We start from the raw sequence: 144,179 nt of genomic DNA on the forward strand, positions 1-144,179 counted from the left end.
TAGCTTCCTCAGTATCACAGTGCAAGCTCCTTCTGTATGTGTTAAGGACATAACTGTTACTATCAGAGGAACTACTATTAAAGAAGCGTTTTTTTCAGCCCACAGACTTAATTCTATAAAAGAAATGGCTCTATAAGTGTCATCATAGGAGCTGGACCTTCACTTTTTTTTTTTAAAGATTGCTATTTGTTGGGTGAGTGTTTTTTACCCCAGATTTCTCTTTTTATGTGACAAGCTGATTCTCATCCCTGCTTTTAGAAGCTGGGAAATAAAAAACATGTAATTTAATTCATGCTACCTTAATTTCACACAGTATTCAGATTAGGTCCTCAGTGCCGATAAGAAAAGCAGTTATGACTTTGCACAAGTTAACAAAGTGACAATTACTAAAAATCTCTTTCAATATTCATAAGAAATTTAATCCTTTTCAGTAATATTTGTTAGCCCCCAAGACTGCTTTTTGGAACCCAAATTCAGCTGAAAAACATGGTTGATCAAATCAAAGGATGTTGTCCGATCAAAGATGACAAGCCACTTTTCAGAGGAAGAATATTTTGATTTCTGTGTCTACTCCAACTTCTGTTCCCAATAAAAAAGTCTGGGCAAAAGTGCTCATAGAACAGTCCTGCTTTCAGTTTCTGTAACTGAAATAAGTCTTTTATTCTGGCAATATATACACTCACTAACATGGATAAATTTAAAGTTAACACAAGTTTTAGTTCAAAATGGCTTGTCCGAAGGTTTTTTTTAAAGATCATCTTGACTTCTTGTATGTGCTAGCAAGCAACAAACAAAAGCAAATGCAATTGACTGAAGACTTCCTTCCTCTCCTCAGAGGAAACTGATGCAAATGCCTGAACTACCATAGGAAATACAAGTGAAATTATTCCGACTGTAATAACCATATTACAGATCCAGAAAACCTTCAGATTGGCTGTTCAGCATGTATTCGATACTTTTGGAACTGTCTGTATACTGTATGAAGAGAACAGAAACAATTACCAAACTGCCAACTCAATCTAAGAATTTCCATGTTTAGTTTGTAAGTTGCCTTCAGTATCTTAAGGTTTATGTGACGCTTGTCACTCTGCTGCCCACTACTGAGTATAATGAAGGCTTAAAATGTCACCCCCATACCAGGATATCTTTTTAAGGAGGACATTCTGTGGTTCCACAAGTAAATTAACATTTCCAGACTTGTCTGCAGTCATCCACTCATGGCAAATGAATAAGTTATGTGACAATAACTGTCATCCAGTGACTAAACATAGTCTTGTGATCTAGCAGAACTAAATATTCTCTCCTGTATGCAGGCACAAAGGGGTTACATGAGCCTGTGGAGCTTGGGTCCAAAAGCTGTGTGCAGTTATGGGTGTGCTGCACCCTGCCTGGGAACCAGCTAGTTTAAAAAAAGGGAAAAAAAGGCAAGCTGTTGACAACCATCTACATTTGTTTCTCCTGGAGGCAGGGTCACATACGCTGCTTAGCAAGGCTCATGTGCTGAGCATACAAAATGATTATTTATTGATCCATTAATTTTTAATGTTTCAGCTAGTAGGAATACTGTTACTTTAACTAGATGGTTGTAGACAATTAGGCTGCTAATGTCACTGGAGAATTGAGGAAAGGCTACCTTTAGGTGAAGAGAAGTGATGATGGTGTTAGATCTCACCTTGATGTAAAATACTTTCATTCTTTATCTCCTTTCTCTTTACCTTCCTTCCCACTCTTGGCATAGTTCTTCCTAGAGCAGGACTCTATCCTTAGTTTTTCCCTTTTTCCAAAGCGATTGCTTGGTTGGATTCCTTGGACAAGTAGTTTATCCACCAAAACACAAACACTCCAAAATCCAGGTTCACCACTGGTGATTTTTCGTGGCTTCAAGAAAGCAGAGTAGTCAGGAGGGCCACAGCAGCTTATTTCCCTGGGGAGATGCTCATTTTGTCCCTGCGAACACCATGGGCAGACCCACAGTGGTGCTCAGGCTGCCTCGCGCTCTTCACTCTCTGCAGAGATGCCTTAGCAGGCTTCTTGGGAGGCCTCTAAATGCTATGGTAGCATAATTAGTAAGTGTTAGAACTATCCTATGTTCACTAATGGCTTATGTACAAGTTAAAGATATATTTAAATCCCTGTGGAATTTAGCCCACTATCATTTGTTTCTCGGGCAGTTTTTTGATCTGACAAAACAGTATTACCAAAGCTTTGTAAAGCTTTGTAAAGACACTAAGACAATGAACCATCTTCGAAGACAGGCGAGCTTTTAAGATACAATTCATAAGGAAAGGTTATTTTTCCTAATGAATTTTCATTACTTATCTGCCAAGATTAGTTAATATTCTAGGTTCCTAATTCAGTATTCAATAGTTTCTGGTCTTAGGCTTTTTCTTCTCTGGTCAATCATCAATATTTCTTTCTAGTAGTTAAAAGATGCTTTACATCCAATAAGGAAGATGGTTGCTCAGCAACTTGGACTCCTGCTGAGCCTTACAATGGTACATGAAGGAAATTTCTTGAAGCTCACATGTGCTAGCTGCAGAAGGGAAAAAGCTCATATTAAAATAGTCCTGTCATGAGCATCTAAAAATAATTTTGACTTCTGAACAAAAGACTTCCCCTTCCCTCCTGCCAGGAGTAAAATCTTAAGCAACTATGTTTTGGGGATGATAGTGAAGGGGACGTGGAAGTGAATAAAACCAGTTCAATCTCAAATTAAACTTCTACCTTTTCTTCCACATGTGGCTATTTCTGGAGTCTGACCTGCTTTCAGAATGTTTCCCCAGTGTCTACCAAGTGAACAGTAATCACAGTAGTCATGAAATAGAAAAGCCAAGGCTTCCATTTTTTGTGTTTGGTTGTGTACTTAGCCCTGATTTTAGTGTCAATGTTAACATCAGAGTATGCTTCCTGCCTCTTCTGAGTCTTGCCAGTTGCGCAGGAGTAGGAAATGATATAACGGTGTTCAGAATTAGGACAGTAGTTCGTGCACCATATTCACCATATTTGCAGTTCCAATTCACTTACTGGCTGATAGGGTACATCTCAAAAAAAACCCTTGAAAGATGTAGTTAACTACAGGTTTCATAACATTATCTTACTGATAACTTTCCAGACAATCTATTGGTCTAAAACTGCTATTTGATCATATAAGATTGTTTTTCTAGTAACACCACTTTCATCAAAGTCCTGACTACATACAGACCAGACATTGGACACTTGCCTATTTTCTGCCAGGTTTCCTGGTAGATTGATGAGGAATCTAACTCACCAGCTTCTTAAGGAGATATACAATAAAATTTTCTTGTTATCTATTTTGCAAATATTTCAGAACATAAATATGACTAATTGTTCTTTGACTCCATTAACAGGAACCACATGACTACTTTTATTAATGTTAAGTCATCTGTGTATTCTTATGTTCAAGGTCCAGAAACCATTATGTCTATCACACAACATTAAAAATCATTTGGACCTCTCTAAATTTTAACTGTTTGCACTGGAATGATTCCTACCGTAAAGCAGTAATAGAAAGAAGTCTACAAATACACTCAATGTCTGTATTAAAAATCAGTTTAGTCAAATAGTCCCCACATTCTGAAACTCCTGGAAAAGTTGAAAATTCTTGTTTCATAACCTGTAATAACTATTCTGAAGTCATCTTGCTGTATTATTCAACATGGACAATTCAAAATGGAATACATTATCAATATGGACAGACACTCATTTTCATTTTCTGTAAATTTGTAGACAAAGCAGTGTCCAAGAGATAGCATCTGAGAGTTCAAACAGTGTGATTGTAGTACTCTTCCTACATTTTTTTTCAATAATCCCTACTGCAACTTCCCTGATGTTTTCAGAATAATAGATTATTCCCTTTTCAACCAAAACAGTTCCCCTTTCAGGAAACTGACAGAAACATTATGAAAAATCTGTGATTTAAGATATAAGTGTTCACAAAGCAAAATATCTTTATCAGCCAATTTGGTTTCTTCAGCTGAAAGATAAGCTAATATGTTATTGGCAGTACATAAATCTCAGTCTTCCAACATGTATCAAGTTAGTTATGGAATCCTGGGAAATAAAAGCACATAATTTATTGTCACATCAAGATGAATTACCTATAGATAACACTGTTATACTTTGCTTCTTCAGAAGCTGCCTTGTCATTTTCAGTATTTGCATATTTCTTTGAAAATAATGCTTTAAAGAAGTTTTGTTTTTAAAGCTGTTCTAAAGTAGTTTCCAATATCTATTTCTTTTGAATGGTGTTTTGTGCTGACAGTTTACAGTGAGCAAATAAACTTCTACATAAATCGCAGTAATATCAGTAGCAATTATTGTAGTCTTCACTCATCTGTGAAAAGTCAGTTCACTCTTTATCTGGAACACATTTAGCTTCCTGTCAAAGGTTGTATTTGAAGTGATTGATGTCATATTCACTGTCCATGTAGAGCTGAACACTACCACCAAAAATACATAAATACTAGTTTTCAACATCAAATTCACTCTCTGCATCTATTGCATTTCAGACCAGATTCCCAGATGCTGTCTTGTAACAATATTTAGTTCATGATAGATACGATATAAAAATCACCAAAAGATACCRGAAGATATTAAATATTGAGAAAGAATAAAGTTCACTGCATATTTCTCAAGTAGACCAAAGATACTTGAGAAGTGTGTTTCAGTGCTGTTTGGATCATGTCTGAAGCAGAATAGTATTATTTGCTTTTAGAGTTTCAACATCCAAGCAAAGTACTAAGGTCAAGTATGCAGCACTTGTGTAGGAACAACCAGGTGGTTTAGGGAAACAAAGCGGTTTGCAGTAACAGCTCAGATTCGCTCACCTGGGCATGTGCCTGGGAGAGCTGACTGAGAGCTGGGGACTGATGGGCTCTTGCTTAATCCTTCCCAGTCCCAGCTTCCTTTGCTCTGTACCGAGAGTCTGCAGTTTTTAAAAACAGTGCTAACACTGCAGATGGTGGGCAACCTCTACCCCAGGTTGCCTGGTTTGTTTTGGTGGAAGAATGGGAAAGGGGAAGATTTAAACATGTTAAATTTCTCCTAAGTCATTCTCCTCTATTCTTATCACATCCTGTCCTAAGCTGATAGTTTTTCTTCCTATTTTTGTCACAAGGGTCGGAGGCTTTCCTTCTACAAGCCTCTCAGCAACACAGGTCGCATCAGGTGTACATTACACTAAGGTCTCTTGGGACTGGAGATCTGCACAGCATATGAACTGCTGAGCCTAGATAAATGCTTCCAGGTAATGTCTCTCCCTGGAAGTTTCCAGGCCATGCCCCCAAAAGCTGGGATTGTTACCATGTCTTGAAGCCTACCCTGTACACTGTATTTCCAGAGTTGTAATAAAACATGCCAGTACCTCTATGGTGCAAGAATTTGCTGTTTATCCAACCATACTGAACTTTCCCAGAAATTTTAATCTTTGTATGTCACTTCCTAACAGAGTTGTAGACCAAAGAACAAAGGTCAATGTGTTTTCAGAGGCTAGTTTCAAGCAAGAAGTCATATCCAGGATTTTTATTTCATATAGGTAAGTCAGTGCAATCTTAAGATAAACAAAATGTTACAAGGTACAGTTAGTGTTTGCGAATTCTATGTCAGGCTGTGATTTATGCAAAAGTTGTGCTGCTCAGCTACATTTTGATGGATTTGTCCTTACCCTCCATTATGGGACAAGTGAATGAAATACAATCCTTTTAAAGAGGTGATCTGTTCAACAAATGGAAGAAGCAGGGAGAAGAAAACTCACTCTTTTTATACACGTTTACTTTCACAAAGTGATTTGAGAAGGCTAGCAGTGCTGCATATGGCTACAACTCAAGAAACCCCTATAGTGGTGGTAGTAGTCTATATACCACCTGATGTCCTGCATAAAGGCCAGGCTGATTTCACAGGCCAGGATACATGCTCCAGAATGGCTCACAGCACATGCAGGAAGGAAACTTTCTATTCCCCCTAGTGGCCCTGATCAAGGCTTGCTGAATGCCCATCTCTTTGCCAGCCTTGCTAGACCTTTCTGGCACGTCTTCCTGGAACGCTGGGTAGTAGCACCTAGTAGTCATTGCAGAGAACTGATTTAGTTCCCTTCTGCTTGATCACACCGGTTGCAGCGCCCTAGAAATTGCTGCTACTCACTGTGACAGTGTGCTGCTACAGCAAAATTTTTCTTTGTCACCCATGTGTGCAACAGTACTTATATGCTATGGTAAGATAGAGCTGGATTTCAGCAACAGCTAGTGTTCACCCTTAAATTTCAGTATAGCTTAGTACTGTCTGCATCACAGCCAGCTCCTGGGAAGGATAACAGCAAGAACTGTGCTAAGGTAAAACAAAACAAAAAAAAAGAGGGGGGCATGTAAGTATCACCATTAGTTTTCCTGAACTGTAGTAAAATGGGGAATTTTTGTATACCTACATTTAAGTATATTGGGTCAAGATACCTTGCAAAAATTCTTTAAGTAGCACAGTAACTAACCGTCGTAACAACTAAGTTTTCAATCTGTATCATTTCTATAAACTCTGGTGTGTGTGTGTGTGTGTATATATATGTATATATATAAAAGTATATCTATATCTCACGTTGCTGATAAATTTGTTTTCCTCTTGGTAAAAGCAAAAGGTGGAAGCAGATCAAAGCACACTACCAACATCAGAAACACTCCTCTGCATCAGTTCTGTAGTATTCTGTCTCTTTCTTATCCTCTCTTGTTTAAAAAGCTTTTTTACAAAGTTATCAAGCATTTTAATAGATTGGAAGTAGCTAAGCAGAGGTTGAAAAGTCACATGCACAAGGTACCACTGTAGATTTTCATTGCCCTACCACTCGGATCAATGCAAAGGCAGTGACCCTGAATTTTGAAAACTTACATCTCTCACTGAATGAAAAAAGATTATATGCATCTTTTGAGATCTGAGAATGCTTGCTTTTCTGTTTGATTTATGAACCTTGTTATTCATAACAGCCACAGATAGGAAAATAGTTTGACTTGTGAAAAGCATTTGTATATTGAATGTTTTCTAATGCTCCATACTTTTGCATAAGGAATGTGACCTCTATATGAAAAGTTTCTCACTTTTTTTTTAAATACAGTCTTTTAACTGGAGTTGTCAATACCACAAACCATTATTTATTTTGGTAGAATGCAAGAACAGCAAAGAAATTACTGAATTTGATGTAGAAGTTTCAGGAAAAAAGGATCCCTATTTGGAAAGGGGACTCGGGTGAAATTACAAGTATCACATTGTTTTCTGTTCTGCCATGTCAGTGCTCTGCCTGCTGACCCAGTTGCAGCTTTCACCTGACATTTGCCAAATGGTTGCTAAGCTTGACAAATATCAGGAAGGCTTCCAATTGGACATCTTCAAAAGATCATTGCTGCTATAAATGATGAAGATACACTTGGGGAACATTCACTCAAAGTGGAAGAAATTTGCTGATCAGAACTTGAAAAATCTTGTGTCAGGGAACTAATATTAAGTTTGTGCTCTGTTTTCTCAGATGAAGAGCCTTGCATTTCATACACTTCAATTAACCCCTAAATTAAGGAATTAGCTGTCTTAACTGTGCTTTTATATATGCAGAAGTCTTACAAATAATTCATGACAATGTAAAAATAGAAAGCTTTCTACATTTACACATCAGAAAGGATTAAGATGGGACTGCTGGCCTAAGGCAGCCCTCTACCTTCGGTTGTGAAAAGCTGTGGTAAATTCCTTCAGCAGGACTGTACTGGCTCTTCAGTCCCCCAAATTTACCTGCAGTAAGGGTTGCAGAAACATAGAGAAGTGGATGTATTTAATAGGAAGCCTTGATTTCTCTCTTTAATGACTTGATCTTTGTGTAATTACAGAAACGCAGAATGAAAGTGGTCCTACCTTGGTAGATGTCCTAAATGTCACAGGATTCTAGATCCTCTTTGCCTAGGTAGAAGTGTGTTTCAAAAAAAAGTTATGTGTTGGTAAATCGAGCAACAAGGTAGCACGCGTAGCACAAACAAGGACATGGGGAAGAAAGTTATGATTTTAGGCAGTATCTATAGCTAGGTACTGTATTTTGCAAGATGGAGAGAGAAAGTCTGAGCTCATGCTAACTTCTAGACTCAACTGAACAGATTTAACTTTAAAACTGCCATACTGATTGCAGTATGGATTTCACAAATATTAGGCAAATTTCTACACACACACCCCATCTTCATTTTATGCTTTTGTTAGAAGTGATACAGAGTGTACTCTAAACACTGTTTTGTGCACAGATCACTCCTTTCATATACTGCAACAGGTGCAATGTTTATATAAATATTATTCTTGTGATTTTTAGCTCAATAAAGGGCAATGAAGAGTGATATCCAATCTCCTGCTGAAAGCATCATAAATTTTTATCTCATACTCTCAATTTTGTGTCCTCATGTCAAAACCTAGGAGAAGATGCAAGGCTTTTCTTACCTTGAAATTGGCACTCCCTAGTCATTTCTCAAAAATGCCATCATTTTGCTTTTCTTCCTGCAGTTTAACCGAAGGTTACCTTCAGATGATAATAGAAATGGCTAAGTGGTCTTTATAAAGTATATAAGAAAAATAGGAAGCATATGGTAAGAGCAGATCTAGATAAGAAACCAATAATAAGTGCCTATAAAGTCATGGGCTGCTCACTTGACCTGCTCTAAAATTATTTACTAACGTTAAAAGATATTTCCACTTTCGTAAAGAGACAGCTCAGGGTAACAAAAATAACTTGCTATTCATAGGAGCACAGTCAGGGAAGTAGCTACTTTTAGTTTACTTATAGAAATCAATGGGGTAGAAACTTTTTGCAAAACAGGCAGGAGTCACAAAATCCCCTAGTATTTTGGATAACCCCGTTAGCTCTGTTTTTCCACATGCCTCCAGTCTTTCTTTAAGGGCAGCTGTAGACTGCCTGTAAAAGATAACTGGTGATTCTTCTTGCTTTCTGCCAGGACCTCTCTCACTGGGAGTATTTTAACAGCAGCCTGAGCTGCCTGGCAGGCAGCCCTATCTCCCCTGCTTTCTGGTCCAACACCAGACCAGGGTTCGTCCCACTCAATAGCAAAACTTAATTCTTTGGCAGTGTCGTGTCTTGAAAATGGTCACATCTCAAGTGCAAAGGATTTTGGATGCCTGAGACTGAATAAAGTTAACTTGCATGTCAGCCTTAACTTAGACATTCAGCATAACATCTGGCTCTGAGATGATATTTAGAATCTGTGTTAGCTGGTGGGGATTGAAACTTTTGGTATCCATTAGGTCTTCTGAGGTTAGTTTTTTGTCTTTAGCATAGTAATAAAGATTTTGCCTTTAAAAAAAGGCTTATCCTAATGCTTCCCCTTTCTGTGTTTGGATAAAATTTCCAACTTTCCAAGCACCAAAAAGGGGAGTTCAAAAAGTTGAATCTGCCCTAATAATTCGAACTAGTGATTGCCTGTGTCCAGCAACCTGTAGGGTAAGCTAGAAGACACTCTGCAATAGATTACTGCAGACTATTCTACCTGTTTAGAAAAGTTATAATACAGTAAGAGGGTGGTGCCCATCCACAGCTAAAAGACTTTATATCCTTTCTCAATCAACAGGGAGATTTCAAAGATCAATGCAGTGAGATTTCAAAATGCCTTTTATAACTTATGATATCTCTTGATTCAGTTGAAAAGACTGCCATTTGTGCAATGTTTATAACAGTACATTTTTTTAAAAGGATTTAGGAAATGGAATGCTAATTTGAAGTCAGCTGATGACTTCAACAAGCTACTATTTTCCATGAAAGAATCCTGAATTAGAAAGGAAATGGACATATTGACCTAGTAGGGTCTCATTTCTGTGTTTCCAAGACAACTGCCGGAAGCTCTTAGTTAACATCTTTGAAAAAATGTTGCTAGACACAAATGCTTCTGTTGTTGCATTCCAGCTATTTTAGTTATGGCAACTGACAAAGCTTGTAACCATACAGTTCATATTTTGACCAGATGACATTTTAGTTCTGGAAAAGATTGCTTGATAACAGGGTTTTTGAGAATGTTCTGAAGTTTTGAAGATTCCTTGTGATTTCTGAACATTCCACAGTGATGATGAGTAATATTTATTGCTTTTTTGAAGCTCATTGTTTTTGATTCAAACAATATTTTGTGATATATTTTCACCAGCCATTACACTTTTAAGGCAATGGGCTTGAAACTGCTTAAAGAACCTTCCCAGGGTGGTATGAACCCTACCTATCAAGAAGACTGAACTACACTGAGGTATTTGTGCATGCAGTATAGTAAACCTTAAGCTAATAGATTCCAGCTCTGTTTTACACAGTAATCTTTCTCTTAATCAGTAAGAGTTGTTTTAGGCATGTGTTATTCAGAACCTAGGAATTTATAAGTCCAAATGTCTTAACGCTGTAGTGATATAAAATGTGGTGTAACATCTTTCCTCTATAAAGAATAAACAATACCCACGTTTTTAAGTACTTGGCTTCCTAATACCCCAAGAGACATTTTCTTCATTGGCACTGACAGTAATTTTCCAGGAACTGTGATAGAATAGGTAAAAATGCACATTTGTCTTTATAGCCTCATCGCTGTAGTTCTAGTAAAGCATCCCCTGATGGCCACTGGTTAATGCTGAGCTATGATACTAGTCTTTTAACCAGATGAAAATTATAATAATGATACTGCTTAGCTCTTGTATGTCACTTCTTCCCCTTTCATCTCTCCCCAGTTACTAATATCCCTGTAGTTTCATTTGGCATGCCTAACAGGCATTTCATTATTTTCTGTTCTCCTGACTCCTATAGACTCTGGCAAAAGCTCTCAGTTGCATTGCATGGATGTAAAAAGAATTGTTGGCAGGCAGGTATCATCAGCAATGAGCTACACTTACAGGCTGAAATTTATACTTATTTATGAGTTGTGCAATGCTTTGAGACCAAAAGGGTATTCTTTTGACCATTCTTACAGCCAAGGAAGAATTCTTATTCTAACTTTTCAGAGTACTTTTCACTGAATTACAGAAAAGTTCTTCCATTAGATAAACTCAAAGTTTCTACAATGAGTCTTTACAGTTCAAGAGATCTGTGCAATAAATAAATGAATAAGCCTTAGGAAAAAAAAAAATGCCTGTTTCTTTTAAGCCTGCTCATTCAATAGCAGGTAGGTAATTCACATCAGAGAAAGTCAAAAAATATCCATCAGCCATAGACAACATATGCAAAATCTGAAATACGTAGAGCTTGTATGAAGCAACATAGCATATATTTGTCAAAATCAGTCTGCYAATGATAACCTCGTAACAACTTTGTTAGAAGATTGCTACATTTGCCAACCAACAATCCTGATAAATTAAAGAGTTGTTATAGTTTCAGAAATTCTTTAAGATAAATTCCTTTTAAGAACCACCATACTGATTCAGAGAACATTTCCACTTAATGTAATCTTACAACTTCACTTGCCTACAGCAAATTCTTAGGGAAAAGTAGAGGAATCAGTTAGATCTAAAATAACTTTGGTATACCCTCCTGCTTTCCAACTTCCAGAAACCTTGAGCAAGATGCAGCATCCAGACCACTATGTTTCCCAGGCACGAAGGAGCCCACCCTATGTGAGTGTGCCTGTTCCTTCAGCTGCGTGCATCCGCCAGCTGGGCACAGGAGAGGAGATGGGGACGATGAAGGAAAGGTGAGTGTTGTAAAGGATTGCTTCACAAGGAGACAAAGTTAAATCTGGGAGGAATTACTGGTGAGACACAGGAATGCTTAAAGCTTCATTTATGTGAGAGTTGGGAGCTCCTCAACAATGTCTCATTAGCCTTGAATCTGGAAGGGTATCTCTTTGCTCTTCACCAGCTTGGTTTCACTGCTATTGTGCCTCCTGCCCATGCAGGGTGGGTGGTAGCCAGAGAGGAGGTATCAAAGATCTCTTAATCAAGGGTTGTGCTTCCATAAACACGCACACAGCAGGATTTCGTGCTCCCTTCTGCGGTGCAGCCAGCCAGATGGAAGCATGCAGGAAGGGTGCCGCATGAAGCAAAATCCCAAAGGAATGGGACACTGGTGCTAGTTAATGACAAACTCTTCACATTACGTTTTATCATCAAATCCTGATCCATTACTTGTCAATTTTTAGGGCTGTGGCATATTGTGAGGCAGTCTTGTTTTCAGCCCCATAAACCTTTAAAAATCTGTGTCTTTCCACAGTCACATGTAAGTCCAGTCAGTGAATAATAGCACTGTTGTATCTGAGTCAACTAATCTATTTCTTGTGGCTTAGCAAGGATATCAGACATTCCCAGCGTCTAACACAAGGCAGCACCTTTTCAGTATGAGAAAACATGGTGCTAAAATTTCATGTGCTTATTTCAGCTCAGGCTGAAGTGTTGTTGTTTTAAGACCAGTCATATATTTGCAGTTCACCTCACTCTTGTGCTCTCCTGTTCTCCTCTTCATCCTAGTTACTGCTTTTATAACCTATGTTGCTGTTTTCCCTAAAACTCAAAAGGCACCCAACAAAACACTGTTGTCAGTACATCTATGAGGTGTCTCTGATGACGACTAGGCTTTTTTATTTTTTTAGATATTTGTATACCCTGGAGTAATCCTGAAACATGAAATAATAGTGAACATTTACGTGCAAAATCCCCATGTCTTTATTATAGGCTCATGGCAGTAACAGACAAAATATATGCATAGCTCATCCATTGTCTCTGCGACAGATTTAGATCTGTTTTATGAGAATTTCGGGTTTCCCATCATAGTTTGCTCATGTATTCCCAGCAGTCACAGAAGTGGTGCCCACAGTTTCAGCAGCATCCAGAGCCCCTCCTGGCTCTGTGCCTGACCATGCTGCTCTTGTGCAAGAAAAAAAACGTGGTGCTTATTTTCCCCCCTCCTCCACTGTGCTATCTGGAGATAACATCTAATGCTCTGATATCTACTACACGCTCACAAATGAGAATCGCTGCCACATGTCCTTCTCTACCTGAATTCCTGCTCTGAGCACAAGGTGCCTGTGCTGGGAGGAGGCTGGGGAAGGCTCCCCACTCGCCTGCGGCTGGAGCTGGCTGCTGCCACTGACAGGCACTGGGGCAGTGGGACCTGTGCCTGGGCCAGGCACTGGGACCTGCCTSAAGTTTCTGTCAGGCACCAACCTACTGTCAGGCGCCCACTTGTGCTGTGTTTTTCTTATTATTTACGCCACAACCACCTTTGGTGTCATCCTAGTCCTCCTAGCTGCGTTCTTACAAGCATGGAGGTTCACTGCCCTCCAGAGTTTATAAATTAGGGCTGCTGATACATTTATCCTTAACTAAGGGAAACTATTTTTTGCCTTTTTTTACTTCACCTGCTGCTGCTGCACTCACTTTTGCAGCTTTTTCCTGAAACCTTTCCAGCTCATCAATATCTTTCTTCTGATGTTGTGCTCAGGACTCAGCATGATTCTTCAAGTTTAGTGGGGTTAGATTAATGACTGACACAGACCCCTCCTGTTTTATTATCTGGAATTCTGACAGAAGCACCTCAGAAAAACATTTGCAACTACCTTTTGTAGCAGCCATAGTATTCTGCAAACTCAGGTCGTCTTTGGTGCTCTCCCTCAGGTTTAGGTCTTTTTCTTCACTTCTCATTAACATATTTCTTTTCTTTCTATACATGTAGATGAAATCTAAATAGAACTCCTCTTTTCTCCTGGGATTTGACTTTAAAAGTTTCTAATTTTTATAACTACATTGGCCTACTTCCTTTCCATGTAGTAACATTATTTTCTGATGGTGTGTCAGTCTCTCTTAGATTTTTTGTGCATTTTCTGTCTTTTCATTACTCCTTGCATTGCTCCCAATACTATCATTTACATTTTTAATTAATTAGTTTTTATTTTATATCTTAATTTAGATCAACTGTTACAAAATCATTACATTTGAGAATTAACATTAAATTGTTGAATGGAAACATCTGTGAAGAATATAAAGCTCATATAAATTATCTCCTCACTTGTCTTAATGTATTCAAAGGGGGAAAGCTGAGGAAGGAGTTCTCAAAACAAGGAATTCTAAGAACGCAATTACACTCCACTTTAAAAGTATTAGCTCTGGATCCGTTCTTAAAATCCTTAGGATCAGTGCGGAAAAATTCCAAAAGATTAAAGGGTAGAATTATCAGTCTATTCCTCTGCTCTAATAGCCACTAATGAGCTGTATTCTGGGGTAATAACAACTCTTATCCTAAATCCATGGCAAAAATGGAAATGAATCATCCAGAAGGTGAGCAGATGGAGGGGGACTGAGATTCAGAGAAAGAGACTTTTTTCCCTGGGAACATCATTGGTCCATATAAGTACTGGCAAAAGGAAATAAGGACGGGAGTAAAATGAGAATGGCAGAGACTCATATTTATTTATTGTTTCCCCATGGCTCAAAAGGACACTCACAGATTGGGAACTGATGCTGCGATGGAGACAAATAGACAATGCTATGAAGCTATAATTTTTCTCTAACTCAGCACCCAATGTGACAAAAGTTTTGCAGGACAAAAATGAATCTATGCTGAAGTGAGCACACTGTGAATAAATATAAGTCACTGAAAGCTTTTGTAAGTGTTGACACCTTTCTTTTAATTGAAAAATAGCAGGTAGACCCAGTTACCCCAGCAGAATTTTCCATGCCTTAAATCTATCCTTAGAGATGGAAGAAGAGGAAAAGTTAAAACATAACATTTAGTCTTGCCTGTGTGGGAAAATTTTTTCAATATACATTATGATATGACTTTATATCAATAATTAACACAGGAAAACAATGTGGCTTGTGGCTTTACCTGTCATATTGTGTTTTGGCATACCCTATGTCATTTTAAGAGGAGTTTTAGTATGTGCAGCTGTGCAGCTTGGCTCCAGTGGTAAGTATGCTAGTATAACTGACAAACTCTCTCCTGCAGGCAAAACCCGGGATTTCCTAGACTAGTTGCATGGGGAATAGCTATGGCTTCAGGACCATACTGACATAGTCACTCCAACAAATCTTGCCTAAACAGCATTTTAAACTATCTGCTGGAACATGTCAAATTATCACTTGAAGGCCACATTGTGATTATTCCAATCAAACCAAAATAATTAAGTGAACAGCACTGGTGTGATGCCCTTCCAATTTTGCAGTTGTACCCTTCTTGGGGGCATCAAGAGACCTGCGTCTGCATGGATGAGCAGGGACATTCTGCCTAAGAAAGTGATATCTGGATATTTACAAGTCCCCATGAATCAAGAAGAGAAAAAAATAATCGCTCAATTTTTGTCTATCAAATAAATGCCTCTGTATAGATTTGTTATATATCCTTCAGCTTATCCAGGCTTTCCAGTGTATTATACATATTTTGCTAGACCAGCCACCTCTCTACTGCTTTTAGCAGTTCACCATAAATAAAATGTCAATCGTCACTGTTAATGTTCCTGTATTTTTTCTTCCCTGCGAGCAAGTCATTACAGTATGTCTGATTATTAGGAACAAGGAACAAACATTTCCCCTCTGTGAAGTACAGGAAACAATGTTTGGAGAACAATCAAGCCAATTCTCTGTGGAAAAAAAAATGTAGCAACAGGGGAGAGGCTTGACCTTTTTCCAATTAAAAAAAATTTTTTTTTCCTCTAAAGAAAAGGAAAAACTTGCACACATATTCATCCAGTCTGACCTCTTTTCTAGAGATGTATTTAATTCTAAAATATTTTACATCAACGAAAGGTAATCAAAACACTAGGAGTTTTGGACTAAGTATTTTGCTGTCATCTTGTGAAATTCTTGTTTCCATTTGCCTGCCATTGTAAATTAAGTTTTCAACCAATCACGAAAAATGCAGGAGCTGCTAAGAGAGGCTATTCCCCAACGCTGCACACCCATGAACAGCCAGGGCCACCTGCTCACAGCTGCAGCTCACATGGGGAGTCAGCCTGGGAAACAGCATCAGCAAAGGCACAGCGACTGCTCTGACCACAGCCCAGCTGCAGCCTTGTAAACATCAGCATTTCTCTTCTCTGGTTCACGTTTTTCATTTTGTTCTGTATTTTTCCAGTATGCATTAAATACCAGAAAAAAATGAGGAGAGAAAAACATACTTAGTGAAGCATGGGTATAAGTACTGCTGCTGCTGCTCTGACACAATTTGAAATTTGTATGTAAGCTTCCTGTCACCTGTCTCTTGCTTTCACCTTTGGTACTCCTGATTTTTGTTGTATCACATAATTCTTTTTCTTGGATTAATAACTAATTCTTCAGTGCAGGCCAGTATGTCATTTTTTTGCCCAAGCAGCTAAGCAGTCACAATATGGTTCCCAATTTGGCCCAAAGGGAGGAAGTAATTGATGCCAGTTTTTAACTGATGAACAATACTTCCCTGTGTGTCAGCTCAGACATGTGGTTTGTGCATCTGGGAGATAAACACAAGGTTTAAATGTTCCCACTCACACTCCACACAGGAGAAATTTGATGGAAATTTTTCTCCTCTCTGGGCTGTGTAACAGCTGCACTGATTGCCTCAAAACTGCCATTAAGATCAGTGCGTCAGCTCTCCCTCTCTGGCCCCAAAGCAAGTGCCATGAGAACACTGACATCTCAGAACATCACATTTCAGAAGAAAATAGAAGTTCATCAGTGAAACACAACAACAATGTTGCCAGAGCTAATAATTTTAGTATTAGTTTTGCTATTTTTTGTGTATTTCCCAACTCGTTGACCAACAACAGAGTCCTAGGGAAGGGAAACATCTTTAATTTTTGCTTTCTGTTTTTAAAGCATATTTCTAGATCTTTTTGCTAAGAAAAAAAAGGCTTGAAAGCTTGAAATAAACAGTTGGGGCACCAAAAACAGATGGCCAAGGGAAAGAATTTCATGTTTATTCGTTGTATTTTTGGATTCATCATTTTTCAGCTGAACTCATGATTTCCTTGGACAAAGTCATGATTTTTAGGTGCCTGAGTCCAGCACTACTGAAACAGCAAATGCTAGTTGCAACCCCTCTGCACACTTGGATGTGACACATTTCCATGACTGAGTTCCCACACTCTCTGCTTCCTTGACAGGAACAGCATCCACTCTGACCTTACCACATCCAAAACCACTAAGAAAGGGCAGCAAGAATGATTAAAAGAGTAGAAACACTTTATCTAAGGGGAGAAAGGCATGTTGCAAAGGCAAATATAATGAGCAGTGCACATCAGGCACAAATCCCTACTTAGAACACATAGAAGACTGAGCAAACAATTTTCTTTAAAAGATTGCACATTTAAAAATTGCATTGAACTGATAAGCCGTGAAACTCATTGTCATTAGATGCTACAGAGCTTAAAACAAATCAAGAAAAAGATTAGCCACGTATGGCTGAATTTGAGCACTGACATGCACAAGGACACTAAGAAGCTGGGTAGCATTTGAGCTGCTCGGAATTTTATCCTGTTCATACATGAGGGTCAGACCAGCATCCGCCATATGTAAAAATTACAGCTTTTCCCACAGAAAATAATGCTCCACTAGTGCTTGCCAAGGCACTCTGCAACCATCTGACATCAAGCTGAGAGCTCGTTGATTAGCGTGTGTAGAATAAACTTTCTGGCACATTTTTTTAAAATTACTTGCTGCATTATAGCTGCGTTTCAGATTTTACTCCCTCTAGAAGCAGATAATCTGACAAATGCCTTCACTAAGTAGTATGTTTACTGAATTTCATGATGTATTATAAAGATATTATTCAAAGGAATGTTCTCAATGGTTCATTCAACTCTGGTCAAGACTCTGCCATTACGGGCTGTTGTTGACTGAATTTGCAAATCCTCCTACACATGCAACAAAATACCAAGGCATCACAAGAACAAGTTAACTTTATAAATCTTGTCACGTTTTCCCTTTGCTTGAAACAATGCTGCTATTGTCTTATTTGCACATTCTTCTTGGGATATAATGATGTTTAGTCCTGATATATTGCTGTGCTACCACACAGATCTTAACATTTGCAGTTTGTCTGCAAAATTATAATATATACAGCAATTAAGCTTACAAGTTACTTCTCAAAACGTTTTATGTCTCAGAAATCTGGAGTCTGGGAGGCTAATWTAAAAAACTCAAGGGCCAAATTCTGTCAATAGTTGTCTCACCTTAAATCCAGAGCAAAATACTGAGAACCACATCTTACAGATTTAGCTATGCCTTTATCATGAACTTTGAGAACATTCTAGCAAACTATAATTAGTATTCATTAATAATTAAAATTGCTTAATTTCTGTTTTCACATTCGCCCCAGGTTTTAATGCATATTATAGAATGGACTCCATTCACCTAGTGGGTATTTTCTGTTTTAACTTATTGCATTTGTCCAGTGTGAGTTAAAAAAACAAAGCACAAATTGGCAGCTATACTCTCCTTCATAATTGTGTGGTCATACTGAAGAAATTACCAAAAAAGTTAACTTTCCTTTCCACTGGCACTGGAGAAGCATTTCTAAGTTAACTTTACAGCAAAAATAGCATGCTCCTTCTATTTTATACTGTGCAGATTTACCCACTGGATACTGAATCCACTAATCAAACCGTTTTTTACTGCACCTCGTTAATTCAGTACATCCTGCTAAGTGTCAAATATATTTTACCTTTTTGTACAGTACAAAATTAGGGCTATTTATTGACCTGTATAACAGGCAACACCTCAGTGAAAACAATAGCAAAAAATGCTAGTGACATAAAKGACATAAATGCTGTCACCATTTCTCAACCAGCAGTGGAGCCTGGCACCATGGGCCGGTCGGAGTCGTTGATTTTGGCACCGTGCAACGTGATGGAACATGTCATAGAAATGTGCCATAAAAGGACTTGAAAGGGGAGACAATGTTTGTATTTGCTGTGTTAGGGAACTGAAGGCTAGCAGTAAGATCCAAAAAGAAAGCTGCTCTGGTCATAATTTTTGCCAGCAGTATTTTGAATGGCTGCATACAGGGCAGGACTGCAAGTAGCAAGCACCCACCAGAGAAAAGAGTGCTCCAGGAGTCAAGACGTGATGTGAGACCCTGCACAAAACCACTAGTTGTGGGTGGGGGAGACAAGGCTGCGTCCTAAAGATGCTGCATAGAACAGCAAAATTAACTCGGAGAGCGAAGTTGCAGGCCTGAGTGACAAACAGGCTATTGATGTTGTCCACAGTGGCAGAGGAGCTGTCTGGGAGGATTTGAGGAAAAAGATAAAAATCTCCATTGAACTTCAGCTGCTGGCAAGAAATCCATGAGATGGTATGAGATAGAAGCCAGTCAAAACAAACTGGAGGCTTGGTGTTTCAAGCCAGTTGTTTAAAAATTGCAGACAAAGAGGAACTGTTTGACACAATGGTGAACTTTCAGATTCTTTTGTATAGTTTGTCTTGAATTTTTCCCAGAAAGACACTATCTTGGTGTGAAAAGTGGCATGCAAAACTGAAAAAGTTTTACATTTATATATTTTTGAAGAACATAGAAGAGAAAGAAATTCATACATATTTGGTGTAAACTTCTAATGCAGGATAACCTGTCTCTATTAGGAGTTATATTATGCAGATATTATGGTTGCCCTTAATCTGCTATTGGAGTCCAGTGGCTATAAAACCATTTTTCTTCAGACATCAAGTGCATCTAAACTGTTATGTTCATTACTATTTACTCACTGTTGTAACTGAAGATCCTTCCATAGCAACAGCATATCTTCACCTTAGAAGCCTTTTGATTACAGCTGTTTCCAGTATTTTTCTGGCTGTACCTGGCTTTGATCTGAGTCCCACAGCCCAGACTTCCAGTGCAGGGGCATGGGAGGAAAAGCATTTTATATAGAACATCTGGAGAGGAAAAGGAGATTGAGACAGTAGGGCTCAAACAAAAGGCTAGAAGAGAAAATGCCTCTCCTAAATTCTTTCGTCTTGCACCTCCAAGCCCATAGGGAACCATGACCCCCAAACACTAGCCTTACCCCGCAGCACGCACCTTTGAGCCTCCCCTCTGCTCCCCTGCAACAACCCCCAACATCCCTCTGTTTCACTGCCATCACCCAGCAGAAACTCACAGATTTCCATGCTCTCTAAACAATCCCCCACTGGAGAAAATTTGATCTGGCCTGAGCTGTGTTGTATATATGCTGTGCCTGACCTTGAACCGTCTTGTGACTACAGGGACTTGTCTGGGGTCTGTGGACCAAACCTGGTTTCCCTGAACCTGCTCTGTTGACCTGGCTAGGGAGTAGGGGGGGCTGCACCCTTGTCCCTGGGGCCACCCTCAGCTGCTGCCCTCAGTTCCCAGCTTGACTTCCCTTGCGGAGCAGTGAGCTCCTGCTGCTCCCTGACAAACGACCAGGGACAGTCAAATCTTCCAGCCTTCCTTGTCATCGGTTTTCTCATTCTTAGCAAAACTATTCTTTCGCCATGGCTGGTATTGAGAACCTGCCYTTCAAAGCTACAAATTCAGCTGAGTTGCGCTGAGATACTCTTAATCTTGCCCTTTGTTTWATCTTTTCTGCATGGTTCCATTTTTGAGCTAACTCTATAATAAGTAACCCAGCCTAAGTAAACACAATCCCATACATCATCCTCATCCTGAAAAAGACAATTATTTTTCCTGACAAACTCCTGTGTGGCTGGATGGTTACAGAGATAGCTTGAACATCCATCTGTATGAAGCTTTTGTCTATGGCATTGTTTGCCACATAATAGAGTACTCACTGTCCTGCTATGTCTCCTTTATTTACATGAAATTGTTGAGCAAAATTACAAAGTCTTGCATTCAATGTCTCCTCTGCTTTCCAGAAGAGCAAGAGACTTAGGAGAAACTTTACTGATCAGTTCTGCCAAAGTGAGTGAAAGTTTTCAAGGAGATGCTTTATGGGATTCATTTTCCATTTGCTGACTTGACTCACCATGCTCCATTAAGACAGTCTTGTGTACTAAGCACGCCTCAGAAATGGAAAATTGTGTCTTATGGTAATTTCGACAAAAAGAAAGATTCATTCCTATAGGATATGTGCTGGCACAGCTCCAAGCAGCTGGGCTTGCACAAAGCAGCCTTTTTTTCTGTAATAGATTCTAGTGAAGTTTTGTCCCTGTCCACAAAAAATTGCCTCTGTTGTCCTGAAAATAAAAGTTCATCAGTTGAGTTTTCCCTGACCTGGTCTGGAGGAAACACAAAGAAGTTCATTTTTTTAAAGTAATCTAATTAATTTAAGTTCTCAAATTTCATCAGAAAAAGTTTTTTGACAAGTATTTGGGAAAGCAAAAGAAGCCAATATGCCTCAAATTTGCTCTGTTACTTTACCATTCATTGTTTAGCTATCATCCATCCTGATTCCTTGGGAGTATTCTGGAAGCTTTGTATTTGCAGCAATTGCAGAATAGTACTTAAAACAGACACAAGATTTCCTAATATTGTCCAGTTTCATGTAGGAGATCTTCTAAAAGGAACAATTCACATAGTTTTCTGCGGTGCACGGCTAGGTTCGCAGTATCATCACATTGCTTTTGTGAATGGTAGAATGCTAGGCTGCCCTGTGCCCTAAACAGAGATGTTCATTCTGTATTAGGAATTCATTTTACACCAATGTTTATCTTTAAAAACAATCCCCCTATGATAAATAGTCAAAAGACATTAAGGATTTATTTAATTTTCAGTTAATGCTTTTGTCCTGTTTTTTGTTTTCACTGAGGCCAACTTGAAAGTGCTTATAAAGCTAGCCTGGGAAGCTCAAACAGCAATTTCTGTGGGCTGAAATACAGCAAAAACAAAAACAAAAAACAAAAAAAGCAAACCAATGCTGTTTAGTATAGTTATCTATCTGACCTTTTCAAAATCTTTTTCAAGCCTATCTTCAAAGTATCGCTTTAATTTGGATTTTACCTCTATCTCTTGAGCAGTTGATTTTGAAGTATGTCTATCAAATGTTTCATTTCTAAGGGCATCACTAATTCTATCCTCAAAATTATACGTATTTTAAACCTCCATCAGCTGTCTCTGTATTTGCTGAAAACATGATCAAATCAGGATTAAGGATTAAGGAGAAGTGGCTAAAGAAACAATTAATCACAGTGCAGAACGAAGTCTACACATCTGATGTATGGCTCCCTTTATCATACTAAGTGTCTTGATTTTTGAGCAAAGCAATTTACAGAAAGAGGTGATAGCCTTTACGAAATGACTTGACACACTTGGAAAAAATATACAAATTTTCAGGCACAGAGCTCTAATTGTAACTACACTGGTCCTCTATTACAATTTTTAGTGTAGTTATTCTTATCACAGATCAGTACAGCAGGCAAGAGTCACCATTTTACCAGTTATGAATCAAAGGATATAGAATATTCAGTAAAGATATTGCTGTCCAAATGATATTCATGGAAATTAGACAGCTAACTACACATACAAATCTGTGCCTTGGCTATTTGCATATAGACATGCAGGGCATCTGAAGGGGAAGAGAGACCTGAGCACTTGTATATGAGCTGAACATCCTTCCCCACAATCTCACAATACAATCAGGCATTTCTGCCAAGATTTTGTGTGAACATGCATTTTTTTTTTTTTTTAACTACTGGTATCCCACTTTGCAGCAGAAAGAAAATGCAGTGAAACGATAACTGAGTAAAAGCTGGAGCTGGGACTCAGAAAAACTCTACGTGTAAACTAAATCCTAATTTGAGTGTTCCCAAGTTTGGGAAAGTTTGAAGCTAGGGACTGTTTCCAAAATTCAGATAAATAGTCTGGTTAAGGGTGATTTTTGGAGTGCTCTGTTTTTTCAGTCCACTGAATTTCATAGATGTTCTTTTATGTAGTAAAATGTTTTGGATGTGTGAGAAATTTCATGCATTTGAAGCTCTGAACTACAGCAAAGCCTCAGGAAACAGGCTGATTTAAAAGGGGATACTTTTGTGTAGCTGTAGAGAAATCATCCAACGGACAAAATATGCACAACTCTGATCCTGGGCCTAAACACTGGTGCTGCTAACTCTTGAAATATGCTTTTGTCTCCCGTCAGAGCTACAATGAAAAAATCACTACAAGAAAGCAGCTGCCCAGAGATATGGCAGAGGAAACCCATAAAAAGTAGGAGATGAAAGGGAAATTTATGTTGACAAGAGCCAATGGAAGTACACAGGGCTTCATTTACAACATTTCTGGTCCTTTTGGGGCTTTGATTTGCAGTCCAACCCCCTGCCCCAGGCAATGAGCTGGCAAGTGTCACCAGGTCCAGAATTTGGCTCAGAATTGCAATGGCCTAATTAAAGATTAATGTTCTTTGCTGAAAATTAGTAACTGCTTCACATCTCAGAGAATGAATTGAAACCCTCTCATTTTTTACAAATAAATTAAAGCTGTCTAATTGGATTGCAGCTTCAGGAATTGCAGATATTTGTCTGCACATCCTTTGATGGTTGTTTTAAAGCTGATTTGACGCCTATTGTTATTAACTGGCCTGTTGTCATCACCCAGTTCATAGGCTTTCAAAGCTGTTATCAGGTCCTAACTGAACTCAGCTGTCATTCATGGTTCAACACAAAATTTCAGGAAATACTTCGCAACTGTAACATTAGGCTTGTGCAAAATTTTCTAATTAGAGTTTAAAAAAAAAAAACACCCTCACAATGTTAGAAGTAAAAGGGAATCCAGCAGTTTCAGTATGTCATACTTCTGCTAAAATAAACCTAAAATGGTGAGGTTACTAATACACATTTTAAGGASACAACCTTTTGATTAGGTTGTTTTCTAACTCAGGTTATTTGATGTGACATCTAAGACTACATTTTCAATAAAACAGGAATCAAGCAGACTATATGGAATGAGCCCAGAAAATGGTTTTAGGAGAAGACAGCATGAGGGTCAGTGCTTACTTCTGCCCTTTGCTACAGTTTTTCCTTTATTGTTCCAGGCAGAACCAACTCACATGTTATGATTAAAAGAAGTTCTGCTCTCAAGATTCACTGTGATGCTCACATACACATTGTCTGTGTCAATTTTATAACAAACAGGAAGATGCTACCTTTCAAATCCATTTTGGCTGCTATGCGTGAAAAAAGTTAAATGTGAAAAGTTGCTCAACAACTATGTTGTGACCAAACTGAGCTGCAAAGAACTGAACTGCCTCCCAGCATCATTTCTAGATCTGTTTCATTCATTCATATTTATTATAATTATGTCTAGATTTGGTTTGCTGCATTATTTTGAACTTTTTTTTATTTTCTGCTTTTTTGCTTTGCATTTTTTGCTTTTCTGTTTTTTGCTTTGATTGCCTACTTGGAACAAATATTTTACTAATTCTAATTTAGCTGAGTAACAGTGTGTGTATAGAACAGTATGATATTATATTAGTTTGTTTGGGAATTAATAGGTATCTAACTGTGACAGCTTGGAAATCAGAGATCTAATATACCATGCTGGGAAGCATAGATTATCCTGGCTCTCAGGTAAGCATGTGTCATCATTATTACATGCCTGAGGACACAGCTATCATATGTACTGGAAATGTTGCCATTAGATTTCCAGAGAGGATTCTACCAGATTTTAGATGAGGAATAGATAATAAATTTTTAGATAAAATGGCAACATCCAAACAATTCAGACATCTTGTTTTACCTAGAAATATAATATTCTGAGCTGAAATGATTTTAGGATCATGCTTTTCTGACATAAATATTCTGCTACACTTCATCCATATTTCTTTGCACCTCAAATCTGCAGCATTTTGTAACATGCAGCATGTACAGTTTAGCAACATTTTGAACTAATTATGAAACCGGAAAGACTAGAGAGCTTTTCTTAGACAAAAAGTCATGTTATTACATATTTGCGTTAATTCAGAGGTGAATCATTTGCCAGAAAGAACTAATGTTCTTTCTCATGAACTATATTAGCAATTTCTAATCCACTGCACCTTTCTACACAGGATGTTGTGAAACAGTTTGAATGAGAAACAACTCTGAATTGTATTTGTAGAATGTGTAGAACAACTCTTGGATTGCTTATTAAATAAAAAATATTATTAATGTAACATGAACCACTGGCAGAAAACTTCATGTGTGAGTAAGAGTATAATGTGTTCATATATTTGTGCTCTTGCGAGACCCTCAAAGAGCAGTCACAGGATGTCTCTGAGGGTTAGATTTTGTATCTGGAATTAACAGAAAGATGTGTCACACCACATCCAGTATAGCAATTCACTGCTATCTGCTGTGCTTCTTAAAAGCTATTACTTATTTTAGCAAGTGTAGAATGTATTCTGGGATCATTAAACATGCTAAAAAGCCTTATGCTAAAGTTACTGTAAAGAATTCACTATTAAAAGAACACCAGAATAAATGAGAATTAGAGCCCTACTAGGAACACATACAGAACTAGGGTGGAGGAGTCAAAGTTTCCATTTTTAGTGAAATCATGCCCAGGGGTGTACTATTTATACATTGTTAGTATTTAGCAAGGAGCTGGGTAAGCCAAGAGAGAACCTCGGCACAGCCTCACATTACCTAATCTTCCATTAGCTGTCTTCTTTCCAAATTATATTGCTAGCCTCTTCTTCCCCCATGATTCATGCTGTGAAAGATGTGCCACAACATATAGCACACTAACTGGGCAATCTCCTAACTTAGCCAGAAGGAAACGCTGAAAGCTAGATCTCTACATGCAGGCTGGAGGAAATCACGTGTTTCCATTGGGAATTTCCAGCCGTGAACCTAGCCAAATTGGTCTTTTCACAAAGAATCCTAATGGTTAGAGCACACCCTTTGGTTGAAAAGGACCTGAACTCAGTTAAAATAACCCTCCTCAGCTAAATAGTATTTGAACCTAGGTCTCCCACATCTCGAAGGGAAGAGGCCATTACGGTTGTGGGTGCTTACCTTTTGGAAATGGTATTTCTGAATTACTTCTGTTGACACTATTCCACCTGGAACTCAGAAAATTAATATTCACTGGAAAACTTTGTAGATCAAAGCAGATCACTGAAATGTGGAAGAATGAAGTTCTGGTTCATCGTCCCTAAGAAAAACACATACTCAGTTCCACTGGATTTTAACCACAACTGAATATGTAGACCTAAAATTAGGTTTACAGCAATTTCACTTGAGTTTTTTCTCCACTGGAAAATTTCAAAGTAGCATAATATATGCTTCATTTTGGTCCAGAATGTTTGATGGATCTTGGTGATATCTCCATACCAACAGAGCAATGGGAAACAAAGCTTGGGAATACAATACTTAAAGGCAAAATTTTTCCTGGAGGTTCAGATCTGTGCCTCGTAGAGTACAACCTTTGTTCCTATTAATGCCAATAGGGATTTTGTTATTGACTTGATATATATGCAAAAATGGGACAAAATGTAGCAGGATGGACCATAAACTGTGCTGCAACATAATGATGTTGTGGCTCCAGGACTTGCCAAACATAATTCCATTGCAAGGCTATTGGAGTGACCCCCAGGGATGGAACGTAGGGGAGAGGAGATTAGGACTAGTTATGTGAGAAAGTGTGGCCTCCCTGTATCTGAGTCCCCTAGCAAAAGTCATCCAAAGTGCAGGACTTTTCCAGGTTTTTGTCACCATACATTGGCAGGGAGGGTGGTAGGTTATAATAACATTTTTTTAAAGGAAATTCTCTTGGTTTTCTCAAAAATTCATCCAGTCCTTCTAAAAAGAATAGCCACAATGTTGAGCTCCACAAGTTGTATTTGCAAAACTGAATGAATATCAGATCACACTTTCAGATCTACACTGAAGAAGTGTGCTTTTCTCTGAGGATTTGCAGTCCCTACTCACAAGGATGGTTTACATAGATTTAGGCAGGACTTCTCCCCCTCAGAAGGGGAAAAAATGATTCATTTTTCTTTGTTAATTACACTATTAACTCTACTAAAAATCAGGGAAAGTGAATAGGCTGAAAATTTGACCCCAAAATATAAGCGGGAGGCAGGGTGCCAAGAAGTATTGAAACAGATATAAGTTTTGTTTTCTTAGCAGGAAAGGCAGCAATTGTGAAAGCTCAAGGATATCTCCACTGGGTGGTAAAGCTGACAGCAGAAAACCAAAGAAATCTTAGCACTAAGACAACAGTGTAACAAAAAATATGCGTCAGCTCTCCATGGCCATGCAGATTATCACTCAGATAAGACTGTGATAGAGGTTAAGAATTCTTTCCCAGTATGGTGTTTATACTGCTTAAGCTTTAATCTGTTGTTCTTTGCCTTTTGAATCTTTTGCTTCAGAACACAAACACTAACAAGTTGACAAAAGCTGTATTTGCACATTATAGCTACTTGCAAACTAGCATTTCAAGTTCAAGTTTAGACATATGAGCACACAAAGCAAAATGAAGTGGAAAGCTGTGATTTTAATGGGGATTTAATCTCCTTTGTTCCTTGACCTTTTGTGGCTCTCAGAATACATCAACACTTCTGTCACATGAATTGCCTTATTGGTTTAGTTAATGCTGATACAGCCAAGTAAGCATTCAAGAGCAACTAGAAGTTTAAATTTCGGTGATATTTTGCACTATTTCTAGCAGCAAGTGCTACCCAATGGGGTCTAAATCCTGTGAATCAGCTGAGATCCCAAGCACAGTGACTCCAGCCTGCAGCTGGACAGAAACAGCCTCATACCCCAATTACAAAGCGAATGCTCAAACAGTGCACTGAGTCTGTGGGAACCTCCAACTCTGCTATGCATCTTCTCTGAGGAGGGCTAGGCCAGAAAAAGGCAGAGCAGTGCTTGAGCAGAACTACGACATCTCATAATATACCTTTTCAAGTCTGATTATTAAGGAAATAACACACTGCACTTTCAGTGTACATAATAGTCAGTTTTGTTTCCCTTTCTATGAATCACTACAAAAGGAATCTAACAGAAGGAAGAAGCTCACTGAAGCTCTCCATAAAGGCAATCAGTCAAGATCAAGCCAGCAATAATTTGTGGATTAGCTATGTGATAACAAGTTCTCTCAGACTAGAGTCTTCAACAAAACCAAGCTTCCAGTTGCAAGCTATGAGAACTGCTCTGTGATTTCTCATCACAGTCCATCTCCCACATGTTCCCTCCTCTCAAAAATTCAGCTGTGACTTAATGGTAAATTCTAAATAAATTAGGGGATTATCTTCATTTATTTGTGTATCCAAGCTGCAATCGCAATTATGGATAGTAGGCTATAACAAGAATATCATATAGAAGAAAAAGATCTGTCAGGAAAAGATTTTACATTCAGACTTAGAAAGATCATTGGCATCAATGCTTCACATCCTTTGAGATCACAAAGAGAAAAACCACAAATGGGTATTTATCAGCTTTATCAGTAAAGAAGGGCTTTCGGCTTGTATGAATCAGGAGCAAAATAAAAGCTGCAGGTGTAATGTTGGGGCTTTTCACACAAGTGGCTCAATTCCAGAGGGCAGAAAGGTTAAGCCTGTGGAAAGGTTAAACCTAAACCTCAATTACGTAGAAAGAATCAGCAAGATTAAGGAGTATCTTGGGTATAAAAAGTTAGAGAAATAACATGAGTTATAGGCCAGTGACAGCTGAGATGGCAGAATTGTCCATGGGATCAAGAAGAGAGGTAGCAGAAGGAGTGAATGGGAGTACTGGGARGGTTCTGTTGCAGCCAGGTGGGCTTGAGCATCCTAGCTGAGACAAAATGCCTCAGATGTGCTTTCCTCCCACGGTGAAATTTTTAAAGCTCGATCTTGTCATATTTGAAAGGAGAAATCCTTTTGTCTTCCTTCAGCATGATGCTTTTATAAGGCAACTCTAGCTTATGTTTGGATATCACCAGTTCCCCATATTTACTGCAACTGTGCCACAGCTTCCTTGAGAATACACTTCAGTCAGTTCTCATTTTAATTTTTGACTATGATGTATTTATTTTTCAGAAGACCTGAGGCAGGAAAAAAATAGGATACCAGAAAATACCCTGTCTTAAGTATGTCATGTATATACATATATCTGGAAATTAAGACATATGATCTGCTGTTGTTTTAGAATTCCCAAACCAGAGCAGCTTTCTCGGCTTTTACCATCTGTCAGACATAGTTCTCACACTTCATAAGGCTGACTTTCACACTGGTGCTATTTTCTTTAACAGTTAATAAATTCCATCCAAATCTCAAAGTGTTTCACATAGCTAGCTGAAGAATACCTCTGATAAAGCGTGCTTGTGTTGCTTAACAGACCTCCGAGGAATGCCATGCCAGCTTTTCCAGGGAAGGAAGTACAGATAATGTTCGTTAACTGTGAATGCTGAAATCATACAATTAAATAAGAAGTGAATATACTGCAAAAGGTTAAAAAGGAAGTAACTGCTGGAATTGAACTAATATTTTCAGAGAAAGTCAGCCACCTATTTCAAGATCTGGTTTGGTTAAATAATGGCATTGGTATGCCTAGTACCAAATATAGATAAAACAGCACATTGCATTGGGGGAAAAACGTTTCTACATTTTTTTTGTGCATTTTATCTCTTCCAGAAGAATAAAATTAATGGAATTGCTTTTGGAAAATCATGATTAGGCTTGCTGAACTGTGTACATGACATGTTAGAAGGTTGCCATCTGTTTTCTTTCAAGTTAGAGTGAAGTCAAAGCAGACTCACAACACCCAAGCATCTCTGTCCTCGGGAATAAGGATAATTTCTCATATTCTATAAATATGGAAAAGGCCAGAACCTGTGCTATATCACAGGCAGCTCTTCCTCTTATTCGTCACTCTCTTAAGATCTCCTTTTGACCTTAGAATTCAGTTGTACAACCTCTGAGACTCAGGATTAATTTAACTGAACTAATCTCTGTTTTACCTGGAAATGGGATAATTCAGCAGAAGTGTAATGAATTTACAGAAATGTGTTTGGGAGGATTTGGCCTGAAGTTTGCAGAAATGTGCAAAAATAAATAATATTTTTATAAACAAATCAAATTACTTTGTGTGGGAAAGAGAGCATGCTTAAAGATATTTTAACATCTTTGTGTTTCCTGTTAGTCTCTTTTGGATCATAAAAAGATGTAAACTTCAAAGACCAAAAATTCTTGAGCTCCTTTAACTCTGTGTGTCTCTGTTCCATGTAGATTTCAGTGCCCTTCTCCTATTCCTGTTCTTGCTTATTGTCTATTGCCAGTTTACCAGTCATTTACTAATAATCCTATTCTGGCATCATAAATGGACATGGCCTTTTCTGCTCACTGTTTTTGTCAGGAGACATTCTCAGAATGACTAAAGAAGACAGTAAATCCTAATGCTGCTGAAACTAGAAGCTCCGCTGCTATAGAGAATCCACTTAAAAAGAAAGAGTTACAAGTCTCGTGAGCAAACAGCTAGAAAATGTTTCCACAGGAAGAGCTTCATAATCTGACTTGGATTGTTTCTCTAAAGAAGCAGTTTCAAGGCCATAGTTCTTCTTAAAAAGTTAACCACATATTTTCAATAATATTTCAATAAAATGTATTATCATTTCATTATTGCAAATCAGAGGTCTGAACTGAAAAACCTGATGAAGATAATCATTTTATTTTGTATATGCCTGGACCATATGACCATAGCAGCAGAGATAGTTGTCTAAACAATTCATTACTTGCAATGATGTTTTCAACATTGCTAATAAAAAGACAAACATGATGACTTTTAAAATGCACAAAATCCAAAAGAAAATTGAAATTCAATATCTAATGTAAAAGTCCATAAAAACATCTCAGAGTTAATATCACTGTGTCATCTGGTGGTTTAGCTCAGATTACAAACATATTGTGATTTTTCATTACAATTGTAAGTAGAAGACTTTTTATATCATACAGAAGTGTTAGCAAAAGGAGAGTTAATGCTTTCAGAACAAAAGCTTCAATGCATCCATAATAATTTTTGGTTTAAACTTCAACTTGTGTATATCCAGACTTGGACTTATACTTGCAAATAATACAATTCTACATGTAAAAAGCAAATTATATAAACCACTCATTCTTTTTTAGCCACACTGACTGCTTTATAGAAACAAGCTAAGGTTTATATACATATACATGTATGTTTGCATCGCATACACACAAATGCATGAAAGTATTCCTGGAATTGCTACTGAAAGCTTGTCCCTTAATGTACCCTAAATCTGTATTTGCTATTTTGAAACCATGGAGTTTATCTTTCTTTAATATACTGCATTATAGAATACATATAAAAAAAAGAAGAAAATTGCTCTCACAGTGCTCTGCAAAAATTTTCATGTCCTCAGCTTCTGAAACATTTAAGATTATTAACTTGCTGGCAAGTTCCTGAGGAATTTTAAGGCATCTCTGCCTGCACTACTTATATTAAGCTCAGTCTTCCAATGTTATGAAATCAGCAACCCCTCTTGACTTTCTTAGTAATTCCATTTTATGTGGTTCTGGCTTTTAGGCAGATTCAAGAATGACATAATCTTCTTTTCCCACCCACAGATTTTGGACTGTTGCCCTTGGTTACACCCTTCCGAGTAATGTGCAACATGAATCTTTGTCTGATCCCGTATGCCCCTAAATGGAAGGCAGCCCAGCACAGAYGACTAAAACACGGTTTCTTGGCTGTCTGTCGATCCCCACCATAGGTAGGGTAAGGCTTCTTTGTTTTTTTCCTATCAGTTAGTATTACTTAGGCTTCAGTGCAGGAATGTCAGTCCAATGTCATGCTCTTTTAAAAGGAAATGGGCTGATTTCTTTATAAATTTTAGTCCTTTTGCTGAGGGGAGAACAGATATCTTCTTGAACATAGTAGCAGCTAATAAACAAGCTATGCAAAGTGCTTCTTTTGTACTTTTTACTGAAACATTTATACAAATGCACTTAAAAAGTACAGAATTTTGTCACTCTTCATTTTTGCAAAAAAAAAAAAAAACTTTACTATTATGTATTCATAAGCACTGTAGCAGTCATACTTTCTATTATTAACAATGCTGGATTCAAGTACCAAGCTATACAACAACAGGATAAACATTGAGGAAAAAGGGCACTTTCCAGAGTTGGTCACCAATGTTACAGAACTAGAAGTAATTTACAATCCAGTCCCACTGCCCAATCTCATGCAACGTCTCCTAACTTCCTGAAGACAATGGGAGTGCTTGCAGGAGTAAGAAATATGGCATTTGAATGCAGCATAGTGGGTAAGGCCTCTAGCTATGCATATTGTAATGCTAAGGCACCATCAGAAGATGAGAGCAGGATGCAGTGCTCTCTCACCTGTACGCCTCTGCCACTAAAAATGTCTACCAAAACCCACCATTAATTTCTTAAGGAAATTCATTTGCATGAYTCCTCTCCAGAATATCCACTCTTTACACTTAGCTTTTTCATGCTTGGTCATATTCTAAAACACTGTACCATTATCATAGTTACCTGGACCTCCTAAACTCTGGATTACTGGGAAACAATGCTCCTGTCGAGCTTCAGGGATGTGAGAGAAACTCGTCCTTACTATGTGGCGATTACATTGTGGCTTTAAGGACTGGCACTGAAACTTCCAGCCAAATAATAAAGCATGTATCATGCTCAAGGAAGCACTAGTCCATGTCCAGAAGAAATGGAGAAGAATGCATCAAGTTATCACCACAGAAATGGATGACTCAACCTGTAAGGAAAAATATCTTGGTTTCTAATTTCTTCTCTTCTTGGGCAATGGGTCAAGTCTGATAATAACTGGGCAATATGAGAGGATGACTGGACACCAGGATGTGAGGTCTAGAGACAGAAGAGGAGAAGCTAGAAGACAGAGTTCTCATAAGACTTTTTTCATGATCAGGTAGACTGTTGTAGCTTCACTTGGCCCTCTTCTGGCTAAAATCAGGGCAGCTGAGAATCATGCCTTTATCTCACTCCTAGCAGCACGTGATAATCCAGCCAAACAGGTATCTATCAGGAAGAAAACTGAGATAGGCTAGAAAATGGGAGAAATTGATCATAACAGTCACCAAAGAGCAGAATTTATGTTAAATATAGCAGGAAATTCTTATGTGAAATGGATCCAGAGGATTACTTCTTTTGCTAGGTTCTGGTCCCAATGCAAACTACAGTACTATTTTTGTTTCCATGGTACAAATTACCTGGATAATAGTTTACAACATTTTAAAAAAGGGATAATATCTAAATCCTATAAAATTTTACTTCAGTCTTTTCAAAAAGTCCACAGCATTCTAAAACATCTTCTCAAGGCAATAGTTAAGTTCTAGGAAGTTTTTAAAAAGACAATGAATCTGGCCTTTAATGACAGAGTAAAATAAAAGATTATTTAGACAGGAAAGCTCTTGAAATTTTATTAAGTATTCTTAACTCTCCATATTATGATATCTATTGCTTCTAATAATGCAATTATTGTTAATAGCTGTTCATATACTAAGAATGAGAATCTGTTTTATCTGCAACGGAATTGTAGTTATTTAAGACATTAAATTCACCCACCCACATTAACACACACACAAAACATTCTAGTTTCTCATAATGACAAGCAATCCTGTTACACAAGTACTTCCAAAAATATTTTTAAATGTTATACATCATATATTTTGTTACTATACATAAAGACAGGAGTAGCTATGAAAGTATATAACTTTTGCCATTATCTGAAAAATTTACAGATAATAAGAGTGTTTTTAAACAGACAGGTAGAAGGTATATGTTATGATAGACTGTATCAGTTGGTACTATATTTCTGGAACAGCCATGAGACATAGGAACACCCTAAGTTACACTGTCTCAGATCAAGGCTGGGAATCCAAAGTGCTTATCCAAGGTTTTCTAACAACCTTATCTATGGGAATAGTTGGGGCCAGTCATCAGCTAGAATCATCACACAGTGGTCAATCTTAATGGAAAAGCAGAGTCTAAATTGCTGGCTAGAGCTTAGCAAACAGCACAAACAACATTTTCTGTTCTAATTTTTATGACACATCCCTATTAGGTCTGCTTTTTGATAATGTTCTAGAAAATGATTGTCAACAATGTTGCAAAACCAAAATATGTGTTCACTTAGCAGCATATTCACACAAAGCTAAAGCTGAATTCCTACACAAAGCTGGTTGTACTAAAGGATGATTCTGTGAGTAACACCCAGTTAATCAATAGACGGAAAATACCAGATGATCCATCGACTCATCAAAACAACTTGTACTTAAAATAGTACATCATAACAATGACTCATGATCAACTGCAGACTATACGGGACAGGTAGAAACTGTATTGGTCAAATGAATTATTTGTTACAGCGCATTCTCCTCACTCTGTTTCTAACTTTCCCTCATGTTCAATGGAAACATATCTGCTTTTAAAACAGCTAAATTTAGGGCTCAGGTTTCAAAAGTTCCAAATGAAATAAAATAAAATAAGCTTTAGGAAATATTGGCATTTTAGTGTTCTTAATTAAAAAGGCAAATTCCTACATTAGGTATGTTTAAGCAGGTGGATGAAATGGCAATTTTCATCTATGTGTTAAGTGCTGACAAATCTCTGTTCCCATTTAAATTTGCAATAGAAGTTTTACTGACTTGAATGAGCGAAGTTAGACTAATCCAGACTAATGTACTGAGAATTCTGCTGCTAATTCTGGAACAGTTTAACAGGAGGAGTCTTCATTGTGCATACATATTACTGCATTATTTATTATACTGTTTGGTTATTTTTCATTTCATTTCACTGGTGACATAGAACTGAGTTCACTGTGTTGAGCTGCAGCTGATATTTAAATGCTGATGCTTTTAAACTGTGTAAGTTTTCTTATTTAAAAATAAGCTTGCTGGTTTGGAAAAATAAAAATTAAATAAGCCTGTGAAGAAAATCAATTTTACTGTCAGTTTTTGCCTCATGTAATTTTTTTTAAAGACTATCTTTCAGTTAAAAACAAGAGTGTTTCATTCATTCATGGGTAATACTTTGGCTCCATGTGCGTTTATATAAGTAAGAAGAATTTTAGACCTCCTTTCTATTACATCAATAAGCTTTTCAATTCCTTTCCTGCCTCCTTGGCTCTCCCAGTATACTTTGTCAAGGAACAAAGACTGAAGCAACTTCTCACGTAAATGCTGGCTCCTCAGCACTGAAACTGCAGATTCAGGGAATCTGGAAAAGCACAAAGAAATTCATCAGTTTTGTCATCACTCTGAACTGCAATATTTATGTTGTGGTCTAGCAATCAATTCCATGAATATAAATGGTGACTCAGCAAAGGAAGTCGATGCAGGCCTGACTATATGCAGGCTAACTGTCTCTTTTACATCAGTGAGATTAATCATACATTTTTAGACACATCCTCGAGATGTATTTCACAAAATGGGGCTTTGGCTGGTGATATTTATTCCAATAACTTAATGTCCCATTCTGTTAGTTTATAGTTTGGTAACTTATGACAGTGCAAAGTGCTTACAGAAGAGCTTTCCACACTAACAAGTTTACATTTGTGGAGTTCAGTCTTTTCTGTGTTAGATCAGTCACACCTTTATAGGCGCGTAGGGCACATATCGGTTCTGCAATGCCCCTGGCAACTTGTGGATGCTGCCAGTAACATGTTAAAAGTGTGCTTAGAGTAAAAGTAGTTAAGCTTTACTAACTAACTAAACCTCCCCACAAAAAATGGTAGAAGAAACCTGGAGCTAATGCAACACTGACAATATAATAATACCTTTTAAGCAGCTTAGGGAGAAGGACAGACAACTTCTTCCCCTTCTGCTCCTAGAAACCAGGCACCCTCTGTGAACAGTGCTTTATTCCTTCTAAATGTTAAGGAGAGATTTTGCTTCTAACTGAAAAACTGAGAAAAATTTATCAGTCTTTTCACAAAGTTCATAGCTTAAAACTTACTCATTGATTCCTTGTAATATTTTGAAGTCTAGATTGTCCTCGCTTCTATCAAAGAAACCCTTATTGTCTATAAAAGCCAAGTGCCTTTGGTCATGCCTTCTCTGAACTATGTGCGTCAGCTCAACAGCATCTTGATCACTACATTTCAGCTTCAGTCCTTGCTCCATGCAGAAATCTTCCTTGAGAGGTCTGAATCCACAGCAATTTCTGTCTAGTCGATTATAGATCTGTAATCAAGTACAGCAGAATGCCAAATTAAAACAATATCAAAGCATTTGGGGCAAATTGTCACTAAAGGCATCTCTAACTAGCACAGCTGACAGGAAAACAAGCTCAGAACAATTAAAATTAAGTCAGCAGTGAAATGGAGATAAAGACATGGTCCCCATACTTCATGTACCATTAGAAGCAATTTCCCAGACTGTGTATTGTATCTGTTTTATAGCCATGACTGGACTAACAAGGTGGTAGATACAGTTCAAGGTTTTCCAAAAGGCTGTAGCTTTTATACATTCTCTCTGCTGTAGTACAATAGAAATAGCACAGCCCAACGCACATGAAGGATCTCCATTTTGTGGACTCTATTAGACTAAAAGTACACAAAAGGAAATAATTGAAAAGATTAGTAAGGGACACAGTAAAGCACCAGAAGCTACAAAATGCAAGAATGGAGCCTGCATTTATAACCTCAAAGAAGTCTCCCTGAGTTGCCTTGGGGTATATACTTTATTATATACTTTATATAGTCTAGACATCTATTGTTTCCCATGTGAACCCTTGCTTACTCATGGCACAGTACTCAGGAAGGAATGTATCTGATCTAACTTTAGTAGCGTAAATGTTAAGCATCTCTTCCGACCTAGTCATTTATGTTCTATTCATCAACAATGGCAAGAAATAGGAACTTCTGGAGCAAAGGACACTATTTTAGGATAATTGTCTAAAATGGGAAGGATAAATCACTCTTTGAAGGTGCCCTCTATTGACTAGTTGAGAGTAGATGCCTGAGAAGGTCAGGGCCCTGAGGGCACCAATGGGCTTTAATGGCCCTGAACAGCCTCACCTGGTCCCCCGCCCACACACCCTCTGCCCATGGGCCCAGAGCACCATTTAAGCTTGGGCCTGGCCCCTTGGGACTGGTCCCTCAGCCCTGCCCTGAGTTATGTTGGAGGTGTACTTGCTCCTTGTCTTGTCACTTGTTGATCCTGAATTGCTGTTTGGGTTTCTTGGCTTGACCTTGGGCCTGACCTGTTAATTGGTCCTTGTCTTATGCTCCCTGGACCACTGGTGGGACCCATTGCTGTCACCACCCTGCTCTGCTTGCCCAGCTCAAGTGCTGGGGCACTGTGCTCAGCCAGTGTGGGCACCCTCAGCTCCCGGCTTGCCTCCCCTTTGGGAGCAGCCCTGTTCTTGCTGCTTCCTGGCAGATGTTTACAGAGGTAAGGTGGATCTAAAACTTAATGAGTAGCTAATCAGTGGCTTTTTTTTTTTAATCCTTCTTGTTCACTGTATATAGCTAACTCTTCAAACTGCTGTGAGTATGAAGAGAGTATGAAGATAGTTCACATAGATAGAAAGCCTCCTAAAATTATAGTTTTATTTCTGTGACACCAGTGAAATGAGGTGTTATGACCATTCTCCTGATATAGACCTAGGTGCATGTTAGTGCATGTCACTTTCTTCATCAAGTGAAAGGCCTAAAGTTTGATTTTTCTCAAGTGTGCAGTACTGTGGCCACTGGTCTTGGTGGCAGAGTATGTTTACAACTGTGAAAAATTTGAGAAAAGGAATAGACTTTCTTCTTTCTTTCTTTTTAGGGCAGTATTCAGCATCTTCAGGTACAAGATTCTCCATTATTTGCAGTGTTCTRTTTCACTGAAATTCTCATTTAACTCGCTTCAAATTTTGCCAGAAAAATGAAGCAGAGGCCCTCCAAATAGGGTCCTTCAACATATAGTCCTAACCCTTCCTAACCACACTTCACTACACGCACTAAGTAGATGAGATCATGTTCTTAAAGATAGCATCTTTATAATATCTTGCATCATTACAACATTCATTCCAGCCTGTCCTAATATTTAATCCTTATGTTGCAACCTTAATAGTTTAACATTGATTTTTATGTCATATATTTATGTACATAAGAGGTTCAAAACTAAAGAAGCCATTTTACTTATGCTCTTATTTTACCTGAGTTCTTGTACATGGAAGGTGAAGGTCAAATGTAAGCATTTTCCAGCCTACTCCTATGTTTGAGCATTTGAAATTAGAAATTAGGCACATCCATTAATGGCACCTGGTCTATTCTTTTGACAAGAGCATGTTTAACAGAATATTTTTTACCATTACTCTGTATTTCCAAATGATTCATGAAGCACAGATTTTCTCAGAAGAATAATGTGGCATGCTTTACCAGATTACGCTTTACACTGTAAAGATATTTGTCTTGATATTCAGCCCAATTTTTTCTTTGATCAGTGTCAGACTTAATATCACTGACGTCCTCTTTAATCAACTYGAACATTTCCTCTGCTGCCTTGGTGTTTATACTCCTCCGAAAATTTAAGCCAGTTACTGTATCTCTGCAACACAGTCACTGGTTAGGTATATTACACATATATTTATTTTAATCTCGCCTCCTGAATCAGTTCTTACAACTTTCAGTTACTGTTCTCTAAATTCACTGTAGTTTATCTGCATCATTCATTCTGTACATTTGAGATCAAATCAGAGAAGAAAATCACCCCCCCATAGAAATGTATTCCTGTGTGTGGCTTTTAGTATCACTTTGCAAACAGTAATTTTCTTCTGATTCACTCCGGGAAGATTCCACAAGGGCTGTCCCTATTTTACTGATATATGCAGATTCTGAACAGGATACTGTAATTAAGTAAGGAGCTCCTGGAGCAATCTCTTAATTAAAGCTACTTTGATTTTTATGTACATAAATGTATTCACACAAACACACACATATAAACAAGGAGATGTGAGTAGGTTTCAGCCTTTTCCAATCTAGAGGTATACAGATCAATTTGGCAATAACTATGGATAGGAAGACCTCTCTGATTAAAGCCACATAACCCTTTCCCCTGAAATAATCAAAATGCTAGATTTTCATTGAAAGCCAACTGCCTGGTGGTGTGATAACAAGTCAAACATTTGTATCCAAGAGCAGTATTTGCAAGACGTCTAGTGAGTTACTAATTAACCAAAGCTTCTTAATGAATTGATACATAAAAGTATTAGAACACTGATTTTATTAGTGTTATACACTAAAGCTTTGGCATTTTTAACTCTGAAACCCTTCTTAGCATTTTTGATTGTTATTGTTTTCATGTTCTGCTGATAAACTCAACAGTAAAGTCTGAGGGCATCCAGATAAATTCTTAATCTTGGAGAAATCTCAGACCCACTTTCATCCCCACTTGCTCACTTTTTGGTACCTGTTCTTGCCTGGTTGGCAATTGGAGGTGTAAAACACTCTGGATGATACCAGATATTCTTAGAGTAATTTATTTCTTTTTTTATTTCATGCATAGTCCAATCTTGTTATTTTATAATTGATCTCTCCTTCTGGCTAATAGGAGTTCTATTATGATGTTTAAAACTTCTCATAGAGACCTTAAAACTAGAAACCAGCACACAGCTCATGAAATTTTTTAAGCTATTAAACAAGAAAATGATGGCATGAAAATAGGTTTAAAATCTATGACACATTCTCTACTGTTCCTATGGGGCATTACTATGTTTAGCATCAGTATAACCCACATATGACTTTATACCAGATTCCAAAAGTTACTTACTCATAGTGAGACTAAAGATGGAGTCATTAAACAAGTGACAATTTATTTTTAGACTAGAATTTCATGCTCTCTATATAACAAGTCTGCAAAAATATAACTCCAAAAAATGGAAACATCCATCCATTCATTCTATAAGAGAATTGAGGAGGGCAGCAGGCTATGCATAAACAAAGTTGTGATTTTCCTATTTCAAGAAACGTAACTCTATTAAATTGAATTATATGAATGAATATGAATATATGAATTGAATTATATGATCAAATACAGTGCATATAAAGGCTCACTGTAGTTTTAAATACAAACAGTACTACATAAAGCAGTAAGTGCTGCAGGAGGCTCAGTCACCCAGAGCTGTTTGGCAGGCAGGGATGAACTGAAGTAATGCGATATCTCAAAGGCATAACATCAACATCCAGTCAGGTGGTCCAGTTCTTTCCTTATTAATACAGGGAGTGTGTTAAAACCCTTTACAACTGTGGTCACATACCACTGGACAAACCCCTAGTCTGGTGTTAACTGGAGAGCTAAAGATTATGCCCAGTATCTAACTGATGAAGAGCAGCCACGTTATTCATCAATTACTGCTTTGCTCTTTCCTCATATTAAATCAAATTTTTAAGTCACTTGCTAAGTTTTTAAATAGAAGAAAAATTAACCAGTATAACTGTTCTCTTGTTCCACGTTTCAGTTGACCAAAACCGAGTGTCTGAACCCTTTCTCACTCAAGAAATTACACTGGGGATAGAGGTGGGGARGCATGAAAAAACAATGATTTATAGTTACAAATGTAGTTGAGGACTAAGTTCTATGAGAAGAACAACRTGTCCACCTCAAAGGTGCAGTAAACGGAGAACTTGAGACAAAAGTCTTTGCTTTGTCTTTTAGAAAATGAGACTTTCAAGCTCCTGACCTTTTTTCCTAATTATAAGTTGAGGTTTTGATTTTAAGTTCTTTAACATTAAGAAACCACCAGAAACAAGCTCAAACTGGGTAAATACATGTTTTCCCCAATTAAAAAAAAATAATAAAGAAATAAACTAAAGTAACTTTTCTAAAAGTCCCATTTGTGCTCAAAATGACTCTTTCAAGGGAGATATTTGCATCCAGTGAATACTTTACCTGCAGAAGAAAATCGAAGAGTGCCATCTTGGACCACTCATGATGATGGATTTCAGTACAGCCCCATTCACCCTTGGGTGTTTTACCATTCTGCCAGCATTTCTGCTTCAATAGTTGCTGATATCTCCCCCATGTTAATCTCACTGAAGAATGGGTAATGTTATCTGTTGGACTCAGTGTGGAATCCCAGAGAATAACAGGACAGGCCTGACTGTCTGAGAAAAGGAAAAATAGAATCATTACTATGTTGGAATAATGTCAGACTTGATCATTCTTTATACATCAATAATTAAAGCATTTTACAGATGTGGCAGAAAAAATGCCAAGGCCTAATAATTTGACATCCTTTGGTTAATGTGGTCTTATTTCACATCTAAAACCAGCCACCACAGGAATGGAAAAAAACAGACATTATGAATGTTTTCAGTGTACAGAATGCTTTCTCTGTTTGAAACAAGATGAATGTATAAAAATCATATACTACACCAAGCTATTAAAAATTCTGTACATATATTAAGAGCCTACAATGCCACTGTGAATCAATGCAGTAATATTCCTTTGATTCCTGTGAACTGATGATGATTTATGAGAGCTGAAAACTTGGCTCAAAGCTCTTCCTCTGTGTGGCAAAGAGACTACAAATCCTATACTCAAAGTGGATTTATTTTGTCATCTTTGGTATTTTAGGCCTCTAATGTATGATTTCACAGATCTGAAGTGATATATGAGAATGCTGGAGAGTGAGCTTAGCATGAATAAACACCTAGACAAGTATTTTTATATTACCCAGCTATAACACACATGATATGTTTTATATAGCAGATGTTTTGGCCTAATTCTTTAAGTTTGTATAAATAATATTCTGCTCTAACCTGCAATCATTAAGCACCTTAGTTTTGCTGAATTCAAGTATTTGGGGTCTGGAGTTTTTTAATAGGAAGAAACCTCTGCAAAGAATTTAAAATAAGCTTTACCTATATAAGAACTAATAAATATATCTCACTCAATATCAAGTAACAGGCATTATGTATCTACTTGGGGAAGCGGAACTATCCTTTTAATTGCTAATGCAATGCCTCTATTGCTGCCTTAGTAACCAGGACTGACTGTTGCTTATATCCACTTTAAAACAAAGTAATTCTCTCTATTTTTAAGAGTGCAGATGGAGGCCAAAAAAAGATGCGTTGGTATACAGAGGAGGAAATATATATTGGGAAAGCTACTTGCTAAATAGCAGGTGTTGGAACACGTGCAAAGTTTTAGAATTTATTTACATTCATCTTGATCAATGAACAGGTGAGGTGGCAAGACTGAGCCGTATCCAGCAGGTCACACTACTGTGCAATTCATTGCATGGTTACATGCAGCCCAAACTGTCCTGTTATATCTTCCATATGCACACTGAACCAGAGAAGCATCTGAAAAAAAATCTTTCAGAACCTCACGTGAAGGCAATGAGCAAAACAGTGCCTTCTTTTCCAGGGGCAGTTCAGAGAAGAGCATGTTTTTTTAAAAAAAAAAAAAGATTGGTGACCAACAGCAAGGCAAGTAAGTAAAAGTTGCAAAAAAAAAAAAAAGGCAACTTGTTCAAAGGATGTTGACTGATCTAAAGCAAAGATAAGAAGTGATCTTTGCTCATAATTAGCAATGAATTACATATAAAGATTGATCTTGTCTCTGATGACAGAGCCTGATGGACCTCACACACAATCAAGCAGAAACATGATCAGCTTCATTAGGCAAAGCAGAAGAAAACAATCTCCTCTTCAAAACTGGACAGTAAATCTCTCTGTCGTGGCATACACATACAAGGTAGTCTTTCTCAAACCAATCCGGCATGTAGTTCCACCAGCTCTTTAACTCTCCTCCTTGTTGTCTGATGTTTCCTTAGCAACCTAGAAAATAGCTTTCTCAGCAATCTCTCTCATGATCATCAGTACTACCTTTATCAGCATCTTGCATCACCCTTTTTCCTCTGCTGAAAAATGCTGAGCATCTCTCAAATCAAGCTTATTTACTGAGGTAGCTGAATACAGATTTAGGAATTTGATCTGGGAAATCCTGGCCCTCTCCCCATCTCTCTCACTCTGGGATCTCTCCCTCTGGCTCCATCACTGACACTGTTGACTTTGGCAAAGTCAGTTTAGCTACTGGCTAAGCTTCTTTTCCAAGCTGCTTGGAGAAAGTCTATATAAACATCAGAAAATTTCACCAAAAAAAAGGACATTTTTCTTCAGAACCCAAACTGGTCTATTATTTTTATATCCCTGATAACACCTTACACAAGTATCCTTGAACTTTTCCACAAACCAAATACATCAACAGTCTTCTAAAAAACCAACATCTTTTGCCTACCCAAAAGAGACATGATAAACAATAGCAACATAAATACTTGAAAAATATGAACAATATCTTGCCAGTTTCCATTAAGATAAAAAAAAATTCTTAAAAGACCAAGGCTAAATACAGGAAATGTTTGTGATTCAGAGGAAATGGAAGCAAAAAAGATGAGCCAAAATAAAACCTTTCGACTTCGTAATATAAACCGAATTACAGGAATATGGAACAGCAGCTTCAGTAAAAAGCAGTAACTCAAACTGCTGACACTCACAGGAAAAACATGAAGATGCTGAATAAAAACAGATAAGGGGTTTGATTAAAGGCTGTGTGAATTAGCTTTACCCCACTGAAATTCTTCTGATTCAAACCTCCTGAGGACAGAGCTGAAGTTAACCGGGCAATGAAAAGTACAGCGTAGCTGTGAATCAGTTGGTACAGCAGAGATCGAGGAGGTTCAGCACCTTTGAGAGTAAGTCCAGTGTGTTCTGGTGGGCCTCTTTCCTAATCAGTCTTATACAGTAGCACAAAGGTTTAGTGCTTTTCTGTTGCTGCAGCTGGATTGCTGCTCTAGGCTACCCAAGGATGCCACTGCCCTCTGGTAGTGCAGTACCCAAAGACTGAAATAACTTCTCGGAAACCCACCATAAGAAAAGGAAATGTTAAGAGGTACCTAGTGAATCTTGCCCAATGCTGGTTAACTTGATTTTTTTGCTTTTCATCTGCCATTTAGATACATATACCTAGTTAGGTACTGAAAGACAGATTTGTAAAATTGCACGGAAAAGATTTTCAAAACTGGTATTGTAACCATCTTCCTGGTAATTCATCTGGATTTTTAAGCATCAAAATACTTCTAAAAATGTTAGGCCCATTAGGAGCCACTGACTCAGGGTATTCTAAATTGAGTAAACTTAACACAGGCACAATGTCATGTTGCTGAGGCTAGAGTGCCCGAGGTACTCGCACTGCTACATTCACAGTTAGTTAACGTATCACTACATAGCTTCTTCCACAGAGGCATCTAAGACATCCATATTCCACTGTGGATGGGTTGTATGTTTCTTAACATTTACAAGAGCATCTATGTAGTTACTCTTGCATATCTAAAGCATTTTCTCTAACTTTCTCCCAAGAAAAATATTCTCAAATATGCCCAAAAGACCCTCAATAAGAAGAGCAAATCTTTCAAATGATACTTAGAGCTCTATCTCAAACTCGTCTCTCGCTGTAGTACAGTACAGTTTACCACTGCCACATTTGAAAGAAATACATATATATTTTTTTTTGCCCATGGGTAGTGGGCAATTGGTTTTAGGGGATAATTTAGTGTGGAAGGATGAGAGGGACTAACATAAAGAGCTTAGAGGAAGGAGAATTATACATAATAAAACACGGTTTGAATTTGAGAGCTTGTTTTAGGTCAAGTTTTGAGAGAGAAAACATGGAAGAGAAACAGAAGGTTCAGCAAAGATAAGCCATTTGTTTTTTTTTCTTGCCTCTGTACCTTATTTGAAACTATTCTCTCCTGCATGCATGTGGATGTCCAAATTGAGGAATGTGTGAAATGTGCACCAGTTGCGCTCTAGACTATGGGCTGCCTTATTGTCTGTACATGGAGTTCTTTACTCAGGGGAAAAAAAATATTGGGGATATTTTTGGTACCTCTCTGAAGGGTACAACATTATGGGCATAAGTTGTTTCAGGTCAATAAACAGAACCTGAACAAATCAATTGAAGCATTTTGGAACAATCTGGGGTAAAGGCAGTGTTAGTTTTCCTTATTCTTTGCCCTGATATTAATAACTCATAACATCTTTGCCTGCTTTTGCAGAACTTTTGATGGGGTGGTAAGGCCAGGCTGAGAGTGCAGACTGTAACAGAGAAAATCCATGGTCCCATTTATCATTATATAGAGGCCAGTAAAGCAAAACGACAAGTATGATCAATAGAGCCATCTATCACACCTGTGCCTTTCATATATTTGCACAAAACTAACCATGAAAGGTGTTACTCAAAGGAATAGCTTCTTGCACATTTTAAAATAAAAGCTGTTCTAAGCAAACAGCAGTTTCAATCTTCAGCCAAAAAAGCCCCACTGAACTGAGTACACCTGTGCTTATTCCTCTCAGCGCAGGATCAACCATATTTAGTCAAATTCACCATACCAGAGAACTCTGGGTGCTGGGCAGCATGTGGGTAACTCAGTCCCTAAGCAAGAGGTGTAATTCAGCAGTAGGTTTGTGCTGAGCTATGAAGCTTGGCCGTGGCGCTAGGATCCGAAGAGCCGGAGTCCCTCCCTCCTGCTGCCAGATGCAAAGCCAGGGAGCACCCGCTGCAGCTCATCTTGCTTCAGCGGTGGCTCAGGCCCTAACATTGACATCATCCTGCTCTGAAAATGCTCATGCTGATTTAGAAACAACCTGTGCAGTCATTTTACTTAGCTTCTGTGCAAATTCATTACGGTCAGACTGTGATTTCAAGCTGTGACCCCAAGCACAGTCACTTAAGCAAGTCTCTTCTGTTTCTTAGGTTTGGATGATTAAGTAATGATTCTCAGTCCTTTGGTATTAATGTGACTGTCCCAAAACTGGGACACACAAAAGTCGTCTACCACTTTTTCCATAATAGATGACAGTTTTATGATAACTTCTTGTTGCTTTACAGGCCAAGCCTTATTTGTTCTTAGCTGTTATGGGGCTCACAAAATTCCTCACACTTTGTATTTAGCATTGCTAATAATTAATATCTGCTTGCATATGCCCAGAATCATAATTTCTTAGTTTGTAACATGGAATTCTAAAGGGCTTCACCCATCTGTATTCCTCAGGCTTTTCACATGTGGCCAATCAGTCATAAAAATACGAGTGAAAGAGTTATCATACCAGATTTTTCCATCCATGTAAGGTAGATAAGTCATAAAAAAAAAATATCAGTTAACACTGCAAAGGGTTTACAATTAACTAGGGAAGGCCAGTAGACAGAAGAGTTGCATGCAGTATTATGCCAGACTTTTTAAAAAGTCAGTGGGGGAATTGTGGGAATAAAGGAAGCCAAATCTGTATGGGGATTTACTAAGTGCTTATTTGAAAGTGCTTTTGACAAAATGAATGACAGTTTTGAGAAGCCCATTTTTTAAAATTTTAATGCTACATCAAACATGTCTCATTATATCACATCACAACTGAGGCAAGCCAAAGGGATGTGTCATGGAGAGAGATATGTCAGCCCAGAAATTGTGTACATACACATGCACAGTCTCTAATCCTGCATTGCTTTCTTTCCCTATGAATAATCATGATTCACACGAGCAGCCCTGTAAAAACATTTGGAGTGCCCATCTAAACTTGAATGCATGTTATAGAAATGAACTTGTTAACTGTTCATATTGGTTTTAAGGACTTTTTTTGTTCATTTTCACAAAGATGTTTTCTATTAAAAAATATATAGTTAATTTATGCTGAATAAAAGTATGCAAATGTTAATGAGCTCAACTAGATAGTAGGCATCTGAGCTTCAGCATGTTTCCAGTCTAAAGGAATGGAGAGAGACAAGGTACAGTAACTGTTCCAAATCCTCTCTTCACCCTTTAGCTGGAAAAAATGAAACGGGACCGAAATAATGTTATTTCTCTTCTCATCACCTAGCAACACTCTTCTTGCTATAGGAACATAACCAGTTACGAGGAAAAGAGAATTAAAGAGAGCAGAATGACTCTCCCTCTGTCCCAGACAGCTCCAAATATGTTGAAGGGTGAAAGACGTTAAGCAACCCAATGCACAATTAGCCTAATAGAAATTTTCAGGGGGCTTGCAGTCTGTCATCTGTACAGCCACGCTGTGCACAATTCCTCTAATTGAACTACCTTAATTCCTTATGACAGCTCTATAGCAATATATCTTGTTCCCCAAAATAAACTGTGCATAATGTATCTTCTATGCTCTGCAAGTATTAATAATATTCAAAAGCCACCAAACTGTTATTCCTAGAGATTCATTCACATTGCTGTACAGGCTGCCAAAGGGAAGGTTTACAAAGCAGGAACAAATCAGAGGTCACTAGGTCCTCTTCCGGCTATCAGATTTTAGAAAGTCATTCTTGCTTTACTCTTTCTTTGAAGAAATACAGACTAATATTGAAAATATTTTGTAAAAGCTAATTTCAGCAGCAAGAAATGAACAGCAAAAACAAATAGCTACCCACTTTAGCAATGATTTGTTAAAATACAACGTAGCCCTTTTGGATTGTGATTTGTGAGGTATAAAAATAGCAGTTAGGCTGAAGACATATTTAACAACATAGCAATGTTAGAAGTAGGCTTACTTCTATCTCACATTGCTTGTCTGGAATCTATCTTTAATTTCAGTTTAGGACAAAAAAAATCAAGCTTTTAATTGAAATCTGTTTACATCAGTCACGCTACAAGCATATTCCAATGTCTATTGTGTATATTTCTTTGTCTACATAATATACATGTGTAGATATGTGTAATGAGCCTCAAAATGTCAAGCAGGATGCACTGAGATATAATAAATTTTTTGAATTATCAGGGGGGAAGGATGAACTTTTTTTATGTTTCAGTTCCTGGAGGCATTAGTATCATCAGAGTTGCATCAACCTAATTCAGGAACTCCCCCTACCTCTCAGAGTAGGTTCTCTGACTAAATACAAAACTTCTTTCCTACCATGTATTTGAGAGAGATGAATTCTTGTGCTCACTTTCAATAATATTTTGTTAAAGTGACATTTGAGAAAGAAGAAAACATAACAAAAATATTCAGAAATACCTATCAAATCACATCAAATATTCTTCTGGCTTTTTTTTTCACCAGTTTCCCTTTAGTCAGTACGTACAATATGGTGTTACTACAAATGACCCCCTTCTTTTCTCATTCCAGTCTTTTGTAGAGGGTAAATTGTTACTGCTCTCAGCAATTCAGTTATTCTGACGGGTATAAACTTCAGGGTATTGCATCTCTTTGGACCGGAAAATACCACTGCAGAAGTTATGTACGTACAGATATCAGCTTTATTCCCTTGTAACAGTAGGATTAGTTCTCAGCCTAGCAGGAGTGTTAATGTAGGAAGGGGAGGGAAACCTCAGCACCCCATCTGGAAGCTGAAAATCATAGGAATGCATTACCTGGGAAGAACTCCGATTTCCTGCTTACAGAAGGTAAGCTCCTGTTTAGCCCCAAGATCCTATCCAAATGAAAGGCAAACACCTCACTCATGTCAAGGGGTCTTTTGATGATGCCACAGCACCCGTGATTACAAGCAGTTCCTGGGGTGTGGGAACCCCTTGCAAATACTACCAGGACTTCGTTATGAGAAGGTACTTCTTGGATACTCTCTATCGGAGCATCTGCCAGCATATGCATGCTTAGGATGTCGTCTTTGCTCAGCCAAGAGGGAGAGCTCTTGCTGTAAATCCTGATGTTACTTTCCTGAGCCTGGGGCTGTGCCTTTATACCTCCAGAAATCCCCCCAGGTCTCCAGTGACCCCTCCCCCTGATTGCCATTTCTTTATCCCTGTGTTCATCCAGTTGGTGCCGCCTTGTCTCTGGAGCTATTGCTGCTCCCGCTGTGCCCGCAGCACGCATGGCCCTTCCCGGCTGTTGGCCAAAGGCCTCTTCCTGGCCGGTGAAAGTAGCTTTTGGAAAGTGCTGCCCATAGGACAAAGGGATGGCATGTTTCTTCCTGCGCTTTGGCTTCACGGTGCCTCTGATATTGGCAGGCTTGCTGCGCTTGGACCGCAGGGTGATATAAACTACATTGGGTGGCACTGAGGTCCCATTGCGACCCAGCTGGGGTTCCTGGAAATTGGGTGGTGATAGGGTGCCATCCAGCGGGATGCCCAGAAAAGGAGTTTGGGCTGCATCTTGGAGACTTCTGGAACTGGTCTTTGAGTGTCCTCCTTTGTGCTGGGGTAAAACATGACCCACTTGACTGACGAGGAAGCCCAGGTAGATCACACAAGCTGTGCCCACTAGCAGATTCCTCCTTGTCCTTGGGCGCCTGCAAGTCCAGAGCCTCAGCACTCGTGGTGGGCACAGGGGGCAAATTAACCAGTTTTTGGTTTTCCCTGGCTGATCAAAGAAGGTCATTTCTCTAGCGAATCCACATGATGAAAACAGCATAAAGTCTTCAGTACATTCCAGCCAGGATGATGATGCATGATTTCCCTTCCCCGATTTCTACTTCACCTTTTCCAAATAGCTTCCAGCAAGGGTGATGGACAGAGGCTACTGATATGACCGGGAATGTGTTTAGTACTAAGGGTGCTGACACTCCATCTCAACAAGCTGTTAAATTCTTATCAGCCGCCACAGGGGAAGTGATTGGCTTCAGAGAATGAATGGAGGCAATTACGTAAGCAAAGTTTACTGACTTGTGGTCTAAAATAGCTGAAGTTCTCCTTTGAAACTGCTAAAAAGAAAAGAATTAGTAGGAACATTTCATTATTCACGTAAGTAATACAGCATCTGTGAATCTAATATCTACGAGACACAGAGAAGTTCTAGATGAGACAGCCAGTATGCATCTAGAAACGTGCTAGTATACATCTTTCACTTTCTAATTACAGTATTAATTAAATGCCAACATCATGAAATATAGGCTTAACTGGCAATCTGAGTTGTATTCCAACATTAGAAGAAAAGCTTGTCAAACTCAGATCATCATTATCTTTTTCTTATGAGACAAAGTCCTCACTAAACCTCATGTTATATGTTAATGATGTAAATTATACAATATTAACTAACCAGTAACTATAGCAGTTTAATATGCACATATTCACAAACTGAAAAATATATTAGCAGTGCCAAATTTCCCTGGTTTAATATGAATACAATTCATACACTTCATAAGCCCAAATTAAAGATGAAAGATGGTTAATCTTTACAGACTTGTGAAGCCATAAAATAGGATCTGGCTAGAGTTTTTCAAAAAAAATGAGTGGCTTATACATCCTCTCAAAGAAACAAAGCTAGAGTAAGTACACTTTGTATACTTATTATAAGAAAAAAAAAATCTCTTACCTATTCAGCTTGACTCATCCTTTGTTCTGGTAAATTCCTTAGGTTAATACAAATAACTTAGCTGACGTTCTCCAAGTATTCTAGCACATACTTCATTTTTAAGTATGGTCTACATTTCAGGTATTTCATTGCAAGTTAAACACTGGTAGGAAGCTAATTGTACTGAGAGGTTGTTTGCATATGAACTGCTATAAACTTACATGAACCTCACGTTATAAAAAAAAGAAACTTCTATTTTAAATTCTGTAATGAAAAGTCCTGTGAAGTATGTGCCTTCTAAAAGTGCATTCCATCCATTTCCAACTCCTGAGGGCCCTCTAGTGCACTGCATGCAAAAGTACTGAAGAAATTCCCACTTTCTACAGTTAAAAAAAAAAAAAGGCCCTTGGAATTTTATAGCATTTGAGAATCATATGTTCTTGTGTCAAAAACGAAAAAGAGATAGTGGCTTTTAAAATCTCATATAAAATACACTATTAAGCAGCTACAGAGTGTGCTTTCTATTTGTGCTTTCCAAAACGAGACATAGTGTTGTCACTATACAGACGGAAAACTTGAGGCAGGGAGAAGTTAAGGGCTTGCACAGGATTAAACAGTGAGACAATGGCAAAGCTATGACTTCTGAGTCCTCGCCTCGTCTAAATATGAAATAATAAAATGTATATGTTTGCTGTAATTCAAGCTAATAGAGAAATTCCCATTTCCATAATTAATACCAAGGGAAATATGTCCCTAATGAACTAGTTTATGTTTCAGATGCATCTAATTTGAGTTTATAAAACTTCATTTGGGTGGATTTTTTTTTCATTGGCCATCACTTTTCTTCACTCTTTGTCTAAAATGTGTACTGTGGAGTTAAGAATTCCTCATACCTGCCCACCACCATGAAAAGAGCCTTCATATTACCTGCTTTTTCCAAAGCTGATTTCTCAGGGAAAAGGGGATTGTAAGAAATCTCCCTGGCCACTAAAGCTCTTTCTCTCTTTTCTAGTTCAAATTTGACTGAAGCGATGTTTCCCAAACAAGAAAGATTAATTCAAACAAACTCTAAATTGAAGTGTATCAATAATATCAGCACGTATGTGGCTGCTGTTGCTTAACAAACCCCTGTTACACTGTTTTGCACTTTAAAGGAGTTGCCAGAGATGCACATTATTAGATCAGCTTAGACTCTTGGGGCTCCCTCTAAAAGAAGAGCAGTCATTAGTGAGGGGCACCAGCTTTCCGGCCCATTTGATCACCAGAGCACTATAAATGGCTCATGGCGAGAACTGTCTCCTATATTCCAACTGGTAACAGCACAGGCTGCAAAATATCAGCAAAGTTATATGGCTAAAACCAGAGAAAATAAGGGTAATTAGGTACTGCAACCTGACAGTAGAATTTCATGCATATTTACATATAAGCATGCAGAAAATACTTGAAATGCCTAAGATATGCTCATACCTTTAAGGTTAAATAATGCAAAGTAGATAGATCTTTCCGTTATACCTTCTGGATTCTGTGTTGACTTACAGTGACTTTGACAGAAAATAATTCAGCAAGAAGCTTTTACTCCACTGTATTTCTTTCAAATGTCTTAGAATTATTTCTAATTTTTTACCTTCTATTGCTATTGGCACTGAGTCACTTGGGTTAGATAAATTATTACACTGTTTTACAATGTGCAGTTCTTCCATGTAGACAATACCATTACCCAACCATTACAATCAAGCAGTGCTGAAACCCAGCCAATTTAAGCTACTAACAGTTTATTTTGCTATAACATTTCTAAATTTTGTAACCTATACAATCTTGCTACTATAACTCTTTAAGAGATTATTTGGAGGGGAGTATAAAAGGGTGTAGAGTAATGTTTTTCACTCCTGATTTTCTTCCCTAGAAATTTAAATATGTGGTCCCACTGATGCACAGTGTTGATTGCTGAGTTTTCTTGAGGTTTTTAAAATGTGACTATAGCAATAATATTTCCTTTATTTTTCATGTTCATAACAGATAACTCATTCTTTAAATGTTGTACTGCTAAAGTGTTTGGAATGGAAAGTGGATGGAATTCAACAAAATAGGAATATCCTGTATATGTAATATCCTGTTAATTTAAGAGATATTTGCCTCTAACTTTCATATCTGGATCTTTAAAAGATAACATATCAAGACACATTCCCTTTTTCAGCTCTTGTGGTGTACAACTCCACTAACCTTCTAGATTTCACAGAATAATCAAGGGTGGAATGGCTATGGATTTGTTTGAAAAACAGACATTTCTTTGTGTTTCAGAGGACACAAAGAAAATGTTTGTTGTTCAGGTTGGCAGTATTCTTTCTTCTAAATCATTACTAACCCAAAGCTTTAATGGAGCACTAAAGGGCATTGCTGAGCTGAAAGGATACCTTCTCTGTGGTCATAAAAAATTTCAGAGCAATTTTTTGAAAGAATAGACTGAACAATGCCGCTTGTCTGACCAAATTCCAGCCTAGGTTATTGTACTTTGCCTACCTATATTTAGCCTGTAATGTCTGTATTTATTTTTTGCTCTAAACTATTTTTGTGATATTGCTGTCTGCATCCATTAGAGTCAACTTCTTCTCATGTCACTTCTTTATATACCCATATTCCATGGTCAGTGTTATCCCCTTCTAAGTTTAGGGGCACAAGAATATCAAAACTAATATGGGAGAATAGCAATGGAGGGAAGAGAGGAATTTAAGAAGTATTTTCTAGTCCTTTTCATTCCTGGATTCTTGGGCATAGCTTTGAAAATGTAAATGAATAGTCAAATTACACATTTGCAATTATTTTCTTCTGCTTTTTTTTTTTTTTAAAAAAACTTCTTAAATTCTGGCCAACTTATGGGCAGCATGAGCAGCATGAGCAGTATCCCTGAGCAGCATCCTGCAGCAGGTGAGTGCACTCAGCCAATGACCAAGAACCACAAGCTCCTGCTTTCTGACTCATGTGCTGGCAACTGAAAACAGCACCATCCAGTCACTTAAACTCTCTGCTCCAGTTTCAAATCTCTGAAACTGGAAGGACAGTAGTAAACCATTTTTTGGAAATAATGAAGATTCACTAATACACCAGCAGGTTCTTAAAACCTCCTGTTCATGTGGTTTACACATAAATCATCCTCCCATATGCAATTTCTTATAGCCTTTTATCTTCTTCATCTGTTTTCATCCTTTTTAATCCTACCAATGCAGCCTCTTCCTTCTCATCTGAATTATTTTTCATGCTCCTTTCCTACAACATCTGTCCTAGGTATTCCTCTTCCTTCTTTAATATAGATTAAGTACAGACTTTTGAGGTAATGAATACTGTATCTGAAGAACTAAAGATAAATGCAAAGTACAGAGGAAACCATTCGTAACAACACAGCAATACAATATTATTATTAATACAATGAGCTACCTAGCAGCCAGTATGTTTCCCTCCACAATGCCAGAACGTATGACAATTTTTAAAAGTAACAGTTCTGTATTTTAAAGCAATATAGCTTTTATTTCTCCATCTTAATCTTACTTCTTGCTCCACTCAGTCATATCAGTTTTAAGAGATATGGGATTTTAAAATGATCACTTTTTAAATCTTCCAGTATGTCCCAGTTTGTTTTTTTCCATTATAGTCATTACTGCAGAAGGTGCTCTGATTTGGCAAAGAACAAAATATTCTCTGTGCTGGTTTGTAGAGAATTTTGCAACAAAAGACGATCTTTACGTGTACAATATTGTTAGGTTCATAGAAGGCTCCAAAATCTGAAGCATGAATGTTGTCATTTTCCATGTTAGTAAATATCAAGGACTTCCTTTCCCATACACGTTTCACCTCCAGCAGTCTAGGATTTCAAGGAAGCCAAACAGCACAGATCAATGATTTAGAATCTCTCCATATTTGACGTGTTTCATTTGCACTGTCAGTACTGTTTCAGGTTCAGTGTTGATGAGGGAAACAACACAGCAAAACTTGCATGGTTTGAAAAAGCAACAGGGAGGAATAGATGCATATCAGTCCAAACAGGATGGAGAACTGATTACCGATAACTCCTTTGAGATCTATTCTTCCAAATGAAACCAGAGACAAGATTTTTGGTCACAACACATTGTTCAATATCAAGAGTATTCTGAGGTCAAAACTCAAAACACCTCTTTCTCCCTGGACATTTGAAGGAATGTCATTTCATGCTAGCTTCATTACTGTGTGTACACTTGTTTTCTACATGCAGGTAGTTCAGTATGAGAGATGAACATTTTGTATTAAATATTCTTAATAAAATAATGTAACATGTAGACTCATACTGCCCTTAGAAAAAAAAGCATTTCTTTTTCTCCAAGCTGCATTTGAGATTATAGTATGGGATGTTGTTCCTCTTGGATGCACTACAGCTAAACTGTTTCCATAGAGACATTCTGCAGTTCATCTCTCTAAATGTGACATGTACAGACATTTATGTTAAAATGATTGATGTATGATACAGTCTTAGCTTTACAGAGTATATGGGCCTGAGGAATTACTCCCAAGAAAAGCTGTATATCATTATTACAGATAATGCAGATTTGATTTTCAAAATACAAAGCATTACTTTTGAAGATTTGTGCTGTGTTTTCAAGGAGATGGATTGAGCTGCCCTCTGGAAAGTATACTCCAAAAGGATAGAGAGAAATGTTTGCTTCATGACTAAACATGCTGACTAATGGTCTATGCTTTAATTGGTCTGGGTCAAATCCTTACAGGGAAATCTGCAAAAATCTCTTCTTGACGTTCTGCAAAAGATTTTATCACTTGGTTTTAGTACTTGTATGTTATGGGGGCTTCCCAGACTAACTTCTGTACTTTGAAAAATCTGCTCTGTGGTGGCTGCCCAACCTGGTTGCCCTAATTTAGCAGGGAGCCAGCCACCAATATTTTCCATGCCTTCCTGCTTATAACACGAGCAGTAGCCACTGCCTTCTCTCCAGACAGCAAGTTTCTAAATGTCACTGCCTTCCTACGCGCTGGCAACGCTCAGCACGCTCTTTCAGCCCTCTTTGCCTTGTAGGGACTACATCACCACCCGAGAAGTTCTTGAGCTGCTCGGGAGGCCTCAGACCAGGCTGACGAAATTCGCTGCTTTTGCTTGTCATCTCAGTCTGCCTTCCAACGAGGGAGGAGTGCATTTGGTCCTGGGCACTGCCACTGGGACACCTGAAATCAGGGCGCCTTTCTGCCACATGTCATATTAGGACAGCAACGCTGGCCTCACTCCAGGCATTATGAAAATAAAAACTCCTGAGGCCCCAGTTACCGCAGCCGTCAGCACAGCAGAAAAATCCACCAGGAAGCTTACACTACCATCTTCCCAGCTGCGCAGAAATAGTCCGCTAAATATGACTTGAAGTGGTGTGCTGAATTAGGAAAAAATACAGTACTGAGTTCAGTACGAAGTGCCTAAAATAGGGTATTCGGCCTGCACACCCACAGGGGCCAAGGATGCAGTGGGAAACCTCACTTCTGCCTCCTGACCTTGAAGTGACCACGTTTGCAAGCTTAATATCCCCACACAACGTCGGTCTGTGAAATACGCAGGTGAATCTTCACTAAAACGTAGGATAAAACCAAAAGGCTCATCAGATCCCGTTTAAGTCGGGGGGGAGGGGGGGAAAGGGTTTCACGTCGTGAGCGCCTATTTCGACATATTTCACGACCGCCAGCGGGCAGGTTTGGCCCCGGCGGCGGCCTCCCGCCACCGCCATGACGGCTCCGCGCCCGCAGCCCCGGCGCCGGCGCCGCCATTACGGGGCGGCCGCCGTGGCGGCGATGCGCCCTGGCAGTAATGGCGGCGGGGTGGGGGCTGGGGGAGGCGCAGCGCCGCGACAGTAATGGCGGCGGGGGAGCACGGCGCGCACCGCGGGGGTGGAGGTGGGCCGCGGAGCCAGCCCGTGCGGGAAGCCGGAGCGGCGGGGACGGGCTTGTGAGTAGCTAGGGCGGTAGAGCCAGCAGGGACTTGCACGGGGGTGTGCAGGCAGCAGCGCCGTAGCGAGGGCAGAGCACGCAGCGAGAGGGAGATCAGGGCTGAGCTGGCTCACACAGAGCCTGCGGTAGCGCTTCTGTAAGGAAAAAGCGGCCGTCGTTCTGCGTGCAAGGATATTTGCCGCCTTAAATCAGTGTTTCGGGGTGGGAGGTCGCTGTTGCGAGGCCCCTCATAACCTGGCTGGTGCTTCTGGCCGACGAGGGGCGAAGGGGGCCACGTTAAAAGCCCCTTTTGTTCCCTCTGATCCTAGGAATTGCCAGACTGGCGGGGCGGGGCGGGAGAGCGCCGAAACTGCCCCCCTCCGCTGCAGAGGTTACCTAGCGAACCAGTCAGGGAGATTTTTAGCTGAAGAGCGAATTTCCGAGCTTCTCCTCAAGGTGTTGTCGAGTTGCCGAGCACTTAAGACGTGAAGTACTGCCTTTCGCGGCCGCGCTGCCGGCCGCCGCAGGCTGGGGTCATGTCCTGCTCTGAGTGCGTTTCTGCTCAAATCGTGGTATAAATTTCGGCTTGGTGTTAAGTAGGAGAAGTAAAATCTGGCTATGTAGTGAGCTCACCTGCTTATTTTTCCTTGCTGTTTGATACAGCGTCCTGAAAATACTGCCTGAAGAATTATCTATCAAAAACATGCATCTTAGTGAAAAGAGGAAGCATTTTTCTAGCAACTGGTGAGGTTTCAGCATCACGTGAGAATATGCCTTCTCAGAAATGACAGGGATCTCCTAAAATAAGCATAAAAATACCTGGCCTTAATTGCAAATAGATTACAGGAGAAACATGCAAATAAGTTGACAATATGGCATGCAGCCTCCAAAAATACCTGCTCAATTAGCATGAGCAGTTTCTTTCAGATCTTGGCAATATTTTGGGTCTGCCTTCAGAGGAAAGCGCTCAAGGATTTCATGCTTGTATGCAAAGAGCACAGCAAGCTGTTGTTGCCGCATTAAGTGAGCATCATAATTTGTCATTCTCTTTACCCAAAGGAATAAAACGGTGGGATATTTCTGAGGAAACCATGAAAATACAGAACACGACCTTCTAATGAGATTAAACAAGTGAAATTAGTAGAATGAAACCAATATATACCAGCATAATTTTATGGTATTTTTTCTGCAACTAAGGAACCCCCTAAGGAGCAGTGCCAATAAAAGCAATGACTCCAGTTGCCTCTACATCCTGACATTTAAGCAAGTTTAGCAAGTGCCTCTGGTTTGGCGCTTAGTAGCTGTGAGCCTGGGGAGGCTCACTTGCTGGCCAGTCAGTCTGGCAATTCCTAGGATCAGAGGGAACAAAAGGGGCTTTTAACGAGCCCTCAGGAGCTCTCAGCAAGACGGAGGCCAGTGCCCAAGTGTGTGCAAAACAAGCGCAGTCAATTCAGTGCCGTGTGCCAGTTCATCATTTGCTCCTGACTTTGGATCATATAATCATAGAATAATTTGGCTTGGAAGGGAGCTGTGGAGGTCATCCAGTCCAACTCCCTGCTCAAAGTAGGGTTGTCGTCAAAATTAGATCAGGTTGCTCAGGGCCTTGTCCAGCTGAGTTTTCTCTTGAAGCATAAAAATGGAGTTGAAAATTCAGCCTGAAATTAAACCAAATTTTGAAGTCCGAGTACCCCAAAGCTTGGAAARATAGAGACTTTTAAACAGTCTGAATAAAGTGTATTCTTTCACAGTTAATTGGAAGTTTTGTTTCCTTTGTGGTTTTGGTGTCATGATTCCAGCTCTCCAGTTGTGCAGCAGTCTTCATTGTGCACAATATAGAAATTTTAAAAGGTAAAAAGCAAGCAGAAAAGTATCTTGTCCTGCAGCACCCAGATTTCCTCTTAGTAGATACAAAAATATTTTTTAAATAATATTTCTCTATGTGCTAACAAAACCAAAAAGGCTGAAAAACTACTTTTACTCTGAAAGGTTCTTAATATTTTAGGCAAACAATGATTTAATTAAAGGCTAAAGAACCGAGTCCTGCATTCACAGATATGCAGTGTAATCAGCTTTACTTCTGTGTCCCTACAGCGTGAAGTTCTTCCTGCGCAAAAGCCAGCTCCTGTGACTTACGTGCCACTAATGGAATTTTATGTATTAACTAAGTGAGTCAACAAGTTTGATGGAGTGAAGATAGCTGATGTAAGCCTTTATCCATCTGAACCCATTCCTGTGGTGTCACAGTGTTTCTCAGTCTGTGAAGTTGGCCTTTGAAGGAATCCCAGCATTATTATTTGCATGGCTTAGTGCCTACAGATACCAGGCAAAACATATTTTACAGATAAGTGTTAAATACAGAGAATACTGCCTGGAGGATCTTATCCTGTAAGTAGACAAGAAAGACAAAGAATACAAGGAGAGGAAGAGAATCAGGCACATTAAATAACTCTCCACTTGTACCTTCATGGTGTTCTTCTAAATGCTACCTGTACTTTTCCTAAGTACTCAAGGAAAGAAATGTCCTAACATCCTTCAAAGAGAAAAAATTACAGAAACTAAACTCAATGGCTATACTGCCTGTGGGGATTGAACTTTTCACCTGGTAATATAAATAATTAATTTCAGCTAACACTAGTGGCACTGCTGAAGGTGTGGGTAAAAGCACCACCTCAGCAGATGCAGTTCTCCGTATCCTACGTAGTCCAGAGAAGGTGAGACTGCAGGGTAAAGTAGAATGAATGGATGCGAGACAACTTAGCTCTTCTTTTTATGCAGAGAGTGTAGTCACAGTACCCCTTACAAGATGTGGCCAGCTATCTCTCATCCTAATTCGGCTTTTTTTTTCCTCCAATATCTAGTCCACTTACAGGAAAATGTCAAACTGCCCTGGGATAACATTGTGGTCAGTATAAACAGCATTACTTCAGCGGTAGAATTGCCTGCATATCCCAATAAATATGCACTGTTATACTTACTGCATAATGCTACCCTTCATTGTTTTTAACGGTGTAAAATTCTCATTTAGTAACAGGAAGCCCCACAATGTAGAATAAACAACTTTTGTAATTTGTTGACGTTTGAAGTTCAATTTCCAAGCAGTTCTCTTACACTTAGTCTTTTTAGTGTGGTGTTAAGATTATGTTTACAATGATTGTGTTCTGATAGAACACAATCAGAGATGCCTTCTCTATCAACCTCATAGTCCATGTCAAAAGCATATACATGATGGTACTTCTATTGATCATAGCCTCCAGATGAATGTCCACTGAAAAACTGGCATTATGGGATGAAAAAAAATCTTCACCTATCTTTTACTTAACTGTAGCTGTGTGGAATGAAGGAAGAAACTTTAGGCAGCTTCTTTTCTTCCCCACAGAAAAAATGAACCTTTATTCATGCTTTATATCAATTAGAGCACCATGTGCTTCCATATTGTTCCTCTGTGGAATCTCTGCACCCGATCCTGACTTCTAGGCAAGGGGGTTGCACATTGCTGCAGCTTCTTCCATCAGTGAAGATTTTACCTAATTGCCTAATCCTTGCTGTTTTACACACCCCAGTGTGGCCTGTTTGGCTTAGGAGTTAGAAATGTTATGATAGGGCATCTCCCTGCAAAGCTCCGGGGCTTCCCATAGGCCTAATACACTGTAATCTTCATAACCTTTGAATGCATCTCTATGTTGCTGCATGTTTTCAAACACACTTTTGTGTGAAGTTGTTTGTGATACACAAAAGAGAATTTATGTCTGTGTGTGTTTCTCAAGTTACACTTTATTCAGGTTTTATGGCAGCTCTTCATGAGATTCTGCAGTATACTTTGCCACTTTTCTCTGCTTTTGAGAGGTAGAAAAGTAGGCTCCATTAAGTTGCATGTTTCCAAACTACATGAGTATTGTTGTGGTCCACATATTTAATTACACTCTCTTATTACAGATTCGGTCAGGACCTACAGTAAAACAACTCCACAAATAAAGGCAGCTTCAGAACAGAAATGAATATCTGGAAAGCTTATAACACCTTTAACAGCAGCAATGGAACAGATCTGACTATTGGCTTTACATCTTCTACAGTAGCTGTCTTTCTATTTGGGACAAACTTCGTGCCTGTTAAGAAATTTGATACTGGTGATGGTAAACAATTTATTTATATTTTTATTTACTTTTTTTTTTTGCTGGTAAAAAGTTTCTATAAGTAGAGTTATAAATATCATCACAGTCTTGATCCATGGAGCATGTTTTAATTTTCTTTACTGTTCGAGTATTAAGCAATAATATATTATTCAGGATGTGGCAAACTGTAAGATATTCTTCTTATATGTTGTTGTGCACTTTAACAGTCATGATGTGCATTTCATAAGCATTTCACAGTGGAAAGTGAAATGTCCTTTCTTATACACTTACAGGGATTCTAAGATATGTACTGACTGTTATTTACACTGTACAGGTTGTTGGACTTTGGAGTATTGCCCTTCAGTTGTGGACATAAGAGAACGTGAAAACTATCAAAAATGGAAGTTTTAATACTTCTATCTATTGGCTCAGTAAGAGAAAACAATCACTTCTATTTCCTACTTAGAATTTTATCACTTTACTGTACTGGGTTTCTGTTGCATTTTCACATTATATGAGACATAATCAGTTACCAGATCCCTGGATGAAAAAATCTTGCATTGTATTATTGTAACAATTACTGCATTACAGGCTGGAAATAACAACACTAACAAGTCTTAGCTCAGCTGGCATAAAGTTAACTGGTCTGCCTACCATTGACTCTTACAGGGTTTGCAAAGGTAGAAGAGATGTGTCCGGAATTTATGTCATCCTGGATTTCCTAGATTTAGTTAGTGGAAAAGCCTGCATGCCATATAGTGCAAATTAAAATAGCAAAGGAATTTTGTCCTGTTCATTAAGCTGTGCTGGCTGCTTCTGGGGTGGGAGAAATTTGCGGTAACTTAATACCCTCTTTATCAGAAACCTGTCAAAATTTGAGAATCAGGGATTGTGTAATGTTGCCCAGCAAAGTGTCTTTTGCAGTGATGTAGAAAAAATGCACAATAAGAAAATGGTTGACTTTTAATATTCCACCCTAAAATATGTCCTTAAATGTRTTGTAACATTGGTTCCCTGAAATTAGCAAAGGAGATGCCCACATTTCAATTTTTTCTGTACTGTTTCTTCTAAAAAGTAAGAGGTTAAGAGGTAAGAGATTCACACATGCAGTATGCTACCAGTTATCTGTTTTTAACCATTGTGCACATTTGATTTTTCTATAGGCATGTTTTTCCAATGGATTATCTGTGCTTCCATATGGATCGTTTCTTTGGTGATCAATCTAATCCAAAACTGCCCCCAGTTTTGGCCTCTGGCTATGGTTGGGGGTTTTGCGTGGGCTACAGGTAAGGAGAAAGAGATTTTACTCCTTGAAACACAAAGTAATCCTAACTCTTCATTAAAAAAACAATGATGAGAGCTTTTCTATATATAAGGTATTCTTCTTAGTTTTTAGTCTCAGCATTAACAGACCTCTACCCTTATAGCAGATATTGTGAATAATGATGTTGCACATGCTGGATGGCCCTAGTTAATGCTTTCAGCTTTTTATAAGTAGCAAATTCACACCAAAAATATCTTTAATAATGGTACTGAAGAAAAGTTCATGTCTAATGTATTTAGTTTCAAAAAGCACGAACTTGTAGTTGCCTAAATCACTTTGCTTTCTGAACAGTCTCAGAATCTATGGAAAAATATGCAAGAACGTATTCTACTTTTTAATAGATTGATCTTAATTTTGTGGGTTTTGTATTTCAGGCAATGTTACAGTTGTCCCCATTGTTAAAACTATTGGCTTAGCTCTTGGTCTTTTGATATGGGCTTCCTTTAATTTGCTAACGGGCTGGGCAAGTTCAAGGTGAGTGCATTTAAGTCTTAACTCATATGTTATTAATGTTGCCATTTCTTCATTAATAACTACAGTGAAAATATTATCACTAAAAAGGAGGATTTATCATACATAAAAGATCTTTTTCCCTCTCAGGAGAAAGTACTCAGGTTAATTATTGTATTCTGTCTTTTTGTGTTTCCTCTTTTTCTCAGTAGGAAAAAAAATGCCCAGTCATGTTCATTAACATAATTTATTGACTAAATATTTTATTTGTTAACATGAAACTAGTACATTGTTTGTGTTTTTTCTTCTACAGTATGAGCTGATAAAATCATTTAAATTAATTTTAATTGCACAGATTCAAAAAAGTTGATTTCAATTAGTTTAAAGATTATTTTTTAAGAAAACCTATCTTTTTGCAAGCCAACTGAAGCACCAATCCAATATTGCAAATCTAGGCCTGAGTAGAATCATTTGTATGAGTAAGGAATTCCTGGACTCGGTTATAATTAAATATTTGTATGTGGTCAGTGCAATTAAGTGAAACTAGTTAAGTATTCCAGGTTTGGTTGGTTTGGAATTGACCCAGAAGAGGTATCAAGACCAATTTTAAATTATATTGGAGCTGGACTTTCATTATTAAGGTAAAAAATTATTATTATAATTCATTTCTATAATGTAAAATATTGTATATGCAATAACTACAGTGACAATTTAACGAGAGGGCAAATGTGTTAAGGTCCATTTTGCAGATTCTTTTACCACATAATTCATGAGTTGTCCATACCTAGCTGGTCAGCATTATATTTCAGAATAGAAGCATACCTGATTTCCAGTACAGTGGTGAAATGGGTATTCATGAACACAGAAATATATTTTTATGGTGGTAGGCATGTTCAAGGGGAAGCAGAGGTACATTTATTTTCTTCTTAGCCAGATATTTCATATGATTCGCTTTACCCAAGGTTTGTGAAAGAGAAAGATTATTCTCAGTAAAACTCTTTAGAAGAATCTTGGGGAGAAAATCTCTGTGAGATTTCTTCTCTCTCTTCAGTCAGTGGTACAAATCCCTCCTCCTACCATAGAAGAGGATATAGAACCCCTTCTTAGATCCTTTAGGATCATAGAAAGCCAGGGACTTTGCATTATCTCTTGTCCTTAATAGCTTCCTGTCCTGTAACTCTTAAGCTATGCCTTCAAGAACTCCCAAGCAGGGATTTTCTCTGTGATCTTCAGGGGGGCCTGTACTCATTTATTATTTGTAGGAGTGCACATTTTGAGCTGAACACTGAGGAAAGAGGGTCTTTGTTATGTAGCAGCAGCATCCATGCTTTCCAGCTGGGTGGCCAGTAAGGTCTTTCTAGGAGCAGATGGATGGGCTCAAAATCCCAGGGACAGTAGGCTTACCATAAGTATGGTAAGCGGTCTATACACATAGTGCCTCTAGAAAAAAGGAGGTGTTAAGAACACTGAGACAATGGAGCCCATTATGAATTTTGCTTCTACTCATCCTCTTTCCTGAGAATCCATAGCTTTTTACCCATTACCATTACATGTAGTTCATGATTTTGTGAGTTACTCACAAAATAGTAGCAATGCTGCTATTCCTGCCTGATGGATTTATTCAGTGCACCACCTGCTTCCTGCCTATTTCTGAGATACCATGGAAGAGCGGTCAACAAGGAAGAAGATCCTGGCCAGGCATACTTTCCTGGCAGGCTGCACAAAACCTGCGTGTGTTGCTCTGTACAGCTCACAGCGTGTATTTCATCTTAGCCTCCTGTGTGGGACCTCTATGCATTTGCCTAGTCCCTCTGGAGGAAGTTGACATCTTTTTATGTCTCTCCCTATTTCTTCAGCAGGAGATGAATCACTCTTGATGGAGACATTCTGTTTACAGCTTTGAGAAGAAATTCCCAATCATTAAAATATTTTGCATTAAAAAAAAAAAAAAAGAACCTGCCAGTTCTGATTACACGTATTTACATGATTTCATCGAACTGGGGATACAAGTAATAACATTCCCCTTCCTTCTCCATTTTATTCACTAAGTGTACTGGAGCACCATTGAGCAGTACCCCTTCTCCTTGCACATATGCGCGAGGCCGTAAGGACAGCATTCCCCCACTTGCATATAACAGAAGGGACAAAGCTAACTTTCTTGCTTAGCACCAATCCAATTCTATATAGGTTTGAAGTTCCATATGGAATTTTTGTGCAAATGTTCCAGTACATATCTGGCCTGGCACAAAAGGGCACTGTTAACTTAAAGCAACTGTTGTTAGCATGTGACTAACTGCACATCATTAAAAAGAGACATTTCAATCTCATTGTATAGAAGAGAGAACTATAAAGTGATACAGAGGCTGATCTAATTACTTACTTTTGAGTAAGTGTTTTTTTAAGATTGTCTAAAGCAGCTGCGTTTTAAAGATATATTGAAGAGACACTGGAGTAATAATGAAAATGAAATAAGTAATATGCCTTCAAATAGCTTTTGTCTCTGGACGCTAAATGTTATGTCCTTATGAGCTGACCTTTGGTGTTTATTGGCATATATTTCTCTTCGCAGTGCTGTCATATTTTTTTTTGTAAAAACTGAAGTGCAGAGTTCTTCAGCTTCATTAGAAAGCACCCCATTACTGAGAGAAAGTGTAAGTACTCTACAATTGTTATTTTACAGCAGTGAAAATATGCATCAGTTTGAAAACAAAAAGAAGCTTAATGTTAACCAGATTTGTTAGGATTTGTGGTAAACTACAAAAAAATACATAAATGCATATGGTTTTTATTTAATTTGTGGATCTTGTCTATCCAGTCAAATGTGAGCAACAAAAAAAGGCTTTGCCCTGTTTTCTTTCTTTATTGTCAGCTTTAAATGGCTTAGAAGTCCTTTTTCATTATGACACAGGTTATATAAAAGACTCATTCTTTTTCTTCACTGTTTTTGGAACTAAAACTGAACTATAAAAGTAAGAGAATGCTTAGCTGAAAGGCAGCAGGGTTTATAACTCTTCTCCACCAGATTTTTTGCCGCCTTACAGAGCCAAGACTGTCAAAGTGCTTGTTATGGTTCTCTGATTCTCAGCATTGGATGTGGCACAGGCTAGAGATCAGGGGCTGGTGCCAGATTGACTATTGCTCCTTTGGGAGTCCAAAGTAGGCAACAAAAACTGGAGAACAGTACACTCCCACTACCATTCCCTATCCCTGCCCTTGCTAATGTAGGTCAGTTACTAAAACTCAATTGCCAAATGAATGCAGGGTCCCTCAGAGTTGTATAGCTGTGCTCAATGCTTGTTAGAGGTTCCAGTTTGCCAGAGCACATCACAAAAGACAAGGATTAGGACCAAGGGATATTCCAACTTCTTTGTGTTGTAGGCAGGGATGTTATGTCCCTATTGCAAATAGTCCTAATATTCTGATGGCAAGTAATGCCACAGGTAACAGCAAAAGGTAAAAACACACCCTAAGTGAAATCTATAGGTTAATCATTCATGAAATTTAAGGAAGGACAAGTTTTGAAATTCAGACCTGTTTGCAGACAAAAAGAAATGTTCATGGATCCTCTATTATGTAGTAAACCCAAAGTCCATAGCCAAACACTGCTAAACTTTAGGCACGAAGATCCTTTTACTACAGTTTGTTTTATTTCCAAACATACTTCTCCTTTCTTTGGTTCAGAGCAGTTCTGTAAATTTATTTTGTTTCTCCTTCCACTTTTAATTTTCCTTTCTTAGTGCAAAACTGTTCAATTGAATACAATGTTTCAGATTTTTTTTTAAAGACTTGAGTAAAAACTTACATTTTTCTGCAGTCTATTAATCTTTCTGAAAATAATTCTGATGACTCATGGGTGAACAGACTGTCTCCAGCAAGAAAGAGAGTTGTGTAAGTCTTTAACAGTTCTTTTATTGGTGCAGGCCAAGTAGCCAAAGAAAGTAATTGTCTACAGAATAAGAGCAGAATTTGTGTCCTGTACTGTACCTACCAAACAGTCATGGACAAATAAATAACAGTTTTTAAAATATTGGTACAGTATGCACGTGTATATGAATAGCTGCTAAACTATTTAGGTAATTCCCACTGTTCAGTATGCTTTATCTTACTGATAAAGTCAGAGTATTAATTACTATTATATAAGAACAATACTTGCAGAGGAAATAGCAATAGTAATTGAGTAATTACAGAGCTGGTTTGTATCACCTGGTTARTTAGCATTCAAACATACAAGGAGCCCAAGTTAATAACACTTCCAGATATGGGTCCCAGATGTGTACAGCTGGAGAAGGTGTGGCAATATGGTAAGGAGACAGCAGAAGTGGTCCAAGGGGGAAGGTGGAAACTCTTGCTGGCAAGGGGCCAGCATGGGGAATAGAGACAGCCAAGACACGATGTTCTGGAGGGGGAGAAGGGGAGCAAGGAGGCAATGATCTTCGAAATGGTTATAAGGAAAATAAAAAAAACTACAACAGTGAAGCTGAGGGTGGGAGGCACTGATCTACAGTATGTAATGATGAGCATTTTAAGTATATTTTCATTGGATTTCTACCAGCTTGGCTTTTAAGTAATCCTAGTTAGTTGTTGTCTCTTGCCACTAACCCAGACTGCAGGCTCTTGGGGCAAGAATTGTCTGTGTTTCTTGGCCAGATAGTTCAGGAAAACTAAGCTACTGTTTTGAACCATTTCTACACTACAAAATAAAAATGTGCTAAAATTATTATTTTTATAGCATTGCTAGCAATTTTCATAAGATTTACAGTCTTAAACTGTAGTACTGCGTTTATGTTAAGTGTATTGTCTATGTCCCTAATTAACACTAGGCTCTTTTATTTGATTTTTTGCCCTTTTTAAAGAGGATGTAGCCTGGCTGTAGTAGCTGGAATACTCTATGGTTCCAGTTTTGTACCTGTACTTTATATCAAGGACCATGGCAGAAGAAATGGAACTATATACACAGGAGCAAGTCAATTTGGTAAATGCTAATAGGTCACTTTTATTTTACTTCATCACTGAATTGTGTCTTTGCTTTCATAAAGGCAGAGTGAAATACTTGATAATCCCAGAAATATATGGTGACAAAGAACTAGTCAATTCTGAACTATGTTATACATTACTGAGTTGCAGTGATGGTAATACTAGCACTCGTTTTCCCAGAGGTGAATTTCACCATTAGAAGAACAGTGGGAAACAGAACAGAAAATACCAAACTTAACTGACAGTATTAAATGCAATGGTAATGCTTTCTGAAACAAAGCTAGCACTCTCAAAATACCAAGTTCAAATGCCTTTAACATGTGATAAACAAGGGCACGAGCTATATCAATGGCCAAATTAGTACACCAATAAAGGAACAGAAGGTGGCTGAACRTAACTGATGAGCAGAAGAGATGTATAACAAGTTGAATAATTAAGACCTTACCATTTTTAAATGGACACCTTTTAACGGGAGCTTGTAAGCTTTAACAGTATGCTTGTAAGCATTGCTATTCTTCAAACGACATTTCTCCAGAAACATTTTCCTTATGGTTTACTGTAAATCAATCTGTTAATAACAACAGCTCCTTAAGAGCAACATAGTGCTGAGACAGAACTGTGTTGCCATAAAAAATATTTATTGTATCATATACAATTTGTCTCTTAAATACAGCAACTTATGTATCTGAAGTTAGACAAAAGAGCCATTGTCATTGCTGTCGCTGCTTTTTCCAGTGAGGATCAACAACTTTAAGGAAATAGAGATCATCTTGCTACATCTACTGCTTTACCATGTTGGAAATATTATATATTTAGCACGTATCAAAATATATTCTGTAAAGGTTTTATTATTGTTAATGTTTATAGTGATCAAAACAATAATAGGTTCTTCAAGATAAAAAAAGACGAAACACTGCCTTTTTGAGTCTGTGTTGTATGTGCAGTTGTCTTACCTTTAAACATGCAGCACAAAGGAAAGAACAGGGCTATGTATGGAATGTAGCTGTAGATAGTCAGGAGGGGATGTAATTGTATAAAACCACTCCTCCTCTCTCCCCCTCCCCCAGTTTTGTAGCCTCAAGTGAGGATTTTGTCAAGTTTTTAAATTAAATTAATATTGCAGCTTGACTAACAGTTCAAAAAATAACAGCTCACAGAAATGCATAAAAGCTTGCGATAAATGCTAGGGTCAATTTGGCAGTCAGTTCRGGTTTAATATCATATGTATGATTGGTCAGATCTATCCACAATCAGACTAGCAGCTCTGTTCCTCACAACCACAATTAAACTTTGAGTTATTAACATTAACACCTTAAGTATTTTTGTCTGCAGGAATACTATCAGTGAAATGAATTTAGTTAATAACAACTGATTCTTTAGTCTAAACACAGTTTTGTAATTTCTGTTTCAGATTTAGATTATGTTTTTGCACACTTCAGTGGAATCTTTCTCACAAGTACCATATACTTTTTGATCTACTGCGCAGTCAGAAAAAATAAACCTGACGTTTATCCCCAAGCCATACTGCCAGGTATGACTATTTGTTAAATTAACAATTAATTTCAATGACTTCTTCTGACTATTTTGCCATGCTTAGTTCAAAATTTGTGTTGGAATTGTGGTTAACCGTGGAAGTCTATTCATATGACTTTGTCTCTTTTGAAAGAGCACTCTTATTCGGGTTAATTAATTAAGGTTAGGAAACAATGATAAATTTTGTTCTAATTTGAAATGTGACAGTGCATACAGTGGATTTTCTGAAACTGACACTTTGCCAGAGTGGGGGACACATTGCCCAGAAAATTTTGAACTTTAATTAATTGGCTTCTTCAATTGGAGTAGCTCATTTTATCCCTTGAGTTTTGATTTAGATTGTCAAAGCCAGCTTGTTAAAGTAGTTAACATACTAAAATATTCAGTTCCTGTATTATGCTGTAAATTTAAGTGTTCCACAAATTGCTGTCTATACCTTCTTGTACATATTTTTGACTGGGATTTATTGTTTTAGGGTTTGTTTCTGGTGTGCTTTGGGCAATAGCCAATTGCTGCTGGTTCATGGCCAATCACTACCTCAGTGCTGTGGTCAGCTTTCCAATAATTACCACAGTAAGTATATAAAAATAAAATCTATCGTTAGAATTAAAGTGAAGACTTTCTTTCGCCATTTGTGGGATGAAGTTGAAATTTTGAGGTGTCTAGAGCTTGCTATTCAATAATATACATTTCCTCTTATTTTGCTTGTCTGTCTTAGCCTTTGTTTTTATAGGAACGTATATGATTGACAAGCACTATTTTGGTCCATGCTAAGCATAAAAACACAGGAGCTGAAAGCGTAGGTCTTTAGGTTAAAATAAAAAGCAAAGCTCTGTAACCAACATTGTAACATTATTAAATAGGCAGTGAACTGAGCTGATTAAAAGAATTGTATACATTCTCTGACCAGCAAGTTAAGTATTTTCATTTCAGCAGATACCTTTTGTTCTACATTTCTCCCTTTGTGATTTTCATCCTTTAGGACTCATTTTGCTTAATTGAGTCAGGTATTTTTCTTATTACAGTTCTTGAACATGTAAAACAGGTTATGTATTACTGAAAATAATGACCTTGTGCAAATGAAGAAAAAATAAATTGGCCAGTTTCCTGATGTTATACCTTTAAAGCACTGTTAGTTTACAGAAGCTGCATAAATTCTGTCACTAGGTAAAAATAAACTTTGCCTTTACTCACTTGCCAATCTACTAGATGGTGCTGCAGCTTTGGATAACTTCTGACAAATGAAAGCTCATAAGTATCAAAAACAAAGTTCTGCTGAACAGCCATATTTTGGCTGCAAACTAATGAAACAACATTAACAGGCATTAAGCTTTGCCTCAAGGTGCAATGAATCAGAGTAAATTCTGCAGTATGCAGTAAAAAAAAAGACTTGGGATCATTCTAATTAGAAATTGAAGGATTAATGGAAAGCAGATTTAGTAACTTTGGTTATTAGTATGCCTATAGGATAAGGATATGAAATCACTAAATGAAAAATTTAAAGACAGTGCTGATGAGAAACTGCCTGTCTGGACCACAGTTTGGGAACTGCTGCTCTACTTCATTCCAGAGAGAATTTCAGACAGCTGTTCATCACTTCCTTTAACAATTTGCTTCATTTTTAAAAGGGAACATAGGTTCTTCTAGCCATATACATGATCTAGAAAGTGAAATAATACCTTAGCTACTATTTAAATAAAGGTTGGCAATTCCGCTAAGAAACAGCAGCCCACAAACACACCTTCAGCACAAGACACTGTTTCCTGCTAGCCTCCATCTGTGTCCCACCAGCTGTATTGAAGATGGAGAGGGGAAGATGACTGTGCAAACACCCAGCAAGTATTTCTGAGAGCTGCTCCAGAGCCATTTTAGTGGGAATCATCAACAGAGCCAGTTTTTGCTTCATATTCAGATAATATTTTCCCATCAGTCACAGAAGTTCAGATCACTGCTTTCACAAGGGAAAAATATTTCCAGGAATGCCTGGAAATTATCACTGTATATCACTGTGTTGCTGCTAGGAAATCTGTAAGACAGCACCACTGATAAATAGTAGTTTTTGTGACCTATCTGGCTGGCTTTGTGTTTTGTTCAGATGCCTGATGTATAGGAAATAGATTTATGTTCCAGTCTTTTGATTTCATGCTGAGTGATAAATGCAAACTTTGTCCAACTAGTTAGTCATGATAATAAAGAAAATGTTAGGCAGAGCCATGGTAGCTGCCAAGAAACCTGAATAGTCTTTTGAAATGTGATAACAGATGAAAGTCTGTAGTTTGGACTAAGATGAGACTTATCGTTTGGAGATTACTAAGAGAATGTATAACAGCCACTRCAGACTCCACAGTCTGTTAGATTTTAGAATTTAGAAAGAAATTGTGCCTTCTCTGAAAAAGTCTTGTACTTCTTTAATCCTCCTGGAAGAATTTATTATTTCTTACTTCATAAAGATTTCAGTGACATTTATACTTTTGCCATGAGCCCTATAATTATACAGGATGGAAAGGTCTAAATTTGCCATCCAGGCAAAATACAACCACTCTGAAAAGCATAATGAGAAGGTGGCACAATTTAAGGAAATGCTGTAACGTACACATGAATCCTTTTTTTAGGGTCCCGGCCTTGTTGCTGCAGTGTGGGGAGTCCTCGTATTTAAAGAAATCAAGGTAATGCACTGATATGTTAATATTCTCTCTCTCTTCTGCTTGTATCTCACTCTAAGAACGTCATGACTTGGTACAGAGCTGATTCTCTGAGATTTCTCCTCATTACAAGTATAGATAGATTATGAAGCTAAAAGACATGTCATGCAATACTAAGTTTTCCAGAAAGATGAAGAATTTTGTTTGATGAAGTTTTACAGGAATGAAGACTTGAATTCCATACCTCTATGTGCAGCAGTGGGAGTAAATGAAGATTGTAGCAGGGTCAAGAGGCAGCATGCCAAGCGTAGCCTGAAATCAGTCTTCATTTGAGCTCATTCTTTCAGTGAGGGTAGGGGAATGAGCAGTTGTTGCCAGAATAACACAGCCCAGTGAAGTACACATTTTGAGTCAAATTCACCAAAGGACCAAAAAGTAAGACAGAGGTTAATTAGCCCTGCTGATTACTGTATAATGTAGAGATTCCTAAACTGATCTACCAGTGATTGTGCAGAACAGGCTAATCTACTCTACTGGGTGTTAATATACATGGTAGAAATTATTTTTCTTGTGGAATTTCAGCATCAAACATTAGGAGTGTAGTCCTCAGTCTCCCTCAGCTTATCCGTCCAGGATTCCTAGACACCTAATGTGCCATTATAGATTATTTTACCTGGTGTTTTTAGTAATGGTGTGAAATGCAAGACATCCCTGGAGCAGGAAGTAGAAGTCGTATCTCTGCCACTGCAGATAAATGTTGCACCACACTAGAAAACCATCATGTTCGTTATCCAGTTCTTTGTGACTCACCAAAACTTTCATCCTTTCCATATGTTTTAGCCTAGTCTTGACATGTTTAGTGTTTAAAAATAGCCTGAAAATAGACTGAAATTCCTTTACAAATACCAAAAGTAAATTAAGTTAATTTTGTGAATATTTTATTTACTACATATATAGCTCCAGGAATTACTCATATTGAACTGTTTTGAGAAACAAATAGAACCACTTCCATTGTATAAAAATAACTTGATATAAAACTTACCATTTCACATAATGGATGTGTAATCATAAAATGTCATCATATAATCATAAGAAATCATAAATCATTATAATCATTAAAAAACATATATAATCATAAAAATGGAACTCTAATTCTGTATTTTACTTCTTTTTGAAGTGGTATCTATTGTAGCAACATGAAATTTTTCTTTTTCTCTCCCTTTGATTATCCAGGGACTGAAAAACTACATGTTACTCACAGTAGCATTTTGCATCATTTTGGCTGGATCACTCTCTACAGCTTTTTCTAAAGTTTGAAAGGATCATCTAGACCAGTAGATGGTGCTACAGTCAAATAAAATCACTGGTAAAGAAGCTTGCATCTTAGGACATTTTGTAGGCTGATTATTTCTGTTTCTGCTCCTGAAGTTGTCCAAAACACAATATTGGTATATTGCAATACATTATAATTTCCCAAATGTATGTTCAGCACTTACCCTAACTTGTTTCAGGCAAGGAGAAAGAAAGCCTTTGCTAAATGTTTCCACTTGGCATGAAAGAAAATCTTGAAATGAATGTTTTTGCATTGCTTGGAACAGTGAGGATATCAAGGGATTATATTAAATAAAGATAAATGATTTTACAGTTACTGATTTTCTGGTGATCAGGTACTAAACTCACTTCATCATAAATTGCAATTCATTGCTATGGTGGCAGATAAAGGGATTTTAATTCTTAGTCTGTAATATTGTAGGTGTTTGCAAGCTTCTTTTTTTCTTATAACATTCTGTCTTACTGATTTTACTATAAAATATATTGTGGAATATTCTTTTTGGAACTGATATGCAAAAAGATGTGAAGCATTTTTTTATTTAGAAGCATTTTTTTTTTAAGTTTTTTTAAAGTTTTTTTTAAAGTTATCAGTTTACATAAAAGCATTATCTTCTAACCATTTCCAATCACACAGAATTTTGAAGGAAATACAGAAAAAAATTGGTGCTATAAAATAAATATCTAATGTTTGCTGATAATCTCTTTTGTTTAGCTGCAAGAACATTATGTAGAAATCATGGCCATGATATGAATAGTTGGGAATTATCTTCTAAAATTTCTGTGCTGTGGAACTTTGCAAATAAACATTGCTTTTCTGTAACTGGTGGTGTTGCAATATAAGCTAAGTATGTGGTTGGATGTTTGTTTCCAAATAATTTCAGGCATGTTTTTCCTTTTCCATATAGTACATTCAAAACTTTAAAATTACATATGGCAATATTTATTACACTGAAACATCATTCTAAAATTACCAAATCATTTAGTCCATTGTTCTACCCAGAGCAGGGTTATCTCTGTCTATATCATTGGTGAACTTATTTCTTTAAAAATGGTCATTAAAAGATGTAGATTTCACAGCCTTTTAGGCACACTAACCAGTTTTTAACTAGCATTCCTGCTTGAAAGTCCGAATGTCCAAAGGAAACTCTCCCCATGAAGCAGTGTATGTCCGCTATTCCATGACCACCATTGACATGGAGAACAGTTTCTTTCTCATTGCAGCTAAYCTTTGTATATGCAAAGCAAGTTGTCTGAACTCCTATTAGCTTTCTCTTCTGTATATTAGACAACCTCCATTCCTGCAGTCTTCTCTTGTTTGTAATGTGCTTGTCATTCTTCTTGCTCTTCCCTGAAGTCTCTCTAATCAGACTAGATCTATCTCAAAAAACTAGACAGCAGTCAGATGACAGTCTTACAAAAACCAAGAAGAGCAACAGGATTTTTTTCTCTCCAGTTTACAAGCTCCATTCATGGTTACACATCATAATATGACACTTTTTGCCACCACAGCTTGATATCGTTAACATGTTCAGACGGCAATCTATAATTTCTGCTTTCTCCCCTCCACCCTTCTTTTTTTACTGTTAGCAGATCTGATCTTAGAAGTGTTACTAGCCAGCTCTTTCCTGTCCCGTATTGTTTATTCCTATCCAAGTGTCAGAAAAAGATGTCCTTTTTAGCAGAGCAAAGCTCTGGGAGGAGAAAAGAACAGGCGAGGGGAGCAGATGAGGGTGTGTAAGGACAATATGAGCTTAAGTGCATCGCATTGCAGAAACAGTATGCTGTCTCCTAATCATCTTCAGCAGCTGGGTAAGCCACAGTACCTGCTGAAGAGTCAGTGGGCATGGGCTGTCATGCGATCACTGGTCAGGCTGCATTAGCTCTGCGTGGTAGTCTGGATCCCCAGCTGTGCAAGGAATGAAAAAGCAGGGTTGCTCAAGCTGAATCACTGTGGGACCTAACTTATCCTTAGTTACAACCAGCTGTGTCCCATCCTACACTGAAGTGAAGGAAGATAGGCCTTGTCTACTTCTGCGCTTCTCGGAAGATCTGTTTTGGTTGATGCTGTGTGTATGCTGAGTGAGTGTGTCTTTGGTCTTTCAGATTTTTAGCCCATATGTTTTACAGGCAGGACAGCTGGCTACTAATGGAAGTGTTAGGACAGATTAGCAAGAAGTAGAAAAATTCATACTGGCACAGCCAGGTTCTGTTTGCCTCATTTCAGACTCTGTTTTGCCTGCTGCTTTTTATTAGTTGTTGTGTTTTAAGATAAATCTGAAATGGACAATGAGATTGAGTCAGCTACATCTATCCTTACAAGAGGACTCTGGCTCTCTCTCATGCTGGTTGTGCAAGAAACAAAGCTGGCTTGTACCTTGGCAGTTGAGATGACTTTAGGTTTTGGTTTCAAACTGTTACTGGATGCTTCAATTTGTTTTACTGAAAATTGAAGTGTTTTCTAATGTCATCTTATGTTTCTGCTATATTTCTTGAGGGATGCTCTCCCAGCGTTTGGGTACTGGATTTTATTACAGGGATCAGCCGAATGTTCTAGGGCAGGACCACCTCTAAATTTCCTGGTTTCTGCACAGACTTAATTGTATTTCTGAAACAAACCAAAAAATCGCACTCCTGACCATAGAAATTGTCAGATATATGTGAGCAGTCTGATGCAATCCTCTGGTCTACATTTACGCAGATTGAAATGGTAAAGCTATAAGAAGTGCAAACTCAATTGCTTATTGTTAAGGCATTAATAAAAATACTTGTTTGTGAAGGCTCAATTATCAAATTTATGAAATGCCTCCTTAGCAGTTATTCTATTGGATTTACCTTGCCAGTAGCAAAAAACGCCTCTTGCAGCTCTTTCCTGTGAAAAATCCTGTGTGGTAGATCATCAGGATTTATGGCTTTATTTATTCCAAAATATTTTCTCATGATGTCCTCTTGGAATATTTTGAATAAATATTCCAAGATACTCATCACTGAGATATTCTTGTTCTTGAAGTTTCAACTTTGCTTTCATATTWAACAGGTCTTTGTTAATCCAACATTTTACAAAGTTCTTTATACAAAACAGTCTGGCAGCAACTGAATTTAGAAAGAGAAAATTCTACAGCTAATATAAATTATCGTGGCTCTGTTTACATCAGGGAAGCTACATGTTTTTATATCAGTAGAAGAACTGGTCCAGAATATTTCTGATGGTTTTTTAAATATTTTGTGTGTATAACTGCAGGAAGAATACCAAAATAGGACCAAGAATGATGTTCCTTGGAGAAAATTACACTTTCAGTTATTTATTTGGGTCTGTTTAAAGAATTTATGAGAGTATTTTTGAACTTAATTTGTGAATTAGTCTCTGAAGATCCTTAGGAACAAACTAAACTTTAAAATTGATGTAGCTTGGGGGGTTTTAAGGCTTATTTATTTTGTGTTGTTGGAAACCATGGAGCTCTGTATCACCTTTTTAGATTTTCTACACCTGTTTATTCCTTTCCTATGTTTATTATCAATTCATTATCCTAGACTCAGTGCCCTATGAATATTAGATCTGCCAGATTTTTTTTTTATTCTTTTTTATTTTTAATAAAAATGTTTGTTATCTGGAAAAATAGTTTAAATACTTTAATTTCTATGTCTTTAAATTGAACCAGTAAAAACTGGTGTTTTATTATGACTATATATCTTCATTTTTGGTATTTATGTAGGAAGCAATACACTAATAATGAAATAAATTACACATAGAAATACATTTATAGAAGTTACATCCAGTGTCCTAGCATTTCTCATGCTGTGAAGCTTCTAAAAACATTTCCGAAGGAACTGGGAGACAAATCTCCCTGTTCCCGTGGATGAGCGGGGGTCTTCACCACACTAGTTAGTGAAATAGGAGAGTTGTGAGGAGTAATGTTTCCATCCTCTTTGGTTTGCTGCAGTGAGGGAATTAACTATGTCCCACTACTCTTAACAGGCAAACCTCAAGGGAAATTGTTTGTTGTTACCATTCAAGAAACAGAGGAAAATTGTGGCACGTAACTGATGAGCCATTTCTCACTTCTGTTATTTGCAGATGGGGAGAGGAGAGACACAGTTGTTCAGCACATGCAGGGTGATAACTGCTTCTGCCTTTACGTCTGGGTTTTGATCCTAGTCAAGGAGAAGCCACAGGATTGCATAAGTCACAGGCTCTTAAGGGATCCAGCTTAGCAGAGTGACTGATCTGCTGCTTAACCTGATAGTGACACTTCATATCAAGCAGATGCCTTGACTCTGCAGTTGATTTTTGTGTACAATTTGAAGGTTGGTATTTGTTGTATAAAACCGTATCATGGTCTGCATCCCTGGAAACACGCTCTGCCCATGAGTTCAGAGGTAACACTCTAGGGGGCTGTTGGCTTACTGTGAGTAGCCCAGATATACTTGCAGGGAGCATGAACCTTATTTCAACTTCTGTTTCATATATTTGTGTCCAGCATTTTTAGTGGAATAATTGAAATTTAGTTCATAAATCCATACAAAAGCTGCTATTTGTAGAAAAGTAAAACTGTATATAATAAAAAATGTATTAATTTGAATATTTTTAGAGGTTGGCAGCATTTCATGTTGTGTGATGTTTGTAATATTACCAGTAAAATACTCTAAAATACTAAATTAAGCACTTAGGACTTGTGGCTTTTGCAGTGTACGTTCTTGGCAACCTTTTTTTCTTGCACTCTTTTTCTGACTTTCTAGACATTCAAGTAAAATTCTTGCCTAATTTTTTTTCTTCTCCACTGATTACACTTATTATAGCTTAGCACCTCATGCATTCTTTTTCTTAACCCAGGGAGCTTCATAATGGTCCGTTGGATGAAGCAGTAGTGAACTTCATAAAAGGGAGGATATGCTGAGCTATGTACATGTATTCATGTACGTACACTCTTGTATTCTCTGTCGTATCACTCAGTGCTATTCTTTAGCATATCATACCCCTTGTATTTTAAATTAGTGTATTTGGCAATTGTTGATTTGTTGATACCCACTGCATCTCCTTCGTTTTAAGGGAATTAGTGTTGCCATCAAGTAGGAGCTGATGAAATTAATAGACTTTTGCCACTGAGTGATGTTTCACTCATGTTTCTCATAATACTGCAGAAACAGGTTGTGTCAATTTAAGATACTGCCACTGTCCAGCAGTTAGCTACAAACAAATGCTCCACAGCAAAATCAGTGGATAGGATTGCAAATTCCTTGTGTACTTATGGGCCAAAAAACAGCTATGATAACTTACTTTGCTGTGGAAAAGCCATTTGAGGAAATTCTGGAAACAGTGAATGGCGTCTCAGTTTAGCACATTAAGAAGGCTATGTCCTTGCCCCTTTGGGTAAAGGGACCATCTGTATCTGATGTGGCAGAGCTGCTGTTACCTAAAACTTGTTTGTTTTTCTTTTTCTTCTCCTTTGGTGAGAAGATTTCGCTTTGATTTTTTTACTCAAAACTAAATACTTTGCAAACCTGTGTAAATTTCCGAAGTCCTGCTAGGCTTGCAATTTTATTTGCTATTTGTCCTGTTCAGCCTAGTTTCCTTGCCTTTTTATATAACATCTTGAGTTTATTAGAAATCCAAAATCTTGGTTGCTTAAAATGCAGTTTTACATAAGATTTGTTTTTTTATCAGCTATAGATTAAATATTGTGCATTAAATATCATCTGCTGCTCAGACTTTGTGTTCATTGTTGGTACTGTTTGAGTAAGTGATATGTAAAGTTTGATGGTCTATTTTAGTTTTAAGACTTCACAAAACGTCAGTGTTGCAGTTGGAGCTGAAAATGCAGTAAAATTTCAGTTCCCTGGGCCTCCATGAGAAATGCCATAACAGGATTTGGAGACCTCTTATGCCTCTTTAGTGAGGGAGAACCTGGCTGGAGTCCAGCAAATGGGTTTCTGTGTAGCTAGAGTGCATGAAAATAAAGACCTGCTACACCATGAAATAGCTTCTAAAAGCTTAAAGGAAGAAAACATTTCAGCATAAGTATTCCCCTCTGTATTGTGTTCTTTTCTTGTAAGTTTGTATCAGTTGCCAGAAGCATTGGCTCTAAGATTACTGAGAACTTGCTGATGGAAAATTATTCAAAATATCAAACTGCAAAGCACTACAGAAGAACCTTACAGATCCAAGTAACTGAGTTGTATGTATCTGCAGAATGCCATGACGCTAACTGTGTAAATATCACAGCATGTGTTTGTATATAGACATATAAGCAACACTCTGAAATAGAGACTACTAATCAAGAAAGATCTGGGAGTCATTGCAAGTAGTCTGAAAATATCAACTCAGTGATTAGCAGCAGTTGAAAAAATGTTAGGGTCTTAGAAATTATTAGACAGTAAATGGAGACAAGGTCAGTGTAAAATGTCAGTTACTGATCTCAGAATACATATATAATGGAATTTTTAAAAGACCTAAAGAAACAAATAAGAAATTATTCTGTACAAGGGAAGATTAAGTAGAACAGGACTCCTCAGCCTGAACAGAAAATTAAGGAGGGTGATATGTAGCATGTGAATAAAGAATGATTAGTCACTAGGTTTTATAATGCAAGAAGAGTTGAATACACAACAAAGTTATCAGACATAGAATTTAAAAGACAAAAGGAAGTGATTTTTCAAATAAAGCATAATTTACATTTTGAAACTTATTCTGAGAAGTTGTTTAGGTCAGTATTATAAATAGGTTCCAAAACAATGAAAGATAAGGCCATACAGAAAACTCAGAAACAGCTTCTGATTTAAAATAGTAGAGGTCTAAAAAAGTATAGTTTGCTCCACAAATATCTCTTTCTGCAGTCTGATTAGTCTAAGGTGTATGGGATGTAGCAAGTAGCTAGACTGTTCCTTTTGAGGTCTTTCATCCAAATATGGTCCTTCATTTTGCTGAGGTTGTCTCAGGTTCCATATTAGAATTAATATTTCAAACAGGTGTGTACATTTCAAACAGTGCAGTGCATATTAAAAAATATATTATTTATTTAGATAGCATCTGATGTGGCTTCTCTCCTACTTCTTACAGAACAACAGTGACATCTCACGTGGTGATTCCATGGTGTGCTCTTAGTACAGGTGGAGAGCACTTTTGATTAAGGGTAGTTGCTTTTTGCTGAAGCTTCTTTCCAAATTCATGATCATGGTCTAAGTTTGTGTTAACTCCTGATGGCAAGCACAAGGAAGASCATTAGTCAAAGTACAAACCTCAGGAGGGCAATAAAACAGAAAACACTAAAAAGAGATTTTTGAAAAAGCACAAGGATCAAGCTAGGAGAAATAATATGAGAGAGGTATAAGCAGGTCATTTATGTAGGACTTCCAGTAGAAGGACAGTGAACTTCTAATTAAGGTATGGAGGACAGGCAGGAATTCAAGAAGTATGGATGACAAATCAAACCAAGGTGATAGTATTTTAGGTGCATTGGAATGAGAAAACTAAAAAGCAATAAAGTTAGAGTAATGGTTTATGATTACCTGAGTTGAGGGGAGTTTCAGCAAATTAGTCTGAATCTACCATATGATAACTGATTAGGCTTCTAATTTAGGGACTGTCATCTTTCAGTATACCTGGACTGAGACGAACTCAGTCAGAATCTGTCTCTTCTAGCCTTATGCAGTGAAATACGGTACACTGAAACAAGCTGAATCTTTGATCACTTATGCTCTCTGAGAACACTGCCATTATTTCCGCACACCATTGCAGTATGTCATCAGCATAATTTATTTTCCTATTCACTCGAATAATTCCATTATTTCTTCTTGTGTCTGTATTCAGAAACAGGACTCAACACAAATTTCCATTGCATATTAGAGACTTCCTTTAGAAATATATAGGTACTAAGGCTGGCAAATAATGTCTGAACCTACCGGAGGAAGGRGACAGCAAAAAAGCAGAATAGTGTTTTAGTCCTTCTCTTAAGAATACTTGAATATGAGTATCGGAAGCAGATTTAATTTGTTTATAAAAAATATTCTCCTATGTAACTAAAAATAATAATTCATAGTAGTTTTTCTATCAGTTTCAAAATGTGATTAAATGCTCTGCTCAATGTGCCAGGGAAAAAATCTTTCAATTTCAAAATGTAAATATATTTCTTAACAAAGACTGTTCATTAAACTGGTGCACATAGTATCAATTTATTCATAAGGCAGTGTCTCATGTAGTTCCTGTAATGTTATCAGAAAAAGTGTTTATTGGGGAGAAAAAATTCTACTGCTGATGCTATGATCCAGACTGCTACCTTTTCTAAAATATGCATAGCCATGCCCATTTGCTAGCCTGCCATATATTTTAATTCAGGATCTGTGTCGTCTATATGGATTATGCACTTCTGTATTCTCCTGAAGCTGTGTTTGGCAGATTTTTAAATATACACGGACAAGTCTGGGACCATAGTCAGTTCTTAGAAACAGCAAGTATGTGTCTATATACCACATTGATGCCAATATGAGGGGATTGTATTGTTCTCCGGAATCTTGTCTTTCATTCTAAAGTCAGATTTAAAAGCATGTCCTTCAGCTGGAGAAGTTTCACAAGAGGAACCCTTATTTGTATGAGCTGTGTGACAGGCACACCAGTGGAAGAAACTGCAGCCTTCTAACAGTGTGCCCACAGAGACATTAATAACAGAGTCTGAGATAACTACAGTCTTGACAGGAGACTCAGATGCACAAAGTAGATATGCCTAACCAATTCCTGCATGGTGAACTGGAGTGTAGGGAGAGTAAAAATAATTGCCTAAGAAAGCACCGTGAGGGTGCTCTGAAACTTAACTGATTTGAAGCAAGAGCTAGATAATTTTAAATAGAAACATTGTGCTTTGAACAGAGGAAGACAAAATATCTCTTTCATTAGCAGGGCAGCTCATATATGGGTAGGTGCTGTTCTTATTCTGCCTGAACAGCTGTCTGTAGGCCTGGGGGGTGCAGGACAGAAGGGGTGGGTAATTTGTCTATTCCTGTAACCATACCCTCCTCACTTCTGTGGCAAAGTGCTACTGTTGTAATGAAAATCTGAACAACTCATAGGTCACTGTTTCTGAGATGAATCTTGAAGAGATATCTTTATCATTTTAGTTTAATCTGATACCTGCTCCCATATTTTCCTCTTAAACATGGATGAGGGGGCAAAATGATTATGTGACAATATGACCATCAGGGTTTTAACCAACGTACAGGAAAACCTGTAGCACTCAATGCAGGATTTACTAAGGTGGAAGTTCTAGCTTAAAAAAAACCTCACATTGTCATTTAATCAGGCTTAGAGAGGAATAAAAGCTACTGAATATACTGGTATATGTGTGTATATATACCCATAACATACACTTGTAGAAGCTTCTTAATGTTATCTCAATACTCTTTATGATACCTCTGTTGCTTGCAGCATTCTCTAACCTCTTGCATGCTCTGCTGTGCTAATCTTGCTGCTCTCTTCTCATCCCGCTTACCTTCAAAACAGTTCTGCAGTAGGGATCTTAAGCAAAGACAAGACATTCCTCAGGCTATCAGGAGAAAAGCGACCTCTTCCCCTTACCACGAGAGCTTGCCTTTCTATGCTTTAGTCAGGTAAAATCTCAGTGAAATTGGGTTAAGAAATAAGAAATTATTAGTAGCTCTGGTATATTAACAAATAAAACAGAGCTTAAACTCTGTTTTAGTAGCTAGAGTTATTCAGCAATTGCTTAAAATAATCTGATCACAGCCTAAATATGTATGTCTTATAGTCACAGGCCTTGTTTTCAGAATTAAGCAGCTTCACAGATTTCAGTGTCTGTTATGTTAAGGTATTAGTAAGAAATCTGACTCCAGTAGAAGGACAGGACAGTCGGTTAAAGCTGCGTTTTAAAGAGCTGCTAGTGGTACAGTTTACAGTTAGGATTGTTTCTCAGTTAGACTTTTATCCCCCCTTCCTTTTTTTTTTTACACTTGTGCTTTATGCAAGAGGGAGTGAAGGTGATTTCTGCTGCAGTGCTTATCCTGTATTTTAATTTAAAGATTTTTCTGTCAATTGCAAATAGTGAAGATTCAGAGAATTCATCTCATTCTTAACCTCACATTTTAAACTGTGCTGAGTCTCAATATACGTGATCCAAAATAAAAACATGCATTTTTCTATATTGTTAGGACAATTATGTTCAGCAATAGTAAAACTGAGAGCAGATACAGGCATTGAAACTGGATAGCTTATCAGAAAAGTTTACTTGGAAAATTACAGACCTGTGAATAGTGAAAGCAAATGATAGAACAATGAGTCTGTTCATGTAAAACTTGACAAGATCTTCATTAGCCTCAGTGTTGTAATTCTGTGGCAGTTTCTAAAGATCAGTTTATTTAAACTACAAAATCGAGAATCAGTGTTCATAGGAGATGCCTGATCAGACTTTCTAATACAGTGTAGTTTTACTGTTTTACTGCTTAATATGACACGTGTCTAAAACTGGAACGAACTGAAATAATGAAAAACTTTCAAGAGCCTCATAATATCTATCATCTTCTGCATCACATTATCACACTGAAGGGGAAAAATTATTCTGGCTTTGCTATTAAGGTAGAAGAACAACCTCCTTTGCTCTAACCCTGCAGTATTGGTAACGGGAGAAGTTCAGTCAAAATATATGTAGAAATATGTTTTAAAATATTCCAGCAGGAGTAGTAATGTTTAATCTAAAAGACTATCTTCTCTTTGGCAAGTGACCAAGAGCAAGTCAAACAAATAGAGAAAGGAGTGTTGCTCACAGATAGTTTTGCTTATCAGTTAGAGAGTGATTCGAAGCATCACCGTCTTGGAGTGGCTTTGCAACATTTGCAAAATATTAGGAAAGAAAAAAATGCAATGAAGCTTCAGTTTGAACACAGTTATAAATGTTTTTTGCAAGAGATATTTAGGGTAGTCATTGTGCTGGAGCGTATGGACAAATAGCAAGGCTTCCCTGTAGGAAATCAAGCTGGAGGTGCTACAAGTCAGCTGCTGAACGTAATTCCCAGCCAATAAAGGATCCAGCCCTTGCGAAGGAGGGCTAGGACAAAGGCAATAGAGGAAGACTCTTCTGGTAAAAGCAGAATTTGTGGGAGTGTGAATTATAGTTCCGCATCCTTCCAGATTAGATGAAGTGGGAAGGCTGGCTAAATCACTCCTTCCTAACCCAGTGAAGGATTAAGGGTTTCTTTTGTCTTTTAGTTTGGCTTCCCTGCATCTTTTGTTTACTTACCTACAATGAACGTAGTTTAGTGTTGAGGCAGTTATATGCATATAAAATTATGACTTCTGTATTTGCTGAAGAAAATAGTGTTTTTTTTAATATTACTAAATTTTTAATAGGTATGTAATTTTCAAAGGCCAAAGGGAGTTAAATTAGTCTTTAGAAAGGCAGTAAAGTTTGATGTCTTAATTCCTAGAGACTCCTTAAAATTATAGCCTAAGTACACAACTCAAAGGCTAGTTTTGATCTAATTCCCATTTGATTTTATGCAAGAACAGAGTTGAGGGATATCACTTTTTGGCCAGGACAATTTCTTCTCACTCTAACTGTGTTTAGATTAATGTCAAAAATATCCTTGTAGAATAGGAGCTTAATTAAGTCTTCTGATGCAAAAGCGTTCAGTTGAAATTAAAATAGAACTATAAGGCAAATTATAAATGGAACATGCAGATCTTGGTTGTCCATTTTAATAATCAAAGTTCTACAAATTGAGATTACTTCTGTATAAACTTCAAGTGCCACAAATAGCACCATATTTAATAATAAAATAACTCATTTATAACTGCTTTCATGTCTTATCAAATATTTGTTGAATGCATCTTAAGCCTTAATTTTATATCTGCTCTGATTGCTGCATTAGTAAAAAATAGGGGTATTGCCTTATTGCATTAGTTATCTGTTTATAAAAATAAAAATGAGATTAAATTTACTACAGTTACTGATTCTAAGAAAGGTTGACAAAAGAGAGAAACAATCTGAGGACATCTTTATTAGAGGAGCCACAACAAAGCAGAATTGAAAACATTTGGTATTGTGTGTGTATGTGTGTTTATATTTATGTGTGTGTATAGGTATGAATAATGTTATTCCAGCCTATAAGGAAGTTTCCAATTTTAATTACCTGTGTGTCATTTCCAGATTTTATTTTTTTTTGAAAGAGTATTTCCTTAAAGCAAAGAATCAAAATGAAGGAAGTGGTATAGAGTAAATTCATGTGCTGCCAGGATGCGCCTAAGCTGCTAAAGTGCCTAAACATTGTCTGATGTGAATGCAGACAGTTGTTTTAATTAAGAGTCAAAAATAGCAATTTATTGAGCTAAGAGAATTTTTTTGTTTAACTTACTCCAAACTACTGCCACATCTTTGAAAGTGTCATGGTGATAGAGAAACAGTGTTATGGAAACATAGAAAATTCAAATGTTATAGCAAGATATTCAGCTGTAGCTGAATAGAACTTTCCCATATTATTGTAGTTTTATAAATAATGTGTATTTATCATTTTAGGAATTATTTAGTTCAGAACTGCCACTGCGTACTGATACTCCTGCTTCTGATTTTCCTAACGGAAATATGGGTAACCGTTTATCTTTCTTCTTTCAGGACTGATAATCTGTCTTTTGAAGTTTCATCCCTAGCAGAAATAATTAAAGCAGACTAGACTTAATTCAAGAAATCTGGCAAACTAAGGGTGTGCATTTGTATAAAATGATAACTTGGATCTAGGAGGTGACATTCAATCCAAGAGTTCAGGTGGCACTGTTGCCAAAGAGGAGGCACTGCATGAGTATCTGAAACACTCTCATCTTATTGGGGTTCCCAGGTGGAGGTGAGTGAGTGCTTGCAGAGCTCAAAGCACACTGACCCCTGCTGTTACTTGATAGTATGTTTTTCTTCCATAAATTTTTGCTCAGACTAAATTGTATTTTGTCTAATGAAAGTGAAATGTCCATTAGTTCACTCTGTCATTGTCTCTAACAGAGAAAAATGCTGCAAATGGTGCCAAGGCTGGTTCAGACCTATTTAAAATAATTACAATGGATGTCAAAAATTGGCAGACTAAAATGTTCACCGGGGGGGGGGGGGGGGACGACTGTAGGTTCTCATCCTATTGCGTGTCATAGAGGTCCTGAGATATGAAGTGAGAACTAGTGAGTAGGCTCAAGGAGGTTAGAAAAGGATCTTTCATTTCCTTAAATATCCACAAAAGTAGTGTTAGATTTTTCTCAGCAGTGCAAAATGGTCAAGTGGCAGGAGAACACAGTGGGAGGACAAAGACTGAACAAGATAAATCTTCTTGAAAAGCCTTAGTGAGGGAAAGAAAAGTAGTGTTTACCTGTCCCTATCAAGAAAAGTTTATTGGCATGGAGTGGAATGCAGGCTGCTTTCATTTTCTCCCCTTGGAGTCTAGAAGCATTAAGCCCTCACAGTAGACTTCAGAAGACATTTATCCATACTGGCTGAGTACAACTGAGAGCGCATCTCAAGATTTTCATGATTGTCCTGCTGGGAAACTTAAAAACAACAACAACAACAACAACAAAATCCCCTAACTTTTAGACAAGATTTATTTGAAACAAGTAGAAAAATTATTGCTATCACTGCTGTTGGTTAACTAAGAAACAGGTGCAGATGAAAGCTGATACAGGAAAGAGAACATTATTCACACATTTTCTTTAGAAAAGAGGTGCACCTGCAAGCTTATCTTGTCTAATGAGTGTAATTAATATTGTACATTGCTAATTAACTGTAAGAAAGGTGCTGGTAATACAAACTGAGGGACTCACAACAGATGCAGCATTTGAGTTACTGAAGTGCTTGATAGATTGTAATGATCCCCCCAAAAAATTTAAAAAGCAGATTTCATTCCATATGTAATTGGGCCAGAATTTTAGAAATTGTAGGTGTATTTAACTGCCTGCTGAGGCATGTAAAAGAATTTAAGCAATTAACCTTTCAATTACAGGTGTTAGAAGACAATAGACACTGAAACCAATGAAGTTAATGGTCCAACATACTCTGGTACTTCTGAAAATCTTAGAAAGAATCTACATAGAGATGAGTAGAAGCTTAAGAACCTTCAAAAAGTTGCTCTTTCCTCTCTTTTGGTTCCTAAATCCATTTTGCAAGTGGGGTTTCTGATGAAAATTTGTTTAAATACACTTCAAAATGTGGTGTGTCTTAACTTAGGCAAGCAGAAGTTCAGAAGCTGTCTCACTGAAAGCTGATTTTAGTTTAGCTGATTTTTTTAGGTTCCTGATGATCAAACTTGTCTTTGATTGACCTGTATGCAGTTTCATTGTCTTCCACTATGGTCTGTCAAAAGTACACACCAAATAAAAGTATACCGTTGCTGTGGTTTAACTTGCCAGACAATACCTGTTTTATGGGCTGAAATAGTTAGCACAGCTTCATCTTTCATTGTTAATGCATAACGGTGCTGATCTGGTACATTTAAAGTGAAATAATTGAGACTAGTTTCTGAATAATATATCTGTTTAGTTAACATTTATTAGTTCTGAATAGATATTTCTATTTAGTTAACATTTATTATTAAACAAGCTTTTTTGCTTTAAAATCTTCTGGTTTTAGAGAATGACAAAACTTCTAATGATGACATGCCCCCTAAAAAGCCACTTTTCATTTTTATCCATTCAGTATCGTAATGCCAAATAAAATTCTAGGAAATAAAAAAAATCTTTCAAAAATGGATTTAATTTTAGCATGTGTGTCATCACTATATAAATAGCAATATGATGTAATGTAATAGCCATTATTATTCTCTATTTCATTGGTCTCAATTATAGGCATGAAGCTTCAGGAATACTTTCATACTGGTGGTTTATAGAATTAAGTATTTCTTAGTTCAAATATTTATCTAGATATTTTTTTCAACAATGACTGCAAGGTGATGGAAAACTCAGTGCTATAGTTCTTACCAGTTTTAAAGACATGACTTGGTTTACAGTGTTTATCTTGACTGCCCCTTGAAACACAGTTGATTCAATATTGCAACATGTCAAGAACTCTGAAATCATGTAGATTTCAATGAGAATTACATGTTCATCATCTCTAAGGAACAGGCTCAAAATCTGATATGTTTATATGAGTACTAAACTTATAAATGATAAAACCATATGCACAATATTAAAGCATCTACTGTTTACCCAAAGAAAAAAAGGCGAAGTAACTAAAAGCTCTTTCCTGATGTTAGTTAGTAATATTTTGTGGTTTAAGGAACAGGAATATCTCAGTGATAGTCTTCTAATTTCCTACTGTTTTGTTTTGTTTCTTGCACTCAGTGTGCTATGTAAAACCTGAAATGAAATAATCTTCAGCATAGATCACTGTAATAGTTTTTCTTGATTCTTAAATTCCAAGAAATAACAGGAAATTATCATGTAGAGAGAAAAAAAACAGTATAGTTACAAAAGTAGTGATTATTCCTATTTTATAATTCAGCACTTCAAAGGGAACAAACAATTTGTCACTTCACTGTTGTCTGTATCTTCTGAGGAGTGACTGATAAAATATTGGCAGCCAGGTCAATTCTACTTGGATTTTCCTGCTCAAATAAATGCTTGACAGTAAGAAACAAGAGTGCAATAGAGACTCCTGTGGTTAATTGTGCTCTTACAAATTTTATTGGGGGGAAAAAAAAAAAGGATCTGTGGTTGCAGTTAATGTTTTTCTGAGGCAAATAGGCACTGAAGATACTCTGCACTAAAAGCTGAAACTTTTCTGGCTGTTAATGGAAAACACAGAAGTACTGTTGCTTTTTTAGTTGAGATTATTGTTCTTTCCCTGAAGTTAGCTAGGAGGGGAATTCTACTGAGAACAGGATTGACTAATGCCAGCAGTATAGCTTATGTCTTACACCCCCTTCCAAAACCTAATGTTTTGATAGATTTATTCCAGTAAAAATGTCCTGCCTTGGTTATATTTTCACCTACCTTTCTTTTTTCCATCTAGTAAACTGAAAAGACCTAACATAAATAGATATGAGGTTGCTTTTGCAGAGTGGGCAGGGTTCTGCCTACAAAAAGTTTTAAGGAAGCATACTTACACAAAAATGGTCAAATAATGTTTATGAGCGAAAAGGTTAGATTGTTTAGTCTACTTCCCAGCCTACCAGCTTGAACTAGTTAAATAACTAGGGAAGATAGGGAAAGATCTGTAAAAGCAGAATTTCGAGATGGATGATCCTTGAGATTCCTTGCTATCCAGATTGTCCCAGACTGCTGGACAGGAGTCAAATTCTATCCCCAACAGGATGATCTGGAAGAAATTCCACTAGGGCACATAAAGGAGAAAAAAAGGTATTAGTTTTGCTGTCATCAAAGGGGAAATTGCTGTTGGCGTCAATAAGTCAGTCTACCTTGAGGGCCTCACATCCTATATCCAGCTTCACACCCTCACTGTATGTCAAGATGGAATTTGGATATATGCAGCCCTCTTGCACGCTGTGGCTTTGTTTCTGAGCAGACCATGGTAGATAGCAGGAGTAGACCTATGATGAGGGAACCAGGACTGTGCATTTTAGACCACTCTAATGTCCAAAATCTGACTGTTCACCTTAAGCAATTGACACCTCCAATATTTTTATCATTTAAATGATAGTTCTCAAATACTAAGTCAGTAAATATGTGCTGAGAAGCCTGGAATTTCAGGTGTAAATTGCCTGTCAGTCTAAGTATTTTCTTCTGACTGACTTGTACGCTATCCTTGAAGAACAAATAATTGAAAGAAAATTCCCAGGTAAAATACAAGCTAAAGAGTAAAGTTTGCCCAGTATAAGGGTGTCTAATTACTAAGTTTTGGCATGTCCTTTCCCATTTGAAAACTTAATCTCAGGAAGAGTGTATGTTAAAACTGCTGGCTTCAGTTTCTAATTTTCTTTCATAGTAGGGATTCCCAGATGTATTCTGCAGAATTTTTCCAATTCAGCTGCTTTCAAATTATTTAATTCTGTACAAAGCCTGAATTTTCAAGTATGTGTAAATTACAAGTGCTCTTACAGTGAAAAATATTCACTTCACAAGATTCTCATAAATGAAACGAGCACTTACTACAAGAACTGCATTCTTATTGAGAGTCTGCTTTAAAAATACCTATTTCTGATTTTCATGTTCATTTATCTTCACTCTATCTTCAGGTATATCGTGATCTAATCTTTTTTTCTGGACATGGAATTTAGTTTAAGATCATTTTTAAAGATGCAGTTAAGCACATCAAAAAATGCACTAGAAAAGTGCATAATAAAAGATGAAGGTGTAGTCTTTAATTAGATGCAAATAGGACTAGTAAAAAGAACACTGTTGTTTGTTGAGCTTCTAACTAAAGTTTTAATAGGGAAGTGTTGCTGTGTTTTTGAACAGATAATACTGCATTTTAAAGCTGAAATCATGTAATGTAAATCATATATGTAAGGGGAAAGTGTGTGAAATATGCCTTCTAATATAGTTCAGGGAGAAGGAGGAGCTCCACTGGGAAATGTAAACTGTTGTAGGTTAAGAGGCCAAGGCAGAATTTAAACTGAAGATGCAAACTTTGTGGAGAAATGACTTTCCTCTGCTCTCATGATACCATAGATCAATTAATGTAGGGGATATAAAAGGAAGTAACATAGGGTTATATTTCAGGAACAGGGCTACGTCTTATCTATTTGCTTCTCCTTTCCCTTTCTGTCTTTCAAACATGCATGACTTCAAGAAGATCTTCCCTTTTAGATGACACTCACTTAGGTTTTTATTTTGGGGCAAGACCTTGTTTTCTTATTTACACAGTACCTAGACTTTGATTTTTAGAGTACTGTAGAAAACCTTCTATAAACACTCAAAATTAAAAATGTGTTTATTGCTGTGCACTTCTCAGATGTTTCTCACATTAAAAATGCTTTTATTGCCAAATATTCAAATATATGTGCATCTATTACAAAAGGCAATCATTATACCTAATATTATCTGCTTTGAATAACTTATGTAATTATTGTTGTAAAGGGAACTATGGTATGTGTCTCACTTACCTCTTTTTAATAGCTCAAAGAAATGCTTCAATTATCCACTGTAATATAGAATTGCTCTGTTCCATTTAAAAATGAAATATCAAATTGCATAGATTCCCCTGATTGTTTCCAAATCTGTGACAAAACCAGCTTCTGGATTTAGAGTCAGACTTCTTAGCTTACCCCTCCACCATCCAATTAACAAAATCAAAAATACAAATCTGAATAATTGCCCCAAAAGTCAATTCTCTCTTGAAACATATAACATGGACCTATCTATAGTGCTTTAGGACAACACAGATAATACTGCCACAAGCGAAAGTGCTGTCAAACAACGTAGTAAAACAGCATAACAAACTTATTATTACACTTTTTATTCAAGAGCCTTAGTGAATGATGGTAAGAGTGGTACAATTTCAGGCAAAAGAAAGGGGGGAAAAAGCTTACAGAAGTTGAATAGATTGCTTGTTTTTAGAAGCACTTTATGCAGAAAGAGGGAATTATGCTGTGAATACAGAAGTTTCCGTAATTTATTGAAAAAATGCCAGTTAATTGTCCCTTACAAGTTCAAAAATCTCATCTTTTCCAAAAATTTTAGATTACCACTGAAAACATTTTTTCATTCAATAGTTCTTTGAAAAATAAAGTACAAGCAACTCTTGACATAGTTTTCTGTCATTAACTTACAAGACTTGAATCCTCTTTCTGTTGATGGTGGAGCACCATGTTCTTAAACATGAAAACGAGCGTACTCAGAAATATTAGCTATTTTTTTTTGGTTGCCAAAACTACCAATAAAATAATAATAAAATAATAAAAATAAAAGAAAAAATTTTGAAGCATGCTCCTTGTGCACTTTTTATTCTGATTCATGATAAGCCTTCATGACTTTAACATTACTTCATGATTTTAAAAGTGGGGGAAAAAAGACTTAGAAGTATATATAACACAGTAGTAGAACTCCATCACAAAACGTTTCTTCTTTCTCTAGTAGATTTCCTATTTGACTTTTTTAATTTGCTCTCATTTGCTAGTTGATGATTACGAAAAAGCATAAATCAATAAAATAATTACTTCTTTCACCTTCCTAAGTAGAGTGTTTCTATGAGGTTGAAGAGATGGTTTTCTAAAACAGAACAAAGCTGGGTATTGAAAATCAGAAGCTCAGTTCTACTCTGGCCATTTTTGAAAGATTGCTTCAAATTTTTAGAAACTATTTCTTTCTGATTTCAGTATGCTTCATAGTTTTAATACTATTTTTGCATAGGATTTTGAGCAGCTTCTAGCACTGATTTTTCTTTTTTTTTTTTTTAATGTAGTGTAAGTCAGAATTTTTGAAGACTATAAATCCTATACTTAGGATCAAAAGAGGAACTTTTGCCAAGCAAAATTAATTCAGGCAAAAATTGCTGTTCCTAATTAAATTGAGGCCTTCCTCAAAAATGCACTAGTCTGTTTTGTTGTGTGTGATACTGTATTGTCTAGAAAGAAAAATTAAGATGCAGATAGTGTAGTTTATGCGGAACAAAAAGCTACGAGATAGATTCCTCAAGCTAGGAATGTAACCAGGAATCCATGGAGAGTTTGCAAACTTGTTAGATGTTCACTGTCCCTGCAGTCGGAGCAGAAGACAAAGGGAAGGGCACAGATCTGCATTGGAAGTTGCAATTTGTAGCTCAATTCTTTTATTTTTCTCTATAGAATAACTTCAGATTTCTGATGGGGGAAAAAAACTTGCTTTCTTCCTCCACTGCAGACATAGACTTTTTTACCCTTTTATTGACAGGCTTAATGTCAGTTTACCAAGAGGAGATGAGAAGWCAGCCATTGAGTGAACACTAATACTCACTGCATTAGCAGATCTAGCTACTGCTCTTTGCTACTGCCAGCCAAGACACTGAGCTTGAAAAAGGCTGAATCAGTTTTAGTCTCTGATTTTGCCCCAGATATGTAGGAGGCACTGGCACAGCAGGTTCCAATGCCTGTGAAGCCACCTAACTTCAGATGTTTCCATCTCAGGACACAAGATACGCAGGTGATGAGTTATGCAACAAGAGCTCTATGAGCCACATTGGTAGAGGCTGAAGGCAGGGAAAAGAGATCACCAGTAAAAAACAGAAATCACAGGAGATGCATCACGTCAGGTACTGTGTCTTATATGTTTGTCAAGCAATCAGTCAAACCCATTTTAACAATTACAAGTTCTCAGGAAGGATTAGTCCTGTGAATGTAGAGATTATCAACTTACTTGTATTTGCTTAAAAAAAATATTGAATTATCATTACAGCAATGTTTCTTTGTCCTGATATTATGTATATTATGAATTCTATTCTTAGGCAAGAAATCTAACTGCATTTTGCTGACAAAAATATGTTTTCTGCCCTAACTATTCCATATGTCAGAGTTGGAATACTATTATAGACATAAAACATGATATGGTCAAAAAAGCAAAGGGTAGTAATGTTATTTCTTATGAAATGTAAGGTGGGGTTACATAACTATATACAAGTTCTCTGTCAAGCAGTCCAATTCTGAAGTATTTTTTGAGTTTAAATCATGCAGTTCCAGCCCTAGTGTTTATGGTGTTTTGAGTTCATCTCAATAACTGGGATTCTGTTAAATATGGCACTCAGGCAAACTAAACATCTGAAAAATATTCATTTCTTGATGTACAGAATGATCATTACTAGCTACAAAATCATAGTTACTTGTGGGAATGCTCCATGCTGGTAAAGTGAGACTTGCAGTAAGTACAACTGCTGAGATAATTACAAGTTGAAACTTGAAGCTTAAGGTTAACTTTATTATAAAGACAGAGGGATGAGGTGTTGAGACGTTTACTTGAATCTATGCATAATAAACAAAAATGGTAACATGCTTATGCAACTGGAAGAAGAAGAAACCTTGAGCTGGTTGATATCACCAGGAAGGTAATTGATAAAATAAGGATGTCTCCATTGTGCCAGGTAAGTTGTGAACCAATAATCATCTGTTTCTATTAGCCCATTATATATTTCTCTCTGAAAATGTAGTTGCACCTATTTCAGAAATTGAGTACCTGGATCTACCTTGGATCAACAGAAAAATTAGAGTTCTTAAGCTGACGATGAAGTATGACAAATATTAAAGTAAATTTTAATAAATAAAAAAAAGGTATCATCTGTTCTACAGTGTTATTTTTTCTGTTTTTAATGCACTTCCTTCATAAATACAGGGGGATTTTCTTTATTGGTTTGGAGAGTTTTAGAAAACTGCCTATCTTAAGAGATATGATTTCCTAGATTTTAATCTTCTATTACAAGGTATTCTGATAAAATTGTCAGATGCTAAACTGAAGTTATATTAAGAAGCTCATAAATTGGAGTTGTAGAAATGTTTTTGCAGGTCTCTAAAAATACTTCTAATGAAATAATAGGGCAACTGCTCCCACATAATTAATGAAACCAAATTCTTTACAAAACTAATGTGGAAAATAATTCAACCCTAGAATTGTCAGTGTATATCTAAAAGTCTGATTCCTTTTTGTTTGAATTCCACAATGTGTCACACAAAATGATTTGCAGCTAATGTTATTTATAATGTCACAATAGAAGGTACAAATAAAAGTATGATGTGCTGTAAATTCTTTCATCTATGGAGCAAAGGGTTTATAAGTGGGATCTGTGGTGTATCAATCAGGTGCTAGCAACAGAGAAAACTTCCTAAGTAGGTCATTTGGCCTTTTGTGGAGGAGTTTCTTTTTGGAACAAACTACTCACTTGATTATTTCTAGTGGCAAAGTCCTGTCTGCAAATGTTATTTTACTCGGAGAATATTCTTAGTGTTAAAAGTTGTTTTCCCTAAACTGTAAACTAGAATTTTCTGTTTAGGAAGTGACAGTGAATCCTTTCAAAGTAATTCCTTATTCGCCTGCTTTGATGCATCTTTCTGTGAGGCATTGCATACCAGAAATGATGTGGAATTGAGCCTAATTTGGCATGGTAATTCCTAAATTCCTGTCCTTGGAATCTCTTCTTCCACCATATACCTAGATGGTATGTGACTGTTTTCAAGAGACTAGCTAGACGCATTCTACCATTTCAAACAAAAGATATCTTCTACCATTGTTATAATGTATTTTTAATTAGGAAACTTTTTTGATTTAGCTTAAAATACTGCTAGAAGAATTGGCAGTTTAATCACACTTCAGTATCTGTACTATTTACTGGATGAAATAACATGCCATATAATATTGCTATGTGTGTGACAAGGAAAAATAGTTTATTTAATCATTGCACAGGGAACTATAACATACTGGCAAGGTAAATCAGTAAGAGGAATATTACACTCTTTCCTGTATTTGGGCAAAAATGTAGTGCGTGAGTCTATAGATAGAGACTGTACTTTCAGAGAAGAGAAAACTTTGTGTCAGTTTTTGATGTCAAATATGACAGTCTGTTCTTTAATAAATTACTCACTGTTCTTTCTGTAAGATTATGCATTGTGGAAAAGAACATCAGCAGAAGCTATCCTTCGACCATGTGTTACCTAATAGGCACATTGGGGCCATACAGGGGAAGAGGAATAAAAACAAAGAGATGCTCCACGGAGAGTTTTACTTTGGAAATACAGTGCTAAACATGAACAATCTCATACTGAATAAATCTAAACTTACCACAGGACTGACAAGAAGGTCATATACAAATTAGTAATGTTACCTGAATTTACATTCAACATTTTGCAGGCATCAGTTTACTAATCTTGAAAACTAAGGCCTTGTCAGAGAGAAAGAGGATTATGACCATTAATTCCTATGTAACAGAGGATTATTTTATTTGTGATACATTCTCTACAGTTGTTAAAAACTGTAATTAAAAATAAAAAGTAGCTTTAAGAATTCAAATTCAGAAAAGGGAAAGAACATTAGCAGAGTACTGCTGCATTTTGCCAGGTGTAAGGAAAAGTGACATTTATGGCTAAATTTTTCTTCTCAAAACAAAAAAAAGTTTTGACAACTTGACCATCTCCCTTTTCATTTTGTATCTTGTCATCAGAAATCGTACATCCTTCTCCAACCATTCTCCTGCCTTTCCTCTTGTAATCTAAACTCATTGGGCAGTTTTCTTCTGTTACCTTGTCTTTTTAATCCTGTAGATCCAACCTAGGTTTCCCTAAATGGCCTTCAGTAAGGAGCTTCTGGCCTTCTGCTGCAGTCACCAGGAAGCTAACATTGCATACATGTTAGTTAGTGTTAGCACTCAACAGCCTGTATGTTTTGTGTCCTCGCAAAAGTTCACCAAACCAGGCACTTTTTTGCAGAAACAAAAACTTGCTAATAGCCACTTCTGTAAATAACTTTGGTTGAACAGTTGCAACCCATCCAACCTATCAGTCAAAGATCAGTATTACTGGGCTTTTGTAGGACTTGAATTTTCTTCTCCAAACCTAGATTAAAAAAATGATTAATATTAGAGTTCTGTGGTGGACAGGGTGATCAAAGRGAAGTTAAATGCATGAGGGTCTCTGTACCGATGATGTGAGCTCATGAGTACCTGTAATCAGTAGCTTTTACCTTTCTGTACTGAAAAGCGGTGCACTGGGGTCAAGAAAAGATTTCAGGAGGTAATATAATGTTGATTGCAAAATGGAGTTCAGGGACTACGTGAAAGGTAATTTGAAGATTTGGTGGAGACCCCAGAAAAAATATGAAGAGAGACGGAAAAATTGGTGAGAAGCAGAAGGGAGGACACCAGGACAAAAGAGAGAAGAGAAAGAGCACTGAAGAGAAAGAGGGACAGTAGTTAGAAATGGGAAAGAACAGAAGGGCGAGTAAGAGAGGAAGTGCAAATAGAAGAAAAATCAGGGATCCTGATCAAAAATCAGGATCAGGGATCATAAAAGTGTAAGGGTAAAAGGGAGCAAGCATAACTAGGGCCAACTGGGAGACGTAAAGTGATACAAAGAACAAAACTAAGAATGAAAAGGAAGAAAAAGATGTGAGGCTATGCAGAGGAGGAATGTTTTAAAAAAGAAGAGCAGGAAAAACAGGGAAGGATGGGAAAGACAAGTGGTAGAAGCAGAAGGGATGAGGGAGATGTACTAATTAATCTGGCAAGAAAATTTAGAAGCATTAACAGGTTTGCTCAGTTTTGGCATAATGCAGTACAACAGTGCACATATGCATGAGTGCATGACAACATGGATAAAGTAATCAGGGCAGACCTAGCTTGTACTGTAGGTTCACTTAAATTCCTTAGAGATTTTTCAAAATGAGAGGAAGAAGCCAGAGTACATGGGAAAATATATGCAGAGTGCTAGATGCAAATATTGTAAGACCCAGATTGCCTGGCCAGCCATTGTACCTAGGACTGCTAGCGATTTCCAGCATATGAAATTGGTGGCCTCCGTTTTCTTACATTCATTCACTGAAGCACTCTGGCAAAAAAGAAAAAAACACATAGAAAATGTGAAAGAAACATATCAAAAGACTGGCTTTGCAGTTCTTACATTATTTAATTAGAATAACATGTGGAYGGGGACAGAAATGGACACTGGACTGGGCGTGTGCGGCTGTGAATATTGTCAAAGCATCCATTTAGAAAAGGTCAGGCCTCAGTGGGCCACATGTTTCCTGATGGCAAGTTTCAGTGTTACTGGGGTCCATTGGTTACCACAGCGATGTAAGTATTTTGGTGCAGTTCACTAGGGAAATATATTACTTGCTCTCAGTAAATCCCAGTCCTCCACCTTTTATTGCTTTCTGTGTCAACTTCATCTCTTTCCTTTGGTTATTTGGAAGCTGTCTGAAATTAAATTGAAGAAATAAATATTTCATGAATGTTTTAATTTAACTTTGTGAAGGAATACAGAAAGCAAGAGCGCAAGAGGTGTCAGACCACATCTTCAGGTTACTTTTCAAGAACACGAGGGAAATTCACAACTCAGAATTGTTATGGGTTCTTTTGCAACACTTATTCTTCAGATTTTTATTATGTGAAGTGGAGCCTTGTCCTCTTTATTTTAATAATACATCTCAAAGATGAGCTTTCATTCTGTCCTATCCATGTTTCCCTCTCCTCTTTTTTTAATAATTTTTCCTGGCGCGTTTTCTACAGTAGCGGTTTTAATTTTTTAGCTTCTGAAGCCAAGAGCTGTCATACAGCTGTGAACATCTCCCCGCCTTTTTCACCTGGATGTTCAAGGCAGCACAGCAACAGCATCCTGGTTATTTGCTCAAACAACAAGAGCTTACATGAGCCATATGTAAGCCCCATTGACTAGACTTATGTATGACAGTATAGCTCCCCAGGCACCAAAACAATCTTGTTTTACATTGCAGTCATCAGAAGATAAAGAAGATACTTTTAACAGTATACCATCTCTCTTCTGCTTTCTGTGATTAATGGTGCTTACTGTACAATGGTTAGGTAAACAATTTCCAATATGAAAAACAATAGGTATGGGGAGAAGAAAATTAGGAATGAAATCTCTATATTTCTTGAGTGAAAACCTCTAAAACTATTGAACTGCATAGCATACTGAGACTTTGGGATCGTTCCATGGTTTTTTTGGTCTTTCTACTCCTTGCTGTTTCACAATAAAAAACAAATGCCGGCAAAGGTACTTTTTCCAACAGCTGCAGCCTGCATTAATTCAACATTTCTCCTTAAACCTTCACAACCTTAAACTAAGGGTTTCTGTGTGGTTCAAAAATGTTGTGGTCCTTGCTCAATAGCATTATGCCAGCAAAAGTCCTTCAAATAGGCAAATTATACGGCCAAACTGCATTTTTCTCAACAGAGCTCACATAAACCACTTACCACAATGGTACAGTGCAATATCTTTAATATACCTTCATTTATATTAAGAGTGATTTGCCACTACAATACCCAATTATGCTGGAGTGGTAAAACATTATTAGAATTAAAAACACTCAAGAACCCAAGTGATAATATTTCTCAACCTTAAAAAAAATCTATGTATGCAGGGCAATATGCTCAATCATATACAAGTTAAGCAAGAACCATGTTTCCCCATTTCTTTTCTTTTTATTACCTTACCCTTTACCTAGTTTACAGAATTTTTATTTGTGGTAGTTCCCTACTGCCCTTTTAATTATTATTACTAMTAATAATATTGACACTTTTTATTAAAGCTTATATATTTAAGGCAGATTGGTTGTCTAAAAGAGATTTCTGTCAAAGAGATTATATCAACATAAGAATTAGCTTCTTTCCCATATGCTGTGAAACAAAGTTGTCTTTTAAAGAGTCTTATCAATCTATTAAAGATAATGTTGCAGACTGTTTAGGCACAATCTTCTTACTCAAAGCAAGTTAATTAATCTTCAAATGCATATTTAATCACACACCCTATGCGCTTCAGCATGCTTAGAATTGTAGGGTTCAGGCATTATGTACATTACTTTTCAGGAAAAGGTGAAATGGACAAAATGCATTTTAATAAAAAGTGCATTAAAAATGGATGATTTGGGGATACACAGTACTGAACCTCCAGATTACTGGCTTCATTAGAGTAGAATGGTGACTGAAAGTTAGTATTACCTGACAGCTGCTCTGTGTTTTATGTGAATGAGTTACTAGTCACAGTTCAAATCCAGCTGGCAAGGCTGCACATAATAATTACCACTGAGTGTCATAAATCTGCAGTATTCCCAGGCGTCTCAGCCTACGGGCTAAAGATCAACCTAGTAGTAGAGGGACAAGATACATGGGCAGGACAATGTGTGTTGCCTTTCCCTGGGATGTATTTTTTCTTTCAGAGCTAGTAACTCAGCTTTTTTTTTTTTTGGGGGGGGGGGAACAAAAATTTTTGCAGGGAATTTTGAAAACTCTTAAGATAGGTATCTCTGTTCAATTTCACTTTAGCAACGTACATTTGATTTGATGTCCATTACTAGTATGTCCATTTACTTCATTCATTTGTCTTAAACAGGGACATTTCTACTCATGCTTGGTCTTTCATTACTTATTATAAGCTTTTTACTATTTTAAAGAGGTACTAAGAGTTTATTATTTTTAAAATGACCAATTTCAAAAGGCTGGGTTTGGCTAGAGCAACCCTAAAAAGCATGTGTCTGTTTTAAAAAGTCAGCTGCAAACTACTTTTTTTCCCTTTCCCATCTTTTTTAAGTATAGCAATTTTCTGTGACACTTTTAACTAAATAATAATAATTTCTCATTTTCAGCTTGATGACCTTCTTTATAAAGATCAGTTTTCAACTGCTACTTTATTTAGTGAAGTAGCATCATAACATTTTCCCTAGCAACATGTTACAATGTCGCTGCTGCTGAATTTTGATCTCTGCAGGATAAGACTGAGACTGATTATGAATCAGAAAAGCCTCACAACTTAAAGGAGGAAACAAAGTAAAACAATACCTAAGTACATTTCTTTTTGTACAGATGTGCTCTACTTTAAAATTCATTTCTATATGCAATTTTTCCTTTAATAAGCATTGTACTACAAATGTGTGATATTGACTGTGGAAAGCATGCTCATTCTGAGAGCCAAGAAATGATTTAAACTGACCATTTCTTAACACAGCTGTTACTTTAACATATGAGAGAAATGGGCTTCCTCCACTGCCAACTGTGAAAGAGTTAATTTGATTCTTATCTACCTGTGGAGTTGATTAAGCTATTGGTTATAAGTAAGGCACCTGACAAATGCAAGCCTTCTTTCTTTCTTTCTTTCTTTCTTTCTTTCTTTCTTTCTTTCTTTCTTTCTTTCTTTCTTTCTTTCTTTCTTTCTTTCTTTCTTTCTTTCTTCTCCCCTCTCAAGAATTTATTTGCAGAGGAATACTGCATTTGGGAAGGCTGTTGTTCACAAATACCCACTAAAACAGGTCATATATTTTCAGCTCCTGGAGATTTCACAGACCTTCTAATGATGGTAGGTATTGTTTAGAAGGTGTTATTAATTTTTTGGGTTACATTGTCCTATTCCTTCCACTTAATTGGGAGACTGAGTTATTTCAGTCATAATAATACCACTCTTAAAAATCTGTTATGAATCTCCAACATTGTGCTTACATATTGCAAGGAACCTGAACACTGATACAAATCTGAAATAAACAAAAAAGCACTGAATCCTGTGATTGACTTGTTACTATTGCATTAAGGAGAGCTTAGATCTAGCAGGATACAAAATGAGAGCTACTGAAGTTTGAAAAGGAGCTGCAGTTACTCAGGTGTGGTGTTTCCTTAGAAGTGGAGGATATAAACAAAACTCAACAAATACTTCTTTGTTGGCAGAAGGGAATTCAGCTAGTAGTTATTAATTACAAAACTGCTCTAAGTCTTGAGGGTCTTTGTTTTCCTGAATTTAAAGGGAATATGTTTAAAGGGACTTCCTTCAGAAAGATACAGTGGAAGAAAAACTGAACCCTAAGAGGATGGTCTTTGAGAAGGATGAGTTAAGCAGGAGTCATCAAAAAAGTTTGCAGCATCTATTTGTGCTGCTTATGTAACAGGATATACTTGTCGTGGAATGTAATTTTTGCAGAATGTTGTTCCATTTCTGAAAAGTTTTAAAGAAGCAGTGAACACTAATCCGATGTGACAGCTAACAGGCATAACCAATGTATTAGTTGTCACAATACTTTTGCTAATATAGAGCTTTCATTTTCATTTCTTTGCTTTCTGTCTAATCGTGTATTTTCAGGCATAAGTGGTAGAAAATTTATTTTTTTTAAATGACAGCTTTTTGTGAATAGTGAGATTAAATTAGCAAATAATCTGAGCAGACGGACAAGATTTTATATATAAATCTTGGACATTACTTGGAAAGTCTTTGGAAGCAAGTTATTTAACTGCTTATGGAAAGATTTCTTCCCTTTAATTCTGAAATATCTGGTGCTGTTCCTAGAGGAACAAATACGAGCCTGACAAGATAATGGTATAATTTAATTAGATATCAATTTGGATGATAACAGAGTAGAACTTCTTACAGCATTTTGCAGCTACTTTGTACTCAGGAGACTGGATGATTAGGTCACTTGATAGCATTCCTTCTTGGAAGGAATTTGTCCTGCTTGATAAATACTATTCTGTATTATTGTATGAAAATCTATTCTGTGAAAGTGTTCAGCTTTTCAAAGCTGAATTGAACATGGGTCACAAAGCACCCGGGCCTTTCTTTTCTTATATTGGGGGCCCATATATCGGTTGTAATAGAGCTTCTTCCATCTAAATTGTCTTGTGGTACAAGGAATCAAATCACTAGTATACAGTGTCTCGAGGGAACTCGAGCAGGAACAGTATGGAAAAAACACTTTAAAGTTGACTCTGAGAAAGTGACTTCTAAGTTTCCTTAGGCATTTTTGCTGCAGCAATGAATGCCTCTGTAAGCGTGAATAATTAAGTATGCAAAGCAAAAAGGCACTCAGCATCTGGCAGAATTAGACCTTAATTCTATGATTCGCTCTCATTATTTCTACAGGGCATCTATAGAGGTAAATGGGCATTTTGGTTTATAAATCAAAAGCTAGGTGCATCTAACACAGATAAGCAAACTTCCACAACCCAATGTGAGCCACTTTGGCAACTCATGGGAGTCACTTGAAAATGTCCTCTCTCCCCCCCACCTCCCCCCCAAAATTTGGATTTTAAAAGAAACAATTTTTTGTGTATATTAATTGTGTATTTACTAACTTTAAAGTAGCATTCCACAGTCCTCAGCTGGAAGCTGCTCTAGCATTGTGTAGCTATGTAGGGGAAAATCTTGATAGTGCTGAAGTTAGTAACAGCTCGCTTCGATGGTTTTGATAGGTTTTGATTCAGGAAAGAAAGAAAATTTTGGTCTAGAAAAGCTTGTTGTAAGAGAAGGGAGCTATGCTGTACAGTGTTTAGACAGGTTTTTATGAATCTCTTTTGTTGCTGTGTGTGCAATCTGGGATAATTTAGAGGACAGCCAATTGCCATGTTTAATCTAAGAGAGACCCAACCTACTTTGAGCTATACTGTCTTGTCAAAATGAAAGGTGATAAGCAATACATTTGAAGTAATGCATATAATTAATAGTGAATAAAAAAACTAGTACGAATATGAAAATTTAAAACTCATATTTGCATACTTTTAAAGACAACTTATTCTCACCTGAGTATTTGATTTATGGTTACTAAATTACCTAAGAAAGACTGAGCCTTGATAGTTGTTAGAGTGAAACATTTCTTAAGGTTTTTAGACAGTTACTGTTGAAATATTGCTACCAGCACAGCCACATAAACTTGGGCTGTGAAGGTAATCATAAGCTTTCTCTTATATTGTTTAATTTTAGCACACAGCTCTATTTTTCAATGATGTTAATGTTGCCCAGCCAGACAACGAGTCAACTATTTCCTTTGCAAAATCACTTTCATTCTGTTGCTCCTTCTGCTATCAGATGAGTAAACAAGCTTATTTGTTTATATAGAATGAAGGTGCATTCTGTTCTGTTGGCTACCAAGGTAAATACAGTGCAGAAGAATCCTTCAGAGTATCCCCACTTTGGATGAAAGCCCAGGAATATGGGAACTGATCTTCAAGAGTACTGATCAGATCTCAACCTCTGTGGTACTTAAAAGGCAAGTTACCATTCCAAACAAAAGTTATTACTCAAAGACCACTATTTAATGACTAAGGAGGGGGGAAAACAAACGAACAAAACCCCCCCATGTTGGGGCCCTTGCGGTGCTTCAGAACAATAATCTATATGAGATATAGAGCATGGAACCAACACTGTCTAGGATTAATTGCTTAGCACATCTTGCTTAGCATTAGTAGCTAAATTTGCTGAAGCCTTAGGCCTCAGGCTATAGCCGCTGCTACGTGCTTTAAAGTAGTCCACCAAGGACACTGGTGCAGCTGGGAATGATACATCCTGAGAAAGTACAGATAAACTAGCAGAAGCCAGTGGGAACCAAGGTTAAGGGCTAGACAGCTTTGCTAAATAAGTAGCAAGGTACAGGACATGACCGCTGCGTGCGTGATCGGTGCCATGATTGGCTCCCTGTGACATAATCTGTATGAACCACCAATCAAGGGTCAAGGCGCCGCGTGCCTGCCCCTATAAGGTGGGCAAATTGCTGAATAAAGTTGGAATTGAATCTGCATTCTGTGAGTGCGTATGATTCTTTCCCGTCACTCCCGCGGACCGCGACACCCCCACACAAATTCGCTGGAATATTGGCTTGGACTAAACTGTTGTCCTGCTATAAGGAGACTGTAATTAATATTCATTCTGGATTCAAACACATTTCAGATAGTATGTTTCATCTATCTATCTATATATATATATGAATCAAGATGGTTTTTGTCCTTTCTAAAGTCTTGGTAAGATTTCAAACAGGAGACTTTGTGATACTATCCAAATAAAAATATTTTTTTTTATATTATACTTTCTGCATTGCCAAATCCTAATATTAATGTGACTGTAAGAGTTCCTAGCCAAAAGCAATCTGATAACACCCTGCTATCTTGCAGAGCTATTTATATGCCTTCTCTTTCTGATACTAAATGTTTTAATACAGATTTATTATTAATGTTAGCAAATGAAGTTAAAAAAAAAATCTATGTTCAGAATAGAGCCTCATTCCCTCCTTGGCATTTCCTGACGTGAAAATTTAGTTCCATAGACAACATAAAAATGCACTCTTACTGTATGAATCACTAAAGAAAAAGGAAGTGGAAAAAGTAAATTGTTTGTATTAAAATATGACTTTGTAAAGCAGTACATAAAAGTATTATTATTTGGGAGTTCTGGATTGTTCAGGACATATTAAATAATAGAACATTTTTAATCACTAATCAGAGCCTTTCTGATCAGTCTCAAGTGATTCAAATTGCTCCTACTAGAAGTACACACAAGAGAGAGTACTTCAAATTTCCAAGGGTTTACTGCAGACCATAGGCTTTATCCAAGTGTTTCTTGAAAGGCCATCTTGTCCTTTTTCAAGATAAGTGTACTAAATTATTCACTTGCTAACAAAATATTACTTGGTAGAGCATACACCTACTCTCTGTTAGGTTCTCTTTAGATAAAGGCTGTGTTACCCTTAACCTCACCTGACAGTGTGCTGTCCTTGTATTGCAGTTAACAGGAGGGTCTCTGCAGAATTGCAAGTGGTTAATTCTACAAAAAGAGAAAGAAGAATCACTGAGATCTTTTCTACTCCCAGAAAATCTGAAGTGTATTCTTACCAATGTTCAATGGGTGTTCTAAAATAGTTGTAGAAACTTGATGGTCTCCTGGGGTTCTCTGGGCTAGATCTTGCTTTTGCTATAGCCAATAGCAAAAAAAAATCCCATAGATTTCAGTAATGGAAGAAATGGGTCATTTTGATGGATTTTGGCTTCAGTAAAAATGCATCTTTAACTCAACTTATTCCAGAGGTCAATAAAGATGCATAGCTTAGTGAAAAACTGTGCCATACTTTAACTAGTGCTTATCTTGAACCTGACCTTAATCATAGTTTTAATCTGATTTATTCTAGTTCAGAAGTTGTGTAACTCCCTGAGCTGTGTGAAGTGACTCTTTACCTTTCCTTGGTCAAGTTAGCACATGTTTCTTTCAAGCTTCTCCAGGATGAATGCTTGTTTCCAGATCTTCGATTGCTGTTGAAAGGAGGGGGGGGAAATCCCAAGGGCTATGTAATGAATGGAGGTCTGGTATGCTAGTTAAATTTCAGCTTATTAGTTTAATGATCCATAAATTAAAGACTAGCTCAGTCTTAGTCTATATTACCTGTTGCAGTACCCATAATAGTATCAGAAAAGTAAACAAAGTTCATCAGCTATTTTTACGTTCACTTCTTGCTTACCTTTAACTGTCAGCTTTCCACTGCATTATGGAATTGAGAAGCACTTTGTACACATCCTTTATGCATCCTTTAGATGAGTCACATACTAGCAATGCTTTCCTAGCAAGTTCTGGCATTCCATAAAGGAAACCAGAGAGATGCAAATTACAAAAAAAACCAAAAAATAAAACAAAACATATATAATGAGAAAATAAATTCTTAATCAGCAGTTTTATACATCAAAGGAACATTTCCTAAACTAGAGATCAAAAGAAGTTAGTTCAGGTCATACAGGTACTCAACTAAAGCATTGCAGTTCCCACCTTATCGTAACTGTACGCTTAATGCAAGCATTATTCAAGAACACAATGTTTAATCGATATCTAAACATTAATATAAGACAGCAAAAGGCTTTCTTGTTTAAAGAAATATAATTGAACTTTCCAGATAAATAAATTGAACAGATCCACATCTGAGCTAGGCTGCTGGGTTCTGTGTCTTACCTAATGCTGGCACTGATCCACTGCTAGGACTATTTACACCATTTTTGAATTCCAAGTAATGCTATAAGGGAACAAGTGTTTTACAAGATCATTTCCAAGATCATCTTCCTCTTTGCCTAAAGAAACACCAACAAAGTATGATAAAAATGTATTAATCAGATTCTTGAAGGGTACTAAATGCTTCAGTCTTCTCTTCCTTTTTTGTGTGACACCAATGAAGATGTCTACTTCAAGATATGATCAACTGAACRCAGGTCTCGGTTTTGCTATGGGATTAGATTACTGATTGCTTTTCTGTGTTTAAGACTAAATGGGGCTATTATTTAGGCGTTGTTTAAGAAAATATTCAACATGAGAAGACATTAAAAAAAAATTTTGTTTACCTAGCAAAAGTATGTTGATGGTAACTTGAACTATTAAATGTATTAGTTTAAATCTTTCTTCTGTCACATTCAATTTGGTCATTTCTGCTTCAAGAGAAGATAAATACCACTGGTTGTTATCACAGAGGAGAGAGAGACTACTGGTAGCAGTCATTACCCATTAAAGCTAAGCTGTATGACTTATGAAGGCAAAGAGCGTTTGTTTTCAGGACGTTCAGTACTGAATGTGATAAGAGTTGGAGGAGACAGACAATCCATTTTAGGTATAATAAGGCTTGCAGTAGCAGTGAATAATGTAACATGAGCATCATGCATCTTTTTCCCTGTGGCAGGAACGTCATGCAGTTAAGTGTTTTGTGCTTAGGAGCTTTGTTTTTGTTTATTTTTGAGGGGGACAGGGTTTTCCTTTACCATCTTTCTCCTGCTCTTTAACTTTTTGTGACATCTTACATCCAGTTTCACATGCACATCTTTCCTCCTGAATGGCTAAAACCCTCCTAGCCTCTTCCTTTTCAATGTACTACTATACTGTTGTGCAAGTGTGTTGGAGTAAGAAGGTCAAAGAAATGAGCCTTGCCCTTAGAACAAAAATTGATAAAATGTGATACATCTTTCATTTGCAGAGGGGATAATTCCTTCTTTGAAACTCCTGAAATTGCATCTCTCATTCTCTCACCATTATGATTTCTTCAGCGCTTTTGATGGAGTTTTTATTTCTTTCATTTACTAGAAGCCTTGGTTGGCATATACTTTTCTTGGAATGTTCATTTTGTTACTTATCCACTTTCTCCATATTTGTTTGTAATTTCCTCTGGCATTGCTGAGATAGAAATCTGAGTGCTTACATAAATGAAGCTGAGTATAATTTCAGAATATATCACCCAAGAAACTGTAAAGCAATAAATATGCAAATGAATTAAAATAATTCATCATAAAATATCCCCTATTTTAAATAGATCTGAAGCTAGTACAAAATTAAGACTGCTGAAAAAAAACAGCACTGATTTTTTTTTTTTTTTTTGCCTTGGAAATTTCTTTCTTTTTTTTTCTTTTTGCTATATAATTTATCTTTTTCATACTGTATGCAATCCCATAGCTATTATCTAATTCTAAGTAATTTCTCTGAACCAGGAAATTTCTAATGTGAATTACAAGCAGCTCCATCCATATATACATACTATGATAATGCCATTTGGAAGGGACTTATGAGTAACTGGGTATTGGGGTTGTTTTTTTTGGGGGGGGGTGGTATCACTATGAGATGATCACTGATTTAACTGTAACAAGCTCCCTTAGTCCACAGCTCCAACTGAAACTTTGAAAACAAACACTTTAAGTTGCTCTGTTTAAAATATTCTTTTGTCCAAGATCCCTCTCTGAAAGTCTCCTAGGACATAGTCCAGGAGGACTTTAAAGAACAAGAGAAGAATTGTTGGTCAAGAAGGCCTGATCTCCAAGTGTGGTAGCAACATAATAATGTCTTAGTTTGGTATTAAGCATCAAAATAAACCAAGAATGATAGGAGTCTCCCTAAAAAACAGACCTTTTATCGCAACTTGGTCAGAGAATCAATGGGTCAGTAGCTAGACCTTGCCAGCTAAATTCCCCATATGGCACAGTACAATGCAGGTATTGAAAAAAGCTGAAGACAGTGCAGACTTTTTTCCCCAAATCTCACCAAACTGAGTTGACCAATGGAAAAAAACCCTTGAATTCTCTTTGACATTGCGACTTGCTAAAATAGTCATATTTGGTATAGCAGAATTCTCCATTATTTGAAAGAAAAACACGTTCCTTTATGGTGTTTTTAGGGTCTGCCTACAGTAGGATTGATTTTAGTTCAGTTCAGGAATGAACCAAATATCCCTGTTGTCCCTGTTGACAGCACAGATTAGTCTTAAAGTGTGGCACACTAGATTTCTTTTCGAGTATATCTAATGACTGTCAGTCCACGGGACCAGACTTGAGTTGATCTGATGAAAACTGCTCCTGAAACACACACAGCATGTGTTTTGGGTCTGATGCACAGGCTGTTCTGCTCCACAGATCTGCTCTTATCAAGGGTTGCACTGCTTGCTAATATAGAGATAGTCTTAATCTTGTGAGAAACTGAGCTCCATGTTTGACCAATTGCTTTGGCACTTCCCAGATATATTGTCAGGATAAGCCTTTGAAGAAACTCCAGCTCTTGATAGTGATGGCAGCACTGTACTAAAACCTTTTGTCAGGAATACGCGAAGGTGGAGAGTGAAAAAGACTCCTGGTGTCTTTTCTCTCACTCTTGGCAATGGAGAAGCATAGTTGATTTTCATATTTTTTACATTCAAATAACAAAATTTGTTATTATAATCACAGCTGTCAGTGTGTCAGCATTAATTAAAGTAAGCATTTTTAACTACAGCAGGAAATTCTCAAGAACATACATTTATGTTTAACAAAATGAACTAAGAGCAATAAAATATAATAATGGTCCAGATTCTTAGTGTAAAGCAGCATAGCTTTATTATTCTCAACAGTAGTAGACCAGTGAATACCACCTGACCCCATAGTACAAGATCTAAAACGTAGATTGAGAGTAAACTTTGGCTTGTGTTGCATCAAAGTTTTAAAGAATGAGTTTTCTAATGTGAGAAAAGAATGTGAGTGCTTTAAACAGCTGTTAATATGTACCCTTTAATGAAAGGAAAACACTGTTGTCTTAGACTAAGATTTCTGAGAGATATTATGCCTAAATAACTACATAGGGGAAAAAAAATCCAAATTATTGGAAATCCTGTTTTCTACTAGGTTTTCTTACTGCTTGTTAGTCTGATGAGAAATGGTAAACTATAATATGCTAGACCTCCCGATTCCTGCATTCTGGGGATGTCAACAAAAAAATATGCGGCATTATTGGTCCCAAGGGTTTGGCTGCAGAAGATAAATTTATTTGTGCAAAAAGCCACAACAGTAAAATATAAGTCTTTTGAAGGAGACTTGCAGTACTTGGAAACTAGCTTGAAGTTTGTCTTTCTTCGTGCTCTGGAGCTATGTAATTTTGCTCTTTGAAAGTAAATGTTCATCTTTTAGTAGATAAATAATAGACCACGTGCAAGATTCCCATAGGAGACAAATTAAAACTTTATTTTCCTTTCTTTGATCTCAGGGCTGACTTAAGGCTGCTCTGATCTCAGCCCAACTCAGTTCATTTGATGGCTAGCTTCAGTGAGCCCATTCTAAAACTGAGGACAGCGACGATTCAGTGATACAGTCACATCAAAGTATCTCTGTATGCCTGAACTGGAAGTCCACAGCACAGCGCTGACTGTGCTGCCTGCCTGCTTCCTTGGGAGTCTTCTAAACTGTGGGAAAGCCCAACAAACAGAATAAGCAGTCTTCTGTTTTCCATCTGCCAATATACAGATAAATAATTGATTGCTGGAGAAAAGGATAGATTGTCATCTGAAATATATGCTCTGAAGTGCTTTTCAGTCTACGAACCATTTCGAAGGCATCTGTGAAAGGTAACTACTTGATAGTAGGCTTAAGTTTGCTATAAATGATTTACACCTTCACTAGTTAGCACTCCACAAATCAAAAACTGTTGGACATTTCCAAGGAGAGGTTTTTGTGATGAAGGGAAGGGGCAATCTGTAGGAAATGTTGTGGCCCTAGATCAAAAGAGATGTCACTCTGCAGTGCTTCACTGTTGCTGACATCTGATTTGTGCTGTATGTACACAAATAGGCGCAGTTTTGAAGAGCTATAGCAGAACAGTTTTAAAAAATTGGCATAAAAGTTTGATAATATTACAAATAGTCATCTCTTGAGTAATAACAGAAAAGAATAGAATAAAGCAATGAGCAATATATTTTTCTCTAGGCTCTTCTTTGTTTATTCCCTCCCCTTTAAGCAGAAGCAAATGACTTATATCTCTAGAGCTCTAAAAGGTTAGTCACTTGCAAGAAAATAGGGATGCGAAGAATAGTTAAGTAAAAAGAGCTAAAGATGTCAAATGCCTGGAGATAAAGCAAAATAACATAGCAAATGCTTCCGTGTTTCTCATATTGCTAGATATTGTGTCTTGGTGCAGACAGCTAAGTGTATTAATTTAAATAATACATTACCTTTTGCATAAGGGAATTGTCACTGGATGCAAAGAAAAAATCGCTTCAGAAGTGGTAAAAGAATATGGTCAGTGTTCAGCTTTTAACTGTGCCATTATAATACAGCAGATAGTAAATTGCTTTCCCATCTGAAAACGCACCCCTGTGCATGCCCAGAAATAGGCAAACATGGGCTAAATTCTTTTCAGAGTTGCCAGGCTGCAAGAGTAAGTTCTGCACGAGGGAACACTCAGCAGCTTAATGGTAGCTATATCCAGGGCTGCTTATACCACCCCACTCCCTGCCATCTCACTAGGCTAGGAACGATAATTGGATCATTACAGGTACAAATCTATCTTCAAAGATATCATTTTTCTCCATAAAAGCCTTGTCTGGGTCTTTCCCTCAGCATTAAATGAAATGATTTTCAAAACTTTGCTCAGAAATCCTTAGGGTAGATTTGCATATGGACATTGTAAGCATATCAGCTGAAGACATTCACTACATAGTATTTCACCTATAGCTTAGGGTCAGGGGAAAAATGATTAATTTTTCAAGGTTTATAATAAAATGTGAATTACTCTCAAACTTCTTTTTTTCAGTGGATTAGTGTAGTTCTGACTTTCAATATGCACTTGTTGATTTCGAGAAGTGTGGGGATATCTTGATTTCTTCATTTTTTTTAACTGCTTTCCCTCTCCTAGTTTGTTTTGCACTGTTCCCAGTCTTCATGACTACCAGTTAAGCCTCTCCTATACCCCAAAAGTACGAAAATTCAGAGGAGCTGATTTGCAGAAGTGTAGATAGGACCTCTGTGTTCTGCTATTTTTTATCACTTTATAATCTACCATTAAATTATTGGAAAAGACTTCTGGTAAATACAAATTTAAAGCAAGACCTTTTAAGTCATGTTCTGATTACACACTATCATCTACTTGGTAAGTCATGTTCCTGTTGTACATTGTAGTCTGCTTTCCATTCACTTGATTCCTTCAGACCAGTTAATGTTCCTGGAATCCAAGCCAATCCCAAGATAATGAGAGAATGTTTTTTGGCTGATGGCCACTACATAGCTGACAATGAAGCCATTTAAACAGAAAGAGGTTTTTCCACATAGTACGTTTTGTGATGGAAACCAGATTTATCGCTTAAATGACCTGACCCTTTTCACAGTTGGGTCCAATTCGGTTAATTTTGTGAAGGATTTTACATCCTAGGGCAGCATGTTCTGTTGATRCAGTAAATGATCTGTCCTACATTTTAGATATACCAGAGCAACATTTAATTAAAATGCATGCATTCTGTATAATGTAACAACAGAACTGAGGCCAGTCCTGGCTCCCAGGGAAATTATCTATGTTAATCAAAAGTTATTTTCTCTCTACRCTGCATAACTGTTGCTTTTATTAAACTTATTAAAGCCATTTTAAGCTTTGATGTTCTGAAGCTTTTTGGCTGATGTTTTCATCAGACATTCATCCTCCTAAGGAATAGGTTCTTTTTTTTCAGAGCAAATACTGACACTACTTAGTAATTTATTCAATTTTAAATTAAGTGCCTTTAAAATATATCAAATTGACAGACCTGGAAATGATCATCTTCTATTCACTTTATCCACAGAACAGAAACAGCACAAACTCTAGTAGTGCAAGCTTATCTTTATTACCCTAAGCTAGCACCTGTTAAGTGAGAGGGTGGTTCGTTCCTTATGTTCGCTGAGTCTTCCTCGCATCCTCCTTATTTGGAAGCTTAACCAACGTGCCTCTCCTGTTCCTGTCAGTTTAATGACATATTGCTCTGAATATCCCTACACCTGTTCTGGCTCTGAGAGATTAACGGAGGACTTGGGTTTAGTACAGGTAAGAAATTAATCCTGGAGGGCTATTTCCTTCATTTTTCTGAGAGCAAGCATGATAAAGAGGATAGTAGGAAATTGATTTCAGACAAGCTGGTAAAGGAACTTGATGCCCTCCATCAGAGAAGGCTGTCTACCATGAGGACCAAGAGAGTTTGGCAGCAGTATGAATAAAGTCCCTAAAATTATTTCACTGACAAGAACTGGCTCAGCCCTGGTTAAAATAGGACAATATGCCCATAAATTTTAAGATTATCTTATGAAATGCACCAAGATAGTCTTCATTTTAAAGCCACCTGATACTGTTTTTTGCTTTGGAGATATGTATAACATATTTGATTTTTCTTTTCTTTTTGTGAGGACTTGCAAATCTTTGCAAGATCTGCATATTTTACAAACACATTCATTTCTTGAGGCCAAAGGACAATATTTTTGATGGCAGAACTCCAATGTGCAGCATAGGATTATGACTGCTGAAAGAAATAGAATTCAGATTGCCAAAGACTGCCTGTTTAAGTGAATGTAATACAGTGGTCTTATGGTTAGATGTTACATTTTTCTTTTTTGAGCCAAAATTAGCTATGTGCTTTTTTATGATCTCTTTTACAATTACAGATAATAAGCAATAGTTAGAATGGGCAGCTATATACTGTACCCACATTTCTTAGGACATTAGACACTTTTCAGATAATGCCTGTAGGATAGATTTCATAGCAGGACTTTTCATTTCTCTTTCAAGCACTGTTAGTAATAAAGCAACTTCATATGTTTGGAGTGGCATTTCCCACTGCCCTATTGTCACAGGCAACAATGTCATATTATCACTACCAAAAATGTAACAAGTACATCTTGACTCTAATTAGGTTTCTCATCTCCACTATTTCTAAATAAGTAGGTGGTTCAACAACCTTTTTTCTACGATGGTTAGCGAATTTCTTCTCATCTGTCCCAAACTTGTATCTGACCATCATATGCTCATTTGTTCTTAAGCCAGTTCTGTCTTATAGCTTTTCTCTTCTCTACTTTTTAACTCACTACATATACTTACWGGAATTAAGCTCAACTCCCCTTTGGCCTTCATTTTTTCTATGCTAAATTATCCGATTTCTTTTCTGTCCTATTATATGGATAGACTGTACATCCCTTTTATTAACTGTCTTAATAGCTCTTCTCTGCTTGTACTGACATTGCTTTAAAATTATTGCTCAGAAAAATAGATGGAATTTCAGATTAATATTTTTCATTTCATGTTTACAATAGAAGGGAACACTTGATGGGGTGTGTGAACTGAGAAATGGATAGCAAGAGGGTTAACAAGCTGCTTAATGTCCTAAACTACACTCATTAAATTGAACAAGGTGTCAGATACAAAGGAAGTTAAGGAGATGGGGTCCCTCTCTAGAAGCTGAGTAGGGAAAAAAAACAAAAAAAAACAAAAAAACCCCAGACTAGTAATGCTTCAGATATTTTGTTCTTCTAAGGATGTAACTCAACAAGGGCTGTGGAGCTTCTTTTACAATAAGATCATTGAAATAAGCTGCTATAGCTGGGGTCACACTGAGAAGAAGGTAGCTAAGCAATCTGAAGTGAAGACTGAAATTTGAACTGAAGTCACTTTTGGTTTGAGTTTTTTTTTCTGGAGCTGAGCTATGACTCCAGAAAAGATTAAACTCTTAGTGTCAGAAGTGAAAGAGCAACTCTGGAAGGATGATTAAGATACAGAAGGGGGAACATGACTGAACAAAATATCTGTTTGATATTCAACATTTTTAAAAATGAAAAGTATACTTAAAATAATGTATCTTGGGGGATGACTGGTAATGAAGAGAACTGAAACTGGATGGGAATAGTAAATTTGGTCTTGTTTGTTAATAAGTCAAAATGTGCTGTAAATATTTTTTCCTCAAGAATAACTCCTGAAAGAACATGTTTGATTAGTTCTAGTCTTAGTCCCTGATGTCATGGCCAAATTCTAACTCAGGCCATTAGCATCTACATTTTCCGTATAACTTATGTTAGAAGCAACAATACTTCTCAATTTGTCTTAAACCCTGTTGAAATCTGCAATATTTCATGCCAAAGATGCATCATTGTTACACCTGATGATGTAACCAATAAATGCTTTTTTTATGATATGGAAGAGTTCTTTGGGAGGACAGGTGTTACATAAAATGTAAAATGGTATTTTTTCATCCTCAGGAATAAAAAAAGCTTCTTTAAGCAGTATTTATACATTACCAATTGATAAGTTTACCCATAATTATTGGTATGTGATAAATCTCATGCTGTAGACCTAGCCTGAAAGTTCAGTGGYTGTTTGCATTTCCTTCATCTATTTTGATTAATATGTCTATTAATAAAAATATGTCACAGAGTTTTTTTTGCCTAATTTTCTTCATTGCCACAGCCGCTGCTTGTTAATAATTATTGACTGTCCATTTACAAAAATGAGACCAGGTTACACTTGTTCTTTAATAAGGCAAACTAGTTTAGCTGGGCCTTTGTCTTGACTTAGCTCCCCTTCGTTGCTCTGTGAGAGTGTTGTTTCTTGGAATGGTAAAGAATTGTGAGCTATAAGGAATTCCCAGAAATAAATTCTCAGTTCTCACAAGTGACGATATACAGATAGAAATCAGGGCAAATAGCAGGAGGTAAATTTAACAGTGGCTAAGCCTCCCCTTCTCCCGCTGCCCAGGTCTTCAGATTTGAATGTTTTCATGGCACCAAAATTCCACGTGTGTCCTGGACTTCTGCAAATGCATGACTTTGATGGATACAATATGCTATTTCCTTTCTCCCGGTCTGGGAGCCTGAGAGCGTGTTACGGCAGTGMTAATACAAAAAAGCATCTCTTTGTACCAGAAGAGAACAGACTAAATAAAAGTGGAGCTCAGAAGTTTTGTCAGATGAATTCTGGCAGCCATTAAGCCTGCCAGTGAGAGGTGTGGGGATCTGTGTAATGCAAGCTCTTTCCTCTGACRGCCGTGGATGCAGAACACACGGGAGGCGTTTGAACATCTATACGCCTGACGATCTTTTGTTTCCTGCAGCTCCAATTGCTGTAGCAGTAAAAAACCAGATACCTGTTAATAAAGGCAGTTCATGTTGAGTGGCTTTGTGGAAGAGGCACGGTGCATGCTTTCTGATGCTTACCTTTTAAGATAGCATTAGCTGCTGATTGTTCCCCATCTGCACTGCTGTTTGTGGTCTGAATGCATTAACAGCCCTCCAGCATTTGACCTTTTCTCCTCTTCGTTTCTGAAGAGCTAACAACAAATACTTCTGCCATCTAAATAACTCCTTTCCAAGACTCTGTCTTCTTTTTTCCAAAGAAAATAAACTTTTTTTTCTTGTTTAATAAACCTCTCATCATTCTGACTGTTCTCCTTCTGGACTCTGTCTTTCTTTAAGAATGGATTTCAAACTGAATATCATCTTGGCCCAGTGAGATCCCACCAGTGCCATCTAGAATAAAATAATAACCCCTTTGCCTTGTGCTTATTAATATATCCCAGAATGTTGTATTGAGATATGCCTTTTCTGCAACAATATCAGCTGGTTGACTCATTGGATTTTGGGGTTCACTATGACACCAAAATTATTTTCTGCTTCTAGCCTTTGTCAGTGCTTTTGTCTCCTCCTTAAGTGTAGGGTTTTTTTCTCTATTGGCTTTCACTTTTTATCTCTGGACCATCTCTCCAAGTTATCAGCATCATGTTAAACCTCTTCTTTAGAGTTACAAACTCTTCCGACTGTTTGCTTGCTTGTTCTGTAAATGTGCATCTCTTTCATTATTCAAATACTAAGTAGTCATAGACAGGTGAACCAACTTCCTTCTCACATGAGGCATGTGAGGGCAAAGCACGTGCTTGTTTTCCATAAGGATGAGTCATAAACAGTAACTTTGTCCAAATCTTTCTACTTACTTGTGAGAATGTCATGGAGAATTTTATAAAGTCTTGCTACAGTCACCATATGGCCACAATTACACTAGTCATGGTGAAGTGAAAAAGTGAAATTTTTTACTTGGTCCCCTTCTCCTGCAGGAAGTAGAAGGTATGAGACTTCATTAAGATATAAAAGTTACGGAAATGGAAAAAAAATTAGGGTTAACTGGTGGATTTTTTTTTAAACAATAATTTGAGCTTTGTCTTAGAAGCTTAATCACCAGTATTTACATTTTGAACTGCAATCATACTGAAGCTTTGCCTAACAAATCCTGACATTATTAGTGTTTTTTTTTTTAAGAATTAGTGCTTATGATATTTCAAGTAATAAAGAATTCATTGAACAAAATCAGGATACTGTGAATAACTTACTCTTTATGCAAACCTAGTAGTAGTTTGGTATTAGTATCTCCAATTGTCTTCTAGAAGTGCCAATAAAGTCTGTGAATAATAATGCATGTGGACATGCTTGTATCAGAGAAGTTGCAGCAAGCTACGCTTTCTTGTCCTGTGTGTAGGGATCGCTTTATCAGGAATTCCTCTTGATTAGTTCACTTGTTTCCAAGTGCTTTACTGAGAACTCTTAGCTGAATAGATTCCTACTACTTTGGGGGTTATTAATAATTGAAGTGAACTAATTGAGCTTATTTTGAAGCTGAGATGATTGATAGAAAGCATGAGAATTGTGAAAGAAAAACTCTTTCCACTTTGATCAAAATCTGTTTTAGCCACTCTTTTCACGGCTGGGTCTTAAGGACTAATCCAGTTCTAATACAGCATGCTCTTGTATGATACAGTTTTCAGTTACTAAGGCTTCTGTGAAGCCTACATAGAACCGATACTGTTAGAGCATTGTCAGCTGGAAAAGTCTAGTCCATCAGATGTACTTTGAAGGCTATATTGTTCTGGTCCCCCAACAGACAAAATAATTTTCAGTACAGTGATGAATGGTGTTAGGATGACCATCTGTATGCCTCCCACTTATGTAGAATTCCTATTATTTTCCTGTAGAAATTTTTATCAAATTAGCTGTAATTTTGAGATCTTAGCTGAAGGAAAAATTTTGTGCCCTTATGGATTCTATCATTCTGGCATGATTATGACTGAATTAAACAGTTCAAGCCTCTGTTTGACCAAGGACGAACATTCTTAATCATGTTGAATTACAGAACTATGATTATTTCATTAATTCAAAATACTCGTTCACAGCTACTCAAAAATTTTCAGGTAAAAATGTAACTAGCTTTCTATCCAATGCAGATTTCTAAAAAGAGAAAAAGAAAAGTTTAAAACACTTTAAACATCACTTCCTTTTCTGCTTTAAGTGGAAGTTTAATGAGATTCCCTTTTTCTGGAAATTGTTTTCCTCCCCCAATTAAACTAAAAACAAGAGCTGAAGCTGTATTAGTTCATCTCATTTGCTAATCATCAATCACCAATGCGTAATTTTTTCTGAAGCTACTTACTACTTTTCTAGATTTCACCTACAGTATTCTGAATTTGATAATAAAGTAAGTCCAGGCGATTCAATGTGCTCTTATCAATTTTGTGTGATTGGTGATTTAATAACAAAACTAACACTATCAGAATTCTTGAATTTAATATCCCAGCTTGAAAACTTAACATTCTTTAGTGGATTAATTAAAGTGGACAATGTGTTTTCTTGTACTTTGTCAAACGTTATTCAGACCAACAGCACTGAATTTTCAAGAAACTTAAACCACAAAGTGCTGTCATCTGCTTTGTTTCAAAACCACTTGGTGGGTTTTTAACAGAGAGGACAGTTTCCTGGAATAAATAAATGTGCATTTCTCGAATGCTTTACCCTGTGAATGCTTAGTTTGAACTCCGTTATGGTCAATGGCAACAGTTTTCTATTACCTTAGACAGAGATTGGATCTTGCCACTTCTCTATTTTTTTTTTTGTGTTTGTTTGTTTTTTTTGGGGGGGGGGTGTTTATGTTATTTTTGGGGGGAGGGGGTTGTATTCGTTCCCCCCCCCCCGCGAGAATGGTCTTGTGTTTGTATGAGTTAGTGTCTCACTTTTGTGAATGGTGTTAGGATTCTTCTGCATATCTACATATGACATAGTCCATTTGCTCAAGCCTGAAAACGTCATTCTTGACTCGATTGCCTATTTTGTGTCGCAAGATAAAACACGGAATTTCCTTCTGCTGGAAAATAAGTAGCTCTTTTTGTTGTGATTAATTGGTGGCAATAGAGTTTCTACAGAATGTTATGCACTGTTAAATAATACAATGTTTTTATTACAGGTATTAGCATAACTACCCCAAAAGCAATGTGATACATAATTCCATTTGTATAGCTCCCTCTCATTCTTTGAAATGAGGCCTCTAGAAGTACAGTGGTATTTTTGGTTTAATTCATCCATTATCCAAGGATCTGAAAGAGTTTGCTGAAAAAAGTGTCTCCAAAAGTATTTGTTATTCCAAACAAATCACACTCTGTCCAGCTCATGTTTTGACATGACACAGGGTCAACAACCAGATCAGTATATTGTACAAAGATGAAAATCTTCTGAAGCAGTTGTTTAATAAATGGTGTGGCTCAAGAAGGACAGTTTGATCCCAGCTGTACAGGAGAGCAGTATTCTTTCCAATAAAACTAATAAAAATAGCAAATAGCTAGATTGCAGTGATAGGTGCATTACAAAATCAGTGTCAGGCAAGCACATGCTGCTGCTAAAAGTGGCTAGCCAATTTCTGCTGCAGCAAGGAGAGTCAGCTACTCCAGTACAGGGAAGCTGTCCTCGCTCGTTCATTACAGACTTGTTAATTGGCCTTAGAACCTCTTTGTATGCACAGATTAATCTATGTATTTTAGCAATTTATCTGAGGTGGCTTTTCAGTTTCAAATGGGACATCCATAAATTAATACACAAAGACTAATACCAGTTCAAAGTAAAGGTACAGGTTTACTGGGGACTTACGTTAAGTTCTGTGGAGAAACTATGGAGTATCTTAAATCTTGGAGGAGATTGTGTTCAAATCTCTGTTTCCCTTCAACTTCTCTTCCTTTTACCTTGACATACACAACATATTTGGATTGTGAGGTGTGTGTCTTCCTTTCCTCTCCCTTCTCCTTGTTGGTCTGGGCATGTTTTGGCAGATGTTTATTTGGACTCCTTTTTCAGCAGTAGGAAGTGATCTGAATTGCTTTCTCCAGACTTTGGTTTCCACCTCTTTCAACTGGAAATCCCTCAAAGCAATTGTATATCTTCTTATGAGAAATGCATTCTGTGTTTCACATGCCATATTTTCTATATAAGGAGAAAATGCTGTGTTGCTGTATGCTGTCTGGAAATGCCCGCTACACTCATCTTGTAGTCAAAATCTATTTTCTCTTGTCATTTAAAAAAAAAAGAAAAAGGTTGTAAAGATTTTTTTTTTTAACATAGATCTCAGATTAATTTGAAGAGCACAGATCTGAATACAACTATGTTGGTTTTTTTTCATGCTAGCCAATTGCTTCCATGTTGTGAGGAAAGAGTTCCCAGCAATTTCTTGGGGGGGGGGGGTAGGAGGAGGGAAGGGAGTCTCAAATTTCATGTGGTGCAGAGAATTGTCTCAAGAAATTACATTCCTTTCTCAAGCTTCTTTGTGCTTACGAGGTTGCACAAATTGCTCTCTTCTTTAGAACAGGTCAGCCTGTTTCTCTGAGTGCAGCTGTCTTGCTGTGTGGATTGGCATAAGGGAAATAAAACCATCATCCTGATTCATCCCTATTTTCTTTAGGACTGAAATCCATTTGTCCTTTACCTGTATATCACAAGAATATGATGTTTTCATCTCCCATTTCCCATTTCTGATGGTTCGGTTCCAATCTGTCCTGAAACAAAGAATTTATAATCTCAAATCTTTTATGTTTCATAATGTTCCTACAGCTTTTCCTCCTTGAGGTTGATGTGTGTAGTATAAGTGGTCTGTATAGTTAGTTGGTATATATGAGTGATACTTAGTGAGTTTTACAGATTGTTTTGCACGGTTGATCCCTTTAAAGACTAGTCAAGAATAACTTCATGTTTTTGCATTATTTGCTTGAGGCTTAGAGTGAAAATTTTCACTTTGAAAAAAGTCACAGTGGTCTCTTCTCTCTGTGTATTATTATTTATTTTTCTCTGAGCAGTGACTGAATCCTGAAGTGACATTTTTTCTTTCCTGTGTCTCCAGCTCTCTTTAGCTTTTATTTGTCTCCTCAAAAGAAGCATTTATATGTGTATATATGCATTGCAAAGAAAGGGGTACACCCAAAGGTTCCTTAGAGTTTGAATAGCCAAAAGGTAACTAGAGGAGGAGGGAAGGAGACAAGAAATCTCTTTTCCCGGTCAGAACTCTCATTAAGATTATTGGAATGAAGTCTACTTTGGCTCTGACTGAAGAAGCTGATTTAATACTTGCACTCAATGTGGTTTAAAAAAAAAAATCAAACCAACCCTTCGGGCCTCTCATGGACCATTCTCTTCTGCTTTGGTACTCCACAATGCCACAAGTTCGGCTGGGATAAAATCTGACAGAAACCTCGATGCTGTATATTTTGGCTGCAGGAAGAATAGTGACCTATTAGGCTGTGACTTTCTGGGTTTTGTGGGTTTTTCTTCTGCACACTAGTAACTATTTTAGACTTCTTGTTTTACAGATATAATTTTTTTTCTAGGTCAGCCATGCTGCAACTGCGATTATTTTCAAGCAATGGACCTCTAGTTGGTTGACTCATTATTTTTCTTCTTCTTAATCATGAATCTTGTAAATTTTGAGTGAAAATTGTAAAAGGTAAAGTGAAGATAGAAACTAGAAATGAAATTTTAAAAAATGCAGGCTTGTTACAATTAAAACAGATTGTCTGTTTGTAACAACTGTCTATTGGGAAAATATGCCTCACTCTTTCATTCCCTCCCTAAGCATTTGTGACTAACGCATTCAAAGTATCTCAAGAAGTAGACTTTGCAGTCCACAATTGACAGGTGTTCTCTTTGTCCTGTTTCCACGGGAGAAATACTACTGTCTTCTAAAAACAGATTAGGCTGCACATGTTTCCCTAATCACAGCCATTCTATTGTTTGCATATATCCTTTTGAAAATGCCAAGATCCAGTGACCTTTCTCTTTCCCTGGTCTGAAAGAGATGTGACAGCAAGTGGTTGACTCAATGTGTACTAATAAATAATGCATTTAATAATATAAGTTTCATAACCTCAACCAGAATTGATATGTTTCACAGAGTTTGGTTTTTTTTAACTGACAACTCCTACCTGTTAACTTTTCAGTCATTATAGTATTCTGTTATCATGACATCACAGTGTAATTTGGTTTTATTGCATGTTTAAATTGATTTTACAGTGTATTATCTTAGAAGAGAAGAGCAGCAGCTATGAGTCCCTTCAGAAGAAAATGAAAAAAGATATTAAAATTATGTCTGCAGCCTTTTAATGAGGAGATATAAATGTGCTAATCACTGTAGTTCCAAAATCATCAAGGCAAAGGCACATCAAGTAGCAGAAGTTCATAAGGCCTAGATAAAAATCCCTTTCAAATATTCTGTTAATCTATGTATATAAATTTACATTCTTAAGTAGATTTAGATATGCACAAGGAAGATAGATAGATTCAGCTCTGGCTTATTATCATAAAATGTTGTGGCACATCTATTAATAGTGAGTAATTTCAGTATCTATTTATTTAAAGTCAGTACCCAAATGAGTCACCTTTAAAACAACACTCAGTGTCAGGAGCTTGGTGGTGTGGGTATGGAGGATCATATTCCTTCTGACAATAATAACAAGCACCCAGTAGTTCATAGCATTTGAATGTAGCTATTGCCACACTAGCTACTGTTTCTGCACTCCTTCTTCTAATGCTGCTTGAATATGCATAACCATTTCCCTCTCTTAACTACTCCATTATATATCCAAGGAGGCCATAGTTGAGCAGAAACATGCAAAAGATATTTCCAAATCTCCATATCCCCTTAAGTCTGAAGCTTTATGTCTTGTGTAGGTTTTTTTATTCATTTTATTTTGAAATACTGCTATATTACAGATCAAAGGTAGCCTAGAACAAAAGCCCTGAAAAAAAAAAAAGTTAATATTTAATTAATATTTAGAATTTACTATTGACCTCTTGCATCCAGGACCACAGATATGGAAGGAAGCTTTTTGGTTTTCTGACCAAGATTCCTGATATTGCAGATGACTGTATCATAAAACCCATTCCATACTGACCAATTTTCATCTTAAAACCATTTTGATTCCTATATTCCTTCCTGCTGGAAGGCTGTTGTAGAAACTCCTTGTGGTGATGGTTTGGTACCTTTCAAAAGAATCGCACTGCACTGTGTTACTTCAGTTTACAATTTTTCATACCAGTTATTAACCATGTATTTGTATGCGAATGTGGTCTATCAGCTTAAATTGCTCTTTCCCACCTTCCCAGCCTCTCATGAGGATTTCCACCCCCCTTCACCTCCATCAAGTATTTTCAGAAAGTAACCCCAGCTTCTTTCTGCCTTCTACTTCTTAGACTAGAAATATGGTTCCTTTTGTCTTTTCTCTTAAGACAGGTTTTTCTATTCTCTTGATCATCCTAGTAGGTTTTTTGTTTACCTGAGTCTGATAACTTAGAATGGCACCCAGCATACCGTAGGAATTCTGAACAGTGCCATATATATAAAACCATAGAAAAAACAGAAAAACATTATTAATTCTTTTGCTTCTGGATTCTAGCAAAAACATTGCTGAAGTATGATTATGGGAAAACTTCTGTGTGTGAAAACTCTTAACTTATTCCTCAGGCAAGTGTTTATCAATTCACAGTTTGGTTTGAGAATAGAATTGTCACTTTTGTTAAAGATAATAGAAATGTTTCCTCTGTACCCAAGACTACATGCTGTTTTCACTTATTTTTTGCATATTTAAACTTCCGTTCACAAACATAACATAAAACTCAAGTTTCATACAGTTCTGTTACATTATATTGATTAAAATAGGCTATACTTGGGATTCTCGCATGAAAGTATAATCACAGGTGTTGGGTAACTGTACGGTCTGATGAACTAGGTAAATGATAAGCGAATCTTGGCAACGGTAACTGAAGAAACCGTAAATGGGAAACAATCRTGTAACTTAGYAATTCTGTTGATTATGTTAAGTAACCGAATACTATAGCAACTATGTTGATTGTATTCAAATAGTGTTATATAACCAAACACTATAAATATGTAACCAAGGTAAACGGGGGTTGGGATTCTCAGCTTTGGACATGAGTCCCTGAGACCCCGGGCCCTGAATAAAGCACCGCATATAACTGCTTTCGTAGTTATGTGTTTCTTTACGGGCAACAGTTCTAAAATGGAAGCGATGGAGCATTATTTCCTTTCTACAGCAGAGGAAATGGCAACTGTAGTCCAATTTGTTCAGTGTTAAGTCTGCAATTTCTTTTCTCTTAACACTCTAAGTTAAATTAGCTTTAGAAACTACCAGATGCTCTTCATTCTTACTTATTACCTTCAACATTCAAAAATCATTATATGTTTTAATATGCAGCTTTTATTGACCTATAAAGCAACTAGTTACCTCACAAAAAACTCTGAGGCTACAAAATTCCTCTTTTTTCTGTACCACAGACAGAAGTAACACCTTGCAGCAGAAAGCATTATCTCTAAAGCAAAGTTAACTAAAAAATATTATTCCCTCAATTGGGCATTTTCATTTTGACTGAGTAATCAGTGGCCAAGTGAATGGCAATGAATAAACCATGGGTGTTTTCTGCAGGTCTTTTGTAACTGACAGTCATTACTCAGGAATTACTGCCACTTAGCAAGGTGTTGTAGAGCTTTCAACACACCCTCCCTGGAGATTCAGACATCCCAGTTCTTTTGGTGAAAAGAGGGCATGGCATCACTGTTGCTGAAGGCAGGGCCAAAGGGATATTAAGGAGTATAGAAGGAGTAAAAGCAGGCAGGAAGAAGTAAATACAATAGATAGAAGCTGGAGAAAAATCATTTAGGGAATTGAAGGTGTAGGCAAAATAGATGAAATTACACTGAAGGAAGAATTCAGCAAAAGGGTTCAAAGATAAAACTGATCTAATACCAACAAAAATACTATACCTAGACAGTTTCATTTTAAAGGAAAAAAGAGAGGGAAAAAAAGGCTAACAGCAAAAGTTTTTCAATGCAAGTCATAAGCAAAGAAAACAGCTGAAGAGTAACAGAAGTTGTTTTTTTTACTGCATGAGAAGATTATAGCGATTTACCTTAGGTAGAGTGACAGAGACTGAAGTATTACTGGAGAAGTGCACTGAAAGAGATTAAATCTCTGCTTAATAAGTAATAGGCAGGCATTTTGGGGGGAAGGAAACAAACTTAAAACATTGACTAAAGAGGCAGGTAGTGTTAAGAGGAAAAAAATTCAAGATACAGATAATTATGGGACCAAATGGATAGTACAGAAAGGAGTGGGAGCTGACAATAAAAGGAGCAATGGAGCAGCAAATGGGAAGAAATATAGCACAACCCTGAACTCAGAAAAATTAGCAGGAGAGGGCATGGGTGGCCTGTTCACAGAATATATACCAATTTCAGGGATAGAGCCCTGAATGTGGAAAATGTGGGGAATTAGCAGAGCCTGCACCCAGGCACAGGAGGAGAGGTTTACATGTAGCCCTGAGTGTGTATGAGGAGAGCACGCCCCTCGAACCAAGTATAGGGGCACAGGTCCCAGAAGAGGGGCAAGCAGTTTTCTGGGACAGTTAAGAGTCTCAGAACTTGCCTTTAGTGCAGACACGGGTGAGGATAGTGCCAGCTTTGTTTTTTAAATGATTAGCAAGCCCCTTAGCAGAGAGCAAAAGGAAATTAGGAAAAAAGGTGAGAAAGGTGGGGTATTAACTCAAGAGGATACAGGGAAGGGGGAAGCAGAGGAGAATATGTCGGCATTGGTGAAACTCTGGAGGAAGAGGACAGGAAGGAGCAAAATGGATTTAAAAGGAAGGGAGTAGAATAAGGAAAAGAGAAGATATAGGAAGAAATGGGTTTAATTGGTAAAACAGTATTTCTCTAAATACTCTGAGAACTATGAGAGAACTATGAAGAGCACTCTGTTTTGTTTGTGCTCTGGTGTAGGGGAGTAAGAAGCAGCTGAATAAACGGTGAATTAATCGCTCATGAAAAACAAATGTTTTAGTCAAAGTATAGAATGGTAATAAAAGGCTTAATTAAATGTTGCTCACTAGACATCTTGTGCATGCAAGACATGCACAAGTTTTCCTTATCCATGAACCAATGATCTTGTTAACCAGTTATTAACTTGTGACTTTTAGATTCTGAAAGGTAATATTAAAAGGGAACAGTGGCAATACTCTGTTCAAAGTTTAGTTGCTGACATTATGAATTACAAGCTGGCCAAATGGTAGCTGTGCCTGGTCTTTTTCTCCTTTCTCCCTTCCCTCTCCCCATCCTTTTAAGGTTAGCAACTACACAGCAAATAGACTCAGCAGGATTTGTTTAAAGAGGGCACACTTTCCTGCCACCTCAATAGTTTCCACTCCTGAGAATGTTCAGTGGGTGCTGCAGAAGTTCAATATCTTTTAAGAATAGTTCAATACTTAACAGAATTGGACCCTCTACTAATTGTTCTGTACCCCTAGGCATCTAGCAAACTGCAATACAGTTTGGGAGTGCTTTTTATTTCACCTTGGGAACTTGAGTGAATTTTGGAGTGAATATTGATTTTTACATCTGTAAATACAACTTTTAAAACCCCATATTGGGGCCAGAGAAGGGGGAGACAAAGTGTAGTTTCTAAATATATATATTCTTATTGCATTGGAATAAACCCATACTTAAAATTTTTGTGTTAAGATGCAGCTGCTGTGGTGCACTTTTTTTTTTTTTTATGCTAAGCTTTCCCTTCTTTTCAAAGAGGTCAAGAGAAAAGGAAGAGAAAATTAAACAGTTATCTTCAAAGCCCACCTTGCAGAGAGCCAATACGTGACATGAAGCCTACTTTGGGGGAGTTGATGAATAAAAATAACATCAGTTGCTTAGTATCTATTTTTTAAAGTAAAAATATTGAATTATATAAGGAAATGTATGCAGATAAATAATATTAGCATTTGTTATGTGGACAAATGATGTAATGTGTGTCTAATGTGTATTCATAACATTGTTTTATGATCTGAAATCATAGCATACGTTATGTGAAACCCCAGTTGAAAAAAGTACTTAAGTGTAAGCCTAATTGTAGGCAGTTCTATAATAATTCTATAATATTTAAAGAATTCAGGACCTAAGGCAACAAAAGAACTTTAGAATATACATTTTGTGGGAATAATTTGCAAAAAATTGTTTGTTGCAACCCTCTATCTTTGTCAAGTGCAGGCAGATGAGATTCAGAGGCTGAATGAAAGCAAATACTGAGAGAGAAATATGTTGTCTTTTATGTTCCAACCATAATATAGCAATCAGTGAAGTTAGAATGTTATTGTTCAAAATATGATTATACCTTTTCTCTGGACTTAAGTTCATTCAGATGAATCTTTCATTCCAAGGATGCCTTTAATGTGCCTGGGTATCTGTCTGAGTTCCTTAGGAGTCTGTTCACTTTTGTGCCAAAATAAAGCAGAAATCATAGCTATCTGTAGAAATCACAGGTCTTTGCCATCTACAACCACCATCTCTATTCTATTTAAAAGCGAAATGGCTGAAAGTGCTCAATGACACTCAAATTATTTTCAGGACACCTGACAGGGATGATAAGATGAAGCTCACACTAAGAATTCTTGGTCCCCATTGCAGACTCGTGTAGACATCTGACCATTGTTATAATCGGCTGCCATAATTGAGGCTCACTGTCGTTTTAGTGCACAAGCAAACTCTGGGTTAGTTACAAGGTGAAAGATTTTGCCTTTCTTAATCCCAGGATCACAAATAGCATGGTACTGTCTTCAGAGAGCTGCAGAGGCTTGTGTGATATATAAGAAATTGCCACAAATTTTTTTCTTTTTTTTTTTTTCTCCTGCATGTAAGAACAAAGGAGAAGGAGGAATAAGATTTGAAAACCTTACGTCTTAGTGTAGAGAGAAGAAGGGCTCAAAGATGATTTCTACATGGCTGATGTGGTAGAAAGAGACATCAGTGAAAACAAAGATGAATCCCATTCAGGTAACTGACTGGTGAGATACAAGTATGTTTGTGTGGTGGCAAGGAAAACAGAACAAGTCTGATATCAGCAGAGAAAATAATGTGGGAAGAGAAAGATAAACACCTGGAACAAGCTGCAAAATAAGAAGAGTATCAGTTTAGGCTAATCCTATTAAGTATACTGTTACTAACCAAGAAAGAGATTTTATTGTTTTTAAGGGAGGTTTACATTAATTAATAGAAAGAGATGTTAATATGCACTGAAAATAATGTTGTGTCCCCCAAGAAAAAAAAAGAGAATTATGAGCAGCATTAATTGAGGTTCATAGGAGTGCCAGAAACTTCTAGCAGGTGGCTAGAAATTCAGAGGGAAACATAAGAGACAGGATTTTTATCTTGTCTGATTTCAGTCCCTTAACTTTGTCAGAGAGGGAAAAAAAAAGAACAAAAAAACTCCGAGACATTAAACAGAATTTCTTGGATGAGCAAGTGGAAAGGGCTTTATTGTTCCTGGCCAAAATTCATGTTAATTACAAGAAAAACTTTAGGGACTGAAAGTCCATGAGTGGTTTACTGGAAAGCTTATGATGGAAAGAAGAAAAACACACAAGAAGAGTTTTGCAAGTCTGTTCAGATTATTGCACTATTTATTTTGTTCTGTTTCCTTTTAATGATACATTGAAAAGGTTCTATAGCACTGTGGGATCTGAATGATTTTTTCTATATTACTTTAGGGAAGTGATTTATGGGAATATCTGAAATGAAAATTACCATGTATATCTGTTATATAAATAGAATATACTTTTAAATCTGGTAAAACCAAGAACAGAGCTAGGTTCCAGTAGTTTGCAAATTCAAGCTATAATTATTCTTGTTCATCTATTATCATAACAAGCTTTGACTTTTTAATGCCTGTATACAACTTTGCCCATGCTTGAGTCGGGATCTAGGAAATTAATCTTCTTTCTTTCTTTTCTTTTGAAGACATGTTTAGACCCTGTATTATTAGTCCTCTTTCAATACCAATCTTTCATTCAGCACTACGAAGCTATGTCAGCTGCAAAGAAAATGAATACAACTGTCTGGTAAGAACATTCGTATTGTTTTCTTAGGAAGAATTAATTTAAGATACTAGAGACCACTGCTTCAGTAGGTCAAGATGATACATTCTGGAAAAGGTAGTTATCGTTGCTATTCAGCTGTTGAAGTGTGGGGAGGACACAGCAGTTAAATAAAATAACTTAACAAAAACAGTTTCGATGGCTACCATTGTGCCCATCGTGAACATCTGTTGGTGTCAGTGTGTAGGTGCATGAAAATATTTTCTTTTGGAAAACGTATGTTATTTTTATTCTAATTACATACAAACTATATTACATTATTAGGTTGCTTCATGTTTCTAAGTACATTTACCTTCTACATTACATAAATTTGTCTAGCAAAATGTAAATCTTTGAATAGTTCATTTCTACTTTAAACAGAATTACTTCCTATTACAGGATTCTGAAACAGTCTGAATTTCTATTTCCCTAATTAGATGATAGAAAGGCAGTTGGAGTCATCAGTCATAAGCATAACCATTCTGCCTTACCACTGTGACTGAAAATTTTAAGAATGCAAAAGAATTGACTGTGAAATTTATTTATAGTTATCAAGAGATGCTGATTTTTTTTTTTATTGTTACCAGTTAGATTTTCTGTGAAGTTCAGKGCAGTTTTTTTGTGTACAATATTGTCAGTATTTTTATTGTAATATCATGCTCATACATACGGTATTCTGTATTTAGGAAATAACTAAATATTCTGTCATTCCTGATTAAAAACACAGCACAAGTATATGGAGAATTTTATAAAGAATTCAAATGCTAAAATCTTGAAAGAAGCTTAAAGAGCCTTTTTTTCCTGTAACTTTCTTCGGGTAGAACTGAGTAATCATGCAGTCCACTTGAAGCCACTGCCACTATACTCCCCAGCTAGTTTGCACATAAAATTTTGAATCACAGCCCTTAAAACAGAATCACCATCAGCTGATTTTTGATTAGTAAGGAATTCTGCAGCATATGCAGAGTCAAGAAAAGAGTATATTAAGAAGACTCTGTAGAAAAAACAGGGATAAGTAACAATAACAGGAAAAAAATACCAGCACTGAGTCTTTTTTTGAGATAGTAATAGAATTATTGAAGTAATTTAAAAGTGAGGAACACTGAACTTTTTTCCAATATTCTTGCATATTTTGACAACTTACTTGCTATCTTTCTGCTGCATTAATACGATAAAAACAGCTAATGTTTCTTGAGTCCGTAAAACTGATCTTGAAAGTTTCTGTACCAAGGAGTCATTTGTTGCTTCCTTGGGATAATGACTACTATGATATTTGAAAAGAAAATTAAAAGGGAAATTCATTAACTCTTTATAATACTATGAGATTATAATTCCAGAAAGGCAACAAAACAAAATCAAAGTATATTTCAAATCTGTGCCAGAACCAGAGTATATTTAGTTTTAAAGTCTTAGTCTATCAAGTCTGGAAAGGTGATGAATGAATCAATAAACACTGATTGCCCATCTCTAGCAGTGCTGACTGTCCAGCATACCTAAGGAGAGACAACCTAGTGATTTTTCCTGATGGCTTTTCTTCAATTTTAGAATCAATTGACTGAGGAAAATATCTGTTCAGGAGAGTGCTGATCTTTTTAAAAGACAGTCCAAAGCAAGTCTGTTTCCAGTTCTGAAGTTTTGTGTTATTGCCTATCTGTGTGCTAGCTAGAATTCCACTCTGCCAAATCTGATTGCAGGATCAAAGTCATAATTATTTAACTTTCCTCACAGGAGAAGTATTGCACAAGATGTAATCTTCATTCAACTGTCCCTTGTAGTTAATTTGTGTTTTCTACCCCCAAAAAGTCCCCAGAGAACTCATTGCAGCTTTTTAAGCTTAAAAATGTCCTTGGTTAAGGTGTGGTGGCTCATGGCCTTGCACCTGCAGACTCCAATTTGGTTGTTATCAGACCTCAAACGCAATATTCTTGTTATGTTGGGTTCTCATGGGAAGTGATTGCCAATGGTGTGAAAATCATTCCTTCCTCACTTCCCCCTGCCTTTTCCTACTCTCAGTTTACATTGGGGCACCCAACAATATGCATGTGTAGAGCTCAACAAGAAACCAGCATGCAACATCTGCTCCTGGTCAAAGTGGTGTTTGAGCAGGTCCTGATAGGAACTATATGGTTATGGAGGGAAAAGTATTGTGCGGGGCATACATATGCATTGCACTGCAGAGGGCACCCAGAGGGGGACATCTGTCTGGCAGACACCACTGCTTCTCTGCCTGAAGAGCCACTGGGGAGAGTTTTCACTTTCTTTTCTCTCTCCTTTTTTTTGATTGTTTCTTCTTTTCCCCCCAAAAGTAATTTTCACTATTAGAGTCTGTGTGTGCCATCAGCTATGGACCCCGCTGCTAAATCTTTGGGCAAGTAAGCTTGTCTCTACAATCCTTGTGCAACAGCCCCAGCCTCAAACTTCTGTCTGAGACCCCAATACACATCATCCTTTCCTTTTGCCCTCAGGCTCCAACAGAAGAAAAGCTCGGTGCATGGAATAGAGAAGTGCTACAAAACACATTGGTAGCCCTCCCACGCTGAACTGCCGAGTGCCCATGACTCCAGTGCATGCCACAGAAAGTACTGCCATGCAGACTAGACATAACCTCACAGATTACCTTCCATTTCCTGAAAGGTGTCATCTAATGACATAACATTTTGTAATATAAAATATTACCTGATTACTGTTTTACTTATTTTTATTATACCATAGAAAAGCCAGCCCATGACATGTTCTAATGCTGTATTAAGACTGGGCAATTTTAACATTCAATTTGTGTAAACACACTGTATTTCAGTAAATTTTTACTTTGTTTTACTGCAAGATCCACAAGAAATTAGATCACAATACAATCACTCTTTAAAAATCCACCTTACCATCCTCTAGGACTATTCAGTATAACTAGAACATCAAAATACATTCACTTAGAAGTGAATCGGTGAATCTTAATATTTAACTTAATTTTTATATTCAGATGTGCTCTGAGATGTGCTCTCACAGATATATCTGTGAGATATATTACATACATCTGCTAGTTTAGCTATCATTTTTGATTTGTATTCATCATGAGTGACAGCTAGAAATAGCCTACACAACATGAAAATATGATTGCGTGAAGTCTCATATATCATCTAAAGTTGCAGATTTCAGGGTAACAGTTCTCCATGCATGTGTTTTTCTTTACTTTCTGTGCTGCTTTCTGTCTGAGTCTAAATAGGAATCATAGTGATATTTGAACTGCAAACAATTCTGAGGAACAGAATTAAATAAAAATCAAATGCTTCTTCCATTACAGTTTAGAGACTTGAGTGAACTTATAACCTTGAATATTATTTTTTTAATGTACTGACTGTAGACTTTCTCCCTGGGGAGGTAAAAGAACGCAGATTCAGTTGGAAAGAGATTCACTTTGAAGGAGATTAAGCTATATGGCCCTGGAAACCAATTATTCTTAAGAAGAAAATATAAACTAAAGCATTGTTGTTCTTATGTTCTCTTGTTATCTTGTTTTGAATATCATTGTGTCCACCCAAATATTTTAAGACAGTCATGTTTGAATAAGTTATACTATTCTATGTATATTTAAAAGAGAACTTTAAAGGTAACTCCATTGATTTTTCTCAAGCAGTATATTTCAGTGATTTTAAAAGCAGTTTGTAGGCAAGAGTTTGTATTGCTTCCAACACAAGGAGACTGTAACATATCATACTTGCTAAGCAGGAATTCTTTGTTCAGGGAAATACATCTGGTGTGTGAGAAAGGAGGCCATATGGGCAATGAGAAAAAAAGAAGAAACGTTATCCCATGATGAAAACAACCACAGAATGGTTGTTTCCATCAAATAGATAACTCTGTCCAAATTGAAAACAGTCTGGTGTGGATGAGTAACAATGTAAATACAGTTAGATTTTATTTTACATTCTTCAGCAGTCTCTAGTATTTCATAATGGCCATCTAGAGCTTCCAGGAGTCTGTATATATCTCCAGGTGCCCTCTTGGCTCCCTGTAGTCGGTTGAACTTCCCAGGTAACACCGAGAAACCTGAGAAACTTCTAATCATGCTCATAAATTCTACTGGCTATGCAGGGAGATGAGGTTCCTACTACGGACATCCAAATTAGGTGCCTAAAGCTGATGCCTGTGAATTACCTTTCTCAGTTGCATTAGTCTATATTATTTTTTGAGAGAAGGAGCTATTGATATATGTCAGCACAAAGTAGTCTTTTGTTTGCTAGTATGCATAAGTAACCAGAGTTGCTAGGAAAGCTAGGTAGTCTGCTACCCACATTTTTCGGTTGGCTTGTATTTGTAGCCAAATCAAGTTCACTGGATCAAACATCCAAACTTTTCCAATATCTTTATTTTAGGAAAATCCAGATTTAGAGCCAGCTCAGGATTATATGACTCAAGTTCACCTTTAACATTTCTGCAGTAATTTTAGGAGGCCTTCTAGGTATTGCTTTCTGAGTCATTATGGGACAATTGGTTTTCCTTTAATGGCCTTATGCAAAGAAACTGTATCGGAGCTATATATGAGCTTTGTACATGTTGTGTGTGGAGAACTTTTCATGTTTGTGGTATGCAGGGTCAGAGCCTTGGATTTCTTTAGAAATGTATTGTGATTGCGGCCCAGCTTTTTTGTGATTAGGAACTGTTGCTTGGAGGATTTACTAACAGTCTAGACAGTAAGGGTGCTGGACAGAATCACATGAAAAAATGCTGAATGTTGTGATTTCTACTTTATCTCCATGCATGAACTGTCATGTCTGAATCAGAACTAGCCTAATGGCTATCCTGTCATCTTGCAAATCAGGAATAGGCGCCCATTACCATGGCCCTCGACATGCTCCGTTATCAAATTGCGTGAGGTTTTGCAATCTCAGAACTATAGCCAGACATATTGCACTGCCTGCTGAGCAATTATTTTTAGAGCTCTGCCGTGAGGGGGAGACCCACAGGCATTTAAGAGGTCATATGTAAACTGACCAAAGGCCCCTTTTAAGGGAACCAGTATACTAACTACAAAAGGATCTTCATGCAGATCCCATGAGAAGTTCACTGTACTCTTATGCAAATTGCTGAACGGCACATGACAGCAGAAGTCTGTCATGTAGGAGGAAACCTACCATATGGGCACTGGAAGATTTTCTGTATGACTGTGGCATGCTGCATTTTTCACAGTGTCTGTCTTTTCATAGAGAGAGCGCCTGGGAAACCAGTGTCCAATATAATAATACAAGCTCAGTGTTTCAGGGTGACCAAGGAAATGAGGGATGCAACATATCCTCACCATCCATGTCGCACAGGGAAATTCTGAGTGATCAGCTACTATATCACATGCCATTCTGTGACTTTGAAATATGGTGCCTGCTGAGCATATTTTTATGCTCCTGCAGTGAGGGAACTGCTAATCTGTATGGGGCATTTGTATCTGGTTAATTTTATAGACCACTTTGGAAAGGGGCTTATGTTTTTGCTGAATAAAATTTCAATTTAAATGTAACTCTCTGCTTGTTAGTCTACAAATGTGGAATGACATTTAATTGGCTTGCATAGATTATTTGAGATTGTTTATTAGTTTAATACAGTCTTCTGACAAAGCTGTAGCTTTCTGCTTCCTTTCAAATAAATGTAAAGAGTGCTTACCAGCACAGAACTCTATTCAAATTTTCCATTTCCCCATACATATATGTACAGAAAATCACCTTCTGAAATTTCCTGTTTTTTTTTAACTGTTCACAAAAGTGAAACCTGAAAAACTGAAGTGAAAACATAATCTAAAATACAAAAGGATGTGTGGACGGCTTTGATGACAAAAATCTCTCTATTGCATTTCTAGTGTCCTGTCCCCTGACCATTTCTTCTGCATGTAGTATGCAGTATATGGAAGCTGACTGAAAAGCATGATTTGTTCCTTCTTTATGAGGTGTTTGAGCTATCTGTGTTCCAAGAAACTACCAAATATTTTGAACAGTTACAGTAGTGTTCCAAGAGAATGAAAGAATAGTACTTTGCAATATCCTGTACACTCGATTAAGCATTTGTAAAGGGGTATGTGCAACCCTGAAGGCCAATAGAGTAGTTCCTCTATCTATATGAAGAAGATTTTTCAGACCTGCTGACAAATACAGTGGTGATCAAGTAAGAGTTGTCTTGCCAACTTCCTAAGCAACTAAAAACCAAACTAAAAACCAAAGTGTGTGTGTGGGGGGGCAACGAAGAATGGAAATAAGTATCACTTGATAGCTTGGACTTCCTGCACTCCCTTTCTCAAGAACCACTGCACCAGAGGAAAAACCTGACTGACCTAAACTTTGTGACTAGTTCATGTCTGGAAAAGCAGCAATACTCAGGAGCTTTGCTAAAAAGGGCAGGCCCTGCTGACTGGGTTCAAAGGAAAGGAACCCTTCCTTTGAAGTCCCAAGTTCTGACTTTACCAGTGCTCGATCATATAATCTCTTCATCATGATGTCATAGCACAATCTTTATACTTAAGTCTTTAACTATATACAAAAAGAAATAGACTTCTTTCTCCCTCAGTGGTCTGGTTAATAGGAACTGTGAGACTTCTTACCATGGTAAGTTCTTCTTCAAAGCAAACTTTAACACTATTGACATGATTAGTGGTGTTTGTTCTATTCTTACACCAACCTTGCCTGCTGATTCAAGATAAATTACATATTCACACCTGAAGATGCCCCTATCGTTCCTCCATCTCCTGTTCACACTTTTAATTGACATCTCTTTTGAACTATTGAGTAACAATATCCACTAAGCTATTATCTGGCCTGTACTAAACCTTAGCTCATTACATTATGAAACTTGCAGTTTACTGAATGCTTCACATACTGATTCAGGGTTGGATCTTTGCTGAAAAGGACTTTAAAAGTCCTTGCTAAAAAATTTGGAGTTCTTTGGGGTAGCTCTATCTGGTTTTCACTCTTTGAAATAAAGAAACAGTCTTTTCATAGTATTATAAGCACCTACACAGAGTCTATGGATGAATGTAATACTATATCTGCCATGCTACAACTATATAGAGTGCTTGACAAATGCTAACTGCAGTTTGAGGCTTTTATAAACATGTTATAAACCAAATATAACAGCAAATAAATCTTTTAGCTGGAAGATAGTCAGACTGATCAGGTAGTAATAAACGTATATTCTGTATTCTGAGATGTAATCTAGGGCTCCTCCATGGCCCCATAACACCAACTAGAAAAGCATACTTATGCAGTTATTGGTCATGTGGGTAATTGAGCAGATTTTCATAGCTTTTAAGTCCATAAAGCAATAGCTGAATGGAATATAATTCATATAATTCTATCCAAATTTCCCTAAAATGAGAACAAATTATATCTGTTTGACTAAATCATGGCTTTTATAGCGCTTCCTGTGGTAATTTATTCCACTGATTAGTTATCCTTATTATTAGAAAGCCATGCATTATTTCCAATTTGAGCTTGTCTGGCTTTCAGCTCTCTGTTCCTGTTTCATATGGTGTCTTTTTGTGTTATATTAAGAAGCCCATCAGTACCCAGCAAAAGTATCCCTGCAGGAAAGTGTTTATATACCATAATGAAGTTACCTTTTGATCTCTATTGTGATAAATTAAAGAGAATGACTCACTAAAGCTCTTTTATAATTTTTTAGAATTTTCTCTGCGTATTTTCCTAGTTTTTAACTCCATTTTCCACAGATTTTAAATTATACAAGCTTTCAGGAAAGTAGGTCAAATATTCATTGACTTGCCAGTTTCCAAAGATAACCATTAACCTCTCTGACTCATCCAGAAGTTCAGGGCACTTAAAGTGCCCAAGGGGGAAGATCATTGGACCATGACAGTAGGAAGATTTCTGACTTACTTGTATATACTCCTTACTGTTCTTTACCTTCTTGACTTGAGATTTTGCCCCTTTTTCATTGCTTACAAGAGGCTGGCTGCCTGATCACCTTGAATTTTTGAATGAAAGCTTCCAGATAAAGAACATTTAACACTGTAGCCTTCACAATACATTTATCACCAAGTCAAGTCCAAAACCTGTTCTTTGTTTTTCTATTATGTGCCCAACAATTTCTTGTTCTTTCTGATGTATGTTACTAGCTGCACCTCGTTTTGTCCCTTTGGTTATTCTGATTTTGCTCCTCATACCTGTTCTATACTTTTGTACTCCTCTTCACCAGTCTGGCTTAATTTCATTTCCTGTATAGTCCCTTGTTGTGTTAGAGAGCAATGAAAAGTTACTGATTAAACCCAGCTGATTTTTTATTACTCTGTCTTTCTTTCCACATGCTAGTATAGTTTACACTTTTATTCTAAATACTGCATCTTTAAGGACCTGCCAGATCTCTTCAGGACCTTTTTTTCTTCCTTAGATCAGTATCCCAAGAGAGTTCACCTACAAAACCTCTGATTTATTAAGTCTGCTTTCCTGAAGCGTGCTATTTTTATATGGCACTACACCAGCTTTTCAAGCCAAAGCTTCCCAGCAGCTGTACTTTCATGTCAGAAGTTTCAGATGATTTTTTGTTATTGTTAAATTACATGCAGGTGCTATAAAGAAGCAGTAACAATCTAATACATGTGATATGCAATGCAGGGAACGACGACTGCCTGAAGGTGGTAGCTTTGCTGTCAAAGTATTTTATGTTATTTTTAATCTCACCTCAGGAGGAAATAAATGGGAGAAAAGTTGATCCAGAAGAACTACATGTTATTGCTGCTGTGTTGCCACATTTAAAAAGTGAGTGAAAACACATGGCTAAAACCACATGAACTGAATTAAATGGGAGTCTTGTGCCAAACACAAAATTGTTTAAAGCAAAGAATTCATTTTTCAAAAATTGTTTTAGAGAATAGCCTGTCCTATCTAATGACTTTTTGTGATCCATACCTGAAGAAAACCTCTAGAAAAATCTTGTATCTTAAATTCTATTAGTAAAAATTACTCAATCTTGTATCTTGCTTAAGTAGTTCTCTTAAAACAGATTTCACCTGTAACGCTTGATGAAAACAGTTCCACAAAAATAAAAAGAGTAGAGATCTCCTACAAGATCTTGTAGGAGACCTTTCATTCACATGAGCTGGTTTTGATAGCTTGATAATAATTGCTAAAAATTTACTTAATTTCTGTTCCTTGATCACAGACTCATTCACACACAAACACACACACACAAAACCACAGCCTAATTTTCTAGAATTTGCAACAGTTACCAAGAAGCACTTTCCAAAATACATTGAATGTTTGACAGTCCAAGTCCACAGGCATTTAGAAGAATTGTTGTCCAATATTACCTTGCTTTCACCTTCTAAGGTTAACATTGATAAAAATAATCTAATTTCCCAGTCCAAGTGGTTTTTTCCTTTAAAAAATGCTTCAGTAAGAGGAAAGACTTTGTAATGGTATATACTTAGAAAGGGGACAGGGATTGCGTTCCAAAATTAAATCAAAAAGGAATAAGTATGAGCCAGGCAGTGAAGTGAGACTGACTGGCATCCAATAACAGTGCACTTCCATCACAAATAACATCATGCCTTTGGCCATTTCCCTTCAGAGAAATAAGCTGCATGTAGCTGCAGGATGAATGAGCTTAGGTGCTTAGGTCAAGCCACATCCCCAGCTTCAGGAAGGAGGTATTATTATTAGCAGCAAAGATAATGCTTTAACAACCTGTCGTTTGTAGAGGGCCATTTCCAAATGCTCCCTGCATTTCTGGAATCAGATAGCAGATCAGCATATCAGTGTAACGCTTGCCTATATCTCAGAAAAGGATTGCTACAGCTGCTTGGCAGATAGAAACATTAACTTCACTGATTAACTACTCAGGATGGGGAGAAGAAACTCAATACCTCATTCAAAGTTTTAATACTTCCAGATTTTTTGTGTTACCCAGCCTATATAATCATTTTTCACGTCAGTCATTTCATATTTTCATGAAGTTGATACAATGCAGACAGTATGCCTACATGACAGCCAAAGGTGCTGCTGTAAGTTGTATAGACTCATTTAAGATAGCTTTACATTAGTCAAGTACTGTCAGTACTGTGGCCATGGGAATACATACCAAGTATGTGACTAGTTTTTGCACTCCAAACAAAGTGTAACTGTTATAGATTAGAGCATTATTCAAATCTAGTTTTCTTATTTTAAAATCAAGTATGTCTGTGTGGATTCTCACATTTTCAGTTCATGTATTATAAGTACTTCTTTAAAAAAAAGTGCAAATTTCCCTCCTTGTTCTAGAAGGGCATCAGTATATCTCTAGTTGTGCTGAATGTGAATGGTTCCTACACTCACTGCCTTCCGCCTAGAGTTTTGGATTTATATTCAGTATTATTAGAATTCAGTCATTTACACTGAAAGTATTTCAGCACACAATTATTGATTCATCTTTTACAATAAAAAATTTAAGGTTTGATATAGCAAGAGAGAAATACAGATCTGCAAGAAGCCAACACAACTACCAAGGTATTTAAGTGATGCCTGAATAAGGTATGCATAGATCAGAATACAGTAATTGTTTCTTCTTAAAGTTATATCCATCAGTTCCTATTTATTTGTTTTAAAATGTTGGGTAATTGGAAAATCAAAAAAGAGTAATAATTGTTAATCTGTATTTCCTCAGAGGTCTGAAGATAAAAGCTGGCAGGTAGAAATGCATGTAATCAAAAAACATGTATTATATCCTGTGAGATCAAAACCTATAGAAATGTGATACATCTTTTAAGCAAGCAATAGGGCTAAAGCTAAAAAGGACCTCAGATCATTACAATCACAGAGCATCTATGCAATTAAATCCAAAATTCCACTGGGAAAATACCTTGCTAAATTGCTGCTTCAAGTTCACTAGAGCCACATTTTATTATCTTCAAGCTAAAGCATCTGCAAGTTTTACTTCACTGCAAATCCAGTAGTAACTCAGGTTAGGATCTAGCTCATGTTTATTTTTATCAGGATCCAGAAACTAGGCTCCATCTGCTTTAACCCTTTGAAGACTTAATCTCAGAGCATGTTTATATACCAAAATAGATTCAGCCTCCATACAAAGCATGTATGCATGCTGTTTCTTTTAAAATATGTGTGTCAGCACCAACCAGTGCTGATCATATTGCCTCCTTTCATGTCGTAGCCCAACATTTAAAACTTTTGAGCAGGATGCAGAAGACCTTGTTCAGTTATCTCTTTTACCTAAGAGGAGCCCAATTTATAATTTGCAGTTCCCTAGAAAGTGCCCTAACCATGTATCAATGGGGAAGAGAATGAACTATTTCTCTTACTGAAGCTACATTCCTGAACAAAAAATAATCCCAGACTGAGCCAGAGAGAGAGCACAAGATGGAGCATGCCATTATAATGCTAGTGGTTCAAGCACTTGTCTGGGATTTTTTTTATGAAGCATATTTCTAGAATTAACATGGATATCATCCCTGGATAAAAGACAAAAACAGCACACTGTTTCAAGTTATCTGACTACTCACTACGATTATGTTTTATATTCTTATTGGTAAAAGAACATTAGAACATAATGAGAAAAAAATATATCATCAGGAGAAAAAGGATTTTTTTTCATATTTGTCATCCAAACACTTGGAGAAAATACCAAATATTTTTCCTTGAATTGTTGATTTTGTAAAACTGTAACTCAAAGTCTAACAAACCTGAAAGTTTCTGCTATTTTTCAAAATAAAATCTGAAAACAAACAAGAAGAGAGTTGGAGATCACAACTTCCTATGGTTAAACATGCATTTTGCATGATTACTTTGAAAATGTTTTCTCCACCTGTATCTTGCACAGTGCTTTAGAACTGTATGATTTATACTAAAATCAATATCTCATGTTGGCTCAGGCTGCTCATAGAAATATAGATTTTTTTTCATGCATGATTTAGTTGGAGGAAGGGAAGAAAAGCTTACCTACAAAAAAAATCACTGCTAATGTAAGTTCCTTCACCGCAGGCTGTCAGCATAACAGTTGTTCCAAGAACCAACATCTTTCCTAGCTCCGTCAAGCAATTCTCATTTTATGCTTCTCTAAAAGTGCTCTTCTTGTGCTGTTTTCTGTCGGCTGTTACAGAAATACAAAATTAGAATTGTAAATTAAGCTGTTATGTAAAAGTCATTGGATTAGAAATCATACCTACTTCACAAAAGGCTAGTTCATTTTAAAGAATTTATTTTCTTCAAAACATTGCAGTGGCAAATTGGGGGTATGTATAGCCCTACAGATAAATCTCTCGAGTACAGTCTTCATTTCAGTGATTCCCACGCTTGACAGTGTCTTCTCACATTATGTATTTGTCCTTTAAAGAACCTTGCTTCCTCATACTGTATCTTTCCTCCTCCTCTCACTTCTTTTTGTTCCTGTAAGTTTTGTTTGGGTTTTGGTTTTATTCTTTTTTTTCCATTTAGTGTGTGTTTATGCTACCTGTCTAATTGGCTATGTGTTTTCTTGAATCTTAGTTAAATATTTCCTCGATTCAGCTTATGCCAGGGCCTCTCACTGAAGTCCCAGGTGTACAAGGTTATTGTGAATTACAGTTCAGTATAGTGAGGAGGCACTAGTCTTATGCTGGAAGAATATTCAGATTTTCTTTATGATCCTTTTCCACTTGGCAGACCCATTGTCTTATGCGTCTAGTAAAAATCATGTTAATTTTTTTTACAGTGCTGTCAATTAGGGTAGGAGTGAATGGGCCCTTTGAACAACACAGGGAGGTCACCTGTCCTCTGTCATTTCTTATTTTGTAAAGAGTAATTTATTCCTTCTCTGGCCCTGGTTTGAGCAGAGAGAACAGAGAAAAGGATCATTCATCTTTGCTAGCGCTCTTTCCTGCCCTTGCTACTCTCCCACTGTAGCAAGTAGAGTGAGTACTGCAGAGTATTCCAGATTCTGCAAATTAAGTTTGATGAATCATGCAAAGGACCCTGAAAGCAAAAAACATGCATAGAAGAGACTAATACAACAGTGCTTTCAGTAAAGTGTAAAAATTCTATGCACAGAAATACAGGAAAAAACTTTTCATTGTGAGGTCTGAGCTCTAGGCTTGCAATGCAGAAGTAAAATTGTAATTTGTGGTGCATTAGTTCTGCTCCTCTCCCATAAATATACACTACAAAAAAAGCTTTCTTTAGCATGAGCTCCATATACATCCATGGGTGAAATAACCTTGTCTATGCTCTGATCTATGTTCTAAGTAAAAGTCACATGGAAGTCATTTTCAAAGAGGATTACTTTATAGAAATACCCCTTTTTTAGTTTTGGTTTTCCCTGTTCCTTGAGAGAAATAATATGCAAAATCGTAATTTTAGTGGTAGATGGATATTCACTTTAGCAAAATCTAAATAGGCATATAAACTACTGACAATATTTAAGTCCGTTGTAAGCTGGACAGGGTTTTTCCCGGAGGCCTAGGAAGGCAATGCCTTTCTCACCCATGTCTTTACATGCAAACCCCAAATTTTCCCTGCATAAATTCTGCCTTACTCAGATAGATCGCTCCAATACCATATATATACTTCTCTCCAAATTTGAAGTTAGCTTTGATAATCCTTTGATAGAAAGTTTCTCATATGTTTTAGCTGAGTCACTGAAACACCTACCTTTGACTCCTCAAAAATTTATAAACTGCATGTTTTTAGAGCTCATTCTGTCAAAGTATGACTTAACTTTCAATTATTGTATGTTTGGTAATGTTTCATGTTAAAATATATAAATATATTGTTAGTGAACATTTTATGAACATCCATCTTAAAATTTTATATATTTGACTGTTCATATCTGGCAAGTTTGTCTTTTCAACTAAAAACTTAGGTGCTGTAGAAAGAATAAAAATGTTACAATCCCCCAAATATAACAGAGATAACTTGAGAAAGAGTCATACTGAAAAAGCAGGATGTCATATACAATTCTTACAAGATTCCCAAATGGTATATTAACTTACCAAAGTCATTAACATAGTGCCCATAATCATACACAGTCATAGAATGACCATTAAAATCTTCAAACAAAAGACTAGAAGTGGCTGATTAGGAAAATACATCATTGGTAAAGCTTATATGTGTGGTTATTTTGATAAAAATGTACTTTCTACATTCCAGCAACAGCTTTGAGTCAGGCATGCTGATGAACTCTCGTTTGGTTCAGTCAAAACACCCAGCTGGAACAAATATCCGGAGAAAACTGGGGCAATGAAAGAGGCAGCTAGAAATTTGCTCTGCCTGCCTGCCTTTCTCCACACTAGCTGAGGAAGGACAGCTGGATGGGGTCACCAAACCATCCAGCAGTAGTGAGTACTTTTTGCAGAAGAAAGGAAAGCATTTCAAAGAGCTCAGAGCTGGCTATGTATTGCTGCTTGTATGGCATTGTCTACAGCCAAAACAATGTCCTATTTAAAAAAAAAAAGAGGTATAAGGGACAAATAGTCATCCCTGAATCCTTTCTCCTCTTCTGTCTTTTTCCTATGGAAAAAAGAAACTTGTAGTCCACGTTCCCCTCTGCAGCTACAGCCACAGACCTAGCAAAGGAGTTAAGATGCCTCTGTGACTAGCCCTTCCCCAAGGGACTGCAAGGGAAGTAAGTCTCTTCCCTCAACATTGGGGAGGACAGGGGGGGGATGTCAGGGAGGGCACGCCTTGAAAGACTGGAAACAGGGCCTTAGGAAAGCAAGAGAAGTCCCATTCATTGGGAGGGAGGACAGATTAACTACTTGAGTACTGATCTTTTTCTGTAAATAACTTCTTTCCCTTTATTGTCTCAAGCTATTCTTGCTCTTCCCTTGCTTTCTCCTGCAGTGCTATAGCCAAATTTTGTACAATTGCTTTGGCTTAAAATAAGGTCGGGAGAACTGGTATCTGCTGCTCTCTGTTTTGAGACACTTGGTGGATTGACATGTACTGAAAAAGAATTTCTGTACTATCCCAATAACAAACCCCTTCAGGAGAACATACAGCACAGGTAGTTGCTCCAGCTGAGGAAATTCTCTTCCCTCAATATACCTTATACCTTCAAATTAATTTAATTTAACAACACTTTGAAATAGAAACATGAGGTGACTTCCCAGTGAAATTATAGCCACAATTATTTGGATTTAGTGAAATAGTTTATTAATGTCTTCTGATAGCTTGTGGCACTAGTAACAATATATTAGTTGAATGTGGGTTTTTTTCCCCTCATAAATCTGACAGATAGGTTTCTACAGGTATAAAACCATGCAGTTTTAGACCAACTTTTTAGACTAACAGCACCAAGCTGTGAAGGTAGAAAGTCAAACAGCTAGGAATTATGAGTAAAAAATCAAATGATACCTTTTTTTCTCTTCCAGTGAATTCATTTTAACTTTCTTGTCTCTTGGAATTTAGAGATAAAGGAAACATTTGCATCATAACCTACATTAGTCTTTTATGATGTCTTTGGAACTTCAATTGTAGAATAAGGTTTTTATTGCTATAAGTAGAAAAACAAGGAAATACTGACCAACCTAATGAAGCTTAATGTCTTCTCAAAGTTGCTTGAAACAAAGATGTTTTCTAATGAGTTATTTCTTTCTTCTGTAAGGAATTAGTATATGAAGTCTATTTTTTTTCTTGAAAAGAGAATTTTAAAACACCAAAATTTTATAACTCTTTAATTTTTTTGGCAGGAGGGAAGTGATAATTACCTTCCTAACACATAGAAGTACTTCTCCAGAGAAAAAGTAAAAATGTTTTCAAATAAGGTAAGCCTAAATTGTTATTCAAAAGATGCTAATGTTCTATCTAATGTTTTGAACTAACAGTGAGCTTGCATCTCATCCTTCTCCTGCTCTGCTTTCCAAAGTTCAGTGTTGTCCATGTTTTTCCTTGTGACCGTAGCTTCTTAGTTTAAATATAATTTCACTAACAGAATGGATCTCTCTGTTTATGGTTCTTTCTTAAGGACTGGAAAGTGCTGCTGTTCTTTGTCTTCATATTAGGAATGTATAAGACTTTGA

The 144,179-nt window shown here is 37.1% G+C and overlaps 2 protein-coding genes across 17 annotated transcripts; one reads left to right on the top strand and one right to left on the bottom strand.

The window, feature by feature from the left end:
* Positions 1-30,497: 30,497 nt before the first annotated feature.
* FAM198B (family with sequence similarity 198 member B) lies at positions 30,498-56,741 on the bottom strand. 5 transcript variants are annotated; one of them, XM_026061207.1, is made up of 6 exons: positions 56,431-56,735; positions 50,110-55,679; positions 48,213-49,498; positions 40,733-40,947; positions 35,811-36,037; positions 30,498-35,072 (listed from the first exon to the last, which is right to left on the bottom strand). In XM_026061207.1, exons 3-6 carry the CDS (start codon positions 49,207-49,209, stop codon positions 34,865-34,867), a joined length of 1,647 nt encoding a protein of 548 aa, XP_025916992.1. In that variant the 5' UTR covers positions 49,210-49,498; positions 50,110-55,679; positions 56,431-56,735; the 3' UTR covers positions 30,498-34,864. The 5 variants fall into 5 exon arrangements, with proteins under 5 accessions (XP_025916992.1, XP_025916996.1, XP_025916993.1 ...); XM_026061211.1 differs by lacking the exon at positions 50,110-55,679 and having other exon boundaries at positions 56,668-56,741; XM_026061208.1 differs by lacking the exon at positions 50,110-55,679.
* Positions 55,945-91,187, top strand: TMEM144 (transmembrane protein 144). Of its 12 annotated transcripts, XR_003252741.1 has the most exons (15): positions 55,945-56,053; positions 58,126-58,236; positions 59,968-60,164; positions 61,307-61,429; positions 61,842-61,941; positions 62,478-62,558; positions 64,487-64,568; positions 65,732-65,805; positions 66,771-66,889; positions 68,303-68,422; positions 68,900-68,997; positions 71,037-71,090; positions 76,471-76,700; positions 85,004-85,229; positions 86,367-91,187. XR_003252741.1 is itself a non-coding variant. In XM_026061212.1 (14 exons), the coding sequence occupies exons 3-14, from the start codon at positions 60,026-60,028 to the stop codon at positions 86,381-86,383; spliced, it is 1,077 nt and encodes a 358-aa protein (XP_025916997.1). In that variant the 5' UTR covers positions 55,945-56,053; positions 58,126-58,236; positions 59,968-60,025; the 3' UTR covers positions 86,384-91,187. The 12 variants fall into 12 exon arrangements, 10 of the variants coding, with proteins under 10 accessions (XP_025916997.1, XP_025917000.1, XP_025917004.1 ...); XR_003252742.1 differs by lacking the exon at positions 76,471-76,700; XM_026061212.1 differs by lacking the exons at positions 76,471-76,700; positions 85,004-85,229 and adding an exon at positions 84,908-84,977.
* Positions 91,188-144,179: the final 52,992 nt, after the last annotated feature.

This window comes from Apteryx rowi, unplaced genomic scaffold, assembly GCF_003343035.1.
Source record: "Apteryx rowi isolate R43461 unplaced genomic scaffold, aptRow1 scaffold_178, whole genome shotgun sequence".
Taxonomy (NCBI): Eukaryota; Metazoa; Chordata; class Aves; order Apterygiformes; family Apterygidae; genus Apteryx; species Apteryx rowi.

Excerpts from the sequence above, each read along its gene's own strand:
- TMEM144 (XM_026061212.1), top strand. The coding sequence starts at position 60,026 with ATGAATATCTGGAAAGCTTATAACACCTTTAACAGCAGCAATGGAACA. Across the intron at positions 60,165-61,306 it reads GAAATTTGATACTGGTGATG|GCATGTTTTTCCAATGGATT; the intron begins GTAAACAATTTA and ends ATTTTTCTATAG. Across the intron at positions 62,559-64,486 it reads GCTGGACTTTCATTATTAAG|TGCTGTCATATTTTTTTTTG; the intron begins GTAAAAAATTAT and ends TTCTCTTCGCAG.
- FAM198B (XM_026061211.1), bottom strand. The coding sequence starts at position 49,209 with ATGCTGTTTTCATCATGTGGATTCGCTAGAGAAATGACCTTCTTTGAT. Across the intron at positions 36,038-40,732 it reads TCTTCGATTTTCTTCTGCAG|ATCTATAATCGACTAGACAG; the intron begins GTAAAGTATTCA and ends ACTTGATTACAG. Across the intron at positions 35,073-35,810 it reads ATATTACAAGGAATCAATGA|ATTCCCTGAATCTGCAGTTT; the intron begins GTAAGTTTTAAG and ends GTGCTTTTCCAG.